We start from the raw sequence: 137,280 nt of genomic DNA, 5'->3' as shown, positions 1-137,280 counted from the left end.
AGCATTCATGTCACCTGAAACTAATTTCCCCAAATTGATTAAGTCCTGTTATCACAGCATCATCAGAAAAAATAACTCTGCAAAGTCACATTTTTCACATGCTGTCGCCTTTTCCCGACACATGAACATTTTCCAAGACATGACTGTGTCACCTACAGTGACAACTCAAAGGCAGTCTCTCTCTCTCCCTTACACACACACACACACACACACACACACACACACACACACACACACACACACACACACACACACACACACACACACACACACACACACACACATACACAATGCATGAGCTGTTCAGTGTCCTCATTTCTTTCCAGCGCTCCTGGGAATGTCCTGAATCAGTCCAGCTTTTGGTCCTGACCCCCATCCACAGAAAAACACTTTCTCTGTGCGACCACACAAAAGGTGCAGTCAGTGTGTGTGCTGGTAAGTACCACGGATTAACGAGAGATTAGCTACCTAGCAGTAAGCAAGCAATTTCTGTGTAGCATGCCTGTGTTAGAAGCCCTCTCCTCAGTTTGTGGCCCCTTCAAGTTCTCAGAGGATGCTGCCATTTTCTCATCACACTGGAAGCTGGCTTAAACACTGGTCACACTGAAGTGCATAAACCACATAGTGACAGGGTCAGAATTACAGAATACTGAAGATGTACTGTGAGAGGGAGTGGATCCTGGCGCTCTCTGAGTGAGACCTATGGAGCAAGTCTTCTTAGTCATTGTCTCCTTTAAACATTACTGTTCCCTTGTTTAAGAGCAGGAACTCAAAGATCTATAAGGTCCTGCTCAATGGACACATTTGGATAACTAAAAAGTTTCATTATTTAGTAGTAAGGTTAATAAATACACTTTGAAAACCATCTGAATAAGAATGAAAGAGTAGTTCACTTCAGCGTGACAGGTCTTGATTGGATCCTTGAACAAATGAATGTATGAAAAGAAGATATTGTTTACAAAAACCTCTTAAATCAAAATCAGGATTCTTTGACTTTGCAATGCACCAACATCTCTGAGTATAACATCATATCAAGCTCCCATAAGTACGACATAACGTTAACATAAAAAGAAAGGCCTTTTAATTGGTTGCAAGGTGTTCAAACAAACTTCTTTTTTTGACTGAGGGTCTCTCAAGATCACCAGAATTAACTAAGAATAAGTGTTTTTGAGATCAGAACTCACATCATGCCAGCTCTTATGCTTGGTGACAACTGCAAGAATGGATCTAAGTTAAATATGACAGGTCAACGAGGAGCCATCACTGATAAAGGCTGCAGACTTGGCTTGAACCAACTTCAATTCAAGGCCAAACGCAGGCAGGATTTACACCACATGTTCCTCTTACAGACAACTATCTGTCTGTGAACTATGTAATGAAATGAGCTGACTTGAATTCTTCTACAGTGATCATAATACTGATCTTGAAGGATGACCCAGAAACTCATTCCTGTAGTTTTATAAAAGGATGTATAACTGTGGTGCCAGATAAAACCTTTTTTTTAATTGATTTTTTTTTAATCTAGTAGCTACAAGCCTATGCTTAAGTGTTAAAAACTGCAGTTCATTAAGCATTCACTAGAGGCTAGCTGCAGGAGCACCAAAATCCACATACACACCCATTCAAAAAAGCCGATCTTTACAGCAGAAATAAACATGTTTACAGCCTGGTACAAAAAAACAGTTCTAGTATCTAGTTTCTCCATCAGCAAACACTGCTCCGGGGATGCATTTTTAAAAACTCATCATTCACAAGGATTCAAAACCTATATGTTTTGCCCATGTAAGGACATGGCTGACTTGACTGACATGTCAACCATGTCCTCATTCATTGAAGCTCACTGTACCTCCATTACACTAGATCAGCCTCAAATCGGATGGCAAAGCATTTCCATCATTGCAGCTGACTGCAGTAGGCTCCAGAACTCCTCTTTAAAAACAGATGAATGATGTCATAGACTATGTACATGTATTGCAAAGTCTACTGATAAAATAAACGAGGTGGTTTGCAATGTCTCCTCTTCAAATTAGTTTAAAAAAAAGTAGCATGAAATACTAATATTTAAGTGAAATATAAACACCTTTAAAATTAATTTTGAGTTCAGTGTTTGGGAAGGTCATTTTGCTGTTGTATGTGGTGCTGTTTGTGTTTTGGGCTGTTGATAACAATGCTAAAGAACTAAACCAGATAACTGAAAATCTTAATTTTGAATTCTTAAATCTCATTCACTACAATCGTCAGTGCTTGGGTTTGAAGTGCTGTTTTTCTCTCAACATAAGCTGGTTGTGATGGATCTGGTTTGAGTACTGAGATGATTGCTGAGCCTCAATACAAGATCCGACCATCCTTTTCCCCTACTCTCCTGCTGATTTACGGTGATTTGTGGCCAGCGGTCTGGTGGAGGCAATATTGCACTGGCTTCTTTACGTACCAGGGAATTGATTTAACAATCATTTTCATTAAGGCCGGAGGAAATAAGACAAAGAAAAAGGGAGAGCATGGTGTATGACAGCCTCTGAGGCCGCGAGCCTCTGTGGTTGCGCAGGGCAACAGTCAGATAATGGATGACGAGGCCTCTTGGAGCCAGCCGTTCCATTAGGTTTTGTTAATGTGGTCAGAGGAGGCTCATCCGCCTTCATATCCACTTTCAGAGATGCTCACTCATGCTGGATTCAGCCTATGTCTCTCTCTCTGTTTGCTCTCTCTCCATTGTCTTGCTCCCTGCTCTTAACTTCCCCCTCACCTCACTGTATATCATTGTGTTATTTTCTCATATTCTTATCTTTCTTGTTGTGTTTTCCCTCTTTTTGTCTCCCTCCTCTCTGTGATTCTTTGTCAGGTTCGGTGGCTTTGTAGAACTATCATGGCAGCCATTACACAACAGAAGAGTGCACATGGTCTCATGGTTCCTATGCTGAGGGATTTGTGGTGGATTTACAATTTTGCAATGAGGAGTTCTTTAAAGCTTCCTGTGCTTTTCAAATATGATACTAGAGTATGTCTGCAACACGTGTGGTAAACTGGGAACTCCAGGCTTGTGAAAGAGTTGAATGTGTCATGACCCTCTGTGTACTCTGAGACTTGTACATTTAGTGGGAGGTACAGAGAGAAATTCATGAATGAAACATGAGTGTGTGCTGTGTGTGCACAAGTGTGTGCCAATCACTTCCTACATATTGCTGGTAATGTAGCATCATGCTTGAAGAGGATCTTGTCTAATGCTTTCCTGTCTGTACTTTTACAAAGAGCTTCCACTCATGCTTGCAGTGGCCTCAGAGAAACAGGTTCACTGCTTGCAATTTGTCTCTGATTAAATGTCATTTAGTTTGCACCACTAGAGGACAAAATGAATTGAGAGGGTTCTGCTATGTCAACTAATATAACTGCTCTGGCTTTGAACAAGGATCTGTGTTAAAATGTAATTTAAAGAACTTCATTATTTCAAGGCACAAGAGCTTTTTTGTATCCGCCACTCATACAGTGAGGTAATATGGAGTGCTTTACAAAAATGAAGCACATTGAAAACCTAGATTTACAATTAAAGGGTGAGTTAGCTAAAGGATTAAAATACCAGGAGAAGAGGATTGAAAGTTTATCAAGTCATTCAATGAAACAGGAAAAAACGGAGTCAAATAATAGAATTCAATTTAAAACCAAGTTTTTTTTCATAGTTAGAGAAAGAGTAAGCTAAGTAAAATGGAACTTGAATGTGATCAAAGTTGTGATTGTCCATGTGCTGCATGATAAAACACTGCTTTAGCATGTACTGTCCAAACTCCAGCTCCAGATGTCCTCAGGGTTCAAGGTGGTTCATGTATCACAAGCCTATAAAAAAATATTCAGTGGTTCAGGCACAGAGGGACTGATTCTTTAAATAAATGCTCACTTGAGTTTTTTGCACAAAAAACTGTGCAAATGAGCCAAAAGAAATAATCTAATTCAACAAAGGTTTATATGCTCAGCAAACTGTGGAGCAGACAATACAGCGTCTTTGTGCCACAGTGTTTTTGCATAAATTTAAATGAGATAATATGCATTCATTTTAAGCAAAACAGGCCCTTTTCTATTCAAATGAGTCTCCATATCAAATAACACCTCACCTGCGCCATTTGAGTGAAATATTCACTGTCTATTGAGAGCTGGTGGTAACCATGCCGTGTCTGTACTATTGGGTTTTTAAAACAACAATTCCAAAAATGACCTTAAAATGGCATTTATGTATAAACTGATAAACAGCAATATTTCTGCCATATCTGTCCTGAATGGACTTCTAAATACAACAGTAAGGTCCAACTCTCTCCATTCTGACCATCATGTATGATGGTAAAACGTAGCTATGTCAGGCGAAGGCACAATAGATCAGAGGGAGGAGAAGTCACTCCAGAGAGTTGGACTTTTTGTTGATGGGAGGCAGGAGGTTTGCATCTGATAATCTGAGATGACAAAAATCTAATTCAGGGGTGTCACCTGGATTTCTGGACAAATGCAAACGTTTTGTCATGTAAGTCATACAAAAACACATTTTTTGGTCATTTAGTTGGTGCAAGGGGCCCCAAAAAGGATCTTACATTTCACTTGGAATAAAAAGACAAAGGTTTAAATATTAAGCTTGTGTTACTCCACTGTGAGTGTTTTCACTTTAAGAGAGAATTAAGAATGCAAACGAAAGCTAAACTTGAATTTCTGCTAATCAATAAATCTTCCTCCATTTGGGCCTTGATCGCCGGTCCCACTTTTCTCTGCCTTTAATCAAATTTTTTGGAAATAAAAGCATTAAGAAGCTTTCAAGGTTTCACTTGATGTTTTCTTTTGACCTGAGTGTTTTTAACACTGTAAAAAGTTTAAAGAGCACTCATATCCTGTAATTAGTTTGTATTGTTTTACAGACAGTGTGCCGGATTTGCTGATAATGCTAAAATTCAAGGAGACAAAACTTTTAGGAGTACCCACAACATCTTTTTCCTTTACCTTTGCATTTGATTCACCTTCTTGATACTCTTTTTTTAAATTATTTTTATTTCTAGCAGATCTTGAGGGATACCTCTGGCCCATTAGCCAGAAAAAAAAGCTCCACAGCCAGTGGGCACGCTTTCAGTTTTTGAGAAGAAGTGGATTAAAGCTGTGGGAGAGAGAGACAGTCTTGTTGTGAGTTGTTCAACCACGAGGGTCAGCGAAGAGTTTGAATGAAAATAGAATCACTTTATGGGTCAGGCTATCAGAGCTAAAACTGGACCAATTGAGCAGTGGACTATATCTGTGTTAACTACAGATTGCGGGTTTGTCTCAAAGGGCAACGCCGGGTTTAGGAAAATGAAGCCGATGTGGGAGTGCTAAAAGTTTCTGTTCATCAAGAATGCGTGTGAGGCTGGTTGCAGAAAAAACAGAAGTCACGTACACACCCAGCCAAAACAAACAGACTTTTACAGCATTAAAGAGCATATTTACAGCCTGGTTAAAAAAATGGCTTGGGTCTGCAATGCTGATTTTGCTATCGGCACAAACTGTATGGTGGATGGATTTTTTTTGCTAACTCTGCCATTTGGAAGTTATTAGGATTGTTTGATTGTCCAATCAGAGAAACAGCTCAGGTCACATGACTGACAGGTGCCCTGTAGCAGCTCGAAAGGAAGCTCACAGCCGGTGTCACATCCAATGTGGCTGCGTCTGCAGATTGGCCTTAATTTCACGCTGCTGGTCAGTCAAGGAGGGGAAGCTCATTTTTTCCCGGCCTACATCATAAATTTGTTTATTTATTTAAACGTAAATTCTACCCTCCGTTCCTTTTCAAGAAAATGATCTGTGGCCCTGTCGTACCAACCAGGCCTTTTTTCCGGGGATTTTACCAGTGTTCTCTCAATGCTCGTCGTTTTTAAGATAGGTAAACTCACTGGGGGTCGATAAAGCCTCCGGATCAGTCCAGAACAACTGAATGTAAAACTCAGAGGATGCTCCGGTGGAGGGTTGTACTTCAAGATCGCTGACTGGCTCATTTCACTGTTAATCAAAAAGGGATTCGGCCTCAGACAGATCATCCGATCATCATGCAGAAGCCCAGCGTCCAGGACAGCCCACTATCTCATAGACCCCCAGAGACGCTGAGCGTCCGATGGGCGGAACAAAGCCCAGCGTTTATCCAATGACCGTCCAGTTTCCACAGTGGAACAACCCACTCCACGCTTCTCTGCTGAAGAGCTGAGACGCTACGGGGATGAATGAGAAGGAGGTGGAGCCAGTTACCTGTGATAGGTAGCTGATTCTGAACAAAAGATGAAGGAACTCTAGCGCATACTTTGTCAAGGAAATGAACACACAGCAGAACATATCACCACTTTTTTGGGGCCATTTTAGGGGAAGCTGAGCTTCCCTCGCAGTCTTAGAGCAATCGCCACTGATTTCAGGGTATCAGGAACAGACGAGAGACATTGCGAAGACTAAGTCCATGTTTTATACAGTCATTGGTTTGTCTGGATGTTTATCAAAATAATTTCATTGGTTAATGTCAGTGAAATCCTCGTAAGACCTTTATCTGCATGGTCTAACAAATGGTTTTACTCTTGAGTTAAACTTTTTATATTATTGACATTAGATTCTAAAAGTTTTCTCAGTACCTCTCAAAGTGATGTTTACACTTTAAGGTGGCACTGTCTCTGACCTTCTACTCATCGTTCCCTCTCCGCCTCATGACTTTGCATCACCACTGGAGCGACCCTGAGCAGGCCTTCCTTTCCATGCCGGAGCCTCCGTGTCATGTTCTTTATCTGCCCGGCTGGTGCATCACAATGGATGCCTGTGCCTGCTGAGCTCCCTCTGACCTTCTCCCTCACCCAGCCTCTCTCTTTCTCCCCCAGCTGAGCGGGAAGCTGCCTCTCTGCCAGCCTAATAAACACAAAAACAAATTGCAGCAGGTTAGAAGTATGCAGCGTGGGCTGGAGCTGTTAATGTAATGAACTTGGCTTCATGGAAATACGAGGCAATTAAACTCCCACGGTGCCTCCCTCTGGCCCAGACAGACAGACTGGAGGGGGGAGTAAGACACCCTGGAGGGAGACAGAGAGGGAGATAGAAACAGGGGGGTTGACAGGGAGAATAGGGCCATTTAGCAGGCCCACAGGAGTAGGAGGTGTGCTGGCTGTGATTGAACTTAAACACCAATTAGTCATGAGGCAACGTCGTTGGGAGGTCAGGTCCGGCCTACAGGAGCACTGTCCCACCATCGCTCACCCTCCTCGTGTTTGTTTTGGTTGTTTGCCTGCTGGATCGGCCTGATTGCTTACTGATTGCCAGACAGGTTGAAGTTGTTCGGATGTCAGGAGAGGAACATGAATCACAGCAGGGATCAGTGAAGCAAGTGTTTGCTGACTTAGAGCTCAATATGTGTTTGAAATTTATTATGACCAATCAGTGAAAGCAAACAGACTAATGGTGATGTTAATAGTCTCCAGCCATATGTAGAAGGAAAAGCAGCTTAATGGTGGTTTTTGATATTGATGATATAGATCGATAGGAAGTCAAAACAACCAAGGCTTGTCAGAATTGCCTGGTTGAAGACTTAGAAAAGAGGAACAGCCTGTCTCTGTCCAAAGCTAACAAGAAGTGCAATTCAAAAAGTCACTTCTAAACATTTCTCTGCATGTAAAAAAATAGTCTGTGATTTGACAGGGACTTAACAAAATGTGAGTGAGTTTTGTCATCTTTGTGAGGGATCAAGCAGACCCTCTTTTGGGGAAAGTTCAGTCTGAAGGGACTTGGGTTGGGAACCTGAGGGTCACAGACCTTGGGTTAGTAGCTGAAGACGTGCTGGCTCGCCTCCTGTGAGAATCATCAAACCCCGATCTGCCTGGGCACTCCTCTGTGTGCAAGCCCCTCGACTCTGCATCTCACCATAAGTGCATGTTCACTGGATCCTGTTTGTGCATGTTTAAGAGAACTTTGGCCTATTTATGGGTAGCATGTTTCAACAAAGGGAGAAAATGGAATTTCCCGCGGGGAATTAATAAACTGATTAAAAAAATGAAAGGAATCTTTAAAAATAACACTGAAAGATATTTTGAAAGGTGTTTTGATCATTCTGAAAGCAGAAGAAAGGAGTGACAGTGTGAGTGAAATGTGGCATATGGCATACCATAAACAGTGCTTTATGCCTGAACGCTGGTATGCTGCTTCAATGAACTTCACTGCATCTCCATAGTTAAATATAAGCAAAACTGCTTATTTCACATTGAAAGCAACATGTTTTCTTATAGACAAGGTTTCTCAGATGTTGGATTGAAGTGTATACGCTTTCAACTACTACTGTGGCTGTGGGCTAGGTTAACAGGCCAGCTGCTGGCTAAGTTATGTATGTTTAGCACAAAAAGTATAGAATTTAGATTCCTTCTTTGTTGTAACAATGCTTCTTGATAATAAATCTTATACCACTGGAAATGAAAATACATTTGACCATAAGCCAATTAAATACATTACCGATATAAAGAGTTAAAAACATAAAAAGTTGTACTTTGCAGTTTTAGTTTACCCCAAAATTACTTATGTTTTTGACAAAGCACAACCTCAGAGGAGGTCCTCAGATCAGTCCTCACTCAGCAGAACCAAAATCAAGAGCCAGAAACCAAACGTGAGATGTTGATCTGCTCCAATCAGGGAGGCCTGATCCCAGGGCTTTTACAACATCTGGTTTGTAATTGGCCGTGCTGCTGAAGGATGATGCGCAGGCTTTCTTCCATCCAGCCTACTGCTGGAGGTTTATGAGTAATGTCCAATATCTGCCAGCAGGCCATCACAGCATGGCTATAACAGAGCAGTATCTGCCTCCTGAGCCCCACTACCTTATAAATTCTGTACCGTTCTTCCTTTTCCTTGTGGATTTATTGTTTGTTATGAATAAAAGTAACAGCTGGTGACTGCCAGATGCACATGACTTAGAGGGGGGGACATGATTGAAATTCTGGTGAACCTTCAGGAAGTGTTCTGGACCGGGGCACACAGGAGAGAGGGAATGGTTTCCGTCTGCTTCTGTTTGCACTCACACCTAAATTTGAGGGAAATTAGACTTTCTTTCCACATGGCTCACTCGGGTCAGTACTCCCGATATCTCAGTGCTGACCCGCAGCGTATTGATCTCAGTGCTAACACAATATCAGCACACAGTGTAGATCCTGATCCTCCCCCACACAGACACAAAACATCTGTGCTCCCAGAAAGCCAAGTGACCACCTCAGTGTGCCGTGTACTGTACTAATGATTCAGAGAGGATTTTTGGTTTGGAGGAGCTCAAAGTCTGCAGGCTTTGAAGACTAGAGGAAGCCGTTTGCTCACCCAGCCAGATAACACTTGAGCCTTAACTCAAACTCAGATCCATCTGCCTGCTGTGCAGAGGAAATGAAGAAAGTGTGATGAAACAAGTGGGCAAAGCTAGGAGTGTAAAGTTTGAAACAGTATAACCAGAGCTCAAGAGCAAGTGATTACTTCATTTATGTACAACACAACATCATAACAACAGCATATTCTGCAGGTCTTTTCTTTTTTAGGCAGAATTAAAACTGTCTTACTGCTGAAGGATACACTTTGTTTTTTTGAATGAGGTCAGATGAGGTTCTTGTCAGTCGTATGATTTTGCCCAAATGAGATCTCGGTCAGCTCAGCCTTTTTATTAAGAAACTGATGGGGAAACAACCACATGCCATAATGCCTCCACCTCCAAACTTCACTGTTGGTACAGTGTTTTTTGGGTGATGTGCAGTGCCATTTCTCCTCTAAACATGGTATGTAGCATGACAGCCGAAAAGTTCAATTTTAGTCTCATCTGACCAGACAACATCCTCCCGGTATTCTACAGGCTTGTCAAGATGCTGTTTAGCAAACTTTAAACGAGCTTTAACATGCTTTTTCTTGAGGAATGGAGTCTTGGGAGCTGAGCGTCCATAGAGGCCATGGTGGTGGAGTGCATTGCCTATTGTTTTCTCTGTAACAATTGTACCTGCTGCCTCCAAGTTTTTTACTTATCACCACTTTACGTACTTAATTCCACATAATCATTATTTATGGATTTGAACGTTATGATTTCTTTTAACCTGTGGATTATTTGAGTTAATACCAATGTCTGGTAGAAATTTTCTTTGAATTGCAGCTTTGGAAATAAATGTAACAAGAAAAAAGTTGATGCATTCAATACTTATCTTCCCCACTAGAAATCAGAAAAATTAGTAAAAAATAATGCATATGTAAATGTTTGCTTGATTTTAGTGCATTTTGAAACTTAAATTGGTATTTTCACAGGTGTTTAAAAGGTCTATGCATCTTTCATTTGAATCAATTTTTAAAAAATCTACAAAAATAAATAAGAACATTCTCATCTTTATTTTCACATAACACTTAAGTATTGCCACACAATATGGCATGAAAGCAGCAACTAAACAACCTATTCCTATCGTATTTATACTTAAATATGACTCAGGCTTCAGGATTACGTACTGTATTTTGAGGTACAGTGAATAGTGATGGTGAAGCGCCCCTCTCCCTGTAGCTGAATCCCAGATGAGGATGTGTTGAGGACCTGACAGGAGCCGATTCATCATCCCTCACAGGTCATCCATCAGCGCTGGGCTGGGTGACAGTTAAGGAAAGTGTGGGGAGCACTCTGCTCCAAGAGCCCCGCTGGGTGCTCAGCCCAACATGTGCCTCAGAGATCCTTCTGAAGAGCAGCGCTGCGATGAGTTCAGCCTGTGTGGAGTGTTGAAGTGAGAGATTAAGAAAAACAGAGAATAGGCAGGAGTTACAGGATATCTATCAAAGTCATCGCTCTGTGTTGAGAGGCCTGGTGTGATCTCAATCCAAAGTGTGAGAAATGAAATGTACAGTAACACTTAATAAGGCTTATGCTACTGGAAAATGACTTTTTAAAGGTCTCTGCTGAACAGTTTCACTTGTCCTCTTTTGGGAAGAAAAGCATCGATATTTGGAGCGTCTTACTGAATATTGATGAGTTTTTTTTTTTACTAAATCTGTATTTCCACACCTTATTTATTTATTTCTATTTATTTAACCTTTATTTAACCAGGTTGGTCCCATTGAGATTGAACACCTCTTTTTCAAGGGAGACCTGGCCAGGACAGGCAGCAGCAAAAACACAAAGTTACAGACAGGAAACACAAAAAGAGACAAAGCACAGTCAATAAAACACAAGATAATGGATTAAAGCTAATGACTGTGTAATTAATTGTTTTCATATTGATTTTGATTTAAAGTTCCCTTTTCTCATACTACTTCTCTCTACTTCTCTCACAGAGATGCAACTCTATGGTCAAAACTAGGGATGGGTGAGTACCAATATCAAGTATTGGTATTGGGCCGATACCAGACCTTTTCAGAGGTATCAGTACTCGTGAAGGCTGCTGATACTAGCAGCCGATACTCAAGGCAAAAAATCTTGCATCACATATGTCCTCCTCGCCAGTACTTGGCGCTACATTGCTGTGCTTTGACACCTCAATAACTATGCATCAGGTCCTGTTCAGGCAACATGAATGAACCAGGGAGAGTTAACACTTAAACAGTTTTATTTTACTCTTCACTTTAGTTTTTTTTTCAAATCTTAAACTATTATCATTGTAAGTTCTATCATGCAGTTTTAATATTCTTTTTTAAATATTATTTTCTTTAATCCTAAACTTTTTTTTAAATCATAAACTCAGAGAGAGTTGTGTTTTCTTTTGGACTTAAAGTTACTGTGACTGTCCTGTCTTTGATCAAAATGATCCGTCACTGTTAGTTTAAATTTTATGTATCAAAAGTATTAGTAGTTTCGGTAATCGGTATCCGTGAGTACTCAAGAGGGAGTACTCGTACTGGTATCGGTCTGGAAAAAAGTGGTATCAAACACCCCTTGTCAAAACAGTGGACATTACATTATTTGGCATCCTTTGGTAGAGCTAATCTTATATCAAGAAACAACAACCAATACAAAGTGGGAAACATTATCCTCACCAAATTAGAGAATCAAGCCTGACACACAACCAGAGCATGGTAGACCAAACATTATACAAGGCCTTGGGTTTTTACATGAACTGAAATACTTTGTAGACTCATCTTTATAATCTCAGATTACAGATATACATTTAGCTCTTATCAATTCTCAGCTATAAGTGATTTAACTCAAGTTTTATAATCTTGTCACAGATTGCGGTTGGGGAACATCAGTGGGCTCATTTTTCAGGGAGGGACGCAGCAGTTTACCAGTTTTCCAGGGAAGAACCTTCACTGTCATGACCACTATGATTCTAGCATTTTACTGTCAAACAGATGTGTCCCTGTCTCTCTGGATATTTATGAAAATATTAATCCCCCATGTGTTTTATATCTTGTCTGTATCTAAATATATTTATATTAATACTGTATGTGTGGGTTCCAGCCCACCTCCCACCATCCTGCTACCTGTCTGGCCGTCTGTTGCATCCCTTCCTTTGATGCAGGGCGGTGGTGTGTCATCCAGATGTGGTAGCAGGGGAGTGAAGAGTTCACTTAGTCCCTTGGGATTTTCCCCCTGAGCCCCTCTCACAAGCTGGGCTGCTGAAAGAAGCCATACACTCCACATATGTGTGAGTATTTTCTTGCCTTCCTCTCAAACTTTACCCTTTCCTCCATTGAATGATTTCCTCAAACCTATCTTCCACTTCCACTACTTCTGCAGCTCCTTCACATCACCTGCAGCTCTTTATCCTTCTTTTTTTAAAAAAAAAAAAAAAAAAAAAGAAAAAATCTTGATGACATTTGACCTCTTCAACCCTAAACTGAAGAAGCTGCTTGTCTTTTCAACATCCTTGGTTAGTTATGGATAAGTCATTGCAGGAAAGCACATAGGAAGCAGGCAGATGTAATTTATAACATTACATTGCCCAAGGCCATGGTGTTGTGCATGCTGACTCACTATCATGACTTACTAAAACATTAAACTGGAACAGAACCATTATCAATGTTATTAGTTACACCTGTCCTTCTTCAGCTAAGGTAAATCAAAGTATCTTTTGTTGAAAAGCTGATTGAATTAATCAGAAAACTCTCAGATAAAATACAAAAAAGGTGTGTGCATTAGACACACCTGACTGCAGAGTATTTTGTGAGCTAAGTAGATACCTTCAGTCTTGAAAAGTATGAGAAAGAATCAAAACAGAGAGCCCTGCAGGCAGCATGCATCACACACAATCCCTCTCTTTAACGGCTTACAGCAAAAACTCCCCGAGCTTTAAGGAGCACATGTGTCTATTTTCACTCAGAAGAGTCATTTAGAGTGTCTTTGTGAGTGCGTATGTGTTTACTGAGTTACTTTTACCCATCTTTATCTGGCTTACAGTTGAGGGCAGCTGCGGTGAGGTCGTTTCAATGGTCACTGAAATTACTGATGCAACAAAAAGGTGCAGTGCTATGAACATGGGACCAACAGACCACCAGCAACTACACAGAATGAGTTAAGCTACGACTATGTAAGTTTCTGACCAGCTCTACATGCTCTTTAGCAATGAAAAGAATTGAGTACTTTAACCTTTGCTGGTCTGAGATAAAGAGATGAAGAGTTGATGCTACTGGAAGATTTAACTGTGTAAAATGATACTGCACAATACGATACAATGTGTTTGTGTGTTTAGTGGTGTGTCTGGGATATGGCATGATGAGACTCATTACGGTATCATATGACATGTCACGAATAATAGGAAATGACAAGATAAAACACAACACAGCACAGTACAACATGTTACAAAATGACATATAACATGACTCAACATGATAAGACATGATAATTTACTATGGCATGACAAGACATCATGATGCAATACACAAAATGATAAAACACAATACTGCTCAACACGATACAACACAATACGAAACAAAATGAAACGAAACGAAACGATACGATACGCAACGATACGATACGATACGATACGATACGATACGATACGATACGATACGATACGATATGATACAATACAATACGACATGATACTATACGACATGATACGATACGATACGGCACGATACGATACGAAACAATACAAAAAGATACAAAATGATACGAAATGAAACAAAACAAAACAAAACAAAACAAAACCACACCAAACCAAACCAAACGATACGATACGATACGATACGATACGATACGACATGATACAACACGATATGATACGATAAGATACGATACAATACGATACGATACGATACGATACGATACGATACGATACGATACGATACGATACGATACGATACGAAACAAAACAAAACAAAACAAAACGGTATGATACGATACAATAAGAAACGATACGATACGATATGATACGATACGATACGATACGATACGATACGATACGACATGATACGATACGATACGATATGAAACGATGCGATACGATACAAAACGATACAAAACGATACGAAATGAAACAAAACAAAACCAAACCACACCAAACCACACCAAACCAAACGATACGATACGATACGATACGATACGATACGATACGATACGATACGATACGATACGACATGATACAACACGATATGATACGATACGATATGAAACAAAACAAAACAAAACAAAACAAAACAAAACGGTATGATACGATACAATAAGAAACGATATGATACGATATGATACGATACGATACGACATGATACGATACGAAACAAAACGATGCGATACGAAACAAAACGATAAGATACGATACGATACAATATGATGCGATACTGTACTGCACTGCACTCCACTGTTCTGTACTGTACTGCACTGTAAAGTGTACCCATAGACTGTATAATACATACAAGACACAGGTGATGAAGCCTATTGTCAGGGGCCATACTGGAATTGCCGACTCAGGGGTGCGGCTTTAACCTCTAAAACATTAAAGTAAATAGAGGTAGATAGTCAGTGTATAGATAGAGAATTTTTTTTGACCCAGAGTTGACCCAGACAAACTGTCAGCTTGTTGTCATCTGTGCATTTGGAGTGGATCATTACTTTATATGGCTCATTTGTTGGACATGAACACCAAACTTTTTGTCGCTCAGTGATATTTTTACTACTTTTTCTCCTGTGTTTGTTTGGAGATCCTACATGTAACCATCGCTGCATTGTTTACATGTGAAATCAGCTGTTAGCAGCCTGTAGCCAGTCAATGCTAACTTGTGCAAGGCCTGATGTTTTCCCACAAGGTGAGAAGAGGGATGTGAGGACGATGTGCTGGTTCTCAAGTGTGAGCTAAGAAGTGATGACATCAACCTGTCCTTCCATCCATCGTTATTGGGAATGTAAGATCTATCTCCAATAACATGGACGAGCTAGCTGTGCTAACCAGCAACAGAGGGAATACCAGAGGGCAGAGTAGCATCAACAGGGCTATCAAAGCTAACATCAGACACCAACGCCACATTGGAAGAGCTTCACCTGCTGTGAGCAGACAGGATCTAGGAGACAGAGATGGAGCATGACTGAAGAAGCTCAGTCCTGGACCCTGTGGAGGTGGAAGCTGGCTGAACTGGACAATGATGGACAAGCTGTCATCATCTATTTTCTAATGGACCTTTTTGAACTGTCTATACACTTTCTTACTTTTGTTTTCTTGATTGCTGCTGTGACTCCTTCTGAATTTCCCCTCAGGGATAAATAAAGTATATTCTATTCTATTCTATTCTATTCTATTCTATTCTATTCTATTCTATTCTATTCTATTCTATTCTATTCTATTCTAGTCTAGTCTATTCTGTTCTATTAGTGGTGATGAGAAAAAGCAGAGTTGCCAGTCAAATGTTCCAACTGTATTTACTTTTTTTTATCCTACTTGGTTAATACTGAATTTCAGTATTTCAGTATTAATTTCAGTCTGTACTTGGAAAGACTAAATGTTGTCCGAAAATATCCCAAAAGAAGCAAATTTTTAAAAATATCTCTTAACTTCTGTGACCACACCTATATGAAGTGTACTGACACAGATTTAAAGAGCTGCACATAAATTACATGGAATTGGGAGTTACCTATAATTTGTAGTGAGAAGGAAAAAGAGAAACACTCAGAAACTCTCCTCACGGGTGTCATTTTTCATCTGTGGCTATGCGCCTGCCCTGTGTGAAGAGGCGAGCTCTGGTTTGGTCTGGAAACAGGATGTGGGCTGCGGAGCTGGGCATCTGCCACATGCCATGGAGCTTCTAGAGCTCATTTACATAGGTTATGTGTGTGTGTGTGTGTGTGTGTGTGTGTGTGTGTGTGTGTGTGTGTGTGTGTGTCTGTCTGTCTGTGTCTGTCTGTCTGTGTGTGTGTGTTCGTTTGGACAATTTTGTGATGTTTACATCAGTCTTGTGCGTGTGTCGACAAAGAGCTGTGTTGTCAGATAGCGCATGCATACACTTGCAAATCTTGGGTCCATGCCCTGATTTCAGTGTAATGCATGCGTACAATAAATGTGAATGTACTTATGTGCATAGTTGTGTGTCTGTGAATATGCTAGTTCCCTCCCTCATTTCTGTGGTGGGCGGTTTTTACCGGCACAGCACCATGCATGGCATCCCCTCTGGCACTGTCTTCAGCCCACCCTGGAAAAGTCAGGCAGCCAGGCGGTCTGTCTCACTCCGTCAGCCGTCAGTCTCACCTCTCCATCTTTCCGCTCTGGCAGAATTTGGTTCAAAAAAAAAAGAAGACAGTCAAGACGGGAGGAATATAGTGCAAAATATTTACCCTAACAACCGAACAAATATAACTCTGAGAATTGCTAATGCCATAGTTAATTTAACAAAAATGCCCCATAAGCAAAAAAAAAACAAAAAACTTGACTTCAGGACTCAACTGTCTGTAGAGTAACAGCACAAAGAATTCCTTCAAGATAATATAGTAAGTTGAAGATAATACCATTTACTTCAAGAGGCAATAGAAAATAAAACACATTCAGTGACATAAAAAAGGATATAAAAGAAGCTTTCACTTTCTTCAAACAGTCTGTAGCCTATGCTTGTTTATACACTGTAGCATAGTAATGAATAACAAAACAAGTTTCGCTGCATGCATGTGAAACCACTCTGCTTGTTTTCTGGTGAATGTTTGGTTTTAGTCCCAGAAAATGAGCAAATGATCCCAGTCGATCACCCTGCCGCTCCGCTTTATTCTGGCTCAGTCTGCTGGAAAGGCTGAGTGCTTTAGACCAGTTTAAACAAACAAATAAGCCCTGAGGGAAAATATGAAAAATGAAGTTGAATATCAGCACTTTGTCCTTAACTGAATAAGCATTAAAACATGACTCCTTTTCTGCTGAGGTGGCATCATATGGGCCCATATGATTAGTGATTAATGCTGTTGTGCCCTGTCTGTTCTCATCCAGAGAAAAACATACAGGGCTGCTTTCAGAGTGGGCTGTATTTCTTGCACTCAGCTTCAGGCCAGTCACGTGATTTGAGATCATTATTTCTAGTGGCTTGTGGCCACTAGGAGGCAGCAGGTGAAATGATCAAGAGTAAAATGGTCACTGTAAATTTTTTAGCGATTGCACGGTCACTATGTTAAAGTTAGCAATACATTAACTTTGCCTCTTGTTATTTGGTGCAGACAATTAATGGATGAAGTTGCAAGGTGTGCAGTAAAGCAATGTGCTGAACCCTGTAAAGTCTCACCCATCAACAAAAAGCCAGAAAGTTCTAATTTTTTGGAACTAAAATATGTGTAACCCTTTTCACTAAATCCACAAGGATATTGTTTTATCATTTTGCTCATGTTTAAAGGTCCCATATGATGCAAAAATCACTTGATTAAGTCTTTCAGTAAAATTTGTGGGTCTTTGGCTTTCCTCCCAGCCCATAAAATGTGATATTTAATGACAAAACCTGTACTTAGTAGTGCTTGTGAACGTAAAATCCTGACCTAAAACGAGCTGTTTGGAATTTCCAGGGTTTGCCGACGTCAGCAAGTCCCTTTTTTGACCAATCAGGAGCAAGTCTGACCTGATTGGTCCACCCGAGCAGATACCCCCCCGCTGCTGTTCAGAATGCCAAAGTTGAAGAGCCATCACTGCTTTGTTTTTGGCTGTAAACAGCCACATAGTTCCATGCACAAGCTTCCCATCTTGGAAGAAGACAATACTAAGTGGCTAGAGTTCATTTATGAGGGAAATGTGCCAGCTACACTTAGTGAACCTGTGCATGTGTGTGCTAGTCACTTCACGGGTGACTGGATTTCGAACCTTGGACAGTACAACAGAGGGCTAGCGAATAGACTGGTCCTGAATCCAGGCGCATTACCAACCATCCACCAACAAACCTCAGACCCTGAAAATGTGAGTATTTTAAATGCTGTGTACTGTGGAGCAGATGTAAGAGCTTTTCCTCAGTGTCCCCCCTGTTTCTGTGTTAGCTTCAGGATGCTAACTTTAGCTGTGGTTAGCCTGTTGTTTTAGCCTGTAATGTCACGGTAAACGAGCTTCACTATTTTCGAAACATTGTGCACTCGAAGCTCGTGGCACCTCTCTCAGTGAAGCGGAAGAGTGGGGCGGTATCAGCAGTGGCTCATTTACATATGAAGGTCACGCCCACTAAATCAGAGCGTTCTGAACAGAGGGGCCATGAGAGCCTGGAAACAATGCTGCTGTGCTTGATTTATTGGCTTTTTGGACCAAAACATGTTACTACCATGTCATGAAGAGATCAGTGATCCATATCAAACTGCAGAAAAGGAGCATAATATGGGACCTTAAAGTGTGATATGTTTGTCAGTAAAGGGTTAAAGACCCTGTCATGTTTCGAGAGCTAAAGGGAACTGCCGAGTCACCTTATGATAGCCTGAAACTGCATCTACAGATCATGAGAGGAAGCCTAAGTGAGAAAATGTTGTCTGTATTTGTGTAATTTGAGTTGCCTTCACATCCAGGTCATTACTTTGGAGGGGGAATCAATGCTTCAGTGGCCTTCTTTCGCTGTGAGCTTACAATGGTAAGAAAACCCATCTGCAAAAAAAAAAAAAAAAGACTTTTGAGTGCAATGATAGATCACACTGATAGAGAAGTTATGAGACGGACAATTGGCTCCAAGAACATTGCAGGGGCTGCAGTTTTCACCTCCCAAACTGCTTTTGTAAGATATTGTCCAACTTAAAGAGAACACAAGAGTTTAATTAATGAATGTTATGTCTGGACATGTAATACTCTTTGAAATACAGTCTTATCTAAGCTGCTGCCCTCTAATCATTTTAGATTTACTGCGGGGAGTGCTTGGAGCCACCGACGGCTATGACTCTACCTCAGAGGGACATCATTAGGATGTCCCTGCCACTGGAAAAAGAAAAAACTACTTTGGTTTTGTATTCCAGTGTGCTTTAATGACTTTATATATCACTTTTTTTTTTTTTACAAAGTGGTTGCACAGTCTTTTTGTACGTTAAGTTTGAGGGTTCAGCATAGTTTTTATGAGGCTTCAGCATGAGTGAAAAACTGTTTTTGGACGTACTGTTGTGGGGATAAACTTCGTGACTTTCTACTTACAAGACACCCTCTCCTCTGGGCCGCCTGTCACTCTCCAGTGTCAGACTTAAAGGCCAAGTCTAAAACTGCTGCATCGTGCCTGCTGATGAAACACTGTCACCCATCTATTGGTATTTTTGACAGATTGACTTACTGGGTTGAACATATTGATGCCTGGGCTTTAGAGACTAAAGTGGATGTGACTGTGTAACCTCTTCAAGTTCTCTTTTCACAAGACTGTTTTTAAAATATATCTGTGAGATAAATCCAAGATGACTCATTATTTTAAGCTTTACTGACTGAAAAAGAACGCATGCTGATCGTTCAAACTCAAGCTACCATTTGTTTGTTAAAAAGATTAAAATACAGAGTAAACTGCAGTTTTTTGCGTGTCTGACACACTAGCTTACCATTAAAGCTCAGGGGCACATTTTTTAAACAGAGGCTGTCTCAAATGTGTGCTTCTGTACTGACGCTTATTATTTTAAGTACACACGTACATTCACAATGACAATGTGGAAAAATAAAGTACACTTTGATTTCTCAGCTGGTTCATTCAAAACAGTCAAACGTTGTTTTGAGACCACACTACCCTCCCCACTGCGCAGGTTAGCACATAGTATAATTCATTCAAGTGTACCGACATACCAAGTATATGAGACAGAGCACTAGGCTATATTTGTGATTTACCTGGAAACATGAAAAAGCACCACCCACATCCTATAAGGAGATGTAAATTCAGAATGCTAACAAGGCTGATATTACTAGCGCTGTACAGCTCTTTGTTAGATTTTATTCAATTGCTATCCCAACAATCACTCTGAAACAGTTCAAAATTTCCTTCGTGCAATGATAGTACAATCCTTATCCATCACTCTTTAATTTATTTTCCTAAGCCGTTATTTATTTTTTATTTTTTTAGCAAAGTAACAGTGTGTTAAAAAAAAAAAAAAAATGGACATCCACTTGCTCTGCCCGAAGTGAGGTCTCCACAAAAAATGCTGCCCCTGGTGGCTGGCTGCAGTATAGGTTAAAAAATTGGGCTTTCCAGTCATTCCAGATGGGCTGTGGTCAAACTTTAAATAATTAATGCTTCTTGTAGAAATGTTTCTCGCATCCGTTTGATGTGGTGATTTGAAGATAGCGTTTGGCTGTCTTGTTCAAGTCCTCTTTTTTCTGAAAAGATTCGTTTTCAGTAGTTATACGAGATTAAAAATGAAGCTTTACATAATATTTAATGATGATTGACAGCTGTCATTCTCCTGTATTTTTTTCAGGGATTGTAAAGTATGCCAAGAGAAAGAGTCAAGAAGTGATTAGACTCTCAAAAGAAAAAAAAATTACTGTTATTTTTGTCACCCAGCTCCACTCGGATTCTCTACTGCGCAGACTCTGGCTTCAAACTGCTACATTGGCTGCACCTGAGACGAGGGTATTTTGGCTTCAGAACAGTACAATGATAAATGGTGGAGCCACACTGTCCACTCTATATACTGTCTATGGTATGAACAATAGCAAAATGATAGCATGTATGCTAAACACCAAAGCAGTTTTTTTATGACATGGAAATGTCATAAATTAAAGAGTTGTATTGGCACAGCCCTGAATAAAGTTTGTTAAGTGCACATCTAAAACCTGTGTTTACAGACTTTGAACGATTTTAAATGTGGAACATTGCTTAGTTAGCCAAAGAGAAAAACTCTCATGAGGATATTTAGCTTAGCTCACTTGCTTAAGCTAATTTAATTGGACCAACAGCAACCAATTCCTCATAGTATCAATATCAGTCGTCTTTAGGAAATTCAACACTGACCAGAAATTAGAAGCTAGTTTTAAATCTTCCACCAAAATTCAACAGCAAGAACAAAGAGGACAGCTTGACAGGTATTATGATAATAAGACCTCGGAAGAAAAAGTATAAAGTTAAATGAACTAATCAGAGGATCAGAGCTAACATACCACCTTATGGACTCAAATTTCCAGCTTTACATTGTAATAGTATGCTTCTGGCCATTGTTGTGTTATTGATTCTACATGCATATCTTCTGCAGAGGCACAGCAGACCATTAGTCCCATAATAGCAGGTAAACATTTGAGGCAATCACAAGGCAAACAGAGAAACACAATCGATGCCTCTCAGCCTCCAGAAACATGATCCTGCCCCTGGACTCCTTCAAAGAACCCCAGCAACTCCATGAAACGGCAAAGAGAGACAGTGTCCCTTTAAGGGATAACTCACAGAGGAAGAAGAAAAGCTGCGAAAAAGGAAGGAGAGGAGGTGTGCATGTGTACGTGTACTTGTCAAACTGATAGACACTTGGTGGAGAGAAAAAGAAAAGAAAAATGAGCAAAGAGAGATAAGCAGAAAGAGAGACAGACGGAGAGACGCAACATTGCATTAGGCACTAAGAGCCATTCCTCGCTCGCTAAAGGCTAATGCAATTGCCACAATAAAAAGTGTCTCAGCGGAGGCTGTAAAAAAAACTAGAGAGGGGAATGAAAGAGGAGAGGCAGGCAGGGAGGGAGGGAAGAATGGAGAGAGGGAGGGAGAGAGGGAGGGAGGAGAACTGGCAGCTCTGCCTCCAGACTCTCATATGGACAGTGGATCTCTTGGGACAACTGGTTTAAAGTCTCCCTCTGTCTCTACTGTTACTCCTGGCTGTGTGTGAGTGGCTGAGTGTGGGCTGGTGCTGTGCTGTGTCTCCAGAGTGATTTATCAGGTTTGCAGGGAGGAGACAGAGGGAGAGAGAGGCAGAGGGAGAACTTCAGTAGCAGTAACCAGCCTGCTTGCTGGGTGTGTTAACTCCACATCTGACCTCTATGGGAACAGAGCAGCTTCCACTCCTCGCCTCTCCTCCCCTCCCCACAGGCTGTGGGAACAAGGGGGGGACAGATCTTTATTTCACCCCTGTGCTGTGGAGCTCTGGGACGCGGCCCTGGACAGAGCAGGACATGACGGGACAGGACAGCCTCAGCTAAAGACCCGGGCTCAGAGGATTGCACCCCGGACTGATTCTTGGATCTGAAATGGCACAGTTGGCGGAGTCTGGTTGCAGTTGTTTTGTCAGTCATTAGCCAGTCAGATGGTTAGTTAGTCAGCCAGTAAATCGGTCAGTGGGGTTCCTCCCAACAGGGTCAACCTTTCCACTTTGTGCATATCCTCATCTGAACTCTGAGGTGACTCAGTCTTACCGAGAAGGACCTGTGGGCATGGTGAGTGGCAAACACTCCTCTCCCTCTCTCACATGCTTTTTTTTACAGACATTTTTTCCCTTTGACTCTGTTTCTTCTGTGGGTGTAGCATTTCATCTCTAAATGTTATTAGTTTTGCTGTGTTGTGCTCCTCTCCTTGGTTTTGTCATGCTTTTCTCCTCAGGCAGCTGACTTGTCACAAACAGAACACAAGACGGCAGATATGATCTCAGCTCAGTGTTGTCTGATGTTGTGGATTTTATGCAGTTGTCATAGTCGAGCTTTGATCTCTTGGTGATGCGACTCAGGGAAGATAGCACATCTGTTTGTACAACAAACAAGTCGTTGGTTTTACAGCCAACAGCGGCTTACCAAAGAGAGTTCACAGCCATTCAACCTTTGTTGACTTAAGGATACTTTGGAGCAAAATATCCTAGATTTTGTGATGCAAAATTAACAAAACCTTATAAAGTATCAAAAACTTGCACACAATTTTAAACTATTTGATAAGAAACAGATAATATGTCACACACATACGCACACACACACACACACACCTGTATAAGTGTTGGCTGCTGTATCAGCACTCTAGCACTCCTTTTTTTAGCAGACTTATGGCTGTGGGGGGCTTTTGCTGAATGTCATTATCACACCACAGTTTGGAGAAGCAGTCTGATGTGATAAACTAACCCTAGAGCCAAGTGCACTGAACATTTCTGAACAAATAGCTGAAATATTTGAGCGTGCTCCAAGGTTTTATCAGGGTCTGCTAAATCACTGAGTTGTTCCCATGTGTAAGAGAAAAGTTAAACAAGGATAAGTCAAATGCTTTCAGATAAATTTTAAGATGGTTGGGTTAAAAAGTAAAAAAAAAAAAAAAAGGAGCATGAATACGATGACAATATTGTAAAGGTGGTGCATGAAAAACTCTCAGTGCCAGCCAAAAGGAGCATTTAGGCTTTAATACAAATACTGAAAGCTAGTTTAATGTCTATTTAAGATTGGGTGGACAAAAATATGTCTAAACTGGTAGCTAAACAGATCTTTAGAGCCTTTTTAAATCTTCTTTAATTTGTCATACTTAACCTGTAGGCTATATAGTCTAAATAACTATAAAAGAAAATGCCAATGAAGAGATTATCAAATATCAATCTGAGAAACAATAAAAGCTCGAGGGATATCGGACGATGATAAAGATAGCAACCTGTTGCGGGATGGTAGCTTTGAAAAACTTAAATTGCCATGCTCAATATTACGAATGGTTAATTTTTATTTTTTCAAATTTTGAGAAATCACACTCCAAAGTAAATTCCATATTTGTATGATGGATGCTTTGAAAGACATAAATGCAAATAAAGTAGCTAAAACAATACAAATAGGCATTTTTTTTTTAACCCGTAGCTTGTTACTCAGAGTCTATTCTGCCCCCTAGTGGTGAATTGTTGTTGTAAACAGCTTTAAACCTGAACTCATCTTCGGCGTAGACTTAACACTCAGGCTCACGATCAGCAGCAGATGTCAACATGGGCGTTGTCTCAGGAAAACAATGAACAGATGTTCATTACTTGGGTTCGGCTCCTAATTTTGCTGTCATCGATGGTTTTTATGTGATTGTGAACACACGTGTGAGTAGGTGAATGTTTAGTGTATGTTCTCAGGTGAAAACATACACCTGTGTCCCTTTCGATCAGTTTGTTGTGTGTTTGTTTCATTGTTCTGTGTATTCTGCTCTCGGTGTGTCCGCTGGTTCCTCTTAGATCTGCTGGAAAGTGTTTAAGTGTGCAGGACAGCATGGTTTCCCTCAGCTCTTTCAGCCCCGGCCATGCGTCCACCACAGAGAATTTCTGTCTGAGCTCAAGCAATTACAGCACACATCCAAAGCCATCTTCGCCGGGGAACCAAATGAAGGAGCCTTTGATAGGCCCCGACTGATGCATATTTACTTTTTTATGACCAACCAAGTAGTAAACAGCTTGCCTTGTTGGCGCTGCAGCAGGACTTTAAATACAGGCCTGTTCACACACAAACATACAAATAAACACACACATGCATAAGGAGTTTATGAAAATAAAAGGCAGAGCTTGCAGCCATCTCTTTTGGGAACACTGAGGATATACCTGCAACTAAGTGACAATGCCAGCTCGATCTGTTTGCCAGTCACTGATTTCATAATCAAGTTTGTCTAGCTATGCCTTTTGTCTGCAGACACAGCAGCAGCAGCAGCAGTAGCCTCCAATTGAAGCCATGTGTGGTGGAAAAACAGGCCTCAGTTTGTGGAGAGTTTGCATGCTTGGAGTGGGAGGGAGCTTGCCGGTTACAGAGGTCACAATCCGAACACGCCAACTCCTCTTCGCCCTCTCACACGCAATGCTGACGGAAGCATCTCAATTGTCAGTCAAGGGTACCTCTCCAATCCTTCTTTATTCCCTCTTTACTTTTACCAGGACAGAATAGGAAGATGTATCACAAGGATTCTGCTGAAGCTTCAGATCTTCAAATTATAGACTTAAAGGGGAAAATTAAGGAAAATTGCAGATCAAATGAAAGCAAGAAAGAAAGGACTCCAAAGAAGCTCTAATCTTATACGTAGGTGGTGTCTGGAACTGTCAGAACATTGTGTTCAGGGTGTGTCACAAATGAAAGAAGCGGTTGGTCTAGTTAAGTCTGGTATGACACTTCATTAGCATAAGCATCTGCTAATAGCAGCACCATTACTTCCATGTGTCCTCAAGTGAACCCAGCAGTCCACTGTTGTTGTGTCTGAGACTCCCTCCACCACGACGTCACTCTCACTCAACCTCAGACGCTGTGTGATCAAATCTTTCCTCTGTCATATTTTCTGTCTTTGGTGCTTCCCTGTGTTTTACATTTCCTTTATCCTCATCTTCTTTTAAGGAGTCTCTCTCTTCCCATCAAAGTGTAATCTCCGTATCCTCAGCTATTAGCTGAGATAGCTTCTTATATCTAATTCAGAGATATCCCGTGCTGGACTTTAATGCAGTTGTGCCATTTCCCCTCATGCATTATAGAGGATCATGTTCCTGTCAGATCACTTTTTCATTTCCTCATTGTTCCTACAAAAGCCGAGTCAGTGCCTTTGGAGAGATTACATTCAAACGATTACTTACTTTTTGACATAACATTCCCAAATCTGTTTAGTCTCATGTTTCTTATTCTGATTCATTTCTAAGAAAAGAATGGCAATGATTGATTCGGCATGAAATAACATCCTGACCAAATTGCATTAGTGTGATGTAAAGTTGATTACCGTTAATGGGACATGAAAAAAAGCTCCTGCGTCTTACATCAGTCACATGTGAGGGCTGGTTTATCAGCAATGAGTGATCTAATGAGCTAAATAATGAAGCTCTGGCCGGCAAAGCACTGGTAATGACTTTTTAATGCTCTCATAGGTGTGACTGGTTAAGACAGGGGTCTCTTGTTTTATGTCTTTGATCAATTCTCTGTGTCTGATTCATTTAACTTGAGCATTAAACACTGTTTCTTCTGGATTTTGACAAGCTGCGACAATAAGTCTCAAACCACTTCTGAAAATGCATTCAGAGGATTTTTCTACTAAATTGTCGCACCCAAATCTGAGGCAAAAAAAAAGTGCTGAGACTACAAAATTATTCCAGAGGGGATAATCATAAAAACCATCTTCCTTTTTTTATGATTCATGCACAAGTTGGAAAGAGAATGGTGGGAATTTGCAGCCAAAATATTTTGCCAACTCTTTTTTGCATTTGCTAGAATAAAAAACTACAGATATATTATATGTGTTTTTATATTTGTTGTCTGTGGAGCAAATAAGCAAATGCACTTACAGAATCTCGTTTTTTTTCTCACAGTCTTTGACTTTTTTCTCCCCCATTTTTTAACCCCTACACATATGGTATACATGTCTTTTTTAATCCAATGTTCCAGTGCCCTCTCACTTACATTTCTTTCTTTCTTTCTTTCTTTCTTTCTTTCTTTCTTTCTTCCCATATTTTGTTAGAGCAGTGTGACAAATCCCAGTAGCACCTGTGTGTGAGATGCAGGGTGACGTCAGCATTGCACTGCAGGGTTCAGGTGTGCGGTCATGGCCACATATATCACAACATCTCATGAGCTCAACACTGCCAAGTACCAACTGCAGAACTACATGAGAACCTGCTCTCAGCAAATGGTGCGGCTTTGTCACCTTTGAGAGAAAATGGAGCAATGAGAAATGGTAGTGGGACAAAAAAGACAGATAGATGAGGATCTTCATGTGAACATAAATGTTCCAGGCGACTTTCCTGTGTTTTCAGGTTACCAAATGCCACTTGAGCTCAGTATTATTCCAACCCTCCTTTGTCCTTTTACCTAACAAGCAGTTCCTCCAGGCTGTGTGAATGAGGTCATTTTGTTCGCCTCCCACTGCAAAGCTTGCACTTTCTAAATGTGGTGACTTGTTCACACCTTGAGCCACGTGTGCAATAATAACTTCCATCAGGCAGTAAATTAAGTTCAATACAGCTCATGCAATTTGGATACTTATCATGATGCTTTAACAATTAGGGCTGCCAGTCAACTTAATTTTACCACATGGTTTTCTTTGGCTGTGGTGGTTGGGTCATGGCTTAATGGTACTGCTTATAGAAGTTTATTAAGTGTAACTTGCAATATGGCTAATGAGAATTATGCATATATTCCTGGTGTAGCTGGTACGTAATACTCTGTTTAACCCTTAAGCCCTCACCTCTTTTTTTGAGTCTCTACTAAAGTAGTGACATGCCCAAATTAAGAAGAGTATACCTCTGCATTCAGTGGTTTATTTGGATCATTCTGGTGTCATAATAAAAGGAACACAGGTATCAATACTGGTATTTATGTCACTGACTCAGAGATTAATTATTGCTTCATTTTATGCCTTTTGTTGTGGTGTGACCTCAAAGTCCCACCAACTGGGGGAGGTTATGGTTTAAGGGGTCAAACGTAATCAAAAATTATTCAGGGTGTAGAGAACATTCCCTGCAGGGATAATCAGGTGTATGGTATTATTAACATGCTATATCATATGGTCTCTTGTGTCAGTATATCCCACAGCATCAAATCATGTCATCTTGTTTTGTGGCCTATCATTCAACATAGGATAACAATGTGCTGTTTCAAATTGCATCATATTGTAGCGCACGGCAACATACAAGGTATTGTATCATGTCATTTTGTTAGATATAACAACATAGAATAGAATAGAATAGAATAGAATAGAATAGAATAGAATAGAACTTTATTGTCATAGTAACAAGTACAACGAAATTGAAGTCACAGCAGCAATCAAAAAAACAAAAGTAAGAAAGTGTATAGAAAGTGCAAAAAGGTCCATAAGAAAACAGATGATGACAGCTTGTCCATCATTCTCCAGTTCAGCCAGCCTCCACCTCCACAGGGTCCAGGACTGAGCTTCTTCAGTCATGCTCCATCTCTGTCTCCTAGATCCTGTCTGCTCACAGCAGGTGAAGTTCTTCCAATGTGGTGTTGGTGTCTGGTGTGGGTTCCATTAGCCATGTCTGTGAATAGCATGATGCTACTCTGCCCTCTGGTATTCTCTCTGCTGTTGGGTTAGCACGGCTAGCTCGTCCATCTTATTGGAGATAGATCTTACGTTCCCAATAACGATGGATGGAAGGACAGGTCCATGTCGTCAGTTCTTAGCTCACACCTGAGAACCAGCATGTCATCCTCACCTCCTTCTCCTCACTTTGTGGGAAAACATCAGGCCTTGCACCAGTTAGCACTGACATGCTACAGGCTGCTAACAGCTGAGTTCACATGTAAACAATGCAGCCATGGTTACATGTAGGATCTCCAGACAAACACAGAAGAAAAAGTACGTAAAAATATCGCTGAAGCCACAAAAAGTTTGGTGTCCATGACCAACAAATGAGCCAAACAAAGTAATGATCCACTCCAAATACAAAGATTACAAAAAAGAGAGAAAAAGAATGACAAGAAACAGACAAAGAAGAGAGAGCTGCTGCAAAAGGCAGCCATAGCCAACAGGGCGGCACCTAGCAACATACTTACTGTATAACGTTGTGTCATTTTGTTTAACAGTATACTGTGTGTAATGGTATCGTATTACATTAACATACACAATGTATTGTACCATGTTGTACCACACTGTATTGATTTACATTGTTTTGTTTAACAACACACTATTATGTGTCATATATTACTAAAAAACTATCATATAACCACATAAATTCAAGTCATTATATCCAATTGTATATTCTGATGTTTAATCAGAAACACTATATATCAAGATCCAAAAAAATTTTAAGATTACTTGATGGTCAATATGATTATTTGTGTCAGTCCTGATTAAGAGTTTTAATAAATTTCATTTGACCATTCTTAATTATTAACACATTCAACCTCCAAATGGCACCCTGTAATTCACCCTGCTTGCCAAAAACATGTCACTCGACCGCAGCTTTCATTCTGCTTCTAATACTAGTGTCACCAATCAGTTATTTCCCACATGGAGCTTTCACACCCAGCAAACAAACACTGACTCACACTCACACACTTACACACACTCACACACACACGTCAGAAGGCATGACCACTCCCTTTGATTAACCCACACTTACACTGTTCTTGTTCTTTTCTTTTTCTTTCACACTCTTTTTTTCAACTCATGCATGATTCTTTTATGGGGGCGACTCAGACCGTTAACACTGGTTGACAGACGATACATATTTCTCTGTCTGGACAGATTTCTCACACCTCTGTTTAGTTGTACAACATGTATTTTGGCACTGCTCATCAAGTCAAGTGCTGTGGGAAAACACTGAATCAGTCATGTAGTGATGTCACTGAAACAGTAATGATTTTGTGCAAGAGAAGAGTACAGGGACTGTCTTTTTAATTAGCTAGCCTCTAAAATATGTTAAATATAATGCTTACATTTTTATCTTTTGGAGTAATTTGTTTTAAAACTTGGCTTTGAAAGTTCCCTGATGTCTTCAACAGTAAAATTATTTAGAAGAAGTGATTTAAAATTAAAAGGGATACAAAAAGTAAAACTTCTATATTTCTCAGCCCTAATAGAAAAGTGTTCAAAGGGGCCCTGTTGAGACTCGGCCCTCATCTCCTCCTCACTGCTCGACAATCCTGTCATTATTCCTTCCCCACCAGGGTGGGCCTGGAATTTTCCCTGCAAAGCAGCACAAACAACAACAACATAACAAAAGATAATAGCACCCAGTTAGGTCCCAATACTTCAGGAAGCCAAAAGAATGAGCTTAAAGTGGCCCAGCATCGTCTCACCATCTCTGTCCCGAAGTCGCCTCGTCTAATGTGACACAGAGACAAAACAGAACCATGCCCATGTGTGGTAGTTTGAGTCCTAATCTGGTCTAATCTAAGCAACTTCCAGATCTCTTCATGCTGCATTTGTGTCCTGGATATTTAAGAGACAAAGTATTGACGCCCTTGAGCTCCAGACTGTTTGCATTTTGACTTGCTTTTTTAAACAAGCCATGTTTTCTTTAGCACCTGAGTTGCTTTTCACAAACTGAGCGACTATAGCTGGCACTGCATGTTCCAACTTAACTCCACATCTGCTGTATCCTGCTGATCTGTGCAGAAGAGAAGTCTGCAGAGTCATTCCTCACGTCACACTGATTTAATATTTTTGTTACAGAGATAAGTTGTATCATCTTTCATCCAAAGGGTTACAGGAATGGTTTGAAGTGCATCATAGATTATCATCAGACCATCCTGGGTTTCTGAGATAGAGGTTTTGTTTGGACTCTCTGAGGATTAATGTCTCTCTTTTCCACTTTTCTTTTAGGTCACAGGTGCTCCACAGCTGCTGTGGATGGAGGCATCTGGAGCCCAGGAGGATGTTGGAGGAGATACAGAGGGCAGAAGAAGGGCGGAGAGGTGCAAAGTTGATCCCCGCTGTGGTGGGGTGGGTTCCTGGCACCGTGATTTGATGCACAAAGAGAAACAAAAATCACATTGCCAGGGATTTCCACTCTTTCACAGCTCAGCAGGTGACCAACTTCTATTTCCACTGTGGGAAGCTTGCGTGTAGATATCTTGGCTGCTCTGTTTTTTATCTTTCTCTCTGTTATTTGGCACTTAATGTTGTTATGCAGTAAATAATGAAGGTGCTTGATGGATTTCAAGATCTCCTCTCAACGGACCTCACAATGTTTGCATGTGGGATTGTTGTTTCATATGAACCATGAAGAACATGTGTCTTCTTTAAATGCTGTCAAAACACATTTAGATCTGCAGTTTCATGTACAGCTGTCCAAAATTTAAAACTGTCTTCCTTTCACAACCAGCCAAGAAGGAAACACTAATATATATGTCAGCCATAAAACTTTGTCAAGATCAGATGTTGGATTTTAGATTCATTAGCAAAGACGCCATTCTGCTGATCCTCTACTGGTAACACCCTCTGAATCTGTATGCACCCCATTTAAGGCAACACAAACGTCAACCTCATAAGCTATTAAGGCTCCGAGAAGCAGCTGCACTTTACCACTGAGCAGTCACATAAAGGTCTGCATGTGCCTCCGTTCCCCCAAAAGCCTGCCACCCACTTGCTAAAGGCACAGAGCTTAGCTAATTGGTGAGCATTGATCCCTGCTATGTGTTGTTCACAGTGGCTAAGTTCAGTGCCTGAGGTGAAATAGTTGATTCGACGGAGGGGATTTGTTCCGGTGAATGGAAAGAACTTGATGATCTCGGATATGAAGAAAGGAGGAAGGAGGGGGGAAGGGGGCGGAGTGACGAGAGATTAGGTGGAAAGGGGAGGAAGGGGAGGAGGAAGTTGGAAACACAGACAGACTAAAGGCTGAGGTCCCATGTAGGAGCTATTTAGGGTTAAATGTGTTAATGCAGACCAAATGCAGGTTTTGACTGTGCAACATGTTCCAGACGTGAAACAAGCTGTACCGAACTTTTATCTTGTTCGCCTCAAGCAACGCCTGGGTTATGCAGTTGGCAAGAATCATCATGCATACTTAGTATATTTGAAAGCACTTGAATGAGACAGATTGACCTAGGTCTAATGTGGATTACAAAAAAGCCACAGGTTGTTCTGCGATTTTAGGAATGTAGCGCTAAATGTCAGATGTGTTTGGGCATGCCAAGTTCATGTCCAACCAAGTGTGCTCAGGACTGCTGTGCCAGTATTTGGGTGCCACAGGGTGGCCTGGACCTCAGTGCTGGAGAAACCTTCAAAAAACTACAATCGTTAATTAAAACCTTCTCAAATTACTGTTGCTCAACAATAACTGTCACCTGGCACAGCATGCTAGTCAAGATTTGTACTTAACAGGTGAACATGCACAGAGGCATGGTGGCATAGAAAAAAAATAACAGATTTTTTTAAATACCAAAAACACTGAAGTAAAACTGTTAAGAATTGACAAAACAAAGTGTTTTTTTTTTTTTTTACTTTAATGCAAACTACACTAAGTCAGGTAGGCAAGCTAGCCAGTATATTCGTTTTATTCAAAGGCCACAGAGTTCAGTTTACACTAATAGCGTTTGACTGTGGAGCAAACCAAACCGTGTTTTAATTTTAACCTGTTAGCCGACCTGTCAGCCATTGTTATGACTGTAAACAGCATTAGTGCTTTGAGAAAATAGAAAGGCTGACATCACAGGTACCTCACTGTGTCCCTGCTCTCACAGTGCATGGTGTGCATCCTGTACGCCTTTTTGCTACATATAATAAACATATTTTGAATAACCATTATGATTGCGCAATGTAGTGTTTTACAGATCAAAGCCTGGGCTGTGCCCTCCCGTGCCTACTGAACTGGTATCAGTGTTTCACCTAAAAACTGGCTCAGTTCAGCAGGAACAGGAGTGGAGCTCACAAACTAGCGGGATTATTGCTTTGTCTTCATCTTCCAATTCACACATAGGAGGACAGCTTGGTCACATTTCAACATGACATATCCCTTTAATTGACCAACCCCACAGCAAAGTGTTGGGATATATTTATCTTTAGTTGCTAGCCCTGATGAGAAATTGCGCCTGAATCTTCCAAACTGTCAGACGACACGACTGAACACTGAAAAGTACATAAAGTAGTGCACCTCCAGCTAGATGTCTGCCCCTTTGCTCAAATATGAATTCTTCATGAGCAGATTTACCATTTTTTTCTTGATAGGTAGGTGCTGGCATCCCCATGCTGTTTGCATACTGCTACATACTGATGCAGTCCATCTTGTTGTTCTGCTCAGCCTTCATGTTTATTTCAGAATTCATTTTCAGCACCCTTGAAAGGTCTGCAAACTTTCCCCCGTGTCTTTCTTTGACTCTCTCTCCTTCTTTGTCTCCTGTCTCTTTGTGCTGTCAAAGGCCAGACTAAGACTGGAGTTCATTGTCAGGTAATCTCAATGCAATGTCTGCAATGCCTGTATAATTGATGTCACCCAGAAGTCCCTTCTTATCAGTCACTGGGAATGTGTGCAATGCTGCCCCCCACTCTCCATTTCACTTGCAGCTACCAAAAAGAAAAGTTTCAACTTGAAGATTTCATACCCATGGGAAAATGAACGCTCATTAGCAAGCGTGATGAATCTGCTCTGGTGCGAGAATACCACTGATCACGGTTCGCAGCATAAAATTATATTTCTGTTACTTCAAATCTCTAAGGAAAAATGTTCCTATACCAACTTTAGGAACATCACTCCTCAAAAGGTAGGAAGCTATGGTTCACTGTGCTAGCTGTTCTGACTTCAGGGCATTGTTTTAGACAAGTGCTACCACTGACTGTTGAGCTATGAATTATGTAATAATTAATCTAACTGAATATGGAAGACACCCATGCATGACGTGCATTATTGTAAATGTCAGAACATTTCTTAGTACTTAAAAATATTACAAGCATGATTCATTATAATGTTACAGGTGAAAACAAACGTTTTATTCATTTATTTTGAATCCATATATTTTGTAATAAAGTACGAAAAAGCCTGAGAAATAATTCTAGCATTGTTTTTTCATTGATGTGAAATAAAATCATTCATGTGGAAGAGGAAAAATGTCAAAAGCAGGAAAGACAAAGGTAGAGGCAGAAAAAATGAAAGACAAATTGAAATGAGCAGGGGGAGAATACTCATAATCCTTCTAACTTTTGGGGTTTTAAAGGTCCCATATTGTGCAAAAATCACTTTATTAAGTCTTTTAGTTAAATTTGTTGGTCTTTGGCTTTCCTCCCAGCCCACAAAATGTGATGTTTAATGACAAAACCTGTACTTAGTAGTGCTTGTGAATGCAAAATCCTGACCTAAAACAAGCTGTGTGGATTTGGGGGATTTGCTGACATCAGCGATTCCCTTTTTTGACCAATCAGGAGCAAGTCTGACCTGATTGGTCCACTGGAGCAGATAACCCCACCCCTCCCCGCCCACTCCCCTACGTGTGGCGCTGCTCTCAGTGAAGCAGAAGAGCAGGGCAGTATCAGAGGTGGCTCATTTACATATGAAGGCCACGCCCACTAAATCAGACCGTTCTGAACAGAGGGGCTATGAGAGCCTGGAAACAATGCTGCTGTGCTTGATTTATTGGCTTTTTGGACCAAAACATGTTACCACCATTTCATGAAGACATCAATAATTCATATTTAACTGCAGAAAAGGAGCAGAATATGGGACCTTTAAGCAGGAGGTGTCAGAGAAGTTACCACGTATCCCAAAAGAAGCTATTTGTCAGGGTTTCCTGCAAAAGGCAGTACATGTTCATACACCTTGCAATACATCTAAACAGAGTCTGATGCAAAGTATGTGCGAACTCAGTGAGTGATAATTCGTCTATAGATTAGAAACTGAAAGTAAAGACTTAACTAAAAATGCAAATTTATTAAATTTACATCGTACAAAACATTGTACTTTTTGATATTGATGGTTTCACATGACAGAAACTCTGAGATGTTAAGACAAGAATAACTAACAGTTACTAAGTTTCAATATTTCTATAAAAGTTTCAATAAAAAAATGATTCAGTTATTTAAAATCTACAGTTTTTATGTCAGTGGACTTTGATTCTCAGTACACCTAAAACCTTTTGTCTCATGATGGCTGTGGTTTCCTTTTTCCTGTGTAAAGCAGACAACTTGCAATAAATTGGGTTCAAAAGTTAAACTTTCTGTTTGGGTTCCACTTGTTTCTGACAGAGGCATGCTGCAAGTTCAAGACATCAAAAAACAAAAGCATGAAAATACACATTTTGAGTTCTCATGAAAAGAGATATACACACTCAAGTAGCCAGAGATGAAAATTTGACCCAAAGCCTGCAGCTTTCCATAGTGATGTCAGTTTCCCTTTTATCTTCAAGCCTTAAAGGCTGACCAGATTTCAAGATGTGCCTGCTTTTATTGAGCCTGATCTGCCTTAGTTGCCCCTTTGCCATTTAATCAGCATCTGTGTGGTTCTGGCCCATGGCTGTGAGCTTGGCTGCGTAATTTGGTTTAGAGCTGAGCAGGAACATCTGTTCTACAAAGCTACAGTTACCTCCATTCCTCAGGCCTCGTGGAAAAAAACACACGGCCAGCGGTGAAGCCACTGCTGCAGGATAGAGCCTACAAACAAGCAAAACACTACCACAAGTCCAAGCTCTCTCAAGATGTATCCACACATATGCACAATGTGTGTGCTTCAAGCAGATAGCCACATTAAACTGTGTTTGATGTGGGGTGCTTGGATACTCTATGGGGCTGCCAACAGAAGATGACACCATCAACAAATGATGGTATATAAAAAAACATCTTAAATCAGCTCAGTTTAGCTTAGCATAGCAACAAACAAACAAAAAACAGAATCAGTGTGAATCACCTAGCCTTGCTTTTGTTGTAATTCACCTCAATGTGCTCTGAAGTTACAACATGTAATAACTTGCCTGCTCTGCCTGCAAAATGGCAGGAAAAAAAATAAACAAATAAAAATAGCAGTTTAGCAGGTTTAGCTTAGTTGATAGAGCTGGAGCTCCATGTGTGGAGGCTTTATTCCTCGTGACACATTTCCTGTCTCTCTCTGGCTGCCCTGTGAAAATAAAGGCAATTGTTTACACTTCACCCAAAAAAGTGTTAAAACTTAACTTAGTTCTTGCCTTTACTGTGAGGCTATTGTAGGAGGAGCATACACTGACATCAACATTAGTTTTTGGTTGGACTAACATGAAAGAAACTAAATCCTGCTTAAATTGACTCTGTTTTCAGTAGAGGATAGCTTTGCTTCTGTTTTGGTTTTTTCCCAGGTTTCTCAACAAAGGGGCCAACCATGATACTCTGTGGGGAACAAACTCACCAAACTTCCCTTCTACAACCAAGCCTCATAAACAAAGATAAGATAAGATAAGATAAGATATGATAAGATAAACTTTGTTGTCCCTCAGGGGCATAAATGTAGCAGGGATGCACCGATCCGATCCTGGTATCAGGTATCAGCGCCGATCCAGCCCCTTAAAGCTGGATCAGAAATCAGTGGGAAAAGAGTAATCCAAACTTGACACTAAGGCTTAACTATGATTTAATCTACAAGGTATAAAATTTTACAATCAAATAGTCATTTCTAAATTCGGAAGCATTTTTTAAACAAACTGCTGTTAAACATTTTAACACTTATAGTTTAAATAAATATTAACTTCAGTTATTCCATATGTACTAATTTTTGTCTTTTACTCAAAACACTACCAGTCTTATCCCACAGTAGAGCATGCAGGTTATTATTTAACACTGGTATCGGATCAGGATCGGTATTGGTCGATACAACAGCCCAGGTAACAGTATCAGTATCGGGACCAGAAAAGCTGGATCAGTGAATCTCTAAAATGTAGTGCTGCTTATAATCAATACAACATTATACCAACAAAAACAATATTGTAATATCTTGGAGGGGAAAAAAAGTAGTATCACCTGGAGCTAGCCGCTAGAAGCTAGCATGACCTGAGAGACAAAATGTTCAGAAGTATCCATCTTTTGCCCAGAGTGAAATGTCTTACAGTTGGACACAGAATATAAATCTCTCAAAATCTCTCAAAAGCCACTTAGCATGCTAGGTTGCTAAAGAAAGTTTGTGAACATTGTAAAGATCCTTCCTGCACAACATCAGATTTTCTTTTCTTACTGTTTATGCTAGCCAAATACAAATAATGCTTGCCTTCCACTCAGAACACCGCTGTTCCTACGACCTTTCAGAGACACCAGCATGGCTCTAGCTTCTTCGCCTTCCAAAAGAAGCCCCCTGCAGAGCCCCTCTCTCAGGAAACCTGTGTTGCCACTTAAAGAAACTTTTGGAAACCCAAGCCGAATCATCACCCTTGGAACATCTTTCACAACACAATTAGTTAAGTGGTCACGGTGCTCAGCCAAAGCACAGCAAGAAGAGGGGGGATTAAGAAAAGGAAGAAAACATGCTCACATACATTCCCAAGGTTGGGAGCAAAGTCACTGAAGATGGCGGACATCCAGCCCTCAAGAGGAAACTTGCTGTCTCTGGTAATTGTCTTCTGAAAGGGGAATGAAAGGGGAGTTTTGTGGCACGTTTTTTTTTTTTTTTTTAGCCTGATGGGACATGTTTGCTTTCTGCTATTTTTCTCTTCTTTTTCTGAAAATATAATGACCAAATTTCTCGCCTGTTCTTCCTTGTATCCGCTGTTCCACTATCTAGAATCTGATAAAAGGAAACAGCTGCGCCCAGAGATGGGCTGGATTTTAAGGCCCCCCTCCTTCCTCTGCATGCACCCAAACTGGCATCTGAGCTAGCCTCACCAAGAAAACACTCCTTTGCAAACCTCTTAGCTCTTGTTCCTTTGGGATACAGGGTGAAAATGGGGGACAAAGACAACATGGTGTTTCATTCCCCTTAAATGAGGAAACAACTTGACAAAAGTAGTTTAGTCCTGTTTGATCCTCCTTCTTTCCTGGTTGTGTATCTTATTCAAAGACTGGCTGTGTGTATAGGAAAATAACAGACGTGTGGTATGTGTTCATGCAAAGTTTTAAATGTGCTTAGCTTTAACAAGAAGTGCAATAATACATGATCAGACCCAGAGAAGAGGAGGACGTGTTGTCTGGCTCCCTCAGACAAGATTCCTCAGCCAGGTGCAGTCGCCAGGAACCCATGAAGAAGAAAAAAAGGTCTTTTATGCAAATATTTGATTTGTTTGTGTGGACATACAGGGAGCACGCCCTTCCTGGTCTTTTATTCTCCTTGTTGGCAAGAGTATGATGTCAGCTACCAGGAGGAAAATGGCAAACACGTTGATTGATTGGGTATAACTGTAACCACAACATTGGGTATTTGCACAGCCATTATTGACGTCTGGCTTTAAGTAAGCCAAATAAACTGGTATTTTCTTTGGGAGTAATACCCGGGGAGCCAGCCCTCTGGGTCAAATAAAGAAAGAGTTTCCTGATGCTGTCAGTTTATGAAATCATCCTGTGCGTCAATGAGAAAGACCAGATAACGTCTGTCTGGTCCAGGGGACACCTGGCTGTTACTGTCTGTTTTCTGTCACTGTGGAAACACATTTACTGCAGGTCCATGATCAAATAAGATATTAAAGCTAACACCACTCATATACATTTGCCTTCATGTGGTTAATGACAAACATAACCCAGTTCTTCCAGGATTTTCAGTGTATTTTACTGAATGTTGCAGCCCAAAATATCTAAACTCATAACATTATAACACTCAAATTTGTTGTACACCAGCATGCTACAGTCATTTTTTTTTCAACATAACTGTTAAACTGTGTTTTTATCTATTCCTGCCAAAGGTAAAAAAAAAAAAAGATAACATCAAATGTACTGATAAATAAATGCTTTATGTTGGGACAGAAGTGGTTTCTGGGAGACCTGGGAAGATTTTTAAAGCCTTTGTGTGTTTCTCTCTGCAGTGCCAACAATCATTATAGACCACTGAAAAATACCATATTGGGCCCGTTCCTTCTAAAATGCACGTCTTTAAATATGTTTTAGGCCCTCTGTATCGATCCACTCCTCATCCAGGTATCAGGCTTGTGTAAAACTATTCTTGAAATATTACAATTTTATTGCACAATAAGATTGGACACATGGCTTTAATTGGAAAAAAACTTTAAAAAGTCTCACTTCTAGATATATACCTGATCGCAATCCACACTTTCAAAAGAGATTATCAGCGCCAATATAGGTTATTCCTAAATGCCATTTCTTAGCTTCCTGATTGGGTCGGGGAGGACTGGACTGCTTTACGTCACCATGACAGTCAGAAGTCAACATCACACCAGCCAACGAAGTTAAGTAGTGCAAAGGGAGATCTGTTTTTTTCTCCATCGAAAATGATTTCTTGGATTTCTTTTGCAGTGATGGTGGTCACTGGAGTCTAACGGTGAGACAGAATAAGACAGAAGAGCAGAAGAAAGGTAACTGGGAGAGTAAAACACAGGTTAAACTGTTTGTGATAATGTCCATTCCAACCCACATGCAGCAGTTATTCTGCAGTGGTCTGTTCAATAAAATGAAGAGTGAGGTTACGTTAGCTCTGCTGGGTAGATGAGCACTGGCATAACCAGGATTCACTAACATTACACATTAAAGACATGCCTCAGAGCACTGGGCTAAGAGTGATGCTAAATATAGCAAGCAACTAAACTACGGTACAAACCAACAAAGTTTGCTTGTTGTCACGTTTCAAACAACAGTAACTGTTGATAAATATCTCACCTCACCTCACATTGTTGTGTCTGGCAGTGTTAAAAAGAAGATCCGATCTCCATCCATTTCCAAAACTCACATCTCTTGTTGAGTCATGTCCTCATGACAGTGTGCTTGCGACTTTGGGCCAAAAGGTGTCACTGTAATTCGCTTCAAACAGATCCTCCTCCCAGTCCCTTTAACAGATAAAAACAGAGATAACATAGGATGGTGGATTAGATGACTAACAGTTTTTGACAAGTTAAGATAAGTCTTCACGATAAACAAAAACATGACACTTTAGGTTTATTAAAAACTGGTTAGTTCTTCAAAATAGTTACAGTGATTGGACCAAATGGACTGGTTTGGCATGATGAATGAAAGTTTTGATACTTTTTCACTCTCACAGTTTTTAACCTTTCACAAATGCTCTCTGAAACAAACACACAAACAAGACTCTTTGGTTGCCTCCTAATCTAGCATTGAAAAACAATGCTTCGCAGTCTTCTATTCCACAATCCATAAATCAGTCATGATATATCAGCTTCCTCACATTCTAAGCTGTAAATGCCGATGAGTAAAATACATTGTTACAATCAAAAGCAGACTCAACAAGATGTCACAGGCACTCTGTTTTACAGTTTTCTATCCTATGTGACCCGCCTGTATGCGTGACAACATGTCAGGGAGACTGGAATGAAAATCTTCCCCCATCATCTGAGACAATACATCCCTGTAATTTTAAACTTTTACTACATTGTAGGAGTTGCTCCTTCTTTACCCTGACCCATATGCAGTGTATCTCAGATCTGAATTCTTCTTTCTTTTTGTCTAAAAAATATTTCCACTGTGCACTCAAATAGTTTTTAATCACCCTTAAACTAGTATTATCCCTTTTATTGTTCCTTTTTGTTTTATTTATTTATCTTTTTTATCTTCTGTGGTGGATTTTACAAGTTAGCTTGAAGATCTTTATTTGCCGCAAATGTGAAGACTGTTTGAGCATACCCCAGTGTATGCAGTTACATTACATACAGTACAAGCAATGCAAAAACATCCATAATGATTTAAGGAAGAGTAAATGCTGCACATTCAGTCGTCGTAGTCCAAGCTCTTTAGGCTTATCGGGGGTGCTTAGCATGTTTCAGTAGAAAGGATTTTATGAATAAAATATACAAAGTAAATGTGGTTGTTTACGTTGTGTTTTTGACTTTTGTATGTTCATCATTCCTGAAATTGCAATTTTATTCTTAATAAAACGATTTTTTATGAGTCATTTCCTGGTTGTCCATTCTAGGGTCTCTGCCTTTTTCATTTTCACATCCATGTCCTTAGAAAGGCCAGTGAGGACTCCACCGGCTGCTCTGTGCGGTTTTGCGTTTCTTTTAGAAACTTTTCTCTTCATGACACTGCAGAGACACGCTACCAACCATCGATGCCTTGACACAGTTTGAAGAGGCACCCTCTGATCCTGATTCACGTGGTTTATCTGGTGACATATTGTTGTTGTTTTTTGTGGATGCTGGACTTCATAAGCTCTGAACGTGTGCTTGCCACTGCAAACATCTGCATGTAACTTGCAGCTGCCAGGATATCGACGGTGTTCTCCGTGATGATGAAGAGAGTAGCCAATAGAGTCAACCAAACTCAGCATATTTTTCAATCTAACAATTTTAAAAAGGAGAGATTTTCAATGTCTGTAGCAGTCAGACATCATTGTGATGTGTATGTAGCAATGTTGTGGCTGAGAGCATGAGGAACATAACCAAGATGGAGTCCAGGGTTAAGGATCACTGGGAGAATGGATCATAAAACTTGCAGCCGCAGCAGGGTGATTGGTTGATAGAGGTTGGGGCAAAATGTGTTTGGTTTAGTACTCAAAGGTACAGTGTGTAGAAACTATGAAGCAATATTTGGCTGTCAGAGTTTACTTTGTAAACCCCACCTGTAGGTGAAGCAACAGTAGCCTACAAGGACAAGTCTAAGACTCCATGTGTTTTTTTTTTTGTTTGTTTGTTTTTTTCAACCATCAAAATGTCTTGCACTAAAAACATGTTCTCTCTTTGTCCCAGTGTCCTTGGTTTGGATGCAGGTAAATTCTCACACTGAAACTTTAAAGAGTAACTGCCCATAACTCAGTGGTCATGAGAGCAGGTAATCCAGAAATGAAGAGAAGGAACATGAATGAATGAATGAATGTACTGTTTTACTTTGAAGAGATAGAAAATGCCTGCATTTTGTCAGAACATGAGGCTTCATAATATCATCTCTGGCTGTGAGGTCTCATTCAGTTTTTCTGCCATCAAGTCGTCACACCACTGATGGTCTAGCATATCACTGTCTCCCCCATGGAGCGTCCCTGTGCCTCACCCGCTGCTGCCTTCCTCTCTCCTTACATACTACATCATTAGCTGTCTGCTGAACACCTGGAGGCAAAGCCAGCAAGGTAATTATTGAGGGCACAGCCATGTCTGCACGCAACCACCATTAACCCATCGTAGCTCATTTGGAGCAGAGAAAAGGCTGTGTTGTTGTAAGGAGAGCTGGAGAGAAAGAGCAGCATGGAGAGGTGATCAGTCCCTGACATGTCAAATATGATACAACAAATGACTCAGAGCCCAGAGCTAATAAAGGCTGGAATTTGCCTCTGCTTTTTCATCAAGCACTCGACCTGGAGCTTTGCCAGCACCCGGGATGATGGAGGCTTATCCCCTGCTCTTAACCATAAAGGTACAGGAATTCACTAAGAGGGGAATTTACACAAACACACAGCCAGCTATGACTTTGTTTGTTTATTCTGCAAGAAAAAAAAGAAAGAAAAAGCAGCAAATATGTGGAGGAGAGAGGCTCAGAAAACGTCTGAAAAACTCTAAAAAAAGTAGAGTATGTTTCTCTCTAAGAGTGTGCACATGTTTGCAGGATGCACACCATGGGCCTGTAAGTATTTCAAAACAATGCGAACTGTTATGCACCAAATTTGATGTTTCTTCCCCGACATGAACCGACATGTGCCTGTCTGTGAATGTGAACGTGAGAGTTCTTTCCTGAACATCATCTCTGCAGCTGCTGCATGGGTGGCTGTTTCAGGTAAACACATGAAAGTTTCCTCCTTTCTCACCTCAATGCCTCATTTCCTCCCTCCTGACGTCACTGATGTAGCTAACACCTCACACCTAACGTAAACAGGAATGCTTGCGTGACTGACTGCCAGAAGAATGTGAAACATAAAGTGATGAGAAAGGGGGCTGTTTACAAAGTTCACCTGACTTAAAAGCTATGACTTTAATAAGGCAACGCTGAGATAAGACTGATTTGTTATTGCTAATTTCATCTTTGTTAGTTTTTACTTTACTGTAGTATCTGCTCTATTGCTTGAAGCTGAATTCTGCCAGTACAAAAAAATGTAACAAGTTTGGACTCAACCAGAATGAGAACAAAAGCTGAGTAATTCATACTTAAAAGTAACTCATCATTATGAAATAAAAGTTAGATTAACAAATGAAATCTCATTCGTGGTTACAGTTATAAGAACTCAAGATTATGAAGCAGAAAGCCTAAATAATTGCTTTTAACTGAACAACTGCAATCTTACAATCCAACTTGTATTTCTTATTGCTGAATTTATCTCATAAATGATTTTTCTATCTAAAGAAATTGGGCTTTTTATGCCATGACTATTAACTTTTATAACTTCATTATTTCTGTAGTCTTAAAATCTAGGCTTTATATTTCAAATCTGGACTGCTTGTCTCCAAATTATGTGGTTTTAGCTTCACTCTTTATCAGATTTTTGTCTTTCATTTCAGCTTTTTGTCTCGAAACTTTCCTGTTTAATATCACAATCAAAGCCTATATCCTCTAAATATGAATTTAATCCTTCATTTTTACTTTTTCTTACAATCTTGACTTTTACCTTTGGAATTCCTGACTTTTAATCACATGAAGTTGACTTTTCAATAACAGGGGCAATCAGTTTAACAGTTTTGTTATTGATGGTCTTTACTTTCTTCAGAATTTTTACTTGTATTTAATTTAGCTTCCATGATGCACCCCAATCTCATCATTTATTATTCTATTCTAAAAAAAAAAAAAAAAGTAATTACCCACTGATCTTATTACTGAAAACAGCTCTACGACTATGTTGTCACTCAAACTAAGGGGGTATGTTGTTCAATTTCTGACAGTCATGAATACATTTATTTATTTAGATGTTCATAAAATATTAAAAAAGGTTTTGATCATCAGAGAAGTGTTGATGAGTGCTCATTAGACAACAGATAGATAATCCCAGTTGAATGTTCAAGCTTTTAATAAACTCTTTGTTTAAAAAACTTCTTTCTAGGGAGGTTTAAAGAGGATTTTGCCTCTGTGTTGTTGTCTGTAGGGAAACTCAGGCATTTAAAGCATTATTCTGAAAAATATGGCTGAGGAGAAAAAAGGATTAAGGACACGTTCCTTTACTTGAGTTTTTGCTTAATCTCTTTAAATTCCAGCATAATTTATTAATCATCATCTGTCATTTATTAATTGATGCCAAAAGTTCATCTTTGTAACAGTCTCTAAGTGAGACTAAAGGCTACAGAAAGCATTAGAGGTTAGCTAGCTCAGCTGAACTGGGTAGTGTGGGTGAACATCAACAAACAGTGACAGTTTTTTGAAGTCATAGTAAAATTTAACCTGTAATGGTCAGAATGAGTGATATTATCCAAAACTATAATAAAATAATCTTGCATTTCTAAGTAGAACTATTTAAAATAGATATTTGAGGCATGACATGAGTTTTTACATGCAATTTAAAAAACCTTTGTAATCATTGTAATGGTGTTAAGTATTACTAAAAAACAAGTTGTTTTATGTATAATTTTGCTACCAGAGGCTAAAAGGTCCCATATTATACTCCTTTTCTGCAGTTTGATATGGATCATTGATGTCTTCATGAAATAGTAGTAACATGTTTTGGTCCAAAAAGCCAATAAATCAAGCACAGCAGCATTGTTTCCAGGCTCTCATAGCCCCTCTGTTCAGAACGCTCTGATTTAGTGGGCGTGACCTTCATATGAAAATGAGCCACCACTGATACCGCCCCGCTCTTCAGCGTCACTGAGAGCGGCGCCACAAGCTCCAAGTGCTTGTTTGATGTTTAGAAAACAGCGAAGCTTGTTTACTGTTACATTACATGCTGAAACAACAGGCTAACCACAGCTAAAGTTAGCATCCTGAAGCTAGCACAGAGACAGGGGGGGCACTAAGAAAAAGCTCTTACATCTGCTCCACAGCACACACCATTTAAAATACTCACATTTCCAGGGTCCGTGGTTTGTTGGAGGATGATTAGTAATGCGCCTGGATTCAGGACCAGTCTATTTGCTAGCCCTCTGTTGTACTGTCCAAAGTTGGAAAAGCAGTCAGCCGTGAAGTGACTAGCACACACATGCACAGTTTTACTGAGTGTAGCTGGCACATTTCTTTGATAAATGAACTCTAGCCACTTAGTCTGTCTTCTTCAGAGATGGGAAGCTTGTGCATGGAACTATGTTGCTGTTTACAGCCAAAAACAGAGCAGCGGGGAGGGGAATGGGGGAATTTCTTGCTCCTGATTGGTCAAAAAAGGGAATCGCTGACGTCGGCAAATCCCCTAAATCCAAACAGCTCGTTTAAGGTCAGGATTTTACATTAACAAGCACTACTAAGTCCAGGTTTAGTCATTAAATATCACATTTTGTGGGCTGGGAGGAAAGCCAAAGATCCACAAACTTCACTAAAAGACTTAATAACGTGATTTTTGCATAATATGGGAGCTTTAGAGGAGGTAGGATTTAAAAAATTGAAGTAATTTTCTGTCAAATCTTTCATTTTTAGATAGTCAGTTTACAGCACAGTTTAGATTTTGTACTCTGTTGCAGTGACTAAGCACATTTCTGCAGCTAAATGCTGTCATACCTTAGTGAAAATACTTGTTGCTTCTCTGCAAAGTCACAGGAGTTTGGCCCAGTGGTGTGTCTCACTTAGATGCATAGTTTCCAATAAACATTATCTACCCAGCCTGCCAGACAGTCAAAACGAGCTGATCAATTAGCTCTGTCAGTGTGTGTACCCTTCAGGCTGCAGGCTCGACCCTTACCTTCTCCGGACAGAGCTTCAATTAGTCATCCTGTCAGAACAGCAGGGAGCAAAGCCTTTTTAGAAAGCACATTAGGGGGTTACTAAAATACTTTCGCTCATGCACAGCCATGGGAGTGTTTTCAACTTGAATTTAAAAGAACTTTATCCGTGCAAAAGTACATGACAAAAGTAGACTGCATGGATGTACAGGTTCAAAAAGGAAAGAAGTTCAAAAATCCACCACCAAGTCACACCAACATTCATGCATATTATAAAGTCAAGAGTTTTTCATTTTACATTTTATATTTGAGCAAATTAGATTACTTTGAAGCTTAAAATTCCATCATATCTGGTTTCACATATTTTAGGCTGAAAAAAAATCTAAGGAACCTGAATGATCTGCTCCGTCAGCAGGGTGTCAGTCATGGCTTTGATAATGTGCCGCCCTCCAGAGGAAAGCAGAAGTAGTGTGCTTACTGAAAACAGCATACGCTCATGTGATTACTAAAAATAAACTTTATTTATATTCCATGCAGTATTAAGTCGCCAGATATACAGAAAGTACAAAAATATGTTCCAAATATTAAAAAATACATACTTTAACATTATTCACATGTTGCATGTCCATTATTACTCTTACTTATTGCAAACATTTTGTCCTTACACATGACAGCTTTCCCACAGGCTAACTGAAATTTAAAAAGTGCAATAATAAAATATGAATAGGCATTTAAAGCACATTCAAAATAAACATCTGGTTAAAAAAAGTGATATCATTGCAGCATGAAAAGACAGATTTACACTTTTCACATTTAATCTAATGTGTACTCATCAGTGCAAATACCTGCAGGCTGAGCACTGAACATTCAAACCAAAACTAAGAGGAAACGGTTAGATGTGTATCGCTGCACACAGGTCTGAGTTGCTTGGGAGGGGAGCATGTTGTGGTTTAACCACTTGAAACTGACAGGCAGCTGGTGGTGGAGCTCAGCCTGTATTTTTTGGGTGGTTTGCGCAGCTTTTTGGGGGTTGAGGGTGGGGAGGCCACGCTCAGATTTCTGACCTTGCTAAAACTGTTCCTCAGACTGTCCCTCCTGCTCTCTGAGGTGCTGCTGGTTTCCTTGGATGTGAAGCGGTCTGGGTGACAGAGGCCTGACCTCACGCAGCAAGAGCACAGCAGCTCTGCCATGGCCTTCCTCATCTCGCTGCTGCCCAGCACGTAGATGATGGGGTTCAGGCCAGAGTTCAGGACAGCCAGTGAGATGCAGTAGTCTGCGCTGAACAGCAGTGCACACTTGCGAGAGGCACAGAAGAAGTCCACCAGTAAGAGCGTAAACAAAGGCCCCCAGCAGGCTATGAAGACCCCCACAATGGTGACCACAGTTTTGAGCAGAGCCATGGAGTGCTTGCGGCTGCGCAGAGGGCCCAGTTTTGCACTTGTGTGCACGTGAGAGTAGATGAGACCATACAGCACTGCAATTGCCAGAAGGATGATAAAGAAAATGATAAGCGAGAAGAGGATGTAGGTCTTTGAGTAGAGTGGGAGGAGGGTGGAGCACCCATCCAGGCTGCACACACAATTCCAGCCGATCAAAGGAAGGAAACCAACCACAACAGCCAAAACCCAGCAGAGCACAACCAAGCCGTAGATCCTGTAGGTGCTCCTGGTGGACTTCTGAGGCAGTGGCTTTATCATGGTCGTGTAACGCTCCACAGCAATCAGCAACAAACTGAATATGGAAGCTGCCAGGGCAACAAACAGCATCCCCTCCCTGAAGAGCCACAGAGCAGGGGAGAGGCGAAATGTCTGGCTGCCAGACAAACAAATGTTAACCACATAAGCAGCCCCGGTGAGGAGGTCACTCAGTGTGATGTTGGCGATGCACACATAAACCCAACGCCGGCTGTGGCAGATACGGGAGATGACGGCAACCAAAACTAGGAGGTTCTCCAGGATGATAGAGATGCTGACGCAGAGGAATATGGCTGCTGTGACGCTGATGCTGTTATTGGTGTTGGAGGTGGTCCGGTTCAGCAGACGGCCAGTGATGTTGTAATGCACCAGGATCACAGAGCTGAGACCAGTGGCGCTGGTGGTAGACAAGTCACTGGGGTCACTGGTTGAATGGTACAAGTGGGGGCATGAGGAGGAAGAAACGAGGGAAGAAAAGACACTCATGGTGGAAGAGACAAGGTGACAGGTGACTGAACAGAGCTGCAGGGGAATTAGTGTGAAACTCCTGCAAACAGACAGGCTAATGTCACACTCTAACCACTGGAGCTCAACACACCTGAGGAGACAAAAAAAGGCAAAAGGAGAAGAATCAGACACAATTCCCATGGGGCCTCTCTGTTTAAACAGGTTAAAAAATCAGAAAAAACAAAGTGCTTCCTCTTTGTGTTGTTTCTATCAATTTAAAAGGCATCATTTAAATGCCTGCCACATGTGCCAAGTTACTCCACCTTGCTGTGGTTAACACAGGATGACAGCGCAGCATCAGGGCATTTAAATCTCCACATGGAGGAAACAAAAACATTCTTTCTTAGACAAATATTGGTTGCGTTCTTCTTGAAATTAAACAGAACATTATTTAAAAAATGGGCAATAAAGTAATAAACTATTTTGAGTCTTGCAAAATGTGTTTTTTTTTTTTTTACATATTTTCATTAAAAATATGTCACAAAGATTTATTTGAATCAATCATTTAAATTAGAATTTAAAAGTCCATTATTCAAACATTTAAGTCTCTAAAGCACAACTCCAAGCAATAGTTGTAGAAACACATTAAGTTTCATATATTATCTAATTAATTCTGCAAATCAAGAGTTTAGTAGTAACCCTGAGCTCTGCCAAGAAAAAAAATGATTTAAATTGCATTGTAGCTGTAGTTAAAAAATGTTCAAAAAACGCATCATTAGAAATAATTTTCTTATCTGTGGAGTGAAGACGATGCTGTGCAAGACTTACTCTGGTTGCTGGTGGTGATTCTGAGCATGTGAGATGGTCGCACAGTTGATGGGGAAGGAAGCCCAAGAAGGCTGGGTTGTCACCACACCCAAGACACACACACACACACACACACACACACACACACACACACACACACACACACACACACACACACACACACACACACACACACACACACACACACACACACACACACACACACGCACACACACACACACACACACAAACACCATGCAACTCAGTGATTGCATTCTACTTTTATTCCATCACCTGGTAAAAACACAACGCAACTGTGAGAATTTCCCAAATGTAACATAAAATTGCTTTGTTCATAAGTTTGAAATGGGTTAGCGAGTTCATTTATTTAGTTATTTAATTTCATGATATTCTATCAATCTGTCAATGATATTTGATAGTTTTTCTTCAACAAGTCTCTGTAGCAAACTAACATCAAAATATTCCCAAGGCATAGTACAAATTTTACTACAAGAGTACATCACATCCTGTTGATCAAGCTGCCCTCTGATAACTCATACGGGAAAGGATCTTTCAAAACATGCCCTAACTAAGCAAGTTGTAAATTCTTTCTTAAGAACCATGACTCAATGTGATTTTTTAGAATATGGGGCAATAAGCTCACTTGCACTTATGAGACTATGGCACCAAGCCAAGAGTGATATTACAAAAGTCTTGAATTAGAAAAGTTTTTTTTCTCGATATTTCTCAGAAAGGAGAGAAAAACAGGAACTCCCAATCAGATGGAAGTGTGCCCCACCCTGCAGAGCTGGTTTCATGCGTCTCATCTCACAGCTGTGGTTGTTGGTGTAAGGTAAAGGGGCCAACGTCACATGCTTGACAATGCAGGGCACACTTGTTTTCAGCAAACCTTGAACCATGCTCCAGCAAAAACTGAGCAGTCAGGAGCCTGTGCCAGTGGCACTGTGGCCATGACCGCTATCAAATCAACCATAAACACATAAGATGCTGACAACCAGCATACAGTAGGAGGCATCCAGCAAGCAAGAAACCACAGTTCAAATATGAGTAAAACCAGAACTCATGGCTGAACATATTTTTCCTCAGAGTGGAGTTTTCAAAGACTTATGATTATATATTTCAAACTTCTAGCAAAGTAGGCTCTAATTGTATCCCTGCACTATAATTATCATCTATCAAATGCTTCAAAAGTGGGCTAAAATAGGCCAAAAGGAACTTCTGGGAAAATTGAACTATAATCATTTTTTTCCCTAAGTATTTTTTTAAGAAATCATTGCTTTTAATGTTCATAAAAAGAGTTTTGGTTTTATTGATAAGAATAAATTGCACTCAGATACTACCTTCTTGTCTTTTGATAATTACAATGAAAGGCTTTTATGATTTCAATCAACATTTGCCCAGGTTTTCACATTAAGACTGAAAAGCATTAACCTAAATGTGAGAGATTTGACCTACTATGATGTGCATCATGCGTAACGGTAAATAGACATGACTCATGAGGCCTTACAACTTCTCTTTTTTAGCCCTCAGAGAGTAAAAATGCAAACATGCATCAGTAAGCAAACATAGTCAAGACGAGGGCCTTCTGTCTATGTGTAAAAATACTATGGTAAGCTTTTGATTGAAAATGAAACAAGGAAAAGGAAAAAATACATATCAAACAACTTGAGGTGTCAACAACACCCAAGACTGTTGAAAACGCCCTTAGTCTGAAAACAACCATCGACTCTGTTTTCTTTCGAATGTGCCCTCTAAACCACACGTGCCTGTGTGTGTGTCTTTCCTTTATTTACTGACAAACAGAGCCAGATTAGACTTCTACTGAGGTGGCTCTTTGAACAAGATAGTGCCCAGTCCACCTTTTTTTTCTTTTCTTTTTTCTTTTTCTTTTTTTTGGTTGGACTCTTTCCAGCACTTATTGTATATTTATCTGTTAATTATTTTGAGGCATTACAGTTCGACTGGATGGGAGAGGCTGCAGACTGGTGTCTTCTTCTTCATTCTTACTGTTCAGGCTTCTAGAGAGCTTCTCATTCACCTGCATGCCCTCAGTCTGCGGGAGGAAACCTAGATACCACATGCAAACTTCGCCCACAGAAGCCCCAGCCACGTGCCCCAAGAACAGATGCTCTAGTCTTCAAGCGAGTGTCATGGGTATCGTGCTCGATCCACTGTCTAAACCTTTCTCAACAATGATTTTGAATATGACCTATCTAAAAATAGAAAAAAGCTCAAGAAGGTTATTAATGTAAAATATGATCAAAAAGTTTTTTTTTTTTTCAAAATCCATACTCAAGACCTCTACAAGGCCAGGGTGTTTCAAAGTGACTTCTTTAAGCACTCTAAGGCAGTTTCTGCTCAGGCTTAAGCACATGAAGGACTCGACTTGAAACCAAGCTGAAGTTCAGGAGGCTTACTTCATGACAAAGGTCAAATCCTGACCCAGTAACATAAACAGGAAAAAATAAAGAGTTGTCTGCTGATTCAGTGATGCACATCCATGACACTGTAATACAAATGATGGGCAGCTTTCCTCAGAGGTGGTGTTTAAATTTTTCAGTGAGATATTTTGGTAGCATCCATCCAGTTCTGACATCCCAGTTCAGGAGAGTATAAACATGTTGTACAGAGAAAAAAACGAACCTTTTTTTTTTATGCTATTGCAGCGTCAACACATTACTGCTCCTATAAGTGGAGGACAGAAACTAAGCTGAGAGCATTAAGGGTGTAAACCAACAGACTCCATGGCACTGATATACTATTATGGTAATAGTATTACCTTAGTTTTAATGGCTTAAGTGGAGCACAAAACTGCCAACCTGCACAGCCACTGGTATGATGCATTTCATTGCAAATAATTGGAAATACATGTATAAAAGAGCACTATTCATTGTTTAAGAAAGGCTGCTTCCTGCTGTGAATTAATGCTGCTCATTGTTTATTGTGGTCAAACAGCAGGCAATGTCAAAATTGTTACTTTTTAAATTTTTTTTTGACTAATTACCCGAAGAGCTTAAATGAATCATTGTTTCAGCAAATAAGATTTTTTAAATAATGACTTCTCTTAACTATCTTTGTAATCTGTGACATCTTTCAAACATGCTACTCTGTTGGGCAAGATGATGCTTTCATTACGACAGTGAGGAGTCAACATCTAGTGGCTAAAATAAGTATTACAGTGTTTGTCACATCAGGAAAAATAATGGAGGTAGATGTAACTTACTTTTCATCTTTTAGAAAAGTAATAGTGTTGAATAAAACTGGTAGATAGAGTGAGTTTTCGTTCTGAGTCGTGGCTTTCAGTGCAACTTTTTATTCAACAATTACTAAAACAATATCAGACAAAACAAGAGTGAATGAAGACGAATCATCACATTTAGGAATGCCATGCACGCTACCTTTTTTTATGATCTATACTGCCAACTATAGACAAGCTGGGACAATGTCCCCCATAACTCAGATGAGCCTGTGATGAACTGTGTTGCCACCACTAACACTGTTGAAAGAGTTACAGAAAGCATAAAATCTGTTGACCAAAGAGCAGCCTCGGTTGAGTTGTTGATGGTTTGAATATCTTATTGATAACAACTTTGGTGCTAGCACATAGTTAGCATTTGTGTGGATTTGCAAATGCAAGAATAGACATTAATCAACAAGCAACGTACAACTACAATAAAGAGAGTGCCAAAGTACTGTGCCGTTTTGAGGAAATTAAGGATTCAGCCAAACTTGGTTTGTGGTCGGTTAAACAAATAAGGTAAATTCCAGTAAATTGGGACAGCTCAAGGAGTCCCAGTGCAGCCCAGTGTTTCCATTTTCAAAAGCAAAATCAAAAGAGAGACCTATGACAAGGCATTTTAACATTCAAATGCTAGACTGGATATGTGATGCAGAAATCTGTAATACAATTTTGCTTAAGCAAAAAGAACATTTCAGATATCTGCAAATACATTTCACCTATCCACAATTGTCATTTCAGATATCTACAATGTCATTACAATGAGGCGAAATAAGTCACTTTCCCCCATTCATGTGCATGGGGTTTATCATTCAAGCTATCTGCTACATCATTTCGGATATCTGCAAATGAATTGTAGATATCTGTTATTCCAATTTGAGATAACTCTAAAAATATTTTGACCAGACGGAATTAGAATGACAAATAACTTAAATCAAGAAAGAAAAAAAAACCTAGTCAACATGCAAAGTCACTTGTGCACTGGGTGCTCTGTGATTGGATAATGTAACCACGCTTACTCTCCTCCCAGAAACATCCTGAACAACTAAAATATCAACATACAGGCGGTTTGAGGCGCACACAGACACTGACACACATGTGATTCAGCTTTTATTCATAATCAATTTAATGCCAGAGCAAAGGGGAGCGGAAAATTCAGCGAAAAAATGTCGGGCGGAAAACTTACATCTGATTGAATACAGAGAAAAATAAAGTATCAACTGAGGAGTACACAGAAGTGAAGACGTCAGGACAAGAAACACTCAGTTTAGCGCTTTAATGCAGATAGGATATGAGGTCCATAAAGGTCCACAATGATGACACATGTCCCAAGTTTAACACCTTATGACATAATTTGGTGTTATGTTGATTAAAAGGGTAAGCCACTTTTTTAAAATTTTATTTTATTTTTTTTTAGAATCAATGAAAAACAATTAATTCATGAATATATAAAAAAAAACGCCTTAGGTAATTCAGAAATTTGTGGCTAATGATTGGCAACAGAATATAGTTCAAACACCACTCTTTCTTCGCTTTTTTTCTTTCTTTCTTTTTTTTTTTTTTTTTTGTAATCAATTTTTATTTACTTGAATGGTAACTTGAAAGTTGACAAAGTAAGAAGTTAGGCTAAAGTAATAAGAGAAAAAAATAATAATTTGCGAGCCTAACGTCCAGCCAGTTTAGCACCTCCTCGGTGGACCTGCAGAGGGCGCTGTTCTTTCATTAATGCTCCCAATCAACAGGGTGCCTTCATTGTATTGAATCTGGCTTGTTCCTTTTTCCTCAACTTTTTTTTCACCGCTCACACTGCTTCTGATATTCAGGCAAGAGAAAGGAAGTAGCGACAGGCTAACAGGTTAGCCAGTCAGGAACCACACAGAGTCAAGAAAGAGTGAACCTAAGGTGCTATTTCATCTCGGTGACTGTTTTCGTCATGTAATATCAGCGTGTAAGCAGGCTGCGGGTTTTTGTCGAGACGTTTTATTTTCTCTCTGCCGCGTTTGGTGAACTGCAAACTGACTTGACTGGGAGCTTTGTCTGTGTGTCTGGGACGCCACCGTTGTTAGCCTGGCTGGTGGAAGTCAGTTATTCAAAAGGAAAAGAAATACCACCATTCGACACACTGCGATTTGGTTATCAGTATATATATTTCACCAGTTCATTGAACCACAGAGGATGCTGCTAAGGATTACATCAAGACAATGAGAAAAACAGCCGGGAAAGGTACGTTAAATACTGTGTGTTTCTGTTACTGTATGTGCGCTTGTTATTCAAAGCTGAAGTTTGTTTTATCGCAAAATAGCTTATGAATTAGTCGAAGTATTTTAGTTATATCGTCTTAAAGGTACAGCTTCCATTAACTGTCTACGAGACAGCGTTGACAAAACTGTTATAGGAAGTTATTGTAAAGTAACACATGCCATCTTTACTCATTCGTTGAAGCAGTTGTTATTAAATGAAATACAGCTACTTAACTGAAATGATAATCTTTGGTCAAGGGTTTTTTCCCCTGCTCGTTAATGACATAGTAGCACAGCTCATGCTATGAATGAGCTGAGAATGTAGGCTGACTTGTTGCAGTGCAATGTCCCCAGGCCTGGTTCACAATGTGACTAACCTACATGTCAGGGGGTTGTTGTTTAGTTGGAGGTGGTTAAGATTTATTTGGATTTGCGTAAAAGCTCCATAGTGTTTAGTTTTCTGCAGTCTTACCATAAATCCTTTCAGAATGGTCTAGAAGTTGCAACTGCAACTTATCCAAATTACAGGTGTATCATATCTGTTATTATGTGTCCCCAATGGTGCACAGTTTATGGCTGTGTGCTGCCATGGTTGCCAGTAGGAAGAACAATACAGCCGTGATGAAGAAATACAACATTTAAGACACTTTCTAAAGCATTAGATAAGCGATGACTGAATTTTAATTTAATTTTATTTTTGTGGTGAAGCTTAGCTTTTACCTTCTTCAACATTATGTCTAAAGCTGAAACGATTCCTCGAATGTTTCGAGGTACTCGATTACAAAAATTACTCGAGTAACTTTCTCTGCCTCGAGGAATCGTTTAATTTTAAAAAAGATCAAAGAGTGGTATTTCAAATAGAGCTGAGGCCATATTAAGAGAGTTTTCAGACCCCTCAAGCTACCTCTTATACAAAATAGCAACTAGCAACAAATCTAGCTTCTTTTCTGGAGTTTGGAGACTAATGGGTCATTCTACGAAACGGTGCCATTTGGGTCCGCAACATTTGATGAGATGTACAAGGCTTAAAAAAGTCTACGTGTGTTTACAAATTTTGGAGCTACCAAAGCAAGTGCTCTTACTGACATGCTGTATCAGAAAATTGTATTTCTTAAAGAGAAAAAAAATCATTTGAAAAATAACTGCTCTTGTACTAAACAAAAATGTATTTTATCTGATTACTCGATTAATTGATGGGATTTTCAGTAGAATACTCGAATACTAAAATATTCGATAGCTGCAGCCCTAATTATGTCAATGTGTTCAGAGAGACATAAAGATGGTTACTCAGATGTGATCATTTGGAGCCATTTCCTCCTCTAGCCAAGCCCTAACAACATCTTCCAAGCTGCAGGACCAAGCTCTCCCTACATGACTAATGTCTGGGTGGTGGAAAAAAGTCGTCATACATACGAACACTGGAACTACACAAACATTCACTTCACTTCTTCTGCCTCTGCGTTTCCCTCTTTCCATCTCTCTCATGTGCTTTGGTCCAAACAGTGTCTTGCTCCTGTTGTGGCTTTACTTCCGACTAATTTCCTTGTGGTGAAATAATGTGTTTACACTTTGTTCTGTCACACTGGCAGCTCTGTGACTCAGTAAGCCAAATTCCATGACCCAGATCTTGAAATAAGCTATTAGTCTCAATAGTGGAAAATGATAATTATTCACTTGTTCGCAGGGTTTTGGGAAGTGTGACAAAACAAGTAGGTTGGACATTGACCTGTGGTGTTTGCTTGTCACATTCACTTCCAGTTTAGTTTAAGGGACTGTTTAAATTAAATTGTGTTCCAATTTAAGTTATCTACTGATCAGACCCAATGAGACCCCTACCAATAGTTTTTAATTTCTAAAAGTGCAATGATTAATGCACAAATAACTAGAGGATTAAAGAACACACCATTTCCATCACTGAACTGGATCATGAAAATAAATGCAGGTGACTTGTGAGTGAAAGCAGGTAGCGATTAGATTCAGTCCTAACAGAAAGATTCTTCTTCTAGAAAGATTATAGACTTCACTCCATGAAAGCAATGTTTTTCACTTTGCATGCTTAATAATTACTGAAAGTTACTGAAAGTGAATAAAGGAGTTCACCCAAAACAATAGAGCTGTCAAACTACATCTAAATCCCTCCATTTATTATGTAAACAAAGTAGGGATGCACGATATTGGATTTTTACTGATATCTGATATGCCGATATATCGAAACCCCTTTTGGCCAATACCGATAATCACAAGTTTGTTTGTTTTTTTCACTGTAAAGAAAGCTAAGTCTATCCTGTACTGGAATTTATATGCTACTCTTATTGTGACGGTCTTATTGGTTTAAGAAACACACATAAAACAAGACAAAAACATTTGATTTTACCATAAATAAGAAATGTAATATTTTTTCAAACTCAAGACATTCAGTATTGAAATACAGAAAAATAATTTCTTTAGATCATATGGACTTTAAATATACAATGCATTTTTAAACATAACCAAGTTGCATTTGGTTATTATAGAGCTACTGTAACAACCTGGTGACAGACACAGAGCTCTGCAGTGCAAATAAATGAAGTGCTACATTTTATTTAAGGAGCTTATTTTTCAGATGGAAAATAATAATAATCCTAACTGAATAGCACCTTATCGGCTGTGCCTATCAGCAGAAATTTTCATATCTGCCGATACCGATAAACGTGTTTTGAAGCTTTTATCAGCCGATACCGATATTGTGCCGATAATATCGTGCATCCCTAAAACAAAGGTATGTTCACCACAAATTGACTGTCGAGGTTCCCATCTGTCATATTCAAAATGTAATTAACATCCCAATCCCTCATAAAGGGCTTAGGACTCTAATCTCCAATTATTAAAATGCTCTCTGTCTCATAATTTCAATAAGCGATCTACAGATTTACAGGGAAGGAATGAAACATGACAAAATACTGTTGTTAGTGGGATATTATCATGTAACACCTTAACATTTAGGAATGACTTATGACCTTGAGCTTCATTACATATATTTTTTTGTTTTCACTTTACATGCTGGCCGCTGTTTCTTTATATTATTTCAAACGGAAAAGCCTTGAAATAAGGTTGTAACAGCCATTTTACTCTCTTTAACACTCAGGCAGCCCTCAGAGCAGCTCTCTCCCGTCCTCAAAGAAAGGACCATATGGCTCCCTGCTAATGGTCGGTACTCTGCTTGCTCCTCTGCAGAGCCGACGGTGGTTGTGATGAAGAAGGGGGTGGGGAGAAAAAGACCTATTACATCTGCGGCTCAGCCTTGAGTTGTAATTGGGCTACACATCCTGGTGGATGCAATTGTGTGAAACTGGGGATGAGAATTTAATTGCTTCAATCATAGCTGTGCCAGCGTTCCTCAGAGGAGATATCGAGGGTTTCCACAGACTCAGCGTTCATAGTCAGCGTTATTACTCCTATTTTCATCTACTGAATCCCACCTGGTGTGGCATTAAAGATTAATTTCCTTGCAAATAACCGAATAAATCAGTCTTATCTCAGTCTTGCTTTGTTTGCAGTTTTCAGTGCTGTTTGTTTTCTGGTGGCTGCTCAGTATGTTCTTGTTTTTACACTTTTAAGAGCTGTGGCTGTTTTGGATCATTAACCTGAGCCACATTAGAGGAACTTAAGTTGTTTCCTAACAATATGCTCATCCATCAAGCTGCTATTTGCTGTGACACAACAAAAACAGCAAGCAGTGAGATGGTTTCAGACGATGAAAAAAAAAGTTTTCTGCTCCTGTGTGACTTGTGGTTAGCTTCATATGGGGGTTTTATTTTTAGCTGATGACTAAAAAGTGCGGGGGCTGTTTTTACATTGTAGATAGTTCAGGCAACTCTGTGCTCTCTGTAGTCAATCTGTAAACACCTCTGACTGCTGTCTATCTTATCTTTTGTGTGGGGGTCTTTCTAAAAGTTACTGGAAGCTGTTTTTATTCACACAACAGTTCGATGAATCATGATTAGTGTGGGAAAGTAGGTCAGACAGGCGGCGTTTCACCCTGCTGTTTATTAGCATTTGAGAGACCTTCAGGTAATGTACACTTGGTTAACTTTATCATACTGCTGTGTTCAAAACCTGCAGTGACTCTCAGACTCTGGTCGTATCACATCTGTGACAGAACAAGGACAGAATAAGGAACAGTTGGCGCTAAAGTGCGCTTTAGCAGCAGAGTCCCTCTGCAGCATGCATCAACTCTATGGGGCCTAAATGAGTCAGTCTATGAAAGGATGCAGACACCTGCAGTCCCTGTGGCTTAGCAGAACTGCTTCTGTATTTCTGGTGGCCCAGCTGCTATCTTAAAGCAAATACATCAATCTGCAGCTCAAAATAGTTTGCATTTGGCAAGCAGAAAAACAAAGAAACCAGCAGACCCCATGACTGTTGTTTGGCTCCAGTCCCGATCTTTCCATCAGGAGTGAAAACATCCAAAGATCCTCATTGTAATTTTTTTTCTAATTCCACTATTAAATGAATTCTTCTTTCCCAAGCCTGACACCTGAAACTTTATTATTCTAGTATTTTTCTTTGACTATTTATAAGTATACGTTTTATGTGTTAATTAGTAAAACTAATAATTAGTAAAATGATAGACAAAATTCCCTTTGTTATAGTTTTTGACAATATTAATAGCCTTTAGGATTTAAATTAATCTGACACATTTTCCCAACCAATTTTAGACAGTTTTAGGCAGTTGTCAGTGCCGCACAGCACCATCATAGCGGCGTACTGGGACGTGCTTGTTTACTGCACTGACTGGCTGTGCGCTGTGCTGCGACAAAACGTAGTGGAGCAATGAATCAGAGCATCTGTAATACCGGTAGTTTAATTGTTACAGAGTCCAAGTTTTTATTTATTGAAGCTCATATTATATTGTTTTTTTAAATAATTTATGTTAATATTATTTTTATGTAATTTATGTTAACATTATTTTATATAATTTATGCTTATAATTTTTATACAAAGTTTATATTATTTTCATGTGTTTAAGGCAGCAGCCAACATTTCGGTATCAGCATTGACTGAGCAGTGAGCACTATGTTGGACTTGAAAATAAACTGTATTACAGAATATTTACTCTGACCTTTTTGAGTCCTGCACCTGGTTAATAAGGTATGAAAAAACTAAAACTAAACTAAAACTAAACTAAAACTAAGCCTTGTTGCAAAAATGAAAACTAAATAAAAACTAGAATGCCCGCTCCAAAACTAATTAAAACTAAACTGTAACGGAAAAAAAAATGTCAAAACTAGCTAAAACTAAACTATAATGACAAATCCAAAACTATTATAACCTTGCTTAAAATGCAAGAACTATAGTTGATCCAGCCTTCATTTGTGTACCTCTTGAAGTGTATTCCAGGTCTGATTGTCAAGGGCTTGGCAAGTTAGTCTGACATGTAGAGGCTTGTGTTTTTACTACCTGTGTACTCATCAGGAAGACGTCTGTATCACTCTGTGGCTGTTACTTAACCCTGCTGCTCAGCAGGGTTGGGTTTATCCTCATCCTGCCTTTTGTAAACTTGTGGGCTTGACTAGGTGTTGTTATTATAACTTCAGGACAGCTTATTCTGAAGATCTCGTGACAATGTCTCCATCTTGTTCAAATCAAATGAGCGATGATTTGGATTGGCTGAAAGGATTAAAATCAGGATTATTAGCATTAGTATTACCTGTTCACTCAGTTAAGAAACCTAGCAGAGGCATGGAGACAGAAGAGGAGAGGAATGGAAAGAGAAATGGGACACTGCTATCTGTGCGCTTTTGTGAACATACAGTGTGCCAACACTTATTGCAATAATGTGACGGGAATGCTCCAGGGTCCGCCTTTTCTGTGGCGCAAGACAGGACAAAAACGGGCCTGACGTTCTGCAGAAATCTGCTAACAAAGCTTCGCAGTGTGGATTTGCAGTGACCTGTATTTTGTAAAGACTGGAGGAGATGGAGAGTGCAGGCAAAAGAAAGTCAGGCAGAGTGTTTGAATAGACCAGGAGAGGTTTGAAAGTCATCAAGAATTCCACAAACTCCTCAGCAACTTGGCCTTTTTCAGTGTGGCAAGCTGGATTTATGGGTTTTATAAATAGACCCAGCTGTAATGATAGGGTACAAGTGAGGAAAAGGCAGGCCGAGTGCTTAGAGATGGCCTACTTACACTGCTTTTGTTTGTCGAATCTTAGTCCACTCTCAAACACATCAATTCAACATGATGAAGATAAAAGCGCAGTTGTGATGGTTGTGCTTACCAAATGTGCCTGCTTAGATTAGGATTATGGGCGCAGATATAAGCCAAACAAAAGTTTCAGGCAAAATATACAACTCAAGAATTTTCCACAGTGAAGTGAAAAGTGGTCCACCAACGTCATGGAGGACATTCTCTAACTGCTCTCAGGCAGCCTGAGCACACTGAGTTCATATGGCTCGTATGTTAACATCTGTTTGATTATGTGACCGCCACAGGAGTTCACCCAGCTTTCATCACAGTCAAATGTACTTTTTTTTTTAGAATTAGAGAAAGAGATTGTGTGTTTGTTTTTTCACATGAAGTTACTCCTCCGATGGGTCTCCAGCTCCACTGATGACTCCTGTGGTTGGATCAGGCCTGATTCAGCAGTTCGTCATCAAACCGAGCAGCAGCAGCCACACAGAGCAACCAAACAAAACACTTGTGCTGCATGGACACACCAAACACTTTAGCTGACCAACACAACACGAGGCGTGTTTTGCATGATTCCATAAATGGCTTGACCATTTCAAGTCTGATATATTGAGCCAAAACCTTTTAACACACTCGCTCCCTGCCCCCTCAGTTGCAGTGGTCACTCACAGGAAGGAGACTGTTGTGTGTGTGTGTGTGTGTGTGTGTGTGTGTGTGTGTGTGTGTGTGTGTGTGTGTGTGTGTGTGTGTGTGTGTGTGTGTGTGTGTGTGTTTACAGATCGACTGACTAGCTGATGGCTGTGTTGAGTGCTACAACCTCCCCCTCCATCCTCTCTGCGGTCACTGATCCTGTCCCTCTGCTCTGGATTATGGGCAGAGAGAGGGCACACCCTGAGGCTCTGTTTGCTGTTGCTCTGCACTGTAATCCATCTCTGGGGATCACTGTCAAAATTGCATTATTAGCCACCACTAACAGGGCCAGTCAGATACACTGACTTGGATGTATTTAAGTGTACTCCCTGCCAGTTTCTCCTAAATATAGTTATAGCTGTCATTTCTCAGGATATCAACAAAGACTAACTCTAAATAGTGATTTGCAGTCATAACTTTCAAGTCTCATCGAAAAAATTTTTAACACAATGTTATCTGAAGCACTTCTTTTTTCATTACAACACCATTACAAGGTAGGATACAGAGGAGCTGTCTGAGGAGATGAAACTTACAGCCGATTCTCAGCGGACCAATCACATGGCTTATCTATATTTGGGAAGCGGTGCCCGTTTGGCTACAAAAATAGGTTTGCGCTGGCAAAAGACTAACTCTTGGCCTGAAATGTGTAGTGCAACCACCTGCTGCTAGCTTTGACTGTGGCTGTGGTTGATGATTCGGGATGGGTTCAAATTAGGTACTTTTATGGGTACTGACCACCATCTGTGGTACTGAGTGCCGATTCACATGAAATCAAACAGTACCATGTTTAGGTACCTAAACGCATCCTTGTGACTGTGAGAGAGTGGGTGATTTTCCATGCTGGACATGAACACAACATAGCAAGTTTACATCTTGAGAATTAATGTTAAATTGAAAAACTTTGAGATTTCATTATTAAACAAATTAATATTCATCACCATATTAACACACACAAAAGAACCAAAAATAGGTACAGTTGAGTACCGGGCATTGGTACCAAATCGTTGATGTGAAAGGTACCCATCCTATCAATGATGACTGCTATCTACTTGAAACCAAGCACAAGAGACAGATGATATCTTGTAGCACGACGTGGCTCACTAAAATTTTGATCTTGAAAATGGAGATAAAGTTTTATGAAGGACTGTGTTAGGGTAAGTGAACCATAGCAATGTGTAACAAACATTCACTTGCATGCTAACCTGTGGGGAAGACTGAAGTCTTCTTTTGCTAGATCTGCTAATGTAGCCACAAACAGTTGACAAAAATAAAACACAGGCTTTGTGGTGTCATGGTAAACAAATTATGCTTAATTTCAGAGATTTTCTAACCTTTAAACCAGTCAGTTGGTCAGATTTGTCCTTCTCAACTACAAGCAAATCATTTGCTTAAGAACATCTCTGGTAATGTTCATGAAAAATCAATTAACACTTTATTTTTTCATGAAAACTTTGCTAAAAGAAGGAAGGGGATTTAAGAATTACTGTAAAAGACTCTAAAAGCGTTGAAACTAAAATGTCAAAAGGCTGAGGTATTTCTCCAGGAATTAGACTAAACTGCCTTAAATCCAGGTTTAAGAGCTATGACCAGTCTGAGGAAATAGACTCAGGCATCATTCATTACTCACTTCTTTTGAAATGAAGAGAGGAAAAAATGATGGAAAGAAAGCCAGGCAGAGCACTGGAGCTGACAACTCATTCCCAATATATGTGCCAGGGCAGAAACAAGTCAGTGTGTTACAGAGGTAGATTTTAGAGGTGGCATAGTTTTAGACCAGGACTTTGAAGTTCAGTCCCATCTACCAGGATAGGGGAACACTCAGAAAACAGCCCAAACTGAGAAAAATAAATTAAACACAGCTAAACAAAGGATCAAAGTCAATGGGTAAACAACCTCCAGTGGGTTGACAGCTTTCGCTAACATTAGCAGAGCTAGCTCTAGCAGCCTTAAGTCCTCCTGGTTGCACAATGCTCTGGTTGACTTGTGCCTGTTTAATCAGACAGTTCCTAAATTTAAACACTGCAGTGATATAAAACGGCATCTATCTTCTGTGCTTGCTTAGATCCGGGTAGTGGAGCCCTAGCTCATGTTGGGCGGCTAAACTAAAGATTACATACATGATGACCTGCATTTTGGGCCTGCAGCAATAAAAGTACAACTAATGTCTGTAACCAGCTCAGATATCTGGTGCTGAATGGCAAAGCTGACTATCTTTAACTGCTTGGTTGACTTAATGTGTACATCCCTGGTGTTAACTCTCAGATAAGTATGTTGTGTGTTCATTAGACATTGTGTTCTGAATTGGGGTAAGACTCAGACCCAGTCTACTAACTATAACTTTGTCTTACCACTGGATGCCTTATGAGCTGTGAGGAGTGACGAGACTAGTAAAAGAAAAAAGGCTGAGCTGAGACCAGGGAGGCACAGATGGGGAGAGATGTGGAAAGAAATAGACAAGCTGACGGAGAGACACGAAGCAGGAACAGTAGACCTTGGCTCGGCTCTCTGTATTGGCTTGGTTCAGCTCTGCTCTGTTTGTTTTTGCTCTATTTTTACAGTGCAGTCTGACTCTGGTCACTGATGAATGACTCCATATGTAATGTTCATTTCATCTGATTGAAATCGTTCAGAAAGCTGGCCAGGGCGGGAGATGAAATGATGTGTGCAGGAGAAATGAAAGGAACAGTTCAACAAAACTGCACCAATAGCTTTAACAATGTTTGAGGGGTTTTATTGCATGTTCCAGTTTTATTGTTTCTGCTGTTGCTTCTTCAAAAAATAAATGTAGATCGTTCTGTTAGATAAAAGTCATAAATGTTTTGTCATCCTCCCTAAGACGTGTGTGTGTCTGTGTATCTGCCAGCCCACCCAAACATCATTAGGATACACCACAGGGAAGATGTTTTTAATATATTATAGTAGCTGCACCTCAATAATCTATTGTATACTAAAACATCAGAGATTATCCTTTTCCAGCTTTATTACACATCCTTTATTATTTTATTTTTAGCCCTCCTGCTGTTTTTTGTCCTGATTTTCAGGTCAAACTCAGGTCAAGGCATGTTTAAATGTAGAATGAGTAATATTACAAACGCTGAGGTGTTTCCAGTCTGCAGAGCAGGGGTTTTGGCTCTACATGAGGCCACCCACACTTAACAGAAAGAGCAGAGGCTTAAGTCTCCTGTTTGAAAGAGGAAGATGAAGACTGTGTGTGAGCAGGGTCAGATTTGGAGGATTTTTTAATAAGTAAGAATTTGGTGCATTGCAGGGACTATTCTGGGGCTACAATGGAGTCATGTGTTTTAGAAGTGTATTTAGAGCAGGGGAGCCCATGAGGGAGTGTGTACAATAATCCCCTCTGTCTGCCTCCTTCCCTTTGCTTCCTTTTCTCCTCTTCCTGATTTTCTGTCTCCAGCTGCCACAACTGTATGTGTGTGTGTATTTGTGTGCAAGTTGCTCATCACGCTGAAAAGGAAGGAAGTGTTTCCGCAACTGGACACCCTCCTGAGCCTCCAGTGTTTACTTCATTTGAAATGCACTTGAATGGATTGAACCTATTGTGTGAATTGTGGTATTTATTACAGAGAGGTTTTCTGCTTAGGATGAACAAGTTCTGTAGTTATAACAAAAAATCTTATCACTTCAAAACTTCAACATCATTATCCAGTAATATTGATTAACAGCATGGAAAATGATTGTCATGATCCCAACTGTAAGACATAACTCATGGCCTTTTGCTTGAAAATTTTGTGCTCCCCGGTTTAACCCTACCAAACCAACTATGCTCTGATAATTGGTTCGTTTTAGTAGAGTAGATGCTCAATTCTTATCTGTTGGTCATTTAGACCAGTCATTCTCAAATTTTTCCAGTGATGTACCCCTGTGAAGTGTTTCTTTTTCTGACATAAAACTTTAGATGCTTTTGTGCAATGACAATAAAGTCTATTCTACTCTATTCTATTCTATTCTATTTTGCTGTACTATTTGTGTCTGTCGGAAATAATATTCAGTTTGGGAACTTAAAGTCATATAGCATTCAAACACTGTTTGAGGAAATGGTGTGAAAGGAATTTCACTTGGTTGCTATTTTCGTTGGAATCTTGCGTACCCCCTGGAGTGCCCTCGCACACCCCTAGGGGTTAGGGATGGATATCTTTCACATTTGAAACGATTCGGTACCAATGCCCGGTACCTGTCAATCGGTACCAGTACTCAACTGAACCAACTTTCGGTATTTTCTGTTGAATTGCGGTAAAAAATATCCATTTGTTTAATAATATATATATATATTTTTTTCAACTCAGCATATTTATTCGTCAATGTGTAATCTTGCAATGTTGTGTTCATGTTCAGCCTTGAAAATCGCCTCCTCTTTTACTACCTTAGAGTCACAAGAATGGATTTAGGTACCTAAACATGGTACCTTTTGATTTTACGTGAATCGGTACCCGGTACTTTAGACAGAATTCGGTTGGTACCTATAAAAGTACCTAATTTGGTACCCATCCCTACTAGGGGTACACGTACCCCATTTAAGAACCATGGAATTAGACTATAAAAAATTAAAGTCATTTTCAACGATGCTTGTGATAGTCTTATTTTGCGGCTGTTACACTGAAGTATCCCTGGACAGATCCCTAAAAACCAAGACGAGCCGACCGACTTTTTTGGGACCCTTTCGTATCGGTGTCAGACTTAATCGATCCGCTCTCAGAAGGTGGAGCAACACACTGCAGACCGTTGATTGGTCCAAAGAATCGTCACTTACCTCGACGGCGGCTGCATTTCTCCTGGCAGCACACAGTCTTCTCTGAAACAAAGCTCGATTGCACTTTGTAACAGAGAGCTACCATCTGTGCTCTTTGTTTACTGTGTCGCGTTTTCCTTTTTTGTTGAATTTGATAGCGGGGTAAGCTGCTACGACGTCACGCTATTGTTTAACAGTTGCGGCTCCCGGCATCCGGCTTACACGCCGCCTACCACGAGAGGGCACAGTTTGCTGTGGAAACGCAAACGGGATCAGGCTTAACTGTACCAAACCGTCCCAAACCGCACTGAACCGACCCGGACTGCTTGGTGGAAACGCGGCTATAGAGTCATGCAATACTGAAGATAACAAAGTGATTAAAAAAATGAACAAATCTTAAATTCCAACTGGAAAATTTTAAACTGTTACGCCAACAGTCCAGTGAGAATTACAGGCTTTTATAAATGCATTGCGTTCATACACACATATCACTGTTTTGTTTGTTATTCACATGTTAAAGCAAACCATATCAGTGTCCCTACTTGACTTCACAGTTTTTGTCCAGCGCTGATCTAAATAAGTCTTTTAGTCCATCGTAGCTGAGATGACTGGTCCAGAAAACTCTCTGGAATTCTCCGACACCGCCAACCAGAGTGAAATCCCACAACAGCCAATCAGACTTGGCAAAGCCTTCTGGGATGCATTAAGAGCTGACATGCTACAGCCTCACCAGTCTGCTGCATTTTGTGGACGCTGCTGCTTTGGATCAAAAGTATTGATCTGCCCCAACCTTGAAGATGAGAGCTCCTCAGGATGTTGTGAGGCTGACATTCAAGTCCAGGATGATATTGAAGAGAATTTGCATGTATGCTCCATTTGCATGTGAGCTTTTCTGTGCTCTGCAGCAGCACCTTTGACATAGTTTCAGTGTCCTTCTCATGTGTTTACCTTTCTGTTCTGCTCGCTCAGGTCAGATTGACTACATGTGAGGCAAGTAAAGGGGCATTTTCTGTATATTTAAAACATGTGGACAAGGTTCTGATTTCTGCAGATTTCCCCTAAGACTGACATTCTCCTCCACTTAGAGGAGCTCTGCATCTGGACTGAGTTAAAGCAGCAGTGCCAAATGTTATGCGGTGCTGGGGAGCAGAAGGGGGTGACCAGCAGGGGGTTTAAGAGGAGGCATTGGAGGGTAGCGTTGGGGGTCTGAGAGAGACGGTGGTATGAGGGGAGAAATGGAGGGAAAGGGGCACAGCTAAGGAGGCGGTTGTAAACACAGCAGTGGGAGTGGTGTACCCGGGGCCTCTTGGTTTACTGACCTCCTTTGAAATGCACGTCAAGTGAGAGTTCATAAAACTGTGGCTAAAACTAACATTGTATTACCTCAGACTGTAACATCAAAACACTCCAACACCTAGAGGAGCAGTAGTTTCACTTTGTTTGAAAGTTGTTCAGCTGCACACACACTTTACGTTAACCCCTCACGCCTGACTTGGACGGATCTGAGTGTGATGTGGGTCATACCATCCCCTGAGGGGTGTCAAATGAACGGCAGCCCACTTCACCCTGTCAATACCTGACTCAAACACGTGATATGTAGAGTGGCAGATCAATGGATTACTATGTGAGCAGCGTGCTGAAATCGATTTGAATTGTCCATGACAGTTGTGTTAATTCATCGTGACAGACAGCTGGCTGGATGGTTTAGAAAATGAACCAACCCTGTGATGAATAAAGTAAAAAAGTGGTATTCATTGATCTTTTGACCCTGGTTTAAATGTATCAGCTGCTCTCTTTCTTCACAAGCCGTCTCTGGAGCAGCATGTTGGCCGTGAGCTTGGTTTCCACACAGACTGAATAATATCAACAAGTCAAAGACTGGATCCCTGCAGCTCCGCTCTCCTTTATCCTCTTCTTTAGACGGAGGCAGCAGATGCTCCTCAGCTCTGCTTTTATTGTTTGTAACCGGCCAGCCCAGGAGCTGACTTAAAGACAGGGGGGAGGAGATGAGCTTTTAGAGCCTTTTTTCCTTCCCTCTCTCCCTCTGTCTTCTTGAGCTGGGTTGGTGTCTGGATGAGTTAATTCCCTGATTGAGGTTTTGGTCTCCTTTGAAACAAAAGGCTGCGTCTCTGAATAGGACCACATGGCTCAAGTGGGCGGGCTCTGATCCATTCACAGCTCTTTCGGGTGCATCTGCACTTCCTTTGGAGCCTCAACTGTGAGCCTGATTTACTGCCAGTCAGCAGCAACAGGAGCAATCCTGCTCTCTCTGTCTCTCGTCCTCCAACATGCGGATCTTGAGTGCATCTATGAACCTCTGAGAGAACACAAACACACACACACACGCAAATGGGCAGAGAGCCACAGGGAGCACTCACAAACACACACACACACATAAACAGAGTGAATCTTGCTTGTGTCTCTCATTGTGCCCAGAGGACAATGAAGCCTGTTTTGGCAGAGAGCCAGCCCGTCTCATCCCCATTAGGTCATGCTCAGAGAGTTGTAGTTGTGATGGATACTCGAGTGGCCCCAGCTCCACTTTCCCAGGGGAAAGGAAAGGAGCTGGGCCACAGTGGTGCAGGCTCCTAAACGTATCTTGTAAGGAACGAAGGGAGACCTGGAGATGTTTAACTGTTGTAAACAAAATGATTAGACTGGACTATAGTGCAGATGTTATGACAGATGAACTCTACTTCCCAACATCGCCTTTGGTGGATCCTCATTAAAAGCATATGCTTTTTGGAACACAGGGTAAAATCAGAGCTTTATCAAGGTTTTCATTTTATCAGAGTTATAGTAATCCTAGCAGACTGATTTTAACCATTTAACAAAGAATGAAAAGCCTTTGAACAAGTTAGTCAAGACAGTCAAGTTCATAAATCTTAGTCTTTTAATGTTATTATCCTCTTGAATAGGATAGTATGGTGCCACTAGATCAGGGGTCTGCAACCTTTACTTTCAAAAGAGCCGTTTTGCCTCAGCTCACCTGGATGAAAGTCATTTGGGAGCCGCAAAATCTACTTTATCTTCACATTAAGACAAAAAAAAGTGTATAATCAGGTGAATAATTATCTAAACAAGAAGTTTTTGTGTTTATAACTTTGTACATGTGATTTCTTAGTTTATTATTTTTATTAATTTATTTAATTTATTTTTTTAATAATATGCAAATTTAAGAAAAAAAAGACATTTGTAGTGTAATAGATTTTTATAAATTTAGCAAAATTTGGAAATAAAAAAAGATAAAAAAAATTGCAAAATAAAAAATGAATTTAAAAAATGTGCAAAATTTCAAATAAATTGATGAAATGTCAAAATTTGCCAAAAAAAACCTAAATAATGCAATTTCAAAATTTTGCTTAATTTCCAACAATTTTAAAAACTTTCCAAAATTGCAAAAAAGAGGGATTTACATAAAAAATTCAAAAATTTGCAAAATCTTCAAAAAATGTGGAATTCGTTTTCTTAATTTGCAAAAATGTCAAAAAATTGAAACAAACAAAAAAAATAAATAAAAAAACTGCAAAAAATCACAAAAAAATTAAAGCTTTGTTTCAAGAGGTGACGCATGTTCAGTCCAAATTTTACATTATGATTTTACTTAGTGTCTGTTGTTATCATTAAAATATTAAATCTAAAAAATTAATTTAAAATTTTTATGTAACACTTGAAAAGCACAATCTGAAATTTAATGTTTTGAATTATATTTAATCTACTTCAAAATTCAAATCTGTATTTTTTTAAATTGGGGATGCACCTATCCAATCCTGGTATCGGGTATCAGCACTGATCCAGCCCCTTAAAGCTGGATCTGTTATCCTGGGAAAAAATTGGTCCAAACTTGACACTAAGGCTATGCTATGATTTAATCTACAAGATATAAATTTTTACAATCAGTCATTTCTGTAGATTCTGAAGCATTTTTTAAACCAAACTGCTGTTTAACATTTGAACACCTACAGTTTGAATGAATAACTTCAGTAATTCCATATGTACACATTTTTTGTCTTTTACTCAAAACATTACCAGTCTTATCCCACAGTAGAGCATGCAGCTTTGGGTATTGTTCGATACCCAAAGCCCAGGTATCGGTATTGGTGTTGGGACCAGAAAAGCTGGAACGGTGCATCCTTACTTTAAATTCAAAATTAAAATTAAAATCTATTTCAATTTGAACAATTCAGATTCAGTTTCTGTTCAGTTTCGGTTCAGCATGGTATGGAAGAGAAACCCATCCACTTATTTTATTCAAAAGTAGTGACACGTATCCCAACTTAGCACAGAAGATCACTTCCATGATTATTAGATCCTGTTCTGAAGTCTAGTAACACAAAAACAACCCCATCGTCAAAAGTAAACAGAGATTAATTTATGTTAAAAGCAAATGTGAAGAGGATATTGTGAATCTGATTACTCGTTTCCAGGAAATAAGATGATATAATGGTCGTACCAACATTTTTAAAAATTTAAAGCCAAATCTGAATTGTGCCACCTGAAATTGAATTTTGTATTTTTGATTTTAAGGGACAGAGAGTGTTGAATTTTGAAGTCAGCTAAATACAGTTCAGTAATACAGTTCAAGAGGAAATAAATCCAAAACATTGAATTCCATTTCAGAACATGCTTTAGATTCAATGTAATAATTCAAACTCAGTGTCCAGTGGCACAAGTCTCAGGCCATACCTTTTCACTACCCATTAGTTGTACAAACTCTCAACTTATTCCTGGATGAGTCACATCCAGAAATGTCTCCTTCACAGCGCTCCTCCGTGTTTTACTCACTTGTGTTTAATCATTGTGTATCTTCCAGGGTTGTTTCTTCTGTGCAAAGCTCATGGTTACTTACTTTTCAGTTTGTATGTTAACTTAAATGCTAGCTAATAACTGCTCCTTATTCCTCAACAAATCATATGGAGTCAGCTTTGTGCCCTTTTTCTCCAGTTTGTTTGGTAGTTTGAAAAATAATTGTTAGAACTGAGCCATTCTTTCAAAAAATCAACTTTATGAGAATTCATATTTCTGGTTAGCTTCGGTTTAAAAATAGCCCCTGTTAGTTACTTTTTATGTCCATGATAGAATCCTCTTGCAGCCCTGACTCATGCCAGTGATGCTGAAGTGGAATGCTTGCAGTCACCCTATCTCTGATCCACACACACTCATGACATCATGACTTGCTTCCTCTCAGTCTTCCTCTTTGTGTGCATGTTTGTCTCAGACAATGAGACAGACAGTTTTTTAGAGACTGGAGGAGTGAGTTCACACCGACGCATACGGAGTAATCCAGCTGAAGTTCACTGACCCACTATGTGTCATTGGGTCATCCACTTCCTGCCAGATCACAGAGTCAGCTGCTGGTGCCTCAGCGCTGACTGACTCCTCTAACACAGACTACATGAAAGCTTCTGCCAGTCTGTGGACGTCCATGAGGAGAATTTACTGTTTGTACCGACTAAGAGCACAACACTCAAAGCTTTGACACATCTCCAAGTCAGATCACAAAAACTACAACAATGGCCATATAAAGGCAAAACATCCCTCCTCTCTGCACTATTTTGCAGTGTAGACTTACCACTCCTCTTCTGTCTTCTTTTGGGGAGTTCTGTACTGGTCTATTGGAGGTGGGTGAGGGGTGAGATTAGGAGAAAAGGAGAGCATTAGTAAGACCTTGTGTGCTTGTTTCACCTCTTTTAACCCCAGAGCACTGTTTGTTTTATGCAGCTATTTTTTCCACCTTTGCCTGTTTTTCATGCAGCCTGTGACATTTAGTACTTCAAAAACATGCTTCATCAATATTGTCTTCATCTTTGCAAATCTTAATTTAAAAAAATCTATTAACAGTATTTTAAGTTGCCTATTTAATTCTCAACTTGGTTACCTCTGCTAAGGAGGTTATTTGTTTGGGAGAGTTCATCTGTCTGTCACAGTTTGTCTGTGAACAACATAACTCAAAAACTAAGAAGCCGATCTTGATGAAATTGTCAGGAAATGTTCAAAATGGGATAACAAAGAAATGATTACATTTTGAAGGTGATCTGGATCACCATCTGGATCCAGGATGTTTTTTAAAGGATTCCTTATCATTGTGAGATAGGGCCGTTTTCATCATGTGTATAAAACTCCATGATAAATGGTCGGATTGCTTTGCAAAACAATACGAGACAAGGTCACCATAATTTCTGACAGATGTAAAATTATGATCCAGATTCTGGAAATATTCTGGATACTCAGATCCGGAATATGAAATATGTTCTGGGTCATCATAATTTTCAGCACTGTTAGGAAACAAATTATCGTACAAACCTGCAACTAACACCAAATTGTAGCAGAGAGTCTGCTGAAAATGAGTATAACATTAAAGTAGGACTTAAGTGTTGCGTGAAACTCACAAGATGGGTTTTCGCTCTCTGAGTGCTTTTCTAGTTACCGTGTTGTTATTGTGTCCTTCACTAAATGCCAATAATTGCACAGAGGAATAGATTGTAAGACAAGCCTGGTGGATAATGAGGGGTTGGGTGGGCTGGGGTTAGCGAGTCTAATGAAGATGAGTAGTACCACTTTAAAAAAAAAAGGCTGCTTTAAAGAGCTTGTTAGTTGTTAAACCCTCTTCCTGCCTCACCATAAGCAGCTAAAGGGCTCCTCTCTCTCCTCAGCAGTGGTCTCTTACTCCAGAGTCTCTCATCAACCAGCAGTAAGCAGCTAAAGTGCCAGGCTAAGCCTACGCAAAGCAGACAACCCTGGGTCTTATCTTAGGAATGCTGGGCATCCTTGCAGAGGATCTCCTCCACAGGGAGGAAGCTGCATTATCTCAAAGCCTCTGTCTCCTTTGATTGTCCCCTGGGACGCCTGCCTTTACTGTCTCATTTGTACATGTTTACTTTTTGCTCTTTTTCTTTCTCCCTCTCACTTGCTTTCTTTGACCTTGTCAGTCATACTTTTCTCTCTCTGCTGTAAAATACCTCTGCACCGCTACTGCAGCTTTATGTGATCTCTTTTGAAGTTACTTATGAGAGCAGCTCAGGTCTTAAAGAGACAGATTTAATCCAGGCAGGGCCCATGATGGAGGATAATGATGATGCTGTCTTTTGTGGTCTCTGCATACAGTTTTGCGTGCCTTGCCTTTTCACAGGCTTGCATGTTTTTTGGGATTGTGGTCAGTTAGCCTGGCGAAGAAACACACTCATGACTCTCAAATGCTTTGTTTTCCCTCTCACCCTCTGCCGTGACCTTAATGTTTTCAGAGTTAGTGTTTTTATTTAATCTATCATCTGATGTAGATCCTTTTTGCAAGTCTTATACCGCACATTTTTACCAACCTTCTTATAACAAGGTACAAGCAAGACTTTGAACAGATCATGCCAAGTAGTAAAAAAACAAAACTGTCATGATTTTAACATTATTTATTAAGGATGGGTACCTTTCACATTTAAACAGTACGGTACAGATGCCTGGTACCTGGTGATCGGTATCGGTACTCAACAGTACCCATTTTCGGTACTTTTCTGTGATAATGAGGTAAAACTTTTTTTTTTTTCGAATAATAAAATCTCAATTTTTTTTTTCAGTTTAACATATTTATTCTTCAATATATAAACTTGCAATGCTACCACCTGCTCTTTTAGTCCCTCACAGTCACAAGGTTTCATTTAGGTACCTAAACATGGTACCTTTTGATTTTATGTGAATTGGTACCTGGTATTTTTGGCACAATTCAGTTGGTACCTATAAAAGTACCTAATTTGGTACCCATCCCTATTATTTCTTAGACATGTGAGTTCATGTTACAAGGTGTAATTCTTTAATTAACCCAAGTTTTTATGGTTTAACTAAAGCAAAGAGCACATTATCTTTACTACCATTGCACAACCATAAATATTTGCATCAGCAAATATTTGCTGCCATCTTACATGAGCTCAACGAATCATTTGTAAATTGTTTTTGTTTCAAACTAACTCCACAGAACAGCTGAAAATAGACACTTCAGTTTCAGCCAAACAAACTTTTACAGAAAGAATGGAGAAGTTGATTTCATCATGAGTGTAAAAGTCTGTGAGATCCTCTTTTTTCTCGATCTGTTTTGTTTTTCTTAAAGCCCTACCTCACACTGTTACATGACTTATTTTTCAGGTCGATAAAACAAACTGTCCCTATGTGAGTGATAAAAGTGATGAACTGCTGGGTTCAGTGCAGGACTCAACCTGAGATCAGGTTACCTAAGCAGTGCAGTCTGCCTGCCATACAGACAGTGATTTGAACCTGGTTTGTGTTTCCCCATGGAAGACAGTTACACAGCATGCATAACTGATCCAAAGTCATGCTGCGTGATCCATCATTAACCCAAACTCTGCCCAGATGCACTCAGTGTGCTTCACACACAAATTCAGATCACAGTGCTGCATTCATTTTTGATAGACAGTCTTAAAGGTCCCTTTCTGACTCTCTTTTTTTTATACGCCTGATTGTAATCCCTGATTTAAACGATATCATCAGCGCCAAACATGTGATTTCTAAATGCTACTTCCCAGTTTCCCTGCCGGAGTTGTCCACAACACAGCTTGATTTACCCATTCTCAAGACAGCTGCTTCACCTGTGCCCCTTTTGTTGTATTTACCTGCTTGTTAACCTAAAGTGCCCCTTATGGTGATTGTGCAGGAGACAAAAACAACTTATAGGTAAAATGGCTCATACAGGAGGGTGGTAGAGCACAGGCTACAGGCTAAGCGGCCATTGACACGACAACGGTTTTGGGGTGAAACGTGAAAGTATTGTTGTGTTTTGGCCTCATGTTCACAGGGAAACGGCATTTTGGCCAACAGTTCTATTGTTATGATCATTGTGGACTACAATAATGTGCTTGTGCTGCTCAGTCTGCTGAATCTGCTGACTGTCTTTCAACAAAATGTGCATCTGTTGCTCCACTTCTGCACTTAATACTCGCCAATACACCAGATGAGCAACTCAACTCTACTTCGGTGGAGATCTACCAAAAGCTGCTTCTAGACAAGACAGTTACTGCACCAATTACAGGCCTGGTATGCTTTCTACATTGTTTTCCGTCCCTTGGCGTTTCCGTGTAAACACAGATTTTTTTTTCACTGCGTTTTGGCGTTTTTGGATGAAACATGTAAATGAAGGCTAAAACACAGAATGTCATACAGCAGTAGTCTGTTCAAACTTGAGAGTCTATCAATAAAATGAAGAGTAAGGTTACAAAATTTGCCAGCTTTCATGCCTCGAATAATAGCGCTACAGAGAAATGCATTACCTCATCACTTTGAAGCCTGTAAAAAGGTGATTGATTAAAGAAAAGTAGTTTTAAAAACAAGATCTGCCCTCCATTCATTTGCGTCAAAACAAAAGCATGCCTTGGTAAGAGTCATGTCCTTGTGACATGGGTGGGTGCTAGAGCTCATGGGAGTCTTTATTCCAGAAAAACAGTAGCTCTCCAGATCGTCCTCACAACCCCTCTAACCTCATAATCGTATTCCTCTTGACTGATGTAGTTGAGTGTAAAACTGACTCTGACCTGAAATACCTCAGCATTGCTTATTTACTTACTTCTCAGCTCTGATGATGTCAAGCTGTCATCAAGTCAGTCAGGGACAGACGCCACAACAATTGACACCGTCAGTGGTTTGGGTGTGGGGTGAAGTGAGCTTGCAGCTGTACGCATGATTCTACTATGATCTGAGGGCTAATTACAGAGGAGTGTTATCCCTACATGATTCTGTACCACCACTAACTACTGTACGGTAGATTCATGTGGCGTGGAAAACTGCAGACTCATGCACGGATGAACATAAAGAGAGTCTTCCCTCTCTGTGCAGGCTGCAGATACGTGTGCCAAAGATTAGTAACAGATTGGTAAGTTTTCTTTGAATCAAGAGAAAGGAGCCATTAGACACAAAATGTGTGATGTCATCAGAAATAAAGCAAGTCCAGACTCAACTGAAAGAGCAGGATGTGTTCATTTTCGCTGAATCTCTCCTGTGTAAAGGCTGGTGAAATAAGATCTTCAGATTGGATTAGATTTGTGCAAAGCAGATGTATGAGGCACTCATCATCAGTTGTTGTAAATGGACATCAGTGCAGTTCCTGTTTGAAGGCGCTACATGGAAGCTAAGCTGAACTATGTCCTACTGTGCTCACGAAGCTTGCTCAAAAATAACTATGAAGAGGAAGTTAAGCCCAAGGTGACACAATTACTTTATAAATGTCTTTATGTGAATAAGTAAACTGATGTTTTTTTGTCTCTTTCGGTGGCTAAGTGCCATGGACCAGAGTCCTGCACTGGGTCGGGTACCCGCAAAAACAGCTGATTTGTGGGTGGTTTTTAAAAACTTTTTTTTCCCAGGTTCGGATCTGGGTGGAAAAAATAACATGCGGGTCGGGTCGAGGGTTTTAGTTTGACACTTCGAAATAAATATGAAATAATAATAAATACAATAAAATAAAAATGCAAGTTGTAAGCTGGTTGTACCTGCTGAGCGTCGCTTAAGTGTGGACAGAAAGTAAGTCTACTATTACACACTTAAAGGTCCTTTTAAGAGACTAAAAGTTCAAAAGCATTAAACATAAAAAAACGAGTGATTTTACAGTTGTATGTGAGAAGATTACAGAGGGTTGATGATGGAGTTGAAGTCAGGCTTTTATTGGAAGAGTTGCTTCATTCAGGTGCGTTGTTTACTCACTGGCATCTGAACTATGGCGATATACCGTTCAATTTTCAGACAATATGACACAAAATGATTACTTTAAATAAGGTCAAGGGTCGGGCTGCGGGTCGTGTTTCAACAGGTCAGATCAGGTTGCAATACTAATCGGGCTGATGCGCAGGTTTGCGGTTCGGGTGCGGGTTTGTACATTCCCGCGTCGGGTCGGGTCGGGGTGGATCTTGAAAATTGGACCCATGCAGGACTCTACCATGGACCACTGTCTACTGCTATACTTAACCTCCACTGTATGTAGTGTGGCTACTATTGCTTAGTACCAGTGATGTACCGATTTTAACCCGGAAAATCAAATGCTTCTATGTTCCTTTCATTTTAAAACCTGGAAACATTAAAACAAAAAAATGTTTGATAGTAGGGCTGAACAATTAATCGATTTTAAACCGGCATCACAATGTAATAGACTTCAATTTTCAAATCGCAAAGGCTGCAATTAGAAAAAAAAAAAGTTTCATGTACACAGACCTGGAGGGAATATAGTAACGTGTACTTGTTCTCCCTAAAAACCAGCAAAAGTCAAAATGCCGTTTTTTTCTGGCAATAAAAACCCTGTGGGCATCCAGTCGATCGTAGAGTCATACCCCTTGGTCAATTTTTTCTGTACAGTTTGTTACTCTTACTGACAACTGGAGCTCAGTGAAATTTCAGAGTGTGTCTTTTTCTTTTTCAATTAAGAAATACAAAAAAGACTTGTTTAAATACTTAGAGTATCTTTTGTTGGTTAGTCATACTATAAAATGACTTTAGAAAAAAAAAAAAAAAAAATCATGTGCTAAATCGCAATTGCAATATTGGTCTAAAAAATAGCAATTAGATTATTTTCCATAATCGTTCAGCCCTATTTGATAGTTACCAGCTGAGAGCAGGATGGCTCTGACTCAATCATGAGATTTAAAACGGTTGTATTGACAAAGAAATGATTGCCATGGCTCTAAACCAGGCTAAAAATCATCTAGTTTGTGGCTAGCTTCAGTCATTCTTAAGTGCAAAAAATATAGTCAGTTTGAAACGAGAACATCAAGTGTTTCATAGTCTGAGTTACTCACAAAGAAGTAGCATAAATCTGGGAAATGAAATTATCAAGTGCTGTGGCAGGCTGGATAGTTTTACAGCTAAAAACCACATTAGCTTTGTTGATTCAGAAAAAGAAAAAATGTAATTTGTTTGGTTTAAATCTAACTAGAAGGTTGGTCTTGCTTCCTTAGTTCCATTAAATCATCTTAATAGGTGAAGGTAGATCTAAAACATGGCATCTTAACTCAGTCAGGAAATCAGTAATATCCTCTGCCAGGACAGAACAGACCTCTGTTTGTACTCTCTTCCTTGTCTGCTTGAGCTCTGTGATGTTGTAAGACGTTTTGTGTTGGGACTCTGCCAGACAGAGAAAACTGACTTATCCAGGAATGGAGGAATTAGTTGTTGTGGTAAAAAAATAGTTACCTAATACTTTCTGTGCTCCACATCATACGTCACTGTAGGTGTGTTGTCTGTGAGAGTGAATAATGTGCAGTCATTACGCAATCTGTGGTTCACCATAAGTGCTCTCTGTTTGTGTCTTGTTGCTATCATTGAGCGGAAGGGTTGTGTTTCTGCACAGCATCTGCAACTTGGGGTAAACTTTCAAAGACAAATCTATTCTCATGTGATGTGAAGATCTGCTGCAGTGTTGTGGGAGTTCAGTTCTCACAACAACTGATGGCCATGTGTGAGTCGTGTACTCACAAAGCGCTTTCTTAAGCTGTTGGGAATTTCCTTCTTTTAATTCAGTCAGAATGGAAGTGAAGTGAAATTTAATAAGAAACTTCTCGGATGACTCACGTGTATTTTTAGACGCAAGAAAAAAAAACAAACAAGAAATGAGATTCACATGGTCTGTTTGGAGATTTCTTTTCTTGTGTTTGTTTTTTTTATGATAAAAGTGTTTTAGGAGTTCAGCTTAAAGGTTAAAACTTTCGCCAAGATCGTAGTCCTTTAGGTAGCTGTGTGGGCTCACTTCCTCACCCATTTGCTGCAAGTCATCGCCCTCTTTCTATTCCCCCATCCTCTGTTTCTCTTCTGCAAACTTACAGCCAAACAGACTGAGACAAGCCTTTATCCTTCTGTTATAAAAAATAATTGGCAGGTAGAGATGCCACACTGATTGCTGTAGAGTCACGTGATCATGGCCCAGCCTTGTAGGAATGTTATCCGTTAGCAATTCTCACTTAACTGTTGTACAAGAGGTGTTGTAGTCTGGATTTCTACCTTGCAGTGTCAGGCATCCACTTTTAATAGAGGCTTTGTATTTTTCTTTAAATGTTTTTTGATTAAACTGTGCAGAATAAAACTTACTTTTGAAAGTGTTAATGTTATTGGCATTCATTAACTGGACCCATCATCCCTGTGAACCCATCAGAGAGTGGATAACTTGATCTGATTAATCCGTCTTTCCTTTTCAGGTGCTGTGTGGTGAGAGGGAAACAGTGGGTGCGGCATGCTGAGGCCACTCCCCCTGGCTCAGGATGAGTGTCAGAGATGGCGCTGCCACGACGGCAACGAACACAGGTGGAGGAGGAGGGGGAAGTGGGCCAGCTAGCCTGAACGATCACGATGGCCGCTCATACATGCTCCAGATCTACCCACGGCTGGCCGCTCACCCCTCCACCTGCTGCAACCTTAGGTGAGCTGACCTCAATAAGCCTTTTTGAAAATAACAGCATCAGCGAGCATTTCTTTTCCAAAGTGGTGACCAATCACATGAATTATTCCCCTTTGTCAACAAACCAGGGTGCAGAAGGATGCAACAGCAGCGTCGGTGATCTCGGAGGCTGCCACAGAACTGGGGCTGGACCCTGGTCGCATGTATGTGCTGGCAGAGGTGAAGGAATGTGGCGGGGAAGAGTGGGTGCTAGAGGCGGGGGACCTTCCAGCGCAGAGGTTTCTGCTGTGGCCTCGTAAAGCCCAGGAGCAACACCCTCAGAGCCTTGGCTTTTATTTCTTACTACAGGTACGAGTCAAAAGGTTGCTCTTCAAGAGAAAAGGAGAGACAAAACAAGCCATCCCTGTGACACATTAACGGATTTAATTGAAGCAGAATGAATTAGTCTAGTGTAATCAACAACAAGATGAAATCAAGTTACGTTTTGTTCATCAAGTGACCTGCTCTCTAGCTGTTGAAAAACCCATATTGCTCTTCAACTAGCTTGAGTTAGAACTTTTTGTCTCAGTTTCATGAGTACACTGCTAAGCTAACCTTTATTCCATTTGTCCAGGAGAGAAACCACGATGGGTCGATCCATTATGTCCACCTCCCATCCGTGTCGAAGGAACAGCAGGCACAGCGGTTAGCCGCCAGGGGCTTCCTTCCCCCTCCACAGGATGACTTTGCAGACCTCTGCAACCTTCCCGTCCTCAATGAGGACAGCATATTAAACAACCTGCGCACACGCTTTTACAAGAAAAAGATCTACACCTATGCAGGCAGCATCCTCATCGCCATCAACCCCTTTAAGTTCCTGCCTATCTACAACCCTAAGTACGTCAAGATGTACGAGAACCACCAGCTGGGGAAACTGGAGCCTCACATTTTTGCCATCGCGGATGTAGCGTACTATGCTATGCTCAGGAAGAGGGTCAACCAGTGCATTGTTATATCTGGTGAAAGTGGCTCAGGCAAGACCCAGAGTACCAATTTCCTGATCCACTGTCTCACTGCACTCAGCCAGAAGGGCTACGCCAGTGGAGTGGAGAGGACAATACTTGGAGCAGGACCAGTCCTGGAGGTAGGGTGTCTTTATGTGTGACAGTTATATTTGACTTAGTTTATTTGTTTGTCACTTTATTTACACTCCACTTGTCACTTAGAGTTACTCCAATCCAAGTAATCTGCTGTGGTTTGAGAGTTCGCTTTATACAGCTTTTGCATTGTTTATAGAATACAGTAGAACAAAATACTCACCCAGAAGGCTTTCCTGATCCAAGCAGTGCTTCGGGAGATATTTAGATCCAAAATTGTGCAATGGACGTCCGTATAATGGGATCTATCGGGGCATAGACAGCGCCGCTCCTAAAACTGCATTAATCGTCCAAAAACTCGTGTTTTTCACCAATATTCCATCATGGGCCACTTCGGGTTAGTCCTCTGCTGCAGTCTGTGTCACTCCAGACAGTGCTGTGTGGCTGTAATGACCTCTGAACTGACGACATTTGAGTACCGCGCATGCGCAGTACTTTCAGGAGAGCCAACTCCTTTCTTTGAGGGACAAACGTAAACAAAGTCTTCGTCAGTTCAGAGGTCATTACAGCCACACAGTGCTGTCTGGAGTGACACAGACTGCAGCAGAGGACTAACCCGAAGCGGCCCATGATGGAATATTGGTGAAAAACATGAGTTTTTGGCGGCGCTGTCTATGCCCCGATGGATCCCATTATATGGACGTCATGATTTTGGATCTAAATATCTCCCGAAGCACTGCTTGGATCAGGAAAACCTTCTGGGTGAGTATTTTGTTCTACTTCATTCTATAAACAATGTAAAAGCGGTATAAACCAAACTTACCCTTTAATGCTTGTGCAGAGAAAAGATGCAAATTTAGATTGTTGACGGTTATATGGAGCCTATTAACTTCAAGCTTCTTGTCTTTCTCAGAATCAGAATCATTCAGATTAACCTTATTTCACCAAGTATCTTCAGGAGTACAAGGAATCTGAATTTTGAACTGCACTCTCTTTGTACGATTATTTGTGGATAGACACTAAATATTACAAAATAGAAAAAATAGAGCTAAAGTAGTAAAAAAAGATAATGATAATGGAAAAAACCCATCATCTGTCAGATGATAGCAAATCTTTTGTCGTACTTCACACGTTTGTCTTCTGAAAGGTGTGATAAACACAGCACTCTTATGATTAAGTCATATCAGACAGTGACAGTGCTTCCTCTAATGTGACACATCACATTTGCATGGTGTGAAATGGCACATACACACAGAAAGCCCCAGGACACTAAATAGTTTAATACTTAAAGATCTGTTTATTGGACGCAAGTGTCTCTAGCTCATGAATGACAAAATACCTCATGAAAGTATCCGATCACATGCAGCGCTGAGCAAATGTATTTTCAGTCTGGGACTTTCATGCGTGGGCTGAGCTAAAAAAGCATATGTTAGTCTGTGTTGGATTTAAACATGAGACAGTTTCTCCCAAGAAAGAAGAAATGAAATAGGGAATGAGAAGTTGGTGTGTGTTAACCCTTCATGAGGCCCCTTCTTTCTGAAAATGCTGTTTGTGTAGCACATGAGCTAAAGCTGTTAGTCCATTCTTTCTCCCTTTTACTTTGATGAAAACCCTTCTGTTTCTAGTTTTCTTTTCAATGCATATTCTGCCTCCTCTTAGCTGATTGTGTAGCACCATGAGTTGTTGTTTGACTTCAAAAATGAGAACAATATGACTCTCATTCGGTGGGGTTTCTTGTTGTTGTTTCGGTCAGATGACTGTGCACCTCTTCCTGCTTTGCTCGCTGAGAAATAAGTTACTTGCGCTGACTTGCTTTGTGCAACCACTGACAAAACAATATGAACTGAAACTCAAACCCAAGTAACACACACAGTTATTAATATGTGTTTTTGTCTGCTAGGAAGGCTTCATGTGTCAGTCAGCAACTAACTTTCCAGTTATTCTGTCAGTTTTAGATCACTGCAGCTTTGACCATTTGTTTTGGTAAAGATGGTCTGCTGTTTCATACACATGGACTCTGAACAGCAAAGAGAGCACCAGTAGTGATAGGACAGGACACACAGAATACATGTTTTGCTTTCTTTACCTAATCATTTACATTGAAGCATCAAGCACAAGACCTGTTTTTGAAGTCTATTGAAAAAGAAAGCATGAAGGTTTTGTTTTCTCACATTTATTGCTGACTGTCTGCTTATCTCCGAGCTGCAGACAGTGAAACAGACACACAGTCGGTAGCTCTCTGTGTTTCGGGGATGAATAAGCCTCATACAGATGCATGCAGACAAGAAGGCATCTGTTAGCTTTTAGGCTGCTCAACAATGTTTCATCATGCAAAGTAAGTTATTACAGAGCACGAGTTTAACTCTAGCTACGTGGCAAAGAACAGAGCTGACTTCTTTTTTGTGCTTTTTTTTAATCTCTGTGATGAAAAACTTGATCAAATCAGCTTTTCACTCTGGTCAGACCTTATTACCATGATGGGTAATTGCTGTAAAATGATTGTTCAGTGTCCAATCGGGTACTCTTTTGTGAACACAAAGCAACTTAAAGGAAGTTTCACTTGAAACTGTAAGAGTAACTTTAATGGGAAACCCCTTAACACTGCACAGAATATCATTGAGGTATAAAGCAGAAATCTTAGTATGTGTTTCACTTTAATAGCTCTGTATAATGAGGGGAACTACAAGTTCTAAGTCCTGATCCAGAAGAAAGTCTCAGCTATGTATGCCACTTTTTTATTACATTGTAAGAGGGATAGAAATAGATGTTGGACCAGAACGGCTGTGAGTGGAATGTGGTTTATTCAAAGAACAAAATGTGGCTGAAAAGTGAAAATCCCCTAATCTGTTAACTAAGGTCACTGTAGCTCAGAGCACCGAGGAATATAGTAAACCTAAACAAAGAGGATTGTTCCAAAGCTGTTGGTCTGAGTCCTAATGGCATGAAAAATGAGTGGTCAGCCCCAGCAACTTGCAGCCACAGTGTACCCATCCATCCATCCATCCATCTTTTTGCACATCTCCGTCGTCTTCATACCCTCTGACTCAGAACAGTAGCCTTCACTCACAGAGCCGCTGCTGCCGCCGTCGGATGCATCTAAATAAGTGCAGCACTGCTCCCTTGATGTGTGTCAGTCTGTCAGAGTCTTTGGTTCCAGACGGCTGACTGAAGGATCAGGGATGCAGAGGGTGGAGAGACTTTTTTCCGTCTGTCAGCAGAGTTCTGGTCCCTTTGGTGGACTCACTGCCACTCTGCTCTTCACTGCCATGATTGCAGTTTGTGTGTGTTTTTGTGAGTGTGTGCTCTCAGTCCAGAGCTGTGGTTGCAGAAGCAGATGGTGAGTTCAGCCTTCGCTGGCCTGGTCAGAGGAGGAAGAGGAGGTCGGGATGAATCCATGACCAGTCCGTCAATCATCCCTGTTATTGAACAGCTGTATTCCCCGTCCCTTCCCCTGGCAGTGTTACTGCATCTAAATTTGCGTGGAGCCCACAAAACCTAGAGCAAAAGCGAGGCAGCTGCTTAAATGATTTTCCGTGCTTTGCAGCTCTCTGAGTTAGTTTATGTTTAAAGATTCTGTTTTGACGACCAGCCTCTGCAGAGCACTCATAAGATGGCTGACATGAAACAAAAGTGACTTTACAGAGGAAGCAATAACTCCTGGAATTATGTCTCCAGTTAACAAAGTCTCAGTCTTGTGATTCCTTTCAGACAAGTTCCAGTTAAGATCACAGACACAGAGAGAAAATGCTATTTTTAAACATGTTGCCTACAGAAAAGGATTTTTTTCTTTTACATAGACGTATGATTGGTTGTTATTTCCCTTAAAGGTGCTCAAGTTACACCAGTGGAAAATGTATGTGTGTGTCCTCAAGCTACAGGGGAGGTCTTCAGTCCCGGGTCATGCATTTTAAGGAGATGAGATCATCGTTTGTGGTGCTGGACTCTGCATGTGTGCTGTGTTACAGGCCCGAACCTGAAGCCATGTGTCCTACTTAAGTTCTTTGTACCACTTTTCTTTATCCTTCCCTTTAATACACTTCCTTTGTCTTGAAATAATGCACAAACAGGAGGGATTGTGTCTGATATGCACACCAATAAGGCCTCTACTTGCCGAGCAGCTCACCCACTCTACATGAGGATTTTAGCTCTAAACTGGTTAGACTGGTTGCTCCTCTGTTACGTGGTTCTTTTGGTGTTTTTGTTACGTTTATTTTTTTTTCCTGTCAGGCTTTGAAGCCTTTTTTCTTCTTGATAATAGGGCCCTCCTCAGTTGCAGAGAGGTGAGAACAACATTGGCAGTAGCATGTAATGTATTTACTAAAGGCAGCTAGGGATCCACAACTGATGATAAAGATTCCTTTATGTGTTACACACAGTGTGAGAATCACTTATCAGTTTTACTCAAGAATTTTACGCACAGACAGCTCTTTATTATTGAAGCCTAAGAAAAGTTAAATTAGGCATAGTAAAGGTGCAAAACAGGTCTCAAAGAAACATAGTATCACCCTAATCATCTGTTTGACCATGATTAAACTTTTTTTTTAAGTTTAAAATCAACCAATCAATTGATCAGACTTTTTAAAAAAAGAGCTTTTCATACACAGGTGTGGTAACACAAAGTGCTTGACAAACAACAGGATTTATTCCTTATTAATTATCATTTGAGTTATAACCATATCATTTTTGCCTCAGCCATTCGCTGATTTCATTTGTGATGAGAGAAACACTGTTGAACCAGTCAGTAAGTTATAAATTACAGCCTCTGAACAAAAGACTAACCTCATAGTCCTTCATTAAGTCTCATTTAAGTCCCAAGACTCCCTTACGCCAATCTGTCTCAGCTGCAGACAGGAAGGTCCGATCATCCGGAACCCTTTTCAACAGGAAGCAGCGACGACACAGGAAGTAACAGCAGTGCTTCTCAGTGCTGTGAGCTTTTAGGGCCTTGAGGGGCGTGGATGGACCAAAGTACTATATTGTTGTTCAGGAAGTGCAGAGGAGTAGCTGCTGGCCATTCTCTCTGCTGATCCATTGTTTATCTCTTAGTTATGGGTTGCACCTTTTTATTCCGCGGCTATATTTGGTCAAGTTGGGTGGCATTGTTTTGAGTCTGGCAGAAGCAGGCATTACTGAGTTAAAGTGTCTGCGTCATGCACACGTGTCATGTATTACACACACACACACACACACACACACACACACACACACACACACACACACACACACACACACACACACACACACACACACACACACACACACACACACACACACACACACACACAGTTTACACAGGCCTTTCTGTAATCATACAGTTTAAAATCATATTGAAGAGAAGAACATGCTGTTCCCTGCAGGTCAAACACGGCTTACATGTAGCAGTATGCTGCTGGCTAGCTGCTTCGAGATCCATCCATGGTCCCCTGACCTCACCACAAGCAAAGTTTGATGTGGTACCCATCCAGACATGGGTGGAGCTGCCTGAAATTACTCCAATCTGGTAAAACACCAGACCACAAGAGGAGCAAATCTGTTCCTAAAAACTTCATTGCATTTTTCCTATAAACTTACCTTTAAAATCTTCATCACTGAGCCCCTCTTTTATTGATAAGAGTTACAATAACTAATGAGTGTGTTTAATGAGCACACCAAAACAACTTAATTAACTGTGCAAACTTTTCCTCTGTGCTGTTAAAGCTGAATATGCCTCTGAATGATGCGAGATAATTTAATGTTATTACTTTCTGGGCATTATACTGTAGCCCTTTCTGTAATCATGTTCAGTTTTATTCAACTTGGAAGCATAAACTGTAAAAGCTTTTTTTTCACCGACATCAGATGACAGTTACCTCCTTTAATGTGTTTTCATGAAAACCTTTCCTCAGGGCAACGGGAACATTTAGTCGGCTTTGATGGCAGATGCAGTGCAGACTGGCACTGCCTGTTGTACCTTTTGCTAAAATTTTTATTCACTACTTGTTTATTAAGAGTCAGGGACTAACTAATGTTACAAATCTTTATGTCAAACATAAACATGGACCCATTTATTCCAGCTAAAAAATGCATCAAAACATTCTCACAGTACACAAAGTAATGGCTTTGTTAGTGAGGCAGCTGGGTAAAACTATTTAAAGTTTTAGGAAAAGGGAAAATTCTGTCATTTTCTCTGAATTTTAATGCTGTAGAAAATTTGTGATTTGGCTGACACCATGGAGGACTGTTGCATAGTTCCTGTTGCAAATTGCAACAACAAATATGTTCAGCTGGAGTCAGTTATCTGGAGTGACAACACACTCAGTGTAAAGCTGTGATGTTGAAATGTCTGTATGGTTTCTAATGAGACTCTAAACACATCAGTGATGAGGAAGGCTGGAAGTTGTTGCATTTAAACAAATATTTAGAAAAAGATTTCTGAGATCTAATCTGAGATCTTGTTTGCAAATCTATAAACTTAATGTGGATGAATGAAAATAACGTTGACGCTCAGATAATTTCTGGACCCCGATAATGAGATGAACCTCCTCCATTCCTCTTGTTTTCTAAAAAGAACACAGTGCTTATCTGCAAGATATTTTAAAGTAACAAAAAGTTAGCATCTTTTAATGCACCACATACTGTATTGTCATAAAAACTGCATATAATTTCAACCTAACAACCTAAGATATCCCATGTGGTTGACACATCAAGTTACCTTGATGTCTGTGCTGATATCTGATAAAGTCAAGTTACCACAATTTATCATAAGATTGCTCCTGTAGTTGGTTTCTTTGTTTCTTTGTCTTTTTATCTTTCATGCCTGAGTCACTTTACAGATAAATAGCACTGTCTGTTGTGTCAAATATTCATATACAAAACCATGAACAAAGACAATCTCACTTCTTCAGATGTATTTCAGTGACAATAACTTCTTTCTTATACTCAGGTCAATACTGTACTCAAGAGCTTTCCATAACTCTAACATTATTCTTTTCATACTTTCTACATCTGGACACGGTGTGGCATTTAGCTTAAAGTGAAGGCATGAAAGTGTCTGATTTGCTTTCCAGCCTTGGCTAATAATAACAATCATCTATCATTATCACCCATAGCATACTGAAGCAATTACAGATCTCTCTTTCTTTTTTCTCTCCCAACCACCACTACCACCACTTTCTTTCCACAGCACTGCCATCCAACACAAGTAAATTTGTTTTCCACTGTAGCTGATTTACTGACGCCATGTGATAACAGCCTAATTATTTTTATACAAGCTGAATTGTGTCTCAGGATTTGTCATTACTGACAGTCGTCTTTGTTTGAATTAGTAAATCATACTGAGCTACAGTAAAGCATTGTTGGCGTAATCATCGAATTGGTTCAAACAGAGTGGAAAATGTCTGTCACAGTTACACAGAGTAACCCAAAGATATCCAGCCTCAGACATTATAGAAACAAGTAGAAGACGCTTCAGGAACATTGGACTGAGCAAATCTTGGATTTATTACTAATCTTACTTTTCCTTTTCTTGATCAGTTTTCCTTGGGATCATCTTATTTTCTAATCCCTCAAATTCTTGTAAAATTCCTGCGTGAATAATTTGCAGTAGAAAAGAGTCATTGTAAGCATCTGCCCTGCTGTCATAAACTGCAAGTCATTTCCCCTATAACTGAGCGTACCGCCTTATCATCCGGTTAAAGGCAAAAAGTACAGACTCTAAAATGGTATTAGATTTTGACCTTCATGCTGAAAATTCATGACGCTGCTCAGTTAAACCACATTCCTTGGAACGTTCACTGTCATTGAATCAGAGCAGCAGCCCCTCTGAGTGCTATTGACGCCATTACTGGGCCTGTAAGAATCAATTCTTTGTTAACAGCTAAGTTAAGCTTGAGGGGTTCAAGTGCAGTTGGTGGGATATAGTAGTGCATAGACGCAAGGCTGGATGTGCGCGATCACTGTCAACATCATGTGATCTTGACAAACCATCTCTCACATTCAGAAAAACATTGAACAAGGAATTCATTTTCCTCATCACTGCACCTACTGATTTTGAATTGGACTTGGTGAACGTTACTCCTCTGAATTTCTAGAGCGAAACAAGCAAACAAATCGAAGTTTGATGTTTTTTTGCATGATTGCATGCTGTTGCCTCTCTGAGAATGTGGGAACTGTCCTTGTGGCGGTTGGACTACTTAGAGCCCTTTTGTGAGTGTATCTGTAGTGAGGTGTCAGTGTCAGGGCCTTGGCAGCGCCTGTGGAAACGTTTAACTGAAGCTCCTTTGAGTTTGGAGGATGCAGCACTGCCTCCCAGTAATAACAATAAGATCTCAAACCCAGCACAACTGAAAATCTTCATGACATTTGACAAATTTCTTTGGGCAAGTTTGTACCCAACCTTACCTTTAATTTCTTTTTCAACATATATAATTTATACCGTCTTGGCTCTGCCCTACTTGCTTGTTGAGACAAACAACTCATAAAATGCACAGATTTAGAGACACTCCCCCTTTAGGTTTGGAAGGACAAGTTTGAGAGTTTCTGAGTGTGTCTGTGAGGAGGCTGAATGAGGATTTGAGATCTGAGATTTGTTGGTCTTGCTCTGTTTAAATGTAAGTGTTCAGAGGAAGAAGACTTCCAGAGAATCCAGCTCACCACAGAGAGGAGTCATTGGACATGGTTGTACGTCATGGAGTAATCACTGGATAAGCTTACCCACAACATGCAGATGTATACACACTGCAGGTAGCACAGCCCCCCTGTGTTCTGTGCCTCCCTCTGTCCCACTCTCTTCTTTTCAGTCTTTGTTTTCCTTCCACAAACTCCTAAAGAGAAACCCCTATTTGCTATGAATGCAGATTAGAAAACGTGGTTTGGCACGCTGTCAGCCTGTTTCCCCATACCTGCTGGGCCATCCAACCAATCAGATTGTCTGCTCACGGGCATGTTGGAATACGAAAGATGCTGTGATGTGTTTAGCATTCCCTCCATGGTGCAGTGGCTTGGGCTTTGCTGAGGGTTCCCAGGGATTTGTGCCCCTTGCTACAAGGTTTGTGTTGTGGGGTTGATCAGAGCAGCACTGGCCTCCATGGGCAGCATTAGAGCAGGAACGCAATTTGAATATCAGCTCCTAAACACACTCACAGGCTTTTTAAAATGGAACACACACTACAGCTAAAGAAACAATGGTAAATTTTACATACAGTAAACTTCTTCAAACTAGGGATCGGTACCATTCAAATTTGAAACAATACGGTACCAATGTCCGGTACCTGGCAATTGGTATTGTAACTCAACGTCACCATTTTCTGCACTTTTGTTTGAATTTTTGTGGCAATAAATATGAATTTGTTATAGGGCTGGGTATTGCCAAAAACCTCACAATTCCATTCAGTTTCAATCCTTAAGGTTGCGATTTGATATAGATTTAAATGCTATGATTTTTGATTTTCATGCCCATATGAACATATATTTCTTCATTTAACCTTTATTTAACCAGGTAAAAAACCCATTGAGATCATGATCTCTTTCACAAGGGTGGCCTGGCCAAGAGGTCAGCAACACACGTCATGGTAAAAACATATTGTTAGAAACAGTATACAACAAAGTAGTGGTTAGAAATACATTTTTTGGTGAATATGTGGTATGTCATCTGAAGTTTTGGAGCAATAAAACAACCCAAATGTCAGACTTTAAAGCTGAAGGAACTGGCTTTACGCTGCTGCTGCTGCTGCTATGGCAGCCACTTGCCAGGAGGTGAATAGATTCAGAAGATTTGCTGAATCAATATTGAATTGGGGAGGAAATATTGTGATGCATCGATTCGTTAATATTTTTACCCACCCCTAATTTGTTTATTGTTTAATCTCTAAGTTTTTCAATTGAACACATCTATTCTTCAGAATATAACCTTGAAATGTAGTGTTCTTGTCCAGCATGGACTTGAAAATCGCCTGCTCCTCCCCTCTCCCTCATTGCAAAGGTGCGTTTAGGTACCTAAACATGGTACCTTCGTACCGCGTTTCTACCGAGCAGACTGGTTCGGTTTTTCTTCGTACGGCGTGCATTTTGTGGCGTTTCCACTGACTTTTCCTGGGACGAGCCATCCCACTTTTTGGGACCCTTTCATATGGGTGCCAGACTAAACCGATCCGCTCTCAGAAGGTGGAGCAACACACTGCTGACCGCTGATTGGTCAAAAGAATCATTACTTACACCAGCTTACACGCCGCCTAGCACAAGAGAGCACAGTTTACTGTCGAAACGCAAACGGGATCAGGCTTAACTGTAACTGTAACAAACCGAGCCAAACTGTACTGAACTGAACTGGACTGCTTGGTGGAAACGCGGCTGTTGATTTTAAGTGGGCTGGTTCTCGGTATTACAAATGTAAATTCAGTTGATACCTATAAAAGTACCCAATTCAGTACCCATCCCTACTGCAAATACAATAAAACATTAAGAAGAATTCTGCCAGTGTGGTACATTCAGTTTCTGGTACAAACACTCATGTGTTAAAGAAAGAATAAGTGAGGGAGTGAGTTACAGTCTTGTCTGAGCAAGTCCAGATTGTGATGATAATGGATGATTTTGGTCACGGATAGGAGACAACTGAGCATCTCTTTCTTCATCATTAACAAGCAGCAGCACTTACTTTATATTATTTCCTGGTCTCTAAACTTTGAGAAAATCATAACTAGCTTTTAAATTCTCTTCTGCATAAATGAGATTGGAATTATTTACTTGACTGCAAATACTTTTATTTGTTGTGTGCCCAAAAGTCTGTGTATGTAGTTTCTATGCTACAGCACATCCATCTACCCCTACCTGGGGCTGTAGCCCTTGGTACTGCTACTGCTGTACTACTATGATTCCCTACTACCCAAATGTAAATGAGCACTGGTGACACATAGTTTTCTTGTAATATTTCAGGATTTGGCATTGTTTTAATAAAGGAAATCAAGACAAAGTTGTGTTTCAACTGTATTCTCCTAAACTGAGGTATAACTGGCACATGAATGTGGTCTTTATTCTGCAGGAAGGGCTCAAGGCTGGTGGCGCTAGCCCTGCTAATGTTAGCTGCACTTGGCAAACTGATTTAATGTCATTTCCCTCCAGGTTCTGTGATCCCATGTTTACAGTTTCAAATAAACTGTGTACAGTTTTGACTTGTCTTTGGGTTTTCTCACGTTCAGACTTCTGTGTCAGTAGGAATTTGGATAGTGGTTTAAAGTTGTGGGAAATTAGCCTCTGTGTAACACCCTCAGTGCAAAGTTAAATCTGCAAGATCAGTCAAAAAGTGCAACAAAGATTAACATGAAAGGAAAGAGAATACAAGATTGAAAATTAGAAATTTAGGTCAGCAGTTCATCCTTGGGAATCTCAATCAGTCCCTTTATGTGTGTGTGTGTGTGTGTGTGTATGTGTGTGTGTGTGTGTGTGTGTGTGTGTGTGTGTGTGTGTGTGTGTGTGTGTGTGTGTGTGTATATTTACCCCCTAACTCGAATCAGCCCTAACACCACTGTATCAAATTCACCCTGCAACTGCTTTAGAAGATACAATGTGGGTCCTATTTAGCATGCACTGAGTCAACTTCCCCTGCGGTGGCCTTTTGTTGAGTGTGTGTATGTGCGTGTATGTGTGTGTCAGTAACCATGTGAGCATGTGCATCATTGACGAAGAAAAAAAAGAATGCCATTCTGTGACTATATCAGTGCAATAAACAGGGCCCCTCAGGAGGAGCTGGAGGCTCGGTTAGATTTTCGTCTGTGAGCCTGGAGAGAAACCCTGCTTCTCCTTCTGGTTGACACGGCTCTACGGAGTGTCTGTCTGAACCTCATTTATCATCGCTGACCTACGCTCTTTCTTTCTTTCTCTCTGTCTTTTTTGCTTTCTCTCTCCCCCTCTTTCTTTTTTGCACATACACACTCAGGGGGAATGAAAGAAAGGGTCTTGACGCAGGCAAGAAAGGAAAAGAGATGGATGTGTAAAGAGTGAGAGGAGGGCAAGAGGAGGCAACGAGCTGCAGATGCTCACCCCCTCTCTAAATCCCCTCCATACATAAACACACGTGCGCATGCACACACACAGCCCCAGCTCATTCTGTGTTCTCAGCTGTTGTTAAAGAAACAACCAAACCCTGAACTATCCTGTTTCTGTAGTCATGGTGATTTGATATTGTTGTTGTTGACTCCAGTTAGATTGTTGATAGATGACCTGAAGATACACTGCCAGGTTGTTCTGCATTCACCTCCATATATGGTTTGAAACTTAACAGTGCTCCTAGTTAAGAGGTTTTTCATTTGGCAGCATTAGTTGGTGCCTTTACACAATCATCAGCCATTGTCTTTGGCAGTCAGGACCTAAATCTAAAATTTGCATCGTCCTGTGGAGTTCTTGTTTTTTTGATGGTGCTCTTCATGTTTTTAACATTATAAACTCACTCTCTGTTTCTGTCCTCCTTTTCTGTTGTCTCCACCAGGCCTTTGGAAATGCCAAGACAGCTCACAACAATAACTCCAGCCGCTTTGGTAAATTCATCCAGGTGAATTACCTTGAGAGTGGAGTAGTCAGAGGGTGAGTATCAGTGTAACACCTTCAAAAACACCTTCACAAAACTCTCAAATACTAAAGCTCAGATGTTGTACTCTACTGTGCAGCACACATAGAGACATTCAGCTCAGCATCCTGCTCTGTTTTTTTCCCTCTATAGCCCAAAGTCTTCTCCTTTATGGCTGATCATGTGAATCCTCTTGTATGCAATGTGTCAGTGTGCGTGTAGTCTGGAACTTTCAGCCACCACCATGTCCTTCCTTTTTCTCAGTAGACTCTGGTTAGGAGCTGCATCAAGGTCTGGTCAGCCGTGTCACTTCCTCATTGTCTCGTCAGGAGAGGGGAGCAGCTGCTTAAAGTGATACTCCGGGATGAAACAAGTTGGGTCCTATCACAAGGTTTAGGGCAGAAATTACCCCTAAAGCAGTGTTTTTGTGCAGCAGAAGCCCAGGGCGCTCGCACCAAACACCCCCTCCCTGCTCCTCTACCTGTTTCCTCTGCACTCAGACGGGACCATATTTTACTTGACCAAAAACACAAATAAACGGACTCCCACCGAAAAAAATCTGATATCTGTCTGCATTGGCGCTTTATTCAGACAATTTTCAGCATGTTACTTTTACACAAAAACACCGCTAAATAAGGCTCTAGTTCTCATTGTGTCGTATCAGGCGCTACCTCCTGCAGAGCCACAGCTGGCTACAAGGCGCTTGCCGCTTAGTGTATCAGTCCGCGCACGCAGAGTGCCAGATATAAACAAACGCAGGTAGTGTGCCAGGACGAAGAGACACAATGAGAACTAGAGCCTTATTTAGCGGTGTTTTTGTGTGAAAGTAACGCGCTGAAAATTCTCTAAATAAAGCATGAATGCAGACCGATATCAGATTTTTTCAGTGGGAGTCCGTTTATTTGTGTTTTTGGTCAAGTAAAAAATGGCCCCGTCTGAGTGCAGAGGAAACCAGCAGAGGAGCAGGGAGGGGGTGTTTGGTGCGAGCGCTCTGGGCTTCTGCTGCATAAAAACACTGCTGTAGGGGTAATTTCTGCCCTAAACCTTGAGATAGGACCCAACTTGTTCCATCCCGGAGTATCACTTTAAGGACAACATTTTATATGTCAATAATGACAGGTTTAAATGTGACAGGCTTCACAGACAAAGCAGTCCAATATTTGGACTGCTGGTGTAAATGCTAAATTACTAGATTAAATAATTTGAAAGTTGCGAAAGCCTGAAGCAGCAGCTGCTCAACGCCATAGTAAGTGAGCACCCCCAACCTGATTATCCCCTAATGGCACCCGGTCTCATCTTGCTTTATTGAATTGCTTACCAGAGGAAGGGTCTTTAATCCAATCAGAAGAGTTAATTTTAGTAGGCTGCTGGTGCTTTTCTGGAATAAAGAGCTAACACAAGTAGACAAGAACATGTTCAAAGGATGAGAAAAGTTGAACTAGAACAAATTGCTTGGTTTTCTGACACCGCGTGCTGGTGTAGCCTCACATCAGTGAAGCGCTGGATACAGAGTGCTACCACAGCTCACAAAGGCTGCCTGTCTATCTCTCCATCTCCAGTGGCAGCCATTCACACAGTCAATAGAGGAGATTAACAAAGGGAAGGCTGCGGTTCCACTCTGCTCTGCTTTCTGAACAGACTGACGAACTGACAGACGGGATATTTTTATTCTCTCCTCCTCTCTCTGGGTCTGTGTCTGGCTAATCTGTCTTCACGGAGACCTGAGCGAGATGGAGCAAAACAATGAAAGGGGACACACACTTCAGAGGAGTTGTTCTAAGGAGGTGGTGTGTCAGTGAAATATGTCTGTCTGTGAACATGTAATGTATTTACCTTTCTGATTGCAAGTGTTGTGAGAGCTCTCTTCCTATGGTCAGTGCTGACAGATAAATGACACCTGTGTGTGTTTTTAGGGAGAACAGAGACTCCTGTCCACATTCCTGCAAAGGAGTTCTTTAATGGATTAGCAGTTATCAACGAAAAAAAAAAAGTTGATCTTTTCTTCCAGATATTCAAAACTTGTTTGCTGTGATATCCTCTTTGATTCATGCATCATCATTAATTTAACTCAAAACCAAAGTTCAGAGGTTTTCCTGGTGTTGCATCAAGCTCTGAAGACTCACCTCGCCTTTATTTCTGCAAATATTGCAGTTTAAAATCTCTTAAAAGTTAATGCATTAAGCTGCTGTGACAATTATTTTTTTTTCCACATTAACACTGCGGCAGCAAAATGTGTTCAAGAAAAAACCTTAAGAATATTATAGAGTTTATTATATTACATGATACTGTGCTGTATTGCTGTTTGAGGTGTCCCAGTCCGATATTGATATCAGATATTGGTCCGATATCAGCCAAAAAAACAAGCATCGGTGTCGTATCGGAATGCATCTAAAATCTCCGATATAAGCAGTTTCTGTTACCCATTGGCTAATAAAAATGGGTCAGTTTTTCCTCATACCTACTGTTGCTGACTACTGTTCTTTGTTTGAATAATATCACTTAATCAAGCCTTTTCTAACATGACAGACATACTACAAAATAAGTAATAAAAGTATGCATGCTTAATGCTGATATCGTATCGGATTAAAATCGGTACTCAATGCTGCAGTATCTGTATCGTATCGGAAGTGAAAATGTAAGATCGGGACATGCCTAATTGCTGTATCACGCTGCATTGTTTTGTAACTCATTGAGTCAAATCACATTGCAATGTATCATACTCCATGGTTTCGCATTGTTTGCATATTTTTTTAAATGTTTTGTATCAAATCACATACTGCACAGTGTGGCGCTGAATTGCACCATACCAAAATGTATCTCATCATATCATACTGCATCACATTTATCACAACATATCCTGCTGTTTGCATTGTTTTGCACCTTAATGCATTGTATAGCATTGAGTTGTGTCATATTGCATCAAATTTTGTGCAATGGATTACACTGCACCTTACCCTGCTGTACTATACAGTACCTAAATGTTTAATGTGTTAAGTCATTTTGTATCATGTAGCCTTAAAAATACAACACCATCCAGAAAGTACGTCCCATGTCTTGTGGTTGTGACACTTTTTGCAGAAACTGAGTTACTGATAAGTCTTGGAATAAGAGAAAAAGAAACACCAGCAGGTCTTTAAAGCAGATTCATGAACTCGATGTCAGTAATTTGTCTTAAACTGTGACTCTACTTTTAGCAGATGGAGACAGCTGTGTTTCTCACACAGAACAGCTTTATTCTTAGTGTGCCATGAAGATTGGTGTCAGTGTTGTTGTTTCTTCTGGCTTTAAAAAAAAAACTACTCTGACTTATAAAATCTGATTTGGAAGACTTTTTAGCCCCGGCCAGTTAAACTTGGCAAATACCACAGCTTTTAAAAGTGCATATCACCTGACTGCAGTGGTCTGAAAGCATACCTCACCTCTTCTCCTGTGGCAGCCTGCTTGTCTCCCCTTTCAGATGACGACATATGTACAATACAACAAAACAAGTGGATGCAAAGTTTTTCCAGTTGTTGTGTGTGCGTATATTGCTTTGCAATGTGTGTTGTGCTATGATCGATCCAACCAGGTCTGAAAGCTTTGTTCACTCTGTGATTGATTGATTTGATTGCTTCAACCAGCTGCTCTCACTTCCCCTTCTACTCCTCCCCTCATTTTCATAACCAGCCTACTTCACATCTGACCTGAATACATACACACACACACACACACACACACACACACACACACACACACACACACACACACACACACACACACACACACACACACACACACACACACACACACAGAAACAGAGCTCAGTGACCTTTGATCTATAGGGACTTCTCTTTATTGTTTTTCTCCTCCCCACTTACTTCCTCCTCTTGCCTTTCAGGGCCGTGGTGGAGAAGTATCTTCTGGAGAAGTCTCGCCTGGTCTCCAGAGAGAAGAACGAGAGGTGAGGAGGGACAGGAGGGGTTCTGGCCTTTAACCCCCGGTGACCTTCATGGGGGTCTCTGTGCAAACACTGAAGGCCTCTGATGGTTGGAAATGACATTTAACTGGGGCTTCAATCCCAAGTGTTTGGCTTTATGTCCTCTGCTCTTAACTCCTACACACTCACACACACAGACTTTGTCTCAGGTGTTGTAGACTGAAGTATCATCCTTATAGTTTATGATTCTGGACAGATGTGAAAACTTTAAGTACTTAGCTGTGTGATCTCAGGGGTAGACATGGTGAAAGGTCACATAAACACAGTTAGATTCCCTCATTTTAATTTGACCTTCAGTATCTCCTGTTAGTGTAAGATAAGAGTTAACTGTCGCTGCTTGACAAACAAATGAGAAAGAAAAATCACTTTCCTATCTGTAGCTTCATAGAGAAGCAGCCACACTCACCATGTCACCACGTCAACTTCCCCTCCTCACATGCAAACATTTATTACTCACTGTCGTGTTTACCAGCAGCGAGGCTAACAGTCTGTTGCTATTTGTGTGACTTATATGCAAACAGTTATTTTTACTTTGAGATAAGAGTGATAAAGGAGTGAGCAAATTAACTGCTGTCCTTTAATTTGAGACATGTATCACTGATTAATAAATCAAGTTTTGATTACTTAGTATGCAGGAAGACACCAAAAAGAACAGACTTTATGAACACTTTCCCACTGACCGTTTAATCTATTTAGTGGTAATGCTCATTGAGCACTTTTTCCAACTACACAAGGTGTTTTACTTTTTTAATCTTATATACCTACACATCACTCACAATCAAGCTCTCTCATGGGAGTTGGTTTATAAACTACAGCCTCCACTGAGCCGCTCAGCTGAAGCATTTGATGCTTTAACACAACATCCTGTAGCTGTTGTGAGTGGGAAGAGTGTTACTCCGTCACATTTCCCATTCACAGATTCCCCCTGCTTTCCTTCAAAGCCGCCTCTGTAACCTTCAGGCTACTGACAGCCTTAACGGCGTGCTGCTAGTTACCTGACCGACAGCTCTGTTGACATTGTGTCCCGCCTGTCTCGTCAGGGAGTGAGTCTACAGGATGATGTCATGTTTCTTAGTGATGAATGTGGAAACTCATTTCTCCTGTGTGGTTTGTAAACAAAGCTCTGTTGCTTATCTGCTTTCTTGATAGCACAAGCGGAAAAATGAAATTAACATAATTAAGCTCCTGAAATTGCCTTCTGTCTATTAGCCTTTTTACAATTTGTTGACTCTTGGTTTATTATTAAAACGCTGCCTACTTGTGACCATAAACATGGAGCTCATATCCACTGATAAATGCTCGCAATAATAAAACAAACAAATGATATGTATATGAAATGTGCTCAGGATTTAAATGTCTTATTTGAGTGCATTTAGTTTAAATGTCTTGCTGTAAAAACTGATTATGGGTGCAATTTGTGTAAAGTACTGTTTTTTTCTTTAACAGGAACTACCATGTGTTTTACTACCTGTTATTGGGAGCTTCAGAGGAGGAGAGGAAGGAGTTTAAGCTGCTGCCGCCTGAAGAATACTTCTACCTCAAGCAGGTAAAGTTGTGCTCCCCTGTCCCATCCAGTCCAGCTGCTTCAACCTCCCTCCCTGCAGACATTATCATTCACATGTGTGACTTTTAAGGTGAAAGCGTTACTCTGTGTGTGGACTCTGTATTCACAAAGACTGTCAAGCTTCTGAATAAGCTGCTGTACAAACTCCCGGCCTACTGCTGACATGTGTACCGCATGTTAATGAAGCCGGCTTTGTTCTCCCTTTTCTTTCTTTGTCTTCTTTTCTTCACCTGTTTGTGTTTCAATTTTCCTCTTTGCTAATAAAGCTCTACAAAAGGTATGCTATCTGACTATACCAACTGTCTCTATTTGTAGCAAAACTTTAAGATTGAAGATGAGGAAGACCTTCGTCATGACTTTGAAAGACTGCAGCAGGCAATGGAGATGGTCGGCTTCCTCCCCGCCACCAAGAAACAGTAAGTGAAGAAGCAGAAGTGTTTGGCTTATCATACGAGAAAGACTGGGGTATCCTTCCCCTTTCTCACTCAGCCCTGGCCAAGGTTATAATAGTTAACTAAAACGAAACAAAAACAAAAACTAAAATTTGAAATACATTGCAGTTAACTCTAATAAAAACTAAAAAAGAAAACAAAAACGATAAGTAAACTAAAACTGTATCTTGTGTTCACAAAACTAACTGAAACTAACTAAAATGATAGAGAAAATGCCCTTAGTTATAGTTTTTGACAATATTAATAGCCTTTAGGATTTAAATTAATCTGACACATTTTCCCAACCAATTTTACGATAGTTTTCAGCGCTGTACAGCACCATGATAGCGACGTACTGGGACATGCTTGTTTACTGCACTGACAGGCTGTGCGCTGTGCTGCAATGAAACGTGGTGGAGCAATGAATTAGCGCATAGGTAATAGTTTAATTTCATGTGAGTCTGCCTTTAACTGTATTTAAGTCTGTCTTTCTTGTTAGAGTCCAAGTTTCTAAATATTTAAGCTCATATTATATTGTTTTATATAGTTTTAGTTAATATTAATTTTATGTAATTTAGGTTAACATTATTTTTATATAATTTATGTTTATATTTTTTATATTAAGTTTATATTGTTTTTTTGTGTTGAAGGCAGCAGCCAACAATTCAATATCAGCATTGACTGAGCAATGAGCACTATGTTGGACTTGAAAATAAACAGTATTGCAAAATATTTACTCTGACCTTTTTGAATCCTGCACCTGGTTAATAAGGTATGAAAAAACTAAAACTAAACTAAAACTAAACTAAAACTAAGCCTTGTTGCAAAAATGAAAACTAAATAAAAACTAGAATGCCAGCTCTAAAACGAATTAAAACTAAACTGTAATGGAAAAAAAAAATTCAAAACTAACTAAAACTAAACTATAATGACAAATCCAAAACTATTATGCAGAGGTCATTTTGGTCTAAATTACAACAGACAGACTCCATTAAAGAACAGCTCATTGGGCTGATATATCTCATGAGCTAATGTCGCAGTTTATTAGAAGCCTCATGCTGATGTAGTGCTAACAATGCTGCTATTGATTTTTGTAGCTGAGTATAAACAGATGATGAGACTTTTGGCATTGCATTTCAAAAGCTTGTATTGTTGTATCAAGCTGTGGAGTTGTTGCATGTAATCTAAGCTGTTTTCATGACTGTGTTGCAGGATCTTCTCTGTGCTTTCTGCCATCTTGTATCTGGGTAACGTGACCTACAGGAGAAAGTCAACAGGCCGAGATGAAGGATTGGATGTGGGGCCACCTGAAGTCCTGGCCACGCTCTCTGACCTCTTAAAGGTAGGACACATTCACAGATCTTGAGGAACTCCTTTCTGTGAGTTTGATGATTTGTTAGTGCCAGCTTTAACCTGTGTGGGTTTCCTTTCAGGTGAAAGAGGAGCTGCTGGTTGAGGCTCTGACAAAGAGAAAAACAGTGACAGTCAATGACAAGCTGATCCTCCCTTACAGCCACCCAGAGGTAGGAACCAAATATGAAGGCACTTCATCTGCTTATTATAAGACCAGCAGTGGTGTTGCACAATTCTTTTTGTCCGTGTCCTCCTTCCCCACGCTTTTCTGCTCTTCATTTCATCAGGCTCTCCACATTTAGTGCTCAACTCTTTTTCAGTCCTTTTAGCCCCAGTTGAACTCTGTGTTGTTATACTTTCTTAATCCAAAACTCGCTCTGGAACTGAGCTTTTAAATCATCAATGCTTTAGTGTTAATATGTGTGCCCTCTTTCTCATCTCAGGCTATCACGGCCAGAGACTCAATGGCCAAATCTTTGTACAGCGCCTTGTTTGACTGGATCGTTCTGCGCATCAATCATGCACTGCTTAACAAGAAAGATATGGAAGAACACGTTCCAGTAAGAAACCAAACACTTTCACACACATATGTATCATTTCACACTATAAATGATACGATTTAGTTATTTTTGTGCAGTGTTTTACATATTTCCTCTCCCTTTCTCTTGTTTCCCAGTGTTTGTCTATCGGTGTCCTGGATATTTTTGGCTTTGAGGACTTTGAGACAAACAGTTTTGAACAGTTCTGCATCAACTATGCAAATGAGCAGCTGCAATATTATTTTAACCACCACATCTTCAATCTGGAGCAGGTTAGTCGGCCTGTTTTGTTTTCTAACCATAAATTCCACAATAGACGACTTTCTTGTCTTTGACTAAAGCTTTTAGACATCTCTTCTTTTTTGTTTACACTAATAACCACTTTAAAAATAGGTCATCAGAGCATTTCCTGATATCTGAAGGGAGAACAGTTACATGACATTTCTTTCTTATCCATCAGAATTCTGGGTAAAAAAATTCAATGTTAGATCTGATTGAAAGTATCTTGATGATTATTTTACTCTATAAGAATTTTTTTTTAATCAAGTGTAAATTTTCACGATTTACCAGAGTGTGAAGTATTTAATGTTGGTGGAAAAACAGTATTATTGCATGTCTCAGATTCACTGGATTTCTAAATATTCTGTCTCGCCTCATCCAGGATGAGTACCAAGCAGAGGGAATCACCTGGCACAACATCGACTACACCGACAACGTGGGCTGTATCCACCTCATCAGTAAGAAACCCACCGGCCTGCTCTACCTGCTGGATGAGGAGAGCAAGTAAGAACACCTACACGTAACCCACACTGTTTCATTCATGTCTTGTGTCTGTCAGCAGGAGTGAAGTGCGTTTTAGAAGCTGTCCATCAAATTGTCAAACATTACCTTTTATGTTTCCTTGAGTGCATCCTCCTCTCCTTATTCTAAGCACCGCCATGTCTGTGTATCAGCTTTCCTCATGCAACAGATGAGACATTATTAGCCAAATTCAAGCAGCAGCACCAGGGGAACAAATACTTTGTCCCCACTCCAGTTATGGAGCCGGCCTTTGTCATCCGACACTTCGCTGGGAAAGTCAAATATCAAATCAAGGTAAGGATTGATACGGAGGACGTAGGCAACAAAATAAATTGTGTTATTTAACCACCCTTTAATGTTGCGTGAAATTATGTTTGCTCTGACCAGGATTTCCGAGAGAAGAACACAGACCACATGCGTCCAGACATTGTGGCGTTGTTGCGGAGCAGTGACCGTGCATATGTGCGTCAGCTCATCGGCATGGACCCAGTGGCCATGTTTAGATGGGGAATCTTGCGTGCCACTATTAGAGGCATGGCTGCTTTCAATGAAGCTGGCCGCACATGGGCTGCAAAGATGTCAGGTAAATAAAGAATAGGATATACCGTAGTCAGCATGTAACAGATCAACAATAACCAAAACTTTGGGTTTAAGCCTTTCTTTTTTGTAGTTGATGGCCTGTTGACACTTTTAGTCTCTTTCTCAGTCCTTATCAGTCAGAGGTGTGTGTTAAAGTGGTACTGATGTAGTTTAAACAGAAGGCATAGAGAAAAGATTTCCACAAAAGACTTTGGAGAAGAGTGAGACTCTCAGAGATTTTAAATTTTCTAAACTGTTCTAATTCCTCCCTCAGACTGTTTTATGCTCACAAAGAACAGCTCACTGACATCACCAACTTTTTATATGGATTACTTGAATTAGTTTAGACAAAAAGCAAAAAAAGAAAACTGCAACAGTGTGTGATTCTGCTCAACTCTTTTGTGATAAAAAAAACCCTCTTGTGATTTTAATGTTGCTTGGTTTTTTTTGTTTGTTTTTGTCGAAGGTGTTGTCCGTCCAGTCTCAAGAACTCCACTGGGAGAGCTTCAGCGACCTAATGCCCAAATAGACCGAATGTACAAGTAAGTCATGAATTTAAAAACCATGATGCATATTTTACTTCAGTTTGTGCTGTTTTCCCCACCATCAGGTCAGGTCAGCTCTCATGAATCTTTTCTCAATTTGTGAAATGCGTAGCGTACTTTCTTTTGATGCTTCTGGATGAAGGAATGTTTTGAAGTGCGTGGGGGGACTGTGGACCTCTACGTTTATCCTGTGGTGTCAGATGGCATGAGGAAGGAATATGTCAAACACATAAACTGTCTTAAATATTCTGACTTATCTGACCTGAAGTAGTCTCTGACAAAGACAAAGATTTGGATTTAAAATGATTCCTTCACCTCATCTCATCACCCCCTCTCTCCACCTCTTGGTGACTGGTGTGTGCGGTTCTCTCCCTTTCCCATCCACAGACGAGCGTCTATGCTCGATTTCTACTTTGATCACTCAGAGGAGCGCCCTCTAGAGGCCTTTGAAGACATCTTTGCTAGCTATGAGAGTAAGAAGTAAGTGAATTTGGTTGAAGAAGGAGAGAAAACAAAGGCGAAAGAAATGAAGACATGAGGCCAAGCAGGAAGGAAATGTTGTTTTTTTTATGTGGTAACAGATGTAAGCTTGCTCTATTTTCTGAGTCTGATGCAAAGGCTACCAAATCTAATTTTACATGAGAGGGTCTAGTTTTCAAGTGTTGCAGTGTCTGCTTCTTTAAAAATGAAAGCAGCAGAGGAAGTTCAGTACGCAGTTCACACAGCACAGCAGAGTTGCCCTTTACTTCGCTGAAATCCCCACTTCTCCTGTAGCTCTTATAATCTCTCACCATTCACACGTTTATTATTCTTGCTATAGAGCACAGGAAGGTGTTTGTACTGGCCTACTGTGATTAGCCAGTTGGATTACTCACATCAGCTATAGAGCTTTGGGAACACGTATGTATTCATACAAGTACAGCGGCCCCAAGTTAAATACACAGAAGAATTGGAAGAGCTTTGTCCAAAGGGAAACAAAGCATAAAGAATATTCAAGGGTTGTTGGGCATACTGAATCTTGATGTTTCCCTCATGCTTCTCAGATCTTAAAATCTTAAAAGTTATCTGAACTGAGTAAAACCTCACAAAACCTAATACCATCATTAAAACACCAGGAATTACAAACACATAGGAGTAGGTGTCAGATTCGATGTATGTTTCCTGTTCCTTCCCTGCCTGACCTCTGTTTTCATGGTAAGTATAGTAAAGAAATGCATGGACCAGCCTTGGATCACAGGGACTTTACAGTATTAACCCCACCAGACCCAGTGTGCAGTGTCTCACCCGTCCAAATTAAAGGACCATAAATCCAACAGCCTCGCCAGTAACAACTTACAGCCACAAAATCACAGCATGGAAACAGACAACCAACCACTGATCGTCAGCTCAGCTCTGCATGTTTACTACCACAGTGACAGGGATATGGGTGCAAACACAACCCTGATTTTTTCTTTGAATGTGTTTTTTTTTCAAGGTCGCAGCAGCATGGTTGGTTAGCCTGGTGTATCTTGTGGTTTTCATGTACATGAACATGAACCATTGAAGAAAACATTTGTGGGTTATTCTTCTCAAATGAGTCGAGCATGAAGTTCTGCTTGATATCAGACTACCAGCCATCCTGCGGTGTGTGTGTATGTGTGTGAGAGTGTTCGTGTCTGGGGTAACTGCAGTGTGTTTTTCTTCTAAGGTGTCCTAACTGTGGTGCTCGATCAAACCCAGCATTACAACCTTTTTTTCTTTCCTTCCTTCTTTTGTTGTTTCTTTCCAAAACCCCCTCCTCTCCCCTCCCCTCCCCTGTGGCTCCCTGTACTTCCCTACTTCTACCCTCCCCTCACTGGGTGTGTGTCTGTGGTGTGATCAGAGACATGCATGCAGAAATCATCAGCTCCATTAAGAACTTGCAGCTGGATGGTGAGGACCCTCGGAAGCTACTGCAGTCCTGGGGTCGCCTCCGCTTCCCCCGACATGTCCTTCAGTGAGTCTGCAGACAGACCCGGCCTCAGCTCCTCTTCAGATCAGCTCAGAGTGGTTGACTCAGGCAAACAGCTCAGACAGTTAGACCACTCATGTGCAGCTCATGAACCTTTAGGACACTTTTTAAGACTTCTGTCTGCTCCATTTTTAGTATTTCTATTCTGAAACACCTCGAAAACTTTATTAGCTGCTGCATGAACACCATTGGCAAGCAAGTTCCCTGCCAAGCAGCATGATTGAATGAACAGCAACTTGTGCTGTCACACAGAAACTTAACTAATACTGCTTTTGTGACATAAACAAAGCAAATAAGCACGTCTGTCTGAGCATCAAGAGTCTCTGCTGGGCTGATAAATAGAGTTGCATCCCATCTTCTGCAGCAAATGCTCTCCTCATCCTCCTCCTTGCTGTAATACTCCTCCTTCTCACTGAGTACGCTCGACCTCTTTCATCTTCATTCATTCCATCTTCCAGGTTAAGCCCTTGATTTCATCACTGACTGACAGCGCATGAAGGAGTCCGCCATCCATACTAACCCCGCTTCACACACTCTTCCATCCTCGTGCCTCAGGCTGTAATGAGGCTTCACTCCCTTGACTCACTCTGTCTCTTTTTTCTTCAGGAAAAACAAGAACACCAAACAGAGGCAGGTCATCCCCAAGGTGAGTCTGAGTAGATGTGCTGATTAGTCTGTGGCTACCAGTACCAAGAGAGAAAATAATTAACCATATCCTCGCTGCTGCAGAGCTTGCTGGATTCCCGCTCTCTGAAGTTCATTGTGAGTCTGACGCTGCATGACCGCACTACCAAGTCTCTGCTCCACCTGCACAAGAAGAAGAAGCCTCCCAGTATCAGTGCCCAGTTCCAGGTAATCTCACAAACACTATTTTAACTATGGTCAAAAACAAGCAAAACAAAGCCTCCATTATTCAAAAAAAAAACCTGCAACTGTTTCCTCCAGACTTCTTTGACCAAGCTCTTGGGGACTCTGAACAGAGCTGAGCCTTTCTTCATCCGTTGTATTCGCTCCAATGCACAGAAGGTAAACTTTTTTTTCTCATTCTTTATTGATTTGTTAGGGGAAGCGTTCATTAAGCTTCTGTATATTGTGTGAAAATCTTTAGTCAAAAAACAAAAAACTTGTGCTGGTAAAAATATTTTGTGTATGACAGCATGAAAGATTTTTATCAGTAACTTAATATTGTGCTTCATATTAAAGGGGCTGCGAGGAGTTTGAAAGTGATCTTAAAAAAAGTCCTCCTTCTAGATATGTGCTTGTCCGTAATCCACACTTAAAAATGAGATTATCAACACCAATATTGCTTGTTACAGGTTGTTTTAAATTGCTGCCTCTTAGCTTCCAGATCAGGTCGACCAGGAACAACACCACGCTGGCTGACGAAGTTTAGTAGCGCAAAGAGATAAAACACAGAGATCTGTGTTTTTCTCTGCTAGAAAACATTTTTTGTGATTGATTTTGTAGTGATAGAGGACACAGGAGCCCAACTGTCAGACAGAAAAAGGACAGAAGAGCAGAAGAAAGATAAATGGGAGAGCGATAGAGCCCAAGCTAAAGGCTAATTAGCCTTTAGCTTTGGCTGTATCACTCTTTAACACAGGAGCTAAACTGTTTATGCTAATGTTTATTCAAACCCACAGTCAGCAGTTATTCTGCAGTGGTCTGTTCAAACTTGAGAGTCTATCAATAAAATGAAGAGTGAGGTTACATTAGCTCTGCTTGGTAGATGACTGGCAGGACATAGCTAACCAGGATTTACTAACGTTGCACATTGCAAACTTTTCTTAGAGCACCGGACTGCCAGCTGTGCTAAATTTAAATGGCTGCTAAACTACATACAAACTGACAGTGTTGACTCGTTGTCACATTAGCCCACAGATACGTCAGAGCACTGGGCTGACACACAACCGGCGGCTACAAGGTTTGCTTGATGTCACGTTTCAAACCGTAGCGCTACCTAACTGTACTGATAAGTCTCTTACCTCGAGGCGTTGTATCCACTAAAAAGTTGCCTCGAACAAAGAAAACGTGTTTGATCTGATTTCCATTTGATTCCAAAACAAACACATGCCTCACTAAAAGTAATTTACGACAGAGTGAAGAGACTGCGGGCCACAAGGTGGCGAGAGAGTGCACTTAAAACAGATCCTCTTCATAGCATCTTTAAAAAGTCATTGTTAATGGTAAGACTGACTGTGCTTTTTGTGCTCGAGCAGAAGGAGATGTATCTGGATGAGGCGTTGGTGGTTCAGCAGCTGAGATACACAGGAATGCTGGAAACTGTCCGCATCAGAAGGTCCGGCTATGGAGCCAAGTTCACGTTCCAGGTACAGTTAAAATGTTACTTCAGGTACTTGTATCACACAAAACTCACACTAGACCCTGAAGAAATACTGAACTTTGTGTTGAACAGAGGTGTTCAACATTTCTGCTTACACAACTGAGAGCAGTGTCAAAATAAGATTACTGTCAGGCTCTGCGCTCTCTGTCGCACAAGTCATTTCTTGAGCAGCTCATTGATTCAATCACCTTTGTTGTCGTTATGTCAGGAGTTCATTGAGCACTTCAGGGTTTTGCTGCCAAAGAATGCAGCTGCCTCTAAAGAGGACATCTCAGCGCTGCTCAAAAACAAGATGGGCCTGGACCCCACCACGTACCAGATTGGCAAAACAAAGGTAAGCCTCCCTCTGAGCCCCTGAGTTTTTACTGTTCAGTAAACCCTCTGACCTCTGTCCTTGTCTGCACCTGTGAACTCTGCTTCGTTCTTCCTGCTCAGGTGTTCTTGAAGGAGCTAGAAAGACAGCAGCTGCAGGACACGCTGCACAAAGACGTGATGCGCAAGATCATTTACCTCCAGCGCTGGTTCAGAGCTCGTCTGCAGAGGAAAGAGTTTCTGGACATGAGACGGGCTGCCATCTTGATTCAGGTAAACACAACAGTTATGTTAGGGGCTTGAACGGCAGCATATTAATTACTACAGCTGATTGAGCATTCAGGTGTTTAATACTGCCATCTTCTGTCCTCCTCTCTCTACTTCTGCTCAGTGTACATGGCGCAGGTACTGTGAAGAGGAGAAGAGGCGACAGGCAGCCACTCTGATTCAGGCTCTGTGGAGGGGACATAGACAGAGAAAAGAGTACATCCTCCAAAAACAGGGTGCCACCAAAATACAAGCCCTTGTCAGGGGACACTCAGCTCGAAGACGGTAACAAAAACATTTTGTTAAAAATATATCTGGTCTCAGAAACAACCTTGTAAAACCTGTGTGGCCTTTCTTTTTTTCTGAATGTCTCACAGCTGTCAGTCCATACGTGAGGAGAAACAGAGACTGGAAGAGGAGGAAAGAGAAGCTCAAAAAAGAGCAGAAGAAGAGCAGAGGAGGAAGGAGGAGGAAGAGGAGGCCAGGAGAAAAGCAGAGGAAGAAAGACGGAAGATGGAGGAAGAGGCAAAGAGACTGGCAGAAGAGGAGGAAGCAAGGAGACTGGCAGAGGAGGAAGAGGCTGCTAGGAGGGCACAGGAAGAACAGAAAAAGAGAGAGGAAGCAGAGAACAGACCTGCGAGAGAGCCTCAGACACGAGAGGATCCGGATATAGAGCTGGTCACAGAGGAGACGCTGGATGAAAACCTCTCTGCCAAGGAGACAGAGGAGGAGAGAGGAGAGCAGGACATGGAGGTTAATACAATCACACACAAAGAAGAGGAGCAGGGCAAGGAGGAGGAGCTGGAGGAGGAAGACTTACCCTCAAAGACTAACGGTACCCTGGCTGTGGCTGGACCTCAGCAGGATGAGAAAGAAGAGGATGAGGATTTGAAGAATGAAACACTAGAAGAAACGACTCCACAACCAGCTCTTCCCTCCGGTGTGGACGCCTCTCAAGCACTTAGACTTACATCCCCAGGCGAAGAGTCCAATAAAGCACCTTTCAGCAATACCTCCACTTCTTCTAACGCTGAGCAAAAGGGAGTACAGCCTCCATCTGTCAACAGAGGCAACTCATCCAGGAGTCAGGAGAAGAGAGAGCAGAGGAGACGACGAGGGCTGGAGCACAACCAGAGAGAAACTGAGCGAGCGTCTTCCTCCAAGGATCAAACCTCCCAGCCCAAGAGCAAAAACCAAGAGTCCTCGAAGCTAAAAGAGCGAGCCGACAGCAAAGAGCTGGACCAGTACACGTTTGTGGCCTGGAAAATGAAGGAGGAAAAAGGTGGGAAGAAGGACACTAAAGCTTCTCCTTCCCCTGTTCGGCCGTCGACTCTGTCCCTGCTGCCAGCCGACTCAGCGCCTGAAAGAAATGGAGTCAGTGAGGTACATGGAGCACCCAACCTGCAACGCCGTCCTGGGGCTATAAAGGAGAAGCCAGAGAAGTGGAGAGGAAGGAGGAGTGATGGAGAAATATCTGAGAACATCAGCCCTGCCTCATCTCAACACAGGGAGGATAAGAGGAAGAAACAGCCTCTGTATGTTCTCTTCACTTTAATCTTCCTGTTTTTAATCCAAGACTAACTTTAAACTTTCAGCGCTGAAATTCTTCTGTTTGGTTTTTGTCTTATTTAGGAGTGAAGCAACCTTCTCATCAGTTGACAGTTTGTCTCCAGGCTCTGAAGGAGCTGGTGCTATTTCAGCCAGAGAGGTACTTAAACGCCAATCTGTGGAAATGCTTGTTTTGAAAAGCTGAAGCATGAAACAGTTTGTCATTCAGTTCATCTGCTCATCATTCACCACTTGTGAATTCTTTTCTGTCCTGTAGTTGATTTCCCCCGCAGAAAGCCTCAGCGATGGTTCGAAGGGAAGCTCCTTCAGAAGGAAACACCAGGACAGTCACCAAGACCCTGCACCCTCCATCCCATCCACACCGGACAGGTACCGAGCTGCACTCAGTGCCCTGGAGAACAGAATAAAACTCTTTTTCGTTAAGACATTTGTTAAAATAAGATAACTGATGATGCTCAGTAGAGGTATATTCTGTCATACTCCATACTTCAGAGACAAAGACATTCAAGGAGAAACTTTATTGCAATGAATCATCCTCAGCCTCTTCTTTGTCCATTACAATGTCTGCCTGAGTCAGACTGTTTATAGGAAAAGTCTTTGCCTTGTGTCATCACTATCCTCCTTTTCTGTGTGGTGTTGAACACTCGACCTGATTTTTAAAATCTATCCTGAGCGAAATTTGTACACAACAAATAAACGTAGATTAAAGCAGTCTTTATTAGGATGATTAAGTTTTCATGGTGAGGTTGAAAAATAGAAGTACAAAGTTATTAATTAATTGTTTTGCCTGTTGCCCAGAGACAATCCTGTGAAGTCAAAACACTCCCTGTTAGAAAGGAACAAGCAGAGAAATCCATTCAGAGGAATCTCTGCCTGCACTGAAAATGATCTTTCCAACACTTTGAGTCACGTCAGAGATGCACTGCAAACAAGATTTGTAAATGCTGTGCTGAACTTCATGAACTTTATGAACTTCATTCTGAACTCCTGTGAACTTGCAGGTCTGGAGGTTTCTTCAGCAAGATTTTAAAAAAGCGTCCGCACAAAGAGGCCCAGACTCCTGACAACGGGGAGCTGACGTTCGCCCAGACTCTCAGTGAGAGGTCATCTGGAGAAGGTAAATAGTAGAAATAAAGAGTTGGTTGAATTTTAAAGAAATCTTTGGACATTTGTAGAACAGGAAGTTAAACTTTTCTCTGCAATATGTCTCTGTTATGGAAGCTAAAAATAGAGATTTGATCTGTTGACAAATATAATTAAAGGTGCCGTAGGCAGGATTACCCAGGTAAGATGGTGATTTGAAAACCAGCACTGCCCCTCCCGTCCTGTGATCTCTGACATCACGCCCATACGCAAGTTTAGCCCCTCCCAGAAGAAGATTACACACAAGTTTATGGTTCTTCTTTTTGCTCTTCTTCTTCTTCTTCTTCTTCTTCTTCTTCTTCTTCGTGCTGTCCTCGTTTAACTCCTTGGTGTTTTGGGGGTGGGAAGTCCAACAAGGCAGGTAAATATGCGAGCCAGAACTTCCTCATGCGCATCCACGAGAACGAAGAGCTTTACAACCAGTTGCAATGAAGGATGAAGCACCGCCCCTCGACCAATCAGGATAGAGCCTCAGGGGCTCTTCTGACCTGGAGCGGTCGGGAATCCTTGTCAGCTCATAACAGAGACAGATGGAAATGCTGCGACCTTGCAGTAGTGCAATTATACTACACTCATAAAGGATTATCAATGGATAATAGGGATGTCCCGATCACCTTTTTTTTGCTTCTGATCCAATTCCGATTTCTTTATTTTGAGTATCTGCCGATCCCAATATTTCCCGATCCGATCTCTCAGCAATGCATTAGGAAAAAAGAAAAGAAAAAAACTCCTACAAGTTTTCCTTTTAGTTTTCTTTATTTTATTTAAATGACGGTATCGTTGTAGGCAACATGGATATAGCTTTTTTTCTCCACTTAGTGCAGCATTGGATCAACAAAATAAAAATAAAGCTTCTCAGTGGTGCACCACAAGATAACCTTGTATGTGTGTGACAATAAGGTTGAAATTTCTTGTTTGCAATATCGTTGTACTTGTTATAATGACAAATAAAGTTATATTCTGAAATGAATGATGATGTTCTATTATACACATTTTAATTAAAAACAAGAACTAAGGCCCCAGGCTTTTTCCGATTCTGTCTTCCCCGATCTTCAATCGTTAAAAAATGCCCCGATCCTGAACACGTGATAGAATCAGGACATCCCTAATGGATACTCTAACATTTAATCCAAAGAAAACACAAAAAAAATAGCATTGACTAGCTAAATCCTGCCTACGGCACCTTTTAAGTGTTTTTTTTATTTGACCAAAACAAAAGCAGCTTTAAAAAGCAGACATCATCAAGTGCTTTTGTCGAAAGGCTCAGTAAAAAAATCTCATAAAACTTATGAATCACATTCTTCTGACAAGTCCAGAAAATTGTCTTTATTCAAGATATTCAAAAACAAGAATAAGGTAAATTGTGTTTACCCTGTTATTATATTCTTTTAACTCACTTCAAGCAATTCAGGCCTCATTTTTGTTTTTAATATCTTGAATTGAAACATTTTGATGTCCGATGACGGTGTATTGATGTTTGATGATATGTGCATTAAAGCTTGTGGACAGCTGTGGTACTCCTCTATCAAACCTCTTGAAGTAGAAAAAGAAAAACAGCTGTGTTATCACTATTTTTCTCAGAGCTAACCTTCCCTGCTGTTTGCTTTCTGACCAAACACTGACCCGTGCAGGATAATGCTCAGTGTTATGAGAGTAACTGTACCCTCTGTTTTGTTCTCGGTGGGACCTCTGATCTCTTTATGTTCTTTATGTTGTGCTTTACTCAGGCTCAGTTCAGTCTTTTAACACATTTTCCCTCCATTGTAGCCCCGTCAGCCCAGCCACATGGCGATCGAGCTGGTAAGGGTTTAGGCCGCAATCCCACCATAAAGATCAGTCGTGCCACACGCGTGTCTGAACAGTGGAACGCCTCACTGGACCGAGAAATCACAAACGCAAACGAGCTGCGGCACCTCGATGAGTTTCTGGGCAACCAGGTGAGTGATGCACAAGCAGATGTTGTAGGGAAACATGTTTTAGTCTTCATTCAACAAATGTTTACGTTTCTGTCCTTTACAGGTGAATGATTTCCGCTCCAGGGGGAAGTCGCTGTCAGCCACAGAGGCCATCTTTGTCACTGCCACCATGCAGTTCAGAGAGACTATCAAAGCCATGTACTCTCTTCCAGTGAGTTTCTGTGAAGGATAACATACACATTACTCCTCTGACGCAAAGTTCTTCCTCACCTTTCTGTCCTCTTCCTCACGTTTTCCCTTGTCCTCTGATCTTAACCAGAAACCCACCACTGGCTACAAAGGTCTGATGTCTTGCTACCAGACGAAGGTGATTCACCTCGCAGGCGACCATCAGAAGGGGGAAGTCCAGCTTGTGGTCAACCTGTTTCAGTCAGTGCTTGATGGTTTCATCAGAGGAGAGATGAAAAAAGAGGAGGCTGAGCCTGTGAAGGTGAAACATTGAGAGTCATTTTAAATCAGGTTTGATTATTCTGAATATAAAAGTCAGAGACACATGGTTATGCTCTTTATGTGTTTCAGCCTGCCAAAGCAAGGAAGAAAAGAAGAAAGAAAGATAAGAGTGTGAGTGTTCAAAGCTACAAAAAGAAAAAAAAAAAAACTAACAACATGTAAATCTCACAAAACTTTTTTTTCTTGACTGACTTTAGATGGAGAGCCCTCTGGATCATATTTTTGACAACTATCAAGTCAACATCATGCAGTCATGTGACCAGTGCAGCTCCTACATCTGGGGCATGGAGAAGGCCTGCATGTGCAGCTGTGAGTTACCCACCCAACAGATTTCTTTGTCTGTATTGTTATTGATAAGAATGCATTCACATACAAAAACAAAACTTCAAAGAAACTAATTGTAACCATTTTTCATTTTACAGATTGTAAAATGGTGTGCCATAAGAAGTGCCTCAGCAAAATAGTCACTGACTGCACCACCTTCTGTGCCAAAAAGGTGGGTGTTTATTTTTAGAGGTAGCAGGCCTGGATTAATGATGTGCTGATGATATAAAGGTGGTTCAGAATGAGGCCAAGTTTGTGTCCCACTTAAAGCCAGCGCCTGTTTCTTTAAGCTCAGCCATATTCTCCTGGTGGTGTCTAAAACATGGAAGTTTTCAGTCTGTATTTTACTATCAAAAAATCTTGGCTACACATTAAGGTAGTCAGAGAATGATGACTAAAGACTCAGTGTAATGTTATTAAAAGCTAACGGATATATTTACATGTAGGTGGAGGAATTAGGGATGCACGATATTATTGGCACAATATCGGTATCGGCTGATAAAAGCTTAAAAACATGTTTATCGGTATCAGCAGATATGAAAATTTCTGCCGATATGCACAGCCGATAAGGTGCTATTCAGTTAGGATTATTATTATTTTCCATCTGAAAAATAAGCTCCTTAAATAAAATGTAGCACTTCATTTATTTGCACTGCAGAGCTCTGTGTCTGTCACCAGGTTGTTACAGTAGCTCTAAAATAATCAAATGCAACTTGGTTATGTTTAAAAATGCATTGTACATTTAAAGTTCATGTGATCTAAAGAAATTATTTTTCTGCATTTCAATACTGAATGTCTTGAGTTTGAAAAAATAATACATTTCTTATTTATGGTAAAATCAAATGTTTTTTGTCTTGTTTTATGTGTGTTTCTTAAACAAATAAGACCGTCACAATAAGAGTAACATATAAATTCCAGTACAGGATAGACTTAGCTTTCTTTACAGTGAAAAAAACAAACAAACTTGTGATTATCGGTATCGGCCAAAAGGGGTTTCGATATATCCGCATATCGGATATCGGCAAAAATCCAATATCATGCATCCCTAGGAGAAATAGTTACCTTTTTGAGCAAACATCATGGTTCTTACAACAAACATATCAGGGCATAGCAGTTCTATGACTGCATTGCTCTGTTTTTGACTGAACTGATTCAGTAACTGATAAAAAGTCACCTGAATGTCTAAATCTGCAGAGCGATGAGGAGTCTGGAGGCCAGCACTTTGGGGTGCGTGTGGGCCACCTGGTCAGTGATAAAAACCCGGTACCAATGGTGCTGGAGATGATGCTGGAGCACGTGGAGATGCAGGGCCTCTACACCGAGGGCATCTACCGCAAGTCTGGTTCTGCTAACCGCATCAAAGAGCTGCACCAGCGACTGGAGACCGGTTAGTTTCCTTTATTATTGATTCACAGTTTGCACAAAAAAACCTCCATGGGTCATTCATTTATTGTTCTGCTGATGCTTTTAGAGCCTCATGCGGTCTGTCTGGAGGACTATCCCATCCACACGGTGACAGGCCTGGTGAAACAGTGGCTGAGGGAGCTGCCAGATCCACTCATGACCTTCACACATTATAACGACTTCCTGCATGCAGTGGGTGAGTAGGACATAACCCACCAGGGGGCAGCATTTTACAACCTACATTTTATTAGCCCATCTCTTTTGAGGTGTTGAACTTAAAGGGATTGTTGTAAACTTTGGACACTTCTCATTTGTGTTTCATCCTCTCTGTAGAACTGCCAGAGAAGCAGGAGCAGCTTCAGGCGATATACAAAGAGCTGGAAGAACTCCCAACAGCAAACTTCAACACACTGGAGAGGCTTGTCTTCCACCTGGTCAGGTAAGACACTTGAAATTATGTTTTATTTAGATGTGATGAAGACCTTCATGTGTCAAAACAGTGTACCACTTATGTTGCTCAAACCAGATTTTCTTTAGTGGCTTATTTCATCTGCACTATAACAAACACATCTGGGAAAAAAAGAGAAAAAAAAGAAAGAAAAAATAAGAGAAAAAAGGGGGAAAAAAGGGAAAAAAATAAAAATAAAAAAATAACCTTCAAGGTTAAAATGTAATTTCTGTTACATGTAAGTTCAGCTGAAACACATGCCAATTAATGAATCCTGTTGCAGGGTTTGTAAAGAGGAGACTCACAACCGTATGTCTCCAAACTCGCTGGCGATAGTTTTCGCCCCATGTATCCTGCGCTGCCCAGACAGTGCTGACCCTCTGCTCAGCATGAAGGACGTTGCAAAGACAACCACGTAAGATCGTCATGAATGTCAGAAATCACAGACCAGGATGATGGAAGGTATTTAAGGGTCACATGTATTCAAACACTGCTGTGCCTCTGTAGGTGTATAGAAATGCTCATCAATGAGCAGATCAGACGCTACAATGAGAAGATGGAGGAGATCGAGCAGCTGGAGTATGCAGAGGCTCTGGCCGTGAACCAGCTCAAACTCAAGAGACAGAACACGGTGAGAAACAAAGCCTTGTCTTTGTCTGGATCTTCTTGGAAGAAAAACGCTCTGGCTCGAACAGGAATAATGTTTGTTTCATGTATCGTCAAATTCATGCTGTAGTCCCAGTGTCAGAAAGTTGTTTCAGGGTACACGGCTAACATGGCCAATGTTCCTTGTCTCTCTTTAGCACTTCTGGCACTTACCTCTCAGGTTCTCAGCTCCTTACAAAGGAGTTGTGGTATGTATGAGTTCTCCTGGTCCAGTAGTTCCAGTGGTCGTAGTGCTCATCAGAGTGCCATGTATTAGTGCCTGTGCATGGCATGGTAGATGTGGGTGGCGCCCCTCTGTGTTTTATTCTGATCCTTCCTCCCCTAATCCCCTTTCCTCCTTCCTAACTAACTGGTAGTAGTTTGCATGTTGCTGTGCAGTTTCTCTTGTCCTCTTAATTAGAAGGTTGAGACGATGGACGAGATGGTTCTGGGTTGGTGTCATAACATCAGTTATTTTATGGGAAGTAAGGAGCGTGAGAGCTTGTGTTTCTTTTTTCTTCATCTTTTTTTCTGGGTACGGTGCGTTGCATCTCCTAACACCACTTTATTTGAAAATGGTGGAAGTTGATGTGAAAACTAGCTGCCTTGAGATTGCTGTGTTTATTTCCTTTTTTAGCTACTGTGAAGTTGTTCTGGTGTATATTATAGCAGCAGGACTGCTGTGCAGATGCATGAATGCCTCAGGCACCACCCAGCCCCTCTTCTGTCCTCACTAACAAAATCTGAAACCAGTTTCAGATTTGGTTGAAAAAATTGACATTTTAAGGTAAATTCATTTTGATGAGTGCGTGATGTTTTGTTCTCTGCAGGTTCATGAGAAGGCCACTTCAGATCTCAGTGTGGTCCCTGAGAACGAGCCTGTGGACTCTGACACAGAGGCTGAGAAGAACTTGGTGGAGCGTATCAAGTCCATCAAACAGGAGAAGTAAGGAGGCTGTCTGTATGTTCTACCTCCTCACCCTGATTTAGCACCTCTCTCCACTCTCTGATATTCGTGTTTTTTTCCACAGAGAGGATCTGGCCTGCAGACTGCCAGAGATGGAGCAGCCTGGCTCAGACCAGGAGAACTTGGACTCTGAGGCCTCTCTGAGCTCTGAGAGCCTGTTGGATGAGCAGCAGCGCTCTTCAGTCAACAGTTCAGAGCCTGAAGGTCAGTATTAAGGTACAGAACTGCCTCTACTTTCTTCTACCTGTTTCTCTCGCTCACCTGTGGGTTTCTGACCGGACCACGGGGCCGCTGGCTTTGGCCCTTCCTGTCTTTTGTGGTGCAGGTCTGGACCAGTGATGGTGATGGGGCGGTGACGTCTGCTCTGTAACAAAGCAGGTCGGAGGAACAGCACCTGTGTTTGTGTTTTTGCATGCTTGTGTTTGTGTGCACACCTTTAAATGCATGTTTGTTCTGAAGCATGCACAGATTTTATCCTGATTACCTCACCGGACAGTTGGCATGACCATTTTTGATCAAAGTTTGCCTCAATGAACAGAAGTTTAGTTGTAAATGTGGTTGTGCGATCTTCCATTGGTCCTCACCCTCTTACTCTGGATTGTGTGAATTTAACACGTAGCTTCAAAGGAAGTGTGTCTGTTTCCCTCAACTTTTCCTTTTCTTCCCCTTTTCTTCCAGGAAGAGGTGGATCCCAACTGAAAAGATTCAGGCCAGCATGCCCACCCAAACCACCAGACCTGGCCCAGCGACCTAAAGTGCCAGGGGCACGTGTCTCTATGCCAAACCTCACCCCTGCTAGCTCCACCTCCTCTGTGTTCAGCTACGCTTCCTCAACCCCTGAATCCCCCAGTTCTTCCTTCAGGCATCTGCTACAGCGCCGCAATCCCATCATCCCTGACACAGTTAAACTCCCCCACGGCGTCCTCTCCCATTCTGCATCCTCAAGTCAGTCTCAGACTTTTGCTCGACGGGGAAGTAGAGCGTCACAGTACTCGGTGAAGAGAAGAGAGCATCCTGGCCGTCGCAAAGACAGCACTCAGTCCATGTACATCGACAGCCCGGAGAGCGACTTGCTGTTGCACTTTTCCTCCTGCCCTCCCTCTGCTTCCTCTTCCTCATCCTCGATCGCCATTTTAACACCTGCAGTACCTCAACACCAGCAGCAGGACACAGGGGAATCAGGAGACCAGAGACGGTTTTCTGATCCTGACATACCGTATATGGATGATGATGCCTGACCAGGGCGAGGCAGATAAGATGGTGATGATGGTCGTGAGATGCAGCCTCTCAGAGACAATGTGTGTAAAGTTTGTTGTCCTCAATGACAGTTTGAATAACTGGACATGTAATCCAGGTGACACGGAACAATGACTTTGTCTCTGTAGCCCTAAAATGACAGTCCAGACACTTGATCTCCTTTAAAACTTCATGCTAACTCAAGGAAATGCTGCAGGTTTCCAGCTGCACTTTTCGTTTCTTTGTGCTCTTAACGAGTAAAATCTGCTCCCTGAAATGTTTGTGCCTTGGTTAATGTACAGTATGTTTAAAAGTTCATTCTTCATGTAACGTTATGGAGCGTGCTCACAGAGGGAGGGTTATTTGGATAAAGAAAGGGCACCTTTTTCTCAGACTTGTGTGTTTATTTTTCTGCACCTGCACAAGACATTTTGAAATAAGAACCTAAACAAGCACAACAAGCTTTGTCACAGCAGCTGCAAAGGACGTCAGCTTCTGCCTACTTTAACTAAACGTCAAACCCTGGATAGGAACCGTTTCTCACACAGCTAAGGGAAATGGGAGCAGCACACGCCACTTTGTCCTCTCTGAAACAATGATAACACAAGCCTTCATGCTTCTGTCGTGCCACAATGAACTCATCTTCCTTATTCTGTAAAATGGACTCTGCTTCACTCAGCTGCGTCGTACTGGGCATCCAGGTCCAACAGTCGTAAAACGAGCAGGTTCTGCTGAAGCACAGCTTTGACCCACTTTGTATGAAATGTAATACTAATGTTCTTCCCAGACTGCTGTTTGATGATGTCTGCAGGTTTGTCTGGATTACGGAGAGGATGTTGTGACGTGTAATAATGTGTAAACAGAGAGTGTATGGTTGGGACTGAATGATGTAAACTGTTATGGTTATTAGTATTAATACAGACGATGCTTGTAACTTGTGTTGCTGTGTTTTGATGCTGCACCCACACAGATCCAGTTGTGCTGATCCCACACCACACACTTTGTAAAAAGGATAAGCTAAAAGTAGCTGGTGTCATGATGGGATGGGAGTAGGGATGGCTACCGAACTAGGTGCTTTTATAGGTACTGACAGAATCTCTTTCCAAGTTCCGAGTTATGTAAAATGAAAAGGTACCATGTAAAGATACCTAAATGCATCCTTGTTACTGTGAAGGAGTAGATGAGTAGGCGATTTTCCCTGCTGGACACAAACACAGCACTGCAAGTTTATATATTGAGAAATATATATGTTTAATTGAAAAAATTTGAGGTTTATTATCAAACAATTTTTATTATCACATAAACACACAAAAGTACCAAAAATTGGTACAGTTGAGTACCGATAGCGATTACCAGGCACTAGGCATCGGTACCGTTTCGTTTCAAATGTAAAAGGTTCCCATCCCTAGTTGAGAGTGGAGAATGTAAAAGTCTACATGAAGCCTGTCTTTTACCCTTTGTAATAATAATAATAATAACAACAATCCACAGCTCTTTGAAATCATTGGAATCAGGTTTCTCCTAATCTGCTGATTCAGCAGAAATTTGGTGGGAAACAAAAGAGCAGGCTTACAGTCTTTACAGGTATATTTGGTGACCATTCCAAATCAACAGGTATGCTGTTAAAGAAGAATATAACATCAACTCCCCACTAATTTTCACCTTTTCCTTTATTCTCAGTGACTGGCACTTGAAAAACTTCCAAAAACTAAAAAAAAATATCTGCTTCCATATTTTACAGAGCACTGTTTTGTAGAAACAGAAAGAAAAAAAAAGTCCCAACCTAAGAGCTGATCATAGAAAGTTAGAGACCAGGGCTGGGCTAGTGAGGGTTGGCTGCAGGTTTAACTGCCTATAAAAATTGGCTCCAGCAGTCACTACAGTCCAGGTTCAGTGTTTGAGCCTGCCTTACATCAAGGTCAGTATGAATGGCTCTGCTAATAAGCATATATTTTGTGAACATCAGGAAACAATCCAAATCTGCATGACTATTGGTCAGTCCTCAGGTGTTTTAACTCAGACCTCAGATATAAACTGGATAGAGCTCATACAGACCTATATTTGAATATTTACAATCCTTCAACAAACCGTAAACAATGGGTGTAACCATGCTTGCCATTAGTTGTAACTGTCTGTTTTTCTCCAGACCTTACAAGCTCATGGTGGGTGATGAGTAAGTAATCATGTGTCATGTATAGTAAGTGGGTGCTTCCTTGTCTTCAGAGAGCTTTTAAACTCTCAATGAGTTAGCTGCCTGGCTCTATCCAAGCTCACTGACTTAATAGACCACGAATTGGCCTTGGCTCAGAGCATTAACTGTTAAACTATCAAACTGTATGATATGATGACGTGTAGTTTGTTACTCTATTCTCTATCCAGCTCCATCTCTTATCCCAACATGATCTTTTTATGAACATGATTATGTTTTTAATGTAAGTGCAGAAATCTGGATATTGACAACTTTTCACAAAACAAAAAATATTTTGTACTTTTCCATCTGTTGCCAGGTCAAAAAAGGCTTTCTTTTCAGTCCAGCATCTCGTCCCTCTTTTCAAGCTGATGTTGTTTTCTAGCTGCTCTTTAGGGAACAAGATCCTGGAAATGAAATCATAATATAATCCACATCCATTAGTCCTAATGCACTAACGATGGGAACACACTTAATTTCCTGTTAAAGGGCTGTGATAACACGCAATTGCATGTACCACAGCAAATGGTGAAATAATGGCTGTGCTATGTTTTGAATCTGACAGTGTTAAGAGGATCCTTTTCCAACAAGGAGAAATTGAGTTATACAGCTGACTGATCTCAAATCAAAAACAAAAGGGGTGGACTGTAATGCTGACTGAAAGAGTAGGTGTTAAAAATAGGCAAACTTCACCTTTCAGAAAGTTTCAAAATTGTTTGCAGCTGGACTGAGCAATAACACTTTATTTACTGGATTTAATTTGAAGTAAGCTTTAACAAAGTCAGAGTGAAAGAAAGGATTTTTATTGCTTCCCTTTATGAAAAACTGTGGTCAGGTTTTTATGTGATTACAACAACTACAGCACTAAAAACAAGACTCAAAACATTGTATCCATGAAGAAACTATTTAACCACACGTTTTTGTTGTTGTTGTTGTTGTTGTTGTTGTTGTTGTTGTTGTTGTTGTTGTTGTTGTTGTTGTTGTTTGTTAGGTTTTTTTTTTTTTTTTTTTTTTTTTGCACTTTGTGGGCCATAAGAGATGTGAAAATCCAGAGTAAGTTAGTTATTGCTAAGAAAATTTAGTTATTTTGTAGATAGATCTTTGGGGGATTTGGATCAATATGTTTGTCTGTTAATTAAACAAAATCTGAGGACAATTAACCATAAGTTTTATCTTACAGTTTTAACACATCTATCTATCTTTCAAGCTTTGTTAACTTACACAGCTGTATTTTTTTCCAAATTTATGAATTTATCATATGACTGAATAAATCATGAAATAACATCGTAGTGAGCCAAATTACTGAAGCATGAATTGGCAGACTCCTAAGAGCTCAAAGGGTTAAAACTATCTTACGACCAACGTCCCCACCCAGCTTCGTCCCTGCCCAGCCCCAGACCATTGATAACATCAGTTTTATGATTTCTGCCATCCTCTGCTACATGACACAGAAGAGAAAGAACAACAGGCAGATCACTGGTAAGATGCTGAAAGACATTTTAACGCACTGACATTTCCAAACTGTGCATGAGACAGTCTGACCGGATGGGCTTGAGGCAGTTTGATGCTACTTACCAGATAACAAATCTAATGTTGGTTCAATGCTGCTGAAGAAAAAAGAATCAATTATGATATTAGACATTAACTAATACTTTAATCGTGTTACTTCTCACTTCCACCGTTCAAATGTACTTTTGTTTCTATGAGAAAACTTGCAGTTTCTCGTCTCTCCTCATCCACTTAACATTTCCCTCTTGTCAGTTGTAACAGTTTGATCAGGACAATGCTCATCTCTGTGTTTCTTCTGCTTCTCTTCTCTCTCACAGGTAAGCTCACTTAAAAAAAAAAAAGAATCTCATTTTATACCATCACCCTGTGAAAGGTAGCGAGTCATTCACAACCCTTCGTCCTAAAAAGTTGAGATCTAGTGTACAATATTACTGAAGTTAAACTTTGATGGTTAACATATAATTTAAATCCTATATTAAACTGGAAATTGTGACCTTACAACACAGCGCTGGTGGAACTGAAAAATGTCCTTCAGTCATTGTTTTATGAAAACTACGTGATCATTTTAAAGTGAAGCCCGGCACGTTCAAGAGTTACATTGTGGTTTTCTTTCCATTTCCTGGCTTCCTTTCTTCTTTTTGTCTCTCGATACTCACCATTCATGTTGGTGTGTTGTGTGTGTGTGTCAGTAGTACTTGAGTCAGATGTTCAAGCAGCATTACATAACTTTTGAACTCGTCAGAATTAAGTCTGAAATTACATCAGAATTAAGCTTCGTAAGCACAGACATATTTGTTATATCATCAAAATGCACAACTGCATTTCCAAATAAGTTAAAACACTTTGAAAAAAAATGTTGATAAAACAGATTTTGATGGTTTTTAAACATTTAAATCATTTTTAAACTGATATATGTGCAAAGACAACATATTAAGTATTGAGCCTGAAACATTTCTCTGTTCATAAAAAATGTGCATGATGCCAACAACTTGTTTTTGAGAACTTAGAACAGGAGCATGTTTACCGTTGTGTTACATCACCCTTTCTTTAAAGAAATTGCTGTAGACTGTTAGGGAGCTATAAGAAGACTAATTTCAAGAGTTTAAGACTGATAACTCGTCACATTAGTACTTGATTTAGGATTTCAGCTGCTCATCAGTTTAGATCCAGATTTTGTGGTACTTTTTCACTGAATTACACAGAAGTGGTTTTGATAGGTGGCAGGTCAAGACTGCAGGCAGGGCCACTTTAAGTCCCAAACCCTCCTACTACAGAGCCATGCTGTTGTAATGAAAAGAGTACAGTCTGGAAACTGTCTTGCTGAAGCATGCAGGGTCTTGCATGAAACTGGGATTGAATAACAGCATACAATGCTCCAAAACCAGCCTCAGTGGTGCCTTACCAGATGTAAATATTGGCCTTTGACACCCTTCATACAGTATTTGGTCCCCTGACTGCAACAGCATATCAGTACAAAAAGCTACAGGACAGAGTTCATAAATGATGCTGAAGTGACCTGAAAGCATCATATTACGGGACATTTGTCTGATGTCAAAGCAACTGTACGCAACAAGTTGAGCTTGAGGGCAGCCGTAGGGTTAGAAGATAGAAGACATAAAGACATTTGTTGATGAAAGTGATTTTCTACATCAGAATCAAATGTTTTCAACAAATAACTTTCGATCTGATTTCAGATTCAACTGCTGCCGAAAAGAGTGGTAACTTTGGAATTTTTTCTGTTTGCAAGCTCAAGAATGAGACACTCAGGTACAAGTATCCAGTTTTGTTACATTTTCATTGGTTTTGAATTCTCTGTTTTTGTGTTTTTTGATTATATAAAAAATAGTGACCAGAATTTTATGATGTGTTAAAGGTTGGACTGCAAATACGCAGAATGTGAAGGATCCCCATCTTTTGACTGTGCATACATGGCATCGGATGGTTCTTCAATTACCAATAAATCAGATAAGGATTGCAAGCTATACATTCCACCAAACCATGATGAAGCTGTGAACTACAGCTGCATCTTGACACGGAAAAACAGACCGGAGCACAAGTTTATCACCATAGACTACCCATCAGGCAAAGGAAGGAGTAAGTGTCATTTTCTGTTTCTGAAGGCAATTTGAGGCTTTCAATTAAAAACATTTAAGTTTGTAGATACATATACTGTACTAAATTGTTTATTTTCAAACAACTGATATGACTTTTGATATCAGCAGCATGGGTATCTAAAGACACGTGGAAGGTGGAGAAAATCAAGCGCTGCCCCAGCACTACAGGCTTACAGCTGCACAGAGCTCCAACCTTACTGGTGATGAGTCTGTCCCTGTGGAGGGTCCTTGTTTTGGATGGCCTGACATCATAAAGGACAGTGTCTGTAAGCTTTGAAAAACAGAAATGAACGCCTTTGCTTTGATTTGAATCAATATGTAAAATTTGTAAATTAAAATGAATAAAAAATGTAAGCTTGATTGATACTTGTGTAAAAGCCAGAAGTTGCTACAATGACATGCACTAATTGATACTCTCTCAATTATTTGTTTTGGAGCACATAACTCTGTTTTTGCGTTGCTGTGTGATATCAAAAAGGTGATGACATGGATGTAAGGAATGAGCAAAGATTATCTGTTCACTTGTTGTCTCTATGTAAAATAAAATACACTGAAATAGTAACACATGAGCCAAATATTCCCAGAAAGCAGACATACCAATTCTGGAACAACAAACTCCATGAATATATGTGGCATAAAAATAATTCATTTTCTAAGTTTAAGCAGCAGTCTCATTCATTTGAAAACATGAAAATTGTTAAAAGTTGTGATTTTTTTTTTTTCTTTTGTTGTACCCTTTTTATGTTTTCTTCCTCTGTTGTTCAGGGCATGCCTCTAAAAGGACATGGAACCAAATAACTCCAAAATATCTGCAATTCAGACCAAAACAAAGCTTGTTTCAAGTCTGTTGTCAGTGTCTTTCAGTTGTGTCACAACCATAGACAACACATTCCCTGTTGTAGTTACTTCACAAATGTACCAAATCTGAAAGATTATATAGTTTCCAAAAGTGATTTCAGTGGGCTTGCACAGAGAAATGACTGTAGGCCACAACAATACATTTTACTTAGGTGAATTGGTCATTGTTTTGTGGTTGCTTCTGAATACTAGGTTACATGAACAGTGTGGAGCTAGTTTATTTAGACATGAAATATTTTTTTATATAAGTTTGATATGAAGCAATAACAGTCTTCTAAAAAATAGCTAATGATGGCTAAATAACAATAATAATAATAAATCTATAAAACAAGTTTCAGTTTAGAATCGAGCTTTTTTTTATCGATCTTAAATACATTTATATCATTATCATTTTTCAACAATAATTATAACACTTATTGATATTGATCAAATTTATTATCTAAATTTCATAATTTGTTATCCTCGATGTTACCTTCATAACTATTTTTTCTCACTGAGGACTTCGCACTGGTTTAGCTCAGTGGTTACTTCGTCCTGAATTCTATTTGAAACAAGATCCCATCCTGAATAAGGGTTCGAACCACGGGCGCTGTCCAGTGTTTTATCTGAAGTGATCACGACATACACTAATTTAGTGTATAGAAGGTAAAGGTACTATTATAAAACCACCGTAAATAGTTGTTTGGTAAAGCAAACAAACGGGTGTTGAAGTATTTCCGTATTGCAAACGAACACCGAAGGCTCGTGAAGTTTTCTTTGCTGTTGTTTTTACCTCTATAATTTAATCGCTCTCGATAGAAATCACTAAGCACTAAGCATTTTAACTTTGGGTTATATGACCCTGAGTTGTGATATGATTTTACAACACACTCTTCTCAACCTTCACGAGCGAGCTTTGATGCTGCCTTCACGTAATGTCGGAAAAAATAAATATCAACTAGGAATCGGGAACATATCTGGAATAATAAGAGCAGTCGCAGACGACATTTACCACTGGCTGCTCACAACTTTATTTATATCAACAGTATATCATGATGTGCAACTCCCTTTTTTAAAAGTTATTTCAAATTAAGTTTACAGGCCGTTAACCATAGACGTCTATTGAAGATGTCAAGACATTTTCCTCATCCGAGCATCTGATTAGCACAAGAACGCACCATGTCTTTGGCCATTTCTTTCATTGCGATAATAGGTTGTTATTATTGTTTTTTTTTTCGAAGTATATATACAAAACGAGCTTTACTGCCTTATTTTTAGTCTTGTATGTATGCACAACCATGATATCAAAAAGCAGAGTTCAACTATCTTTAGAGCCCTCAAACGGTGAAACTAGATCTTTAAGCTATTTGACAATTCTTTATCAAATATGTTACTATTATTCAGTTACAGCATTTATTTATTGTTTATTACATAGTCTATGACTCATTCACGATTTAGGTTTTGGGTCGGATATTTGCTCGTGAAAACAATTTTTGAAACTGATCTGGAGCCTGGCAAATTAGTTTCCTGTCGCGCATGCGTACAGCTGATACCGAAGAAGGTCTGTTGACAAATATCGGGGGAGGGACCACTGCAGCGTAAGTAGATCTTTGTTCAGAGTGAAATATATTCTTCAGGCCCGGCTTCATATATTGTTCAAATTCTTTAGATGACTATTTATACCTTATCATTTTGCTGTTGTCGACAATGTCTGAACATTGGAGGTGTTCTGTAACATCTGTAAAAACCACTGGGGTCGATCAAGAAATGTAGCCGAAAGGTAGAAGCATAGAGAAGAAGTTGTGTCGAGCCAACCACTTTGAAGCAAGCTTTTTCCGGTGTGAACCTCCACATACTAACCACACATCACAGACAAACGTATTTGATACGTGGTTAAATACGCCATGATTAAAAACATAGAAACATTCAGCAATTACTTTTTTAACAATTGGCGTTTTTTGTCAACGAACGTGGGTTTTTTTTAATTTATTTGTTCCCGGTTTTTACTAGCTTTATTTTGAAGGTGACGGCAGCCACTTTCCGCCATTACCCGTGGTAACGTTCGGCCTTGCTCAGTCTCACAGCTAGCAACAAACGAACATTTACTTACCCCGTTTCAGGTTTAATATTTGTCTCGGGTTAGATCTTACTCTGAACTCTGAAGTCATATTGCTTATTGATTTTCAGCGTGTACAGTAAGAACATCCGTGTTTTCGTCAAATCTATGAACTTGTTTCTCAGTCTGGCTGTAGGAGAGAGTGAAGGCGGTCTCTCCGTGCAAGATCGTTGGTAGAAATGAAGAGGTGAGTAGGACCATAAAATGCGCCATTGTCAAATTATTGCTGATCTGAGTCCAGTGTTAAGCCAGCTGGCCAGTTATACTTTCTACCGAAGTAAGTTTGACCATAACATAACTCGTCTCCTTTATTATGGTGTGTGCAGCCAACAGAAAAGCCCAGAACCAGATGGAAATGTAACCATCAACGAGGAAGGTAAACACATATCATTGTCTTCATTAGTGCTGTTTCTCAACGTTTACAAAATACTTTTTATTTTGATTTTTGACGTTGTTAAAGAACATACGAAATCATTACGTTAACGGTATTTACGGTAAAAAAAAAAAAAAAAAAAAAAAACTAGCTAATCGTTCTCCAGTTTTCTCTGAAGGATTTTATTAAATAATGTGCTTTTTGGCTCTTTAGGGTCAGTGGCCACTGCAGAGGACCCAGCAGCTATTGCTACCATTCAGTCTGCTGCAACCTTCACTGACCAACCCATAAAGTATCTCTTCAAGACAGAGGGGGCAGGGGGTCAGGTAGGAATGAGTATTTGCAAAAACATGTTATGTTTTCAGCTGACTTGAGACAAAGTATGTTAAATCAAATGACAGAATATGTACTAGTCTATGGTACAATAATCAATACGATATTTAAAAAAAGACAAAGCCTTCCATCACCATCCTTGGTGAGTGAGATGCACTCACTTAGCATGTGTAACTTATGCTCTTGTCTCTTTGTGGACATTGAAGTTCTGACCTTTTGATGTAATGTGTTTTGTCTTAGGTGACTTACAGAGTGATCCAGGTGTCAGACGGTCAGCTGGAGGGTCAGACAGAGGGAACTCCAGCTGTCAGCCTGGTCACTGGCTTCCCTGCAACTACACAGACAGTCACACAGGTAAGGATTACAATGGTACCCATTATGGTAGCAGTATTCAGTTGTGAAAACATTTTACTTGTCAGTTTTCTAATTTTTGCTTTTTGTCTTCTGTGGATGTACAATAAAGGCTTTCTGATTAAAAGAAAAAAAACCTTTTATCTTTAGCTTTTGCAGCTAATTTGTTTTGAAACAGTATGCCAGCATCAACAGCTGGGACAACCCTGTCTATGTATCCCAGTATTCTGAGTCAATCACTCCTCTGATTTTCCTTTTGTACCAGTTGAACAGTGCAACACAAGAGTAACAGTGAAATTAATGTGTTTTTGATGTCAGGCTGTGTTCTCCCAGTCTGATGGATTGGAGGGAGATGGCAGCGCAGAGACACAGTACACCTACTACCCTGCCACCATTGCAGATGCCACCACCGGCACTATGGTGACCACAGTGCAGGCTTCTGACACACTGCTGGGCCAGACAGCACCCACAGGTACTCATGTCCCAGACACAAGTCCATAAACTTACAATTCAGAAACTTGTAATTTAAAATATTTTTACCTCAGGATTCTTATTTACTATTTCAGAATTAATCTGCTTATCTCATAAATTTTACTTACTTTCTCACAATTTCAACTTATCTCATAATGATGTCTCTTTATCTGTAATTTTGACTTATCTAATCGAAAGAGCTTACTATCTCATTCTTTTGATTTTTTTAAGTCATAATCATGACTTTAACATTGGGATTCCTTTCCTCATTAATAAGAATCTGCTTTTTTGACCTTGTAGTAATGGGCTTCCTTACAAATCTCCCAAGGCAAGACAATGGCTTTTATAAACTGATCATTTGGACTCTGAAATGAAAAAAGCCCTCCCCCAAACAATAATAGAAATAGCCTATCAAAAAGTTTTTTGCCTTCAAAACAACCACATACCTGTTTTAAAGCTTACAGTGTAAGTTTTTTAAACACTCACCATAAAAATCTATTTGTACTTATGTAAATGACATTTTTTTGCAGGACAGCTTTATGTGATGATGTCACCACAGGAAGTTTTGACGGGTTCCAATCAAAGGACAATCGCACCTCGCACGCAGCCATACATTGCGTAAGTATCTCCTTTTTAAACAGGTTTGTAGCAGTAAAACATCCAATGAATACAGATCTTTTCTGCAAAATGAAGAAAGTATGCTTCATCCAAAGAGTCGGGTAAACCAAAAGTTTGTATTTTATTTTGCTTTCCAGAAAGCAAGAAGCTCCTCGAGCTTCCAGAGATGAGAAACGACGAGCCCAGCACAATGAAGGTTAGTCCGCACACCTCTTGTGAAAGTTAAAGCCCTTTTGGATGCAAATAACAGAGCAAGGCTTGAATGATTTAAGTCTGAAATGAACATTTTTTCCCTTAGTGGAGCGCCGGCGTAGGGACAAGATCAACAACTGGATTGTGCAGCTGTCAAAAACTATTCCTGACTGTAACATCGACTACACCAAAACAGGGCAGGTGAGGCAAGCTCAGACTTTGCTTGTTTTTTTGTACTGAGAGCATGTGACCATGCAGTGTCCTCATGTGTCTTTTGTGTCAGTAAAGAACCAAAAGAATTCTGGGATTAAGCGTCTGCTGAGTGGCCAAAGTTCTAGCTTTGCTATTTCTCATTTATTGAGGTGGACACCTCCTCCTCTGAAAAATTAAGAAAGATGTCAAAATTATCTTTTCAATGCACTCTAGTCAACAGCAAGTTATGAAGACAGACATTTTTCATTTTTTAATGTTTTTGTTCCTCTCATTGAGAACAAAAGGAAAAAAAATAGCTAGTGTTTCTGATACTGCTGAGCACATGCTCTCACTCATCTCAGTAAATGTATACATTTTTGAAAGAATCACAGAAAACAAGTTCAGTTTCTGAATTTTTAGGTTCTCTTATCTCAGAGCAAAGGAGGAATCTTGTCAAAAGCCTGTGAGTACATCAAGGAACTCCGGCAGAGCAACCTGAAGCTGGGGGAAGATATTGCCACTCTTGATCGGCTCAGGATCGACAACCAGCTTCTTCGACAGGAGGTATGTGTGTCACTCTTTTTAACAACTGTAGTTACTAAAAACAGGAATTCATTCAACCTTGTGTTGATGCAATCTCTGTATCACTGTGTCACTGTATGGCTGTGCTGAAAACAAAGTTCTCATTGGTCTCCACTGGAATTTTAAAACATTGTTGCTATGAATATGCTGATCTGGATCCAGCCCTGATCACATACCATGTGCACAACTTTACCAAAAGAAGTAGTGAATGAAATGACGATTGGCTCCTCTAGGACAAAGGGCAGTAACAGCGGAGAAGAAACAAGAGGTTATAGAACATAAAACTTGCATCTTACACAAGAAACTGAAAAAAATGTAGTTTTTAAGGTTGCTACTAATAATTGTTTTTACACAACCACAAGCCAATACTTGCCTGACAAGAGTAGATATGGTGAGAGTGAGAGGAGATGGACTGAAGTTTTGTTTGAGGCAAGCATCCACACTGAAACATTAACACTCCTTTCTGTGTGAATCCTGCACATACCAACACCTCACATAACAATATTTCAGAAATGACTGAGCTGCGTTCACGCTTGCTGGGAGTCCCTCACTGGTTAAATGCTGCTTTCTTAACACTGAGTCTGCACTTGTATTGATTTGTGTTTCTTATTCATGGTGATAAGTGATTCATCAACTCACCTGTCATAAGAAAGTCCACATCTGAGGTTGCAATTTATTCATTGTTACTATTAATTTTTTTGCATTTGCTCAGGTGGAAGACTGGAAGTCCAAGAATCAGATACTGAGAAACCTGCTACGACAGCATGGCATTGTGGGATCATCCAGCACAGACCCCCAATGAGAAGCCTGTGGGTTTGCAGACAACCATGTTTGGGCCAAAAGAGTACTTGAAATGCTTTGACATACTTCATTTGTGATTTGTGCATGGAATTGGGGGACATGAGGATTGTCAGATAATACTCAAATTCAGCTTTGCTTAATAACACCCTTGAATATTGTCTTTAAAGCTTTTTACTACTTTAAATCATTTGCTTGGGGATTACAATGCATTTTTGATAATATGAATAAAAGAGAGGGAATACATCAACGATGGCTTTCACAAGTCTAGTGAACGCCTTCCTCCACAGTTTTAAGATTTATAAACCTCCAGTACAGTAAGCTCTCAAACATGACCAGTACTTGCGTCAGTGTGATACTCTAAACCTCTTCAAGTACTTTGCTTCTCTATATCACAGACACTCATGACAATGTCCAAGAAAAAAAATGTACCCATGCTTTGGCTTGTTCCATCTATTCCCAGTATCATATTGACCAGTTGATACCATAGACTGTGTACCTTATATTTATATACAGTCACTGGTTGATACAGTTTGTCATCCAGTTCATAGAACAACACTTATGCTTTGTATTTTTGTATGTTTCATGAAACCTCCTTGGGACAATAATTGCATTGCAACAATGTAACTAACTAAGCATTGTATTGTAGGTAGGCTATCTCTGTCTTTATAATAAAAACATTAAGTGATGAACTTCATGTACAGAAGCACCATTGATTCATTTAAGATTTGGTTAAAGATTTATAACTTTCATCATGTTTATAGTAGTTACGTGCAGGTCATCAACAGTTATTAGGGTGAACTGTTCTTTATATAAGTTTCAATTGCACTCATAAAATGCACACATTCTGCAGAAGCCAAAATCCAGATAATATTGACAACACAACTTGCAATGTAATTGTTAGTGTAAGCATGAAACTACGTTCTGAGGTCGATTATCAAGCTCTTTAAAGGTTTTACAATTTGATTAGCTTGTAAATCCACGTTAATCATACAAACAAAAGAACACACAGGCTCATGCCTTTATTCCAAAGCAGGTTGGGATGCTCACCAGAGAATGCTAGACAGCAGTTTGTTACATTTTGCACCAAAAAGGGAAAATGTGTACAATGGATTCAGAACAATAGAAACAATGCTTATAAGGTAAAGGCACTAAAATAATCAAGATTATTTTGTAGACAATAGCTATTTTGATATCAGTAATAATTTGGCTACTGATTGACATGCATTACAAATTTATCACAAGTTAAAGGCTCAAAATACCAAAAAGAAAAAAGAAAAACCTCTTGACACGTAAGATTGACTGAGAGAACTCAAGAATTTCACAGAGAGCAGTAATGTTCTGAAGTCTTCAAAAACTAAACTAGATTAGTTGACAAGCAACATCCGACCATTATTCAAAAGAAATATGTTTATTTGGGCGATAGAGAAACACCACACCCTGAAAATTTTCAACGATGTAACGAGTCTGTCTCTGTATACATTTTTAAAGAGAACATTTGTTTTTTGTTGAAGTTAATTTTTCACGCTTTTATCACTGAATTGACTTATAATTAATAAGAGTCATTTTGACAGTTTTTGCATTGATTAAAAAACATACAGTCCATATTAATTGTCAGGTACACACTTGACGAAATACATTTCCTGTTTGACTTGTTAACAAATTTTAAAACGACCGTTAGTTTTTGTATTACATACTGCTCGTGTGTTGTGTGGAGTCATTTCTTCCTCCGCCCACATCCGGTCTCTGCGCTGAACTGTTTGACGTCATCCTTCTGCGACACTGTGTCAACCTCAGACATGGCTTCAAGACTAGAAATAAATTTTGTGAGATTATTGTCTCGGTGTGAATCTATAGCGTCACAGAAACGCGGAGAAGCAGAATGGAGGTTGGAAAAGGTAAGACATTCCTAATTTGGAGTGAATATTGTGTTCAGAAGTGTTTTTTCTGACCTTCATCTGCTCAAGTCAGCGTGACTGTTATTGTTGTTAGCTGCAGCTGTGAGCCGCTTAGCCACGTCGTCACTGTCTTTTTGTGAAAATGTATACCCTAACATGGTACACAAAAAAGGTTGCTTTATTCTAAACTTGACTTTTGTGTGTCGAATTATAATTAGATACCTAGTACTCACTTGTGTAGTCTGAAGCATCAGTTTTTAAGTAAATATTACCTTTATGGAGGTTGTAATTTTCAGTTTTACTCATTTTAAATATGTGTTTTCTAGTACTGGGGAGTTGTTTTAGTTAGTTTAGGTTAAATCAAAACATCTCTGATAAAATGATTATTGATATAAAGCTTTGTGGGTGAGGATGTACTTTTTTTTTAGCTTTGGTTGCTTTGGTTTTTTTTTTTTTACATTATTGATAAGAGATTCATAGCCAAAGTCGACCCTTACTACTGAATTCACTACCATTAAAAACTGATACTTACAGTCACTGTTAGTTTCCTGTTTTGGTTGACCAGTTGACTTCTCCCAGAATAACCCCATTACGGTAGTTCTGTGTAGAACTAATGTGTTCATTCAAAGATCATAATCTGTGTTATTGCTGTTTGTATTTTGTAGTATGTAGGTGCCCTGGAGGAGATGTTAGTGGCTCTAAGAAAAAGCCAGAGGTAATTTTTTAAACTCCTATTACTTTTAATATTATTGAAAATTTTGAACACCCAGGTTGTTGTCAAGGCTTTGTGTATTCGTATGAGGTTGTAACTTTAAAGCAACTGAAAGCCGTTAACACATTGAAGCACCTTTGTGTTTTGTCTTTTCAGCAAACCCACACCAGAAGTACTGACAGAATACACAAGAAAAGTAGATTTTCTCAAAGGACTTCTAGAGGCAGAGAAACTGGTCAGAAGCTGTTTTTTAATTTATGCCTAATTTTCCTTATGGTTTCTTTTCCTCACCTCATACCTGTCCTGTTCTGGTTTTAAGTCTTCACCTACAGAAAAGGCCTTAGCTAATCAGTTCCTCGCCCCCGGGCGCACACCTACTATAGCTAATGAGAGGATGCCCGCCACTAAGACTGTCCACTTGCAGACAAAGGCCCGGTGTACAGGGGAGATGAGGGATGAGTTGCTTGGCACAGTAAGACATAACTTGTACTCATAGATAAATACTGATGTAATTCCCTTTCAGTCCCATTCTTACATGTCCTTCTTTGGTTACATTGCAGGGACTGTCTGGCAGAGGTAAGGAGGAATTAAAAGGAATCTCATCTCAAAATTAGTACCCCATATTAAGATAAAATAGTCTTTTAGATGAGCGTTTTGTTCTTTTGAAGAGTGATGTACTCATCTTGTCTTCTATAGGCACATCAGAAGCAGAGCTGAGAAAAAGAAGGTAAGGCTGATCATTTTATGTTTTGTTGTGAATCTGATTATGTTTTGTGGTGTTTCCTATGTAGGAAAGGAACCAAAGGTACAGCCCCATTTCCCCAAAAGTAGTGACAATGTAAAACGTTATTATAACTAGATTATTGGAGTGCAGATGGCGTAGTGGTTAAGGTCGCGCTCCATGTGGTTCTCCCCAATGGTTCGAATCCAGCTTGTGGCCTCTTTCCTGCATGTCACTCCCTGCTCTTGCCCTGTTTCCTGCTATATCCACTGTCCTCTCTACTATCTGACTGAATGCATAAAAAGCCCAAAACATTACTTGAAAAAAAAATGTTACAATGGTTTGCAAAGCAACATTATCCAAATATAGTTCAACTACAACAAATTCTCAAATTCTGACACTTTAAATGTTTTTTATTTCATGTAAAATACTGTTGTTTTAAATTTCTATCAACATTTTACACACCACCCCAATTTTGGGGGGAATTTGGGTTGTAAACATTCCACTGATGTAGAATCCAAACAGCAGACACATACTTCCAGAGGTCAACACTAACACTGTTAATACTTATTTATTTATCAATGTTTGTATGTGTAAGTCAAACCTCTGCAGTCAATCAGAAAAAGTATATCAGCTGTCTTTCTTCATGCAGAGGTCTTAACATGGATGAGCGTCAATCTGCGGCAGAGCTGGAGGCTGTCCTGCAACACCACCATAACCTGCAGGAGAAACTTGCTGATGACATGCTCAACTTGGCCCGAAACCTGAAGAATAACACTCTGGCAGCACAGAACATCATCAAGCAGGACAACCAGGTGACTGACCAGTATTCATAGTACTGCAGACTTAAATCCTCCTGTATTTGATACTTATTTTTCAGAATTTGAATTTTGTAAGTTGTAAATATGCTTTAATATTTCAGTCTTTGTGTTGTCACTTGTTCATAAGATTTATTCATATTTTATCCAGAAGTCAATAAATTTTTTGGGACTGAGTTTTAGGCTTTTGTGCCTCAGTATTGAACCTGATGCTGCCATTAATTGAATTCCTCTCCTACACAGACACTGAGCCAATCGATGCGTCAGGCAGACCTAAACTTTGAGAAGCTGAAGACAGAGTCCGAGCGGTTAGAGCAGCACACCAAGAAGTCTGTCAACTGGCTGCTGTGGCTGATGCTCATCTTGGTTTCCTTCACCTTCATCAGCATGATCCTCTTCATCAGGATCTTCCCCAGGCTCCGATGATGACTGTCTACAGTCCTGAACTCTTAGTCTTCATGTTCCCCCTGTGTTTACGGAGCAGTAACTGCGTGAGCCTCATAGATCTACAGATCAGTAGTGGTCAGAACCAAAACAACGCGGCTTCATAAACTGAAACATTGCACTTTTAACTGAAGTTTGTCTTCTTGACAGTACGATTGAAAGTGTAGTTTGAAGCAGTGGTTTTCTTTTTTATAAACAGAGCAGAACATCAATGAAGGCATTTATTTCATTTGTTTCAAGGCACTTAGCGAGCAGCAAGAAAGTCTTAATGATGTCCAGACAGCAGTGACTGAGCCTTAATCATTCTCATTCCGTGTCAGGTAGGCCACTCTTACTTGTAATATCATCCTTTGTTTATTTTTCTCACCAATCTCCTGTAACAGTACATTAACCGTCCACAGTCTGCTGTATTCTACATGCACCAAGGTTTCAGCACTGCACTAGGTTAAAAATAAAGTCTACATTTATGAATTAAAAATGCTTTGGGTATGCTAGATGCTTAAATTGTTGGGTAACACTTTACCTTTTTGTCCTTACTGGCATAAAATATGCTTTGATCGTAGAGTTTAAAACCGTAAAATGATAATATTGGAAGTTAAGTTTTCAATAACGCCAAGCATTTTGATGTAACTATCAGTCTCCCATAAGGGAATATTTTGAGTCATTACCCCTGGGTTCACCATGTTGTGTGTTACCCTTTAGGAGAGTAATAGTCATTCTGAAATTACATCAATTGACATAAATGTGTTATCACTTGTTAAAAGTCGATTGAGTGCTTCTTAAATTTAAGAGACGATATAAAGTGCTACCAATTGTTTCACATAAACAAAATGTACAAAAATGCTCCAAATTATAATTTCAGGTCAGTTTAATTTTAGATTTATATTTTTCTCCTGGTTAAAATTAAGGAGAAATTCTGTTATTCTCCATAAACTCTTGTACCTTCTCAGTGTCTATCAGTGTGTTTTAACGACCCAGTCGGGTGATGATATTTATCATGATTCACAAACGCAACAAGATCCAGAAGTTTTGATGTCATTATCGTGCTACTAACTGTGTTTTCATAACAACGATGCGACCTGCAGCCTTGTGCATTCTTCACAAAGTAGAATTTCAAATTTGCGCTTTCTCACATTTACAAATGTGGCAGCTGCAGTGACTTCATGTTGCCACTGGGTGTCAGTCACATCCTTTGCGTATGAACAGAAAATAACCTCCATGACCCTGATGACTTGATCAAGCCATGAATCTCAAATTAACCCTGCTACTAGTTTAGAAGTGATCTGAAGTCTAAAGTATGTCTAAATAAAGGCAGTTGGCAAATAAAAGCACACAGCAGCCGTGTGTTAGTTCTTCTTATCTGTGCATTTGTTTCTGCTTACTCTCATTTTGATAACATCAGTGCCAAAATTGTATTTAACCTGTTTACAGATTCTTCTTAAAAAAGCTGCAAACAGGTTAACATTCCTGCTGTGTTGTCAGTCTCACTGTCATTTAAGGCCTGTTGAGCAGACTAGCTTGTACAGGCTTGCAGCTCTGCCCCCTGGCCCTTCCTCTCGCCCCCTCTCCAATGCCCCACCTCGCCTGGCTGGCTGGCTGGCTGGGCCTCGACCTGGCCTGTCGTGTATTTTAGGATCCCTGGGGGGTACTTTGCCTGCTGGAAGCTGAGGTATGCAGGCCACCAGGAGACCAAATGAGGTTGTGTCACTGCAGAGGATCGTCATCCCTCAGTTTAATCGCAGCTGTTTGCGCCTCCATTCTCAGGCCCTGACTAAAGCTGTGGCTGTGTGTGATCTGCTCACTGGGCTGCAGCTCTGCTTTTGAACTCATACTACACTGCATGACTTCATCAGTGGTGTGGTTTCTCATGTTCATTATGGTTGTATTATCCCATTAGCTGTGAGACTGTTCAGTTTTCCTTTTCTAACTAGAGTCCAAGATGTCGTAAGTATAAGATCCTGTATTCAGCAAACATCTCGAGAAGTGTGGGGCTCCTCATTAACAGCACATTTAACCTCTGACCCAGAAAACCTGGATGTGCTCTTTCCTGCACTCTTTTCCCACAGTGCTGTTCTAAAATAGTTCTCAACACTCTGTGCTCAAAAGAGTCAGCTTGGAGTTTTAGCTGAATCACTTCACCATCAAACAAACTATTCTTGAGCAATTAAGAGTTATGAGTTTACTCAGCTGCATGATTTTGATAGATATAATGAAATTGATCAAGTATCCGTTTTGATGCAAATTGTTAGGCATTGGTTTTACTTTGTGGTTATACATTGAATGATGCATCATTTTTGCCATGTGGCAAATGCTTTTTGGAACTGGACCAAAATTCATTTTTGATAACAAGTTTTCACCAACGCCTCTGTCGTGATAAACCACTCTATTTATAAATGACTCTCTGCTGTCAGTTAATGCTGACTCAGGGGATAAGTTGAAAGTTTGAGGTTAATACAAAGAGACAAACATCAAGTCACAAGAATTTACCAAAAGCTGTGCTTTCATTCTATATCTTTTACAACTTACTGTGCATCTGGTCTGAAGAAATGATAAATCAATCACATGGCTGTGCATCCCAGAAAGACTGTGTCTCTCTGAAGCAAGAGTGAAAGATGGGAAGAGGCCGTGTGTGAGCCTGTGTGATCAAATGGTTCAATTATTTCAGAATA

General features: G+C 40.3%; 4 protein-coding genes across 16 annotated transcripts; 3 read left to right on the top strand and 1 right to left on the bottom strand.

Moving 5' to 3' along the window:
• Positions 1-46,201: 46,201 nt before the first annotated feature.
• s1pr4 (sphingosine-1-phosphate receptor 4) lies at positions 46,202-48,440 on the bottom strand. Its single transcript, XM_074668655.1, has 2 exons — positions 48,416-48,440; positions 46,202-47,738 (listed from the first exon to the last, which is right to left on the bottom strand). Exon 2 carries the CDS (start codon positions 47,624-47,626, stop codon positions 46,397-46,399), a length of 1,230 nt encoding a protein of 409 aa, XP_074524756.1. The 5' UTR covers positions 47,627-47,738; positions 48,416-48,440; the 3' UTR covers positions 46,202-46,396.
• Positions 48,441-53,457: 5,017 nt separating this feature from the next.
• LOC141788629 (myosin IXB) lies at positions 53,458-118,527 on the top strand. 10 transcript variants are annotated; one of them, XR_012598156.1, is made up of 45 exons: positions 53,458-53,876; positions 78,671-78,891; positions 78,999-79,218; positions 79,484-79,993; positions 92,404-92,498; positions 96,359-96,421; positions 97,904-98,003; positions 98,337-98,437; positions 99,665-99,794; positions 99,886-99,975; positions 100,249-100,365; positions 100,482-100,616; positions 101,006-101,127; positions 101,298-101,439; positions 101,533-101,728; positions 102,191-102,266; positions 102,657-102,749; positions 104,131-104,244; positions 104,866-104,905; positions 104,989-105,111; positions 105,205-105,285; positions 106,479-106,589; positions 106,812-106,937; positions 107,039-107,188; positions 107,307-107,467; positions 107,560-108,717; positions 108,815-108,890; positions 109,008-109,120; positions 109,753-109,868; positions 111,662-111,831; positions 111,914-112,021; positions 112,130-112,300; positions 112,390-112,431; positions 112,518-112,629; positions 112,743-112,816; positions 113,839-114,031; positions 114,116-114,244; positions 114,382-114,487; positions 114,780-114,911; positions 115,004-115,127; positions 115,300-115,350; positions 115,972-116,087; positions 116,173-116,324; positions 116,434-116,486; positions 116,787-116,871. XR_012598156.1 is itself a non-coding variant. In XM_074667558.1 (45 exons), exons 2-44 carry the CDS (start codon positions 78,734-78,736, stop codon positions 116,445-116,447), a joined length of 6,399 nt encoding a protein of 2,132 aa, XP_074523659.1. In that variant the 5' UTR covers positions 53,458-53,876; positions 78,671-78,733; the 3' UTR covers positions 116,448-116,486; positions 116,787-116,922. The 10 variants fall into 10 exon arrangements, 9 of the variants coding, with proteins under 9 accessions (XP_074523659.1, XP_074523654.1, XP_074523660.1 ...); XM_074667558.1 differs by having other exon boundaries at positions 116,173-116,312; positions 116,787-116,922; XM_074667553.1 differs by lacking the exon at positions 116,434-116,486 and having other exon boundaries at positions 116,173-116,312; positions 116,787-118,526.
• A 7,000-nt stretch (positions 118,528-125,527) lies between these two features.
• Positions 125,528-130,698, top strand: usf1 (upstream transcription factor 1). 4 transcript variants are annotated; one of them, XM_074669126.1, is made up of 11 exons: positions 125,528-125,590; positions 126,234-126,295; positions 126,435-126,484; positions 126,695-126,807; positions 127,055-127,168; positions 127,484-127,637; positions 128,167-128,254; positions 128,392-128,450; positions 128,553-128,647; positions 129,059-129,202; positions 129,933-130,697. In XM_074669126.1, the coding sequence occupies exons 2-11, from the start codon at positions 126,288-126,290 to the stop codon at positions 130,020-130,022; spliced, it is 915 nt and encodes a 304-aa protein (XP_074525227.1). In that variant the 5' UTR covers positions 125,528-125,590; positions 126,234-126,287; the 3' UTR covers positions 130,023-130,697. The 4 variants fall into 4 exon arrangements, with proteins under 4 accessions (XP_074525227.1, XP_074525229.1, XP_074525230.1 ...); XM_074669128.1 differs by having other exon boundaries at positions 125,567-125,590; positions 126,180-126,295; XM_074669129.1 differs by lacking the exon at positions 125,528-125,590 and having other exon boundaries at positions 125,600-126,295; positions 129,074-129,202; positions 129,933-130,698.
• Positions 130,699-131,736: 1,038 nt separating this feature from the next.
• use1 (unconventional SNARE in the ER 1 homolog (S. cerevisiae)) lies at positions 131,737-135,946 on the top strand. Its single transcript, XM_074668290.1, has 8 exons — positions 131,737-131,916; positions 132,582-132,631; positions 132,785-132,863; positions 132,948-133,100; positions 133,189-133,204; positions 133,325-133,355; positions 134,002-134,164; positions 134,411-135,946. The coding sequence occupies exons 1-8, from the start codon at positions 131,818-131,820 to the stop codon at positions 134,591-134,593; spliced, it is 774 nt and encodes a 257-aa protein (XP_074524391.1). The 5' UTR covers positions 131,737-131,817; the 3' UTR covers positions 134,594-135,946.
• Positions 135,947-137,280: the final 1,334 nt, after the last annotated feature.

Source organism: Halichoeres trimaculatus, unplaced genomic scaffold (genome assembly GCF_033239565.1).
Source record: "Halichoeres trimaculatus isolate MK-OKI-2021-1 unplaced genomic scaffold, fHalTri1.1 fHalTri1_scaffold_4, whole genome shotgun sequence".
Classification (NCBI taxonomy): Eukaryota; Metazoa; Chordata; class Actinopteri; order Labriformes; family Labridae; genus Halichoeres; species Halichoeres trimaculatus.
The sequence above is the reverse complement of the archived record's forward strand: the minus strand, read 5'-3'. Positions and strand labels throughout refer to the sequence as shown.

Bases quoted from the DNA above. Each gene is read 5' to 3' on its own strand.
- s1pr4 (XM_074668655.1), bottom strand. From the start codon at position 47,626: ATGAGTGTCTTTTCTTCCCTCGTTTCTTCCTCCTCATGCCCCCACTTG.
- LOC141788629 (XM_074667553.1), top strand. From the start codon at position 78,734: ATGAGTGTCAGAGATGGCGCTGCCACGACGGCAACGAACACAGGTGGA. The intron at 102,267-102,656 runs GTAAGTCATGAA...TCCCATCCACAG, and splicing joins CAAATAGACCGAATGTACAA to ACGAGCGTCTATGCTCGATT. The intron at 112,630-112,742 runs GTGAGTTACCCA...TTCATTTTACAG, and splicing joins GAAGGCCTGCATGTGCAGCT to ATTGTAAAATGGTGTGCCAT.
- usf1 (XM_074669126.1), top strand. The intron at 128,255-128,391 runs GTAAGTATCTCC...TTTGCTTTCCAG, and splicing joins CGCACGCAGCCATACATTGC to AAAGCAAGAAGCTCCTCGAG. The intron at 128,648-129,058 runs GTGAGGCAAGCT...CTGAATTTTTAG, and splicing joins ACTACACCAAAACAGGGCAG to GTTCTCTTATCTCAGAGCAA.
- use1 (XM_074668290.1), top strand. From the start codon at position 131,818: ATGGCTTCAAGACTAGAAATAAATTTTGTGAGATTATTGTCTCGGTGT. The intron at 132,632-132,784 runs GTAATTTTTTAA...TTGTCTTTTCAG, and splicing joins GCTCTAAGAAAAAGCCAGAG to CAAACCCACACCAGAAGTAC. The intron at 133,356-134,001 runs GTAAGGCTGATC...TTCTTCATGCAG, and splicing joins GCAGAGCTGAGAAAAAGAAG to AGGTCTTAACATGGATGAGC.